This window comes from Pinus tabuliformis, chromosome 7, assembly GCF_031772625.1.
Source record: "Pinus tabuliformis cultivar Carrire ecotype Pingquan chromosome 7, CPIR1, whole genome shotgun sequence".
NCBI classification, from domain to species: Eukaryota; Viridiplantae; Streptophyta; class Pinopsida; order Pinales; family Pinaceae; genus Pinus; species Pinus tabuliformis.
Genome location: NC_142293.1, coordinates 1,518,043,411 through 1,518,187,589, shown reverse-complemented (window position 1 = coordinate 1,518,187,589; position 144,179 = coordinate 1,518,043,411). Strand labels below are relative to the sequence as shown.

At 37.3% G+C, this 144,179-nt stretch overlaps 1 protein-coding gene across 1 annotated transcript; it reads left to right on the top strand.

Annotated features, from left to right (window-relative positions):
• The first annotated feature begins 55,328 nt into the window (after positions 1-55,328).
• On the top strand, positions 55,329-135,693 carry LOC149253618 (sufE-like protein 1, chloroplastic/mitochondrial). The gene is made up of 2 exons (XM_089454547.1): positions 55,329-55,526; positions 135,040-135,693. The coding sequence occupies exons 1-2, from the start codon at positions 55,329-55,331 to the stop codon at positions 135,691-135,693; spliced, it is 852 nt and encodes a 283-aa protein (XP_089310673.1).
• The last annotated feature ends 8,486 nt before the right edge of the window (positions 135,694-144,179 follow it).

The following is a 144,179-nucleotide window of genomic DNA, read 5'->3' as shown; positions in this document are numbered from 1 at the left end:
GAGCTTTTTCTGTTTGCTTAAACTTAAAATCAAAAAACATGAACCGAAATTAAAAGAAAAGAAAAGCATGCGAGCTTTTCTCTCCGCTTTTTTAGGACGGTTGGGTAGACAAATTTTAAAATTTTCCAGAGTGGTTCAATAGAGAGGCAATATATCCGTTGAAATAAATCGTTGTTTAATAAAGGAAGCCAATATATTCGTAGAATTAAGCGCTATATCTATATATATGTATGGAAGGTTGCAGAACTTCCCATTTACTTCTCCCTGGACCTCTGCTCTGGTCCGATATGTCTGTGTCTGGTCTGTGTGGTTGGGTGTCTCAGTTTATGTGGGATCTGGGATAGAGTCTAAGTCTATGTCTGTGCGTATGCTTGAATTTCAGTCTGGTGTCAAAGTCTGAGTGTGTGCCAGTCGGTCATATGAGTGAGTCTGTGCCTATGCCATGTCGGTCGTATGAATGAGTTTGTGCCTATGCAAGTCGTTGGTATGTATGTGACAGGGGAAGAGGCAATCAGATCATCCAGTGCTGGCGCAAACAACTTTCCAACTTCAAAGGAAAGGTTGTCCAGTACCCTAATGGCTTCTTTTAATTTCAGGTACATATTATGTTAATTCATTAGCACCACGCTTTTCTCTATCATTTGCACTTTGCGTTTCTCTATCTTCACGTAAGTCGTAGTTTCTTTTTAATTCATTTCAGCCGTGGCAATGTATGTCATTCATGCATGGCATTCCTTTTATTTCCTTGAAAAATATTGAAGGGATTGGTTCGATTATTTTTTGTTTTATTGTTGTGATGAATAGGAACATCCAATTAAAAAGCATGCTATGTTTTACTCAATGCTCCTCCTCAATAACTAGCAGGGCTTCAAATACAGGTACATTTTCTCTAATCTCTTCTTTCAAAGCAAACCCTACTCCTATCATTCTGTTAATTTCTTCAACCCTGTAATGATTGAAATGAAAACCCTACTCCTATCATTCTGTTAATTTCTTCAACCCTGTAATGATTGAAATGAAGACTTCTTATGACTTTTCTTTAGGTTAATTTTCTTTCAATTTTAGGAGAGTATTTTTTATTGCTTATTGTTCAAATTATCCCATCCATCCATTCTTTGCTTAGTTTCTCCATTCATTGTTGTAGTTCCTGCTCATCTATACATGGCGCGCTTATTAAATCATTGTAGTTTCCCATTAATTCTCGTAGTTTCAGCAGCATGTTTTCCAATGGGCTCATCTTTAGTTTCTACACTGTGTATTGTACTGTGGTGTAGTTTCCGTGGATGCAGTTTGGTGCGAGTTATAAAATTTAATTGGTGTGGCTCTCAAAATCTATTTTCCACGGCTGCCCTTCTCTTATAATTAATCCTCATTTTTAGAATGATGTTGTTTTATATTAAATGGTTTTATAAAAATAAATAAATTGAATTACGCTTTTCTTAAAATTAACCCTAATTGTAACAATTTGGGTTCTTATTAAATGGTTTTATTAAAATGACTTTGAGTTGCCTTTCTTTTAAAATTAACCCTAATTTTTGGAACAATATAGTTTTAATTTAAATGGTTTTATCAAAAAGACTTTGAGTTGCTTTTTTCTTATATTTATTGATGAATGATGTAGTTTTGTTTTTGGAATAATGTGATTTTATATTAAATGGCTTTATGAAAAGATTTTGAGTTGGGTTTTTACATTTTCTAAATAAATTGTTCATTAATATTTTATAATTTTAAATCTTAGGTGATGTAGTTTTCTGGAATAATGTGATTTTATATTAAATGACTTTATGAAAAGATTTTGAGTTGGGTTTTTACATCTTTTAAATAAATTGTTTATTAATATTTTATAAATTTAAATTTTAGATTTTGTTTATATATGTACATATAATTTATTTTTTTTAAATAATTTTTTATTAATATTATATATTTTAATTTAATTTTTAATAATTTTAAATTTTAAATCATTAATTTTACATCAAGAATCATAAATTTACACAAAATTTTCGCATCTTACCCAAAATGAAATTTACTGTTACTTAGTTGTTATCTAGACATTTTTTTTTCAATTTCAGAAAACTGTTCAGTCCATCATTAATTTTTTTTTCAATTTCAAAAAACTATTCAGTCCATCAATCATTCCTACAATTCGTGCCCATCCAATCATTATCCCATCCATTCGCGCCCATCAATCATTATCCCATCCATTCGTGCCCATCCAATCATTATGAAATCATTGTAGTTTCATTTGCATGTACGTTTATACCTTTCAATGTGTTTAGACTTTGGTTTCTCAACTGCGTAACTATGTGTACTGTGAGTTATAAAAGATTTCTCAATGGATTTCTTTCTCTAATTTCTGAAAAGATGTGGTAAGATGAGAACGATGTGGTTTTATCAAAAGGACTCTGAATTCGGCTTTTATTTGTGGAAATAGATTGTTTATTAATATCTTGTAAATTTGTATGCTATATTTTGTTTTTATTATATATAAAATTTATGTTAAATATTTTTTATCTTAATCTTTTATTAATATTATATATTTTAATAAATTTTAAATGATTTTTTTATTAATATTATTTAGTTTAATTTATTTTTTTAAATAATTTTAAAATTTAGATAACTAATCTTATTAAATTTTATATTTTAATTTATTAATAATTTATTTTTTAAATAATTTTAAATTTTACATACTTAATGCTATTAAATTTTAAATTATATTTTATTAATGATGTAACATTGTGTATTTGTTTAAAAGGTGATGAAAACTTTGTTTGAATTTATCTAATATAGAGTAGGCTCACTTAGGCTAAGCTAGGCTAGAGTAGGATAGAGTAGGCTAGGCTAGGCTAGGCTAGGCCATGCTAGAGTAGGTTAGTCTAGGCTAGGCTAGAATAGGCTAGGCAAGGATAGGCTAGAGTAGGCTAGGATAGGTTAGGTTTGGCTAGGCTAGGCTAGAGTAGGGTAGGTTAGGCTAAGCTAGGCTAAACTACACTAGGGTAGGATAGAGTAGGCTACGCTAGGCTAGAGTAGGCTAGGTTAGGTTAGGTTGGGTTAAAGTAGACTAGGCTAGGCTAGGCTAGAGTAAGCTAGGCTAGGCTAGAGTAGGCTAAGCTAAGCTAGGGTGGAGTAGTCTAGGCTGGGATAGGCTAGGCTAGGATAGAGTAGGCTAGGCTAGAGTAGGCTAGGTTAGGGTAGGCTAGGATAGTGTATACTAGGCTAGGTTAGGCTAAAGTAGGCTAGAGTAGGCTAGGCTAGGGTAGAGTAGCGTAATGTTAGGCTAAGCTAAGTTAGGGTAGAGTAGGCTCGGCTAGGCTAGAGTAGACTAGGCTAGGCTACGCGAGATTAGCCTAGGTTAGGCTAGGCTAGGCTAGGCGAGATTAGCCTAGGTTAGGCTAGGCTAAGATAGTGTATACTAGGCTAGGTTAGGCTCGAGTAGGCTAGGTTGAGTAGGGTAGAGTAGACTAAGCTAAGTTAGGGTAGAGTAGGCTAGTCTAGGTTAGTGTAGGTTAGGCTAGGCTACAATAGGGTGGAGTAGGCTAAGCTAAGTTAGGGTAGAGTAGGCTAGGCGAGAGTAGGGTGGAGTAGGCTAGGCGCGAGTAGGCTAGGCTAGAGTAGGCTAGGTTAGGCTAGGCTAGGCTAGGGTATATAGGTAAAAGTGGGTTAGGCTAGGCTAGAGTAGGGTAGAGTAGGCCAAGCTAAGTAATTGTAGAGTAGGCTAGGCTAGGCTAGGTAAGGCGAGAGTAGGCTAAGTTAGGGTAGGCTAGAGTAGGCTAGTTTAGGCTAGGTGAGAGTAAGCTAGGATAGAGTAGGCTAGGCTAAACTACATTAAACTAGGGTAGGTTAGGCTAGGCTAGAGTAGGCTAGGTTAGGCTAGGGTAGAGTAAGCTAGGCTAGAGTAGGCCAGGTTAGTCTAGGCTAGGCTAGGCTAGAGTACACTAGGCTAGGCTAGGCTAGTGTAGACTAGGGTAGGCTAGTGTAGTCTAGGGTAGGCTAGGATAAAGTAGGCTAGAGTAGGCCACGCTAGGATAGGATAAAGTAGGCTAGGATAAAGGAGGCTAGGGTAGGTTAGTGTAGACTAGGGTAGGCTAGGATAAAGTAGGCTAGAGTAGGCTAGGCTAGAGTAGGCTAGGCTAGAGTAGGCTAGGCTAAAGTAGGCTAGAGTAGCATAGAGTAGGCTAAGCTAAGTTAGGGTAGAGTAGGCTAGGCTAGGGTAGGATAGAGTAGGCTAGGTTAGGCTAGAGTAGGCTAGGTTATGCTAGGCTAGAGTAGAGTAGGCTAGGCTAGGTTAGAGTAGGTTAGGTTAGACTAGGCTAGAGTAGGCTAGGTTAGGCTAGGCTAGAGTAGCCTAGGTTAGGCTTGGTTAGGCTAGGGTATACTCGGCTAGGCTAGGAGAGAGTAGGGTAGAGTAGGCTACACTAGGCTAGAGTAGTCTAGGTTAGGCTAGGCTAGAGTAGGATAGGTTAGGCTAGGTTAGGCTAGGGTATACTAGGCTAGGCTAAGATAGAGTAGGGTAGAGTAGGCTAGGCTAGGCTAGGAATGAGTAGGCTAGGCTAGAATAGGCTAGGGTAGGCTAGGATAGAGTAGGCTAGGCTAGAGTAGGTTAGGTTAGGATAGGCTACGCTAGGGTAGGGTATAATGGGCTAGGATAGGCTAGGGTAGGGTAGGGTATAATGGGCTAGGCTAGGCTAGGATAGAGTAAGGTAGAGTAGCTAAGCTAAGTTAGGGTAGAGTAGGCTAGGCGAGGCTAGATTAGGGTAGGCTAGGGTAGGCTAGAGTAGGCTAGGCTAGGTGAGGCTAGAGTAGGGTAGGCTAGGGTAGGCTAGAGTAGGCTAGGCTAGGCTAGGCTAGGATAGAGTAGGCTAGACTAGTGTATAATAGGCTAAGCTAGGCTATGCTAGGGTATAATAGGCTACGCTAGGGTATAATAGGCTAGGCTAGGTTAGGCTAGAGTAGGCTAGGGTAGGGTATAGTAGGCTAGGCTATGATAGGATAGGCAAGAGTAGGCTAGCCTACATTATAGTAGGCTAGGCTAGTCCATGCTAGGAATAGTTGGAGTAGGCTAGACTAGGCTAGAGAAGGGTACATTAGGCTAGGCCAAGCTAGGCTAAGCTAGGCTAGGTGAGGTCAGAGTAGGGTAGGCTAGGTTATAGTAGGCTAGGTTAGAGTAGGATAGGTAAAGCTAGGCTAGGCTAAGGTAGAGTAGGGTAAGCTAGGCTAGACTAGGCTAGGCTAGAGTAGTGTAGGTTAGAGTAGGCTAGGCTACAGTAGGCTAGGCTAGGATACAATAGGATAGGTTAGGGTAGGGTAGGCTAGTCTAGGATATATTAGGCTAGAGTAGGCTAGGTTATGCTAGAGTAGGCTAAGTTACGCTAGAGTAGGCTAGGTTAAACTAGAGTAGGCTAAGTTACGCTAGAGTAGACTAAGTTACACTAGAGTAGGCTAGGTTATGTTAGAGTAGGCTAGGTTACGCTAGAGTAGGCTATTCTAAGTTAGGCTAGTCTAGGTTAGGCTAGGCTAGGCTAAAGTATGCTACGCAAGGCTAAAGTAGGCTAGGCTAGGCTATAGTAGACTAGGCTAGGCTAGAGTAGACTAGGCTAGGCTAGAGTAGACTAGGCTATGCTAGGCTAAGCTAAAGTAGGCTAGAGATGGCTAGCCTAGTCTAGTGTAGGGTAGAGTAGGCTAAGACTAAGCTAGGCTAGGTTAGGCTAGAGTAGGCTAGGGTAGGGTAGAGTAGGCTAGGCTAGGATAGGCTATGATAGGCTAGGTGAGAGTAGGCTAGCCTACATTATAGTAGGTTAACCTACATTATAGTAGGCTAGGCTAGGATAGGCTAGCCCATGCTAAGAATGGTTGGAGTAGGCTAGACTATGCTAGAGAAGGGTGCATTAGGTGAGGCCAAGCTAGGCTAAGCTAGGCTAGGTGAGGTCAGAGTAAGCTAGGCTAGGTTATGGTATGCTAGGTTATGGTAGGCTAGGTTAGAGTAGGATAGGTAAGGCTAGGCTAGAGTAGTGTAGGCTAGAGTAGGCTAGGCTAGGCTACATTAGGCTGGGCTAGGACACAATAGGATAGGTTAGGCTAGGCTAGGCTAGTCTAGGATATAGTAGGCTAGAGTAGGCTAGGTTAGAGTACTATACTATGCTAGAGTAGGCTAGTAGGCTAGAGTAGAGTAGGCTAGGCTAGAGTAAGCTAGACTAAGATAGATTATGCTAGGTAAGAGTATGCTAATATAGGCTAGGATAGGTTAGGCTAGAGTAGGTTAAGGTAGGCTAGGCTAGGATAGAATGAAGTAGGCTAGAATAAGATAGGCTAGGTTAGGCTAGGCTAGGTTGGACTAGGCTAGAGTATGTTAGGCTAGGCTAGAGTAAGATAGAGTTGGCTAGGATAGTCTAGGCTAGGTAGGCTAGAGTAAGATAGAGTTGGCTAGGATAGTCTAGGCTAGGTAGGCTAGAGTAAGATAGAGTTGGCCACGATAGTTTAGGATAGGCTAAAGTAGGTTAGAGTAGGCTAGGCTAGGTAGGCTATGTTAAAGCAGGCTAGGCTAGGCTATGCCAGAGTAGGCTAGGCTAAGCTACATTATAGTAGGTTAGGCTAGAGTAGACTAGGCTAGGCTAAGCTAGGCTAGGCTAGAGTAGTTTAGGCTATGGTAGGCTAGGCTAGGTTGGTGTATACTAGACTAGGTTAGAGTAGGCTAGGCTAGGATATAATAGGCTAGGCTATAATATGCTATGTTAGGGTAGGGTAGGATAGGCTAGGCTAGGCTAGGCTAGGCCAGAGTAGGCTAGGTTAGAGTAGGCTAGGCTAGGCTAGGCGAGAGAAAGCTACACTAGAATAGGCTAGGCTAGAGTAGGTCACGCTAGGTTAGGTTAGAGTAGGCTAAGCTAGCCTATTGTATGCTAGGCTAGGCTAGAGTAGGCTAGACTAGGTTAGAGCAAGCTAGGCTAGGCTAGAGTAGGCTAGGATATGTTAGGATAGGCTAGGTTGGAGTAGGCTAGACTTGGTTATAGAAGGCTAGGATAGGATAGAGTAGGCTAGGCAAGCCTAGGCCATCAGAGACCTTTGAGTACTACTCAGAGGGGGGAGTGAATCAATACTGTGACTTATTCACAATTTTTTCCATTTATTTACTTTAACTGAATCACACACATTAATTAGAAACAACTCATTAAACTTTGGATATTTATGCATAAATCATAAGAAGCAAGTAAACCATATGAGAAACATAACCATGAACAGAAACACAAGAAAGTATCAACACATGAGACACAAGTATTTTTGGTGGAAAACCTTTCATGGGGGAAAATCCCACCCTCGCTATTGTTGCACTGCTCTGAATATTCTATTAAGAAAATTGATGTCTTTTACATAAATGAGTGACTCCCATAAATTTGGAGACCTCACCTCACTACAATTGGCTAACTTTGATCAACGAGGAGATTGGATTCTACTAATCAACTTGGAACACTAAGTTCTCACACGGATCTATGGACTATCATCTAATGAACTCTGCCATGATCAATGATCCTTGCCCAACTCTGATTGGAATATCCAACTCTGATTCGATAGAGAAATTGTTCCTTTTGCTGACACTTCGAATCCCTACTCCACTCTCATGAAACCTTTGAGTACTACTGAGAGGGGGTGAATCAATACTGTGACTTATTCACAAATTTTTCCATTTATTTACTTTAACTGAATCACACACACTAATTAGCAGCAACTCATTAAACTTTGGAGATCTATGCATAAATCATAAGAAGCAAGTAAACCATATGAGCAACATAACCATGAACATAAACATAAGAAAGTATCAACACATGAGACACAAGTATTTTTGGTGGAAAACCCTTCACTGAGAAAAAAATCCACCCTCATTATTGTTGCACTGCTCTCAATCTTCTATTAAAAGAAATGATGTCTTTTACATAGATGAGTGACTCCCATCAGTCTCGAGACTCGACCTCACTATAATCAGTTGATTCCGAGCAACCAAGGGACTCGATTCTACTGATCATCTCAGAACACTATGTTCTCACATGAATCTATGAACTACTATCTGCTGAAGTCCACCATGATCAACGATACTCGCCCAAGTTTGATTGGACTATCCAACTCTGATTGGATGGAAAAATTGTTCCTTTCGCTGAAGCATCGAAATAACTGCTCCACTCTCATGAATTCACTACTCTAATCTATGAAAAACTTGTTTATTTTATTTTCATACTAGATCCTAGACTCTTTGGTCAACTCAGATTCATCTTTGCATTCATACTCTCAGCAGAAAGACCCTATGTGAATTAACATGAAAAACACCACCAAAAAGGATGATCTCTAAATAATAAAATAGTGGCTCCAATACAACCATCAAATCACTAATGTTGTGATCAACCAACAACATAAAATCTTCTCTATATCCTCCACACAAACTCTTCTCTACAAATTTTTATCTTTGTTACATAAATATACTTAGTTCTTCATTAGCTTCAGATTTTCTCACTCCATCAAAACTTTGTCACTGTGTTGGTTTCTCCATGCATCAACACTAGTCTCTAACCTCTGTCATTTCTTCTGTATATGCACATACACCAGTAACTCAGCCTCTGTGTGCACATTTGTTGTGGGAGCTCAACCTCCTCTGTCTGCACTCACATCTGCTCGCCCTGCACTCAACCATCTAACCTTTGAATGATGGCTTTAATCCTCTACTTAAGAAAATTTCTCCACCATCTCCACTACTCATATCATCAATGTATTCACACTCTAAACACTTATCTAAGTTGTATTTTAAGTCAATAGGAGATTCCAACTCATACCGTGGGCAATTACCATTGTTTCGACCCCTCGAAAACATCTTATGCGTGAGGAATGTAGGAAAATAGTCTGGACAACGTAAAGCTCCTTCTACCTTTGGGAACAATGCTCATATCAGGACTAACAACTTTCTAATGAAGGAAACATGAGTTATAATGCCCCCAATGTGCTTCTAGACTATGTTACCCACGTTTGTCCCCCAAAATGTAGTCAACACTGCTCCAAAACTTCCAGAATCATTCTCTGAGTACCTGAAATCACCTCCTAATCCAGTAGAATGAATAAACCATTTGATCATGGTCATATGAAGGCTCTAAGTCATCATGTCAATGCCTCCAACTCTATATAACTAATCAACATGTTAGGGTCTCCAACAAGTTGACACCATGCCAATAACTCACCTCTAACAGCTACAACATCTCTATACAAACCTGTAATACATTTCCATCATCATCATAAGGGAAAACCATCACTGCAATAAGTCATATCCATGAGCAAAAGCATGAAATCATGGATGAATCACATGCCAATAAAAGACAACTCTTCCATGAAGACCATACTCCCAACAGGCTACATCATCAAGAGGCTAAAATAGCCAATGTCAACACAACTAGCTACAACCATACAACATATGCATGACTTAACACCTGGAATACATGCTACAAGGTTGATATCAATGTCAACACACACCAGCGACAACTACACCAACCATAATTCCAACAATCTCCCCCTTTGGCATTGATGGAAACAATGCAACCTCCAAATCAAACTCCTCTTATATCACTTCCCTTTTGACATCAATGGAAAAGGGTAGACTCCATATGATGAGGTCAGAAGAAAATAGGTACAAGTATTGAATCATGTGACCTCCACATGGCTGAAAAATAATGTACATTAACCAACATCTATATCTCTCATACTAGTAGCAAAAATCAACGTATATAACCAATCTACATTCAGAGTAGCATGTCACCAACAACCTCTAACATCACACATCAATATGCCAACATATGGAAATCATAAGAAACATCAATCATATAAGGCCCCAACCTAACTCTCCATAGCAGAAAACCAAATCACATAGCATCAATGAGAAGCATCACATAATATGAAACAATATGCAACAACATACACATGAGGCACCACACACAATCTTCACCACAACTACATAGCACCAACACAAGTATATCAACCATCTCTAAATGCTCAACAACCTCTAAGCTCATAGCATGAGGCCAAGAATCCCAATAGTCAAATCATAGCTTGAGGCACAATATGAACACCTCCAAACGGATCATAATGCCAGCAATTTATGGTTGAAGCAATAGGAACATAAAATTCTCCCCCTAAACATGTGCCATCTCCTAAATCAGCTCCAACTTGTAATGCACCGCTTTTGCTGTAAACAATGCTTCGTTTTCACACATAGAAGCACCATATGGACCAAGTCTCCACATGACCATGACTGAATGACATATAACATTGTACATACATGGTTGTAGCAGCGACATAAGACCTCATACATGACCTCATGACTCATGAATAGATAACCAATGACAAATACAATACAAGTACATAGCGTCATGAGCATTTAACATGGATTTATCAATGAAATGCATAGTTTCTATCATAATATCCTATGGACCAATGACTGAAATACATGATTGTTACATCAACATTAGCCCATACATGTGGTTGTAAGATAAATCCATGAAACTCCTCCATGACATGCCTAATACCATGATGACTCAACATACTATTGACATGACTCTCAACCAATACATAAATATGAAACAATAAAAGGTAAATGGTTGCAACAAGCTACATATAACAACCTACATATTGTTGGTCTAAGTCTGAAGTCTCATATGCATGTCATTTCCACATGTCCTCATGCTAGGGTAGTTGAAGATGATCAAAAATGGTTGTAACAAGGCTGATATACATATATTTTCCAATCATAAAAAATAAATACATCATTTGCAAAGAAAATATGAGTGAAAATGAATAACAGTATGAAGAACAAGCCTTGATACCCCAGAATTAACAATTAAGATATATCCAAAACCTCGACAAAAACATCAGAAACAGAGTAATGCTCCCCATGTTCTTTTATCATGTGTTAGAATGCTCTGTGTCAAGCCATGGGTAGCATTAGTAATGCTTTGTGGCTCACTTCTATCCTATGTTAGTCCCTCGTAAGCCTCTTTCTTGATGGATGTTTCCAATTCTACTTCAGGTACTTATCCAACTAATATTACTCCCCCTGAGATCATACCTCATGGGTACAGTATCATACTGATATGAAAATGGATGGTTGAACTAGATCAAAAATCATGCTTCTAGTACTCCTCAAGATGTCATACTCTACCATACTATCCCCCTGAGACTATGCTAGTCTCATAATCATATACATTTCTCTACAAGTATGTATGAAATAATCATCGACTACACGAACGGTTTCTCTTCAATACTTGAAGAGTTGTTGCTCCTTCTTTCTCCATATGGTCTTTGGCTTCTTCTTTTCTTCCACCACTAGTTTTCTACTAGGAGCTCTCAGTGTTTTTTTTGTTCTTTCAAGTTTTTCCTTGAGTAATGGGGAAACAAACAGTCTCTTGCCATATGACCAATGTTATGAAATGTGTAGCATTTAACATGGCCAAGATACGAAGCAAGAGGATTAATTATCCTATTGTTCATGCCAGATCTATACTTGCATGCAATGTTCTTCTCCTCCATCAGTTAGATCTGTAATCAGATGCCTTATGGCCAAAAAAGTTACATGAAAAAAAATAACGATAAAAATCACGATTATACCTGATGGCCAATCTTCTTGGTTGTTGATATTGTTGTAGGCTCCGTTGATTTTATCTAGACATTTTGCTCCCATGGTTAGCTGCAACATGCATAAATTTGTGAGAGTTGTAACATTCTACCTTATGCATGAAAGGAACGAAAGGAATTTGGTTCCTTTGAAATTTTACAAAGCTACCATGATCCTCTCTCGGAGCAAGGGATATTCTAAATGTAGGTGATTCTTGAGGTTTTCTTTTCAATTGTTGTTGATTTTGTTTCTTGATCTATTGTTGGTTCTACTTATTGTTTCCTTGGTTCGTAATTTTGCTGATTGATCTATTGTTGGTACTACTTCTTCACTATTTGAAGAGTTGTTGCTCCTTCTTTCTCCATACGATCTTTGGCTGCTTCTTTTCTTCCACCACTAGTTTTCTACTAGGAGCTCTATGTTTTTTTGTCCTCTCAGGTTTTTCCTTGAGTAATGGGGAAGAAAACAATCTCTTGCCATATGACCATAGTTATGACATGTGTAGCACTCAACTCTATACCTTGCATGCAATGTTCTTCTCCTCCATCGGTTCAATCCGCAATCAGATGTGTTATGGCCAGACAGGTTACATGAATAATAATAACCATAAATATCATGATTATACTTGATGGGAAATCTTCTTGGTTGTTGATATTGTTGCAGGCTCCGTTGATTTGATCTAAATGTTCTTCTCCTGTAGTTACTTGCAACATGCCAATATTTTTACAGTTGTAACGTTCTACCTGATGCACGAAAGGAACAAAAGGAATTTGGTTCCTTTGAAATTTTACAAAACTACCACGATCCTCTCTTGGAGCAAAGGATATTCTAAATATAGGTGCTCCTTGAGGTTTTCTTTTCAATTGTTGTTGGTTTTGTTGCTTGGTCTATTGTTGGTTCTGATTCTTGTTTCCTTGGTTTGTACTTTTGCTATTGGTATTATTTTCTACACGTTCTTTTTGTTAAACTTTTGAGTTTTTACTTGCATGCAAACTAGACTCACCCTTTTTAAATCTAAGACCAAATTTATCCAATGGTTCTCTTTGGATCTCAAGCAAACTATCCAATGCCACAGTGCCCTTCTCCATCTTCCGCTCCTTTCTCAAGGATACCCCTTTAGATTCTAATCTCTCACATTCATTTTTCTTTTCTTAGTATTTCTTCATCACACCTTCCTCAATTTTTTTATTATTATGTGAATTTAATCTTTAAGCTAACAATCTCTTCCTTGAGATTGCCCACCTTATCATCACAGATTTGCAATATTTTTTATTGATCCTTGCATGCAATTGTTAGTCTATAAATCTCAGCTCTAAGACCCTTAATATCATTCTTATCTTCACTAGGAATTTCTGCATGATCAAAATCTTATTCATCAAAATTATAACTTAACAAAAAATAATTACTATTTATACCTTTGGATTTAGGATTTTTTTGTTTCTTCTCATCATCAGCTGAATCATGTGCACTAGAAGAATGAGACTCTTGTGGTTGAGATTCTTGATTTTGTAGGCCCTTCTTCTTCTTTTTATTATTCTTCTTCTTGCTCTTTTTCTCATTTTCCTTATTGTTGTTGGTACCATTTCCAAATATGGATTCTAGATTGTCCCACATTTATTTAGCGTATTTCAAACCTACTAGCCTCTTCATATCATCATCATGAAGATTCGTGTAGATTATGCATCAAACTTTATGTACAATTGGATCCTTTCCATAACCTTCACATACTAATCTCCAAATACTAGATCCACTAGACAATAATTGAGATTTAATATTATTTCTCCATACCTTGTAATTTGTAGCAATGAGGACAACAATTCCTTTTGAATCCATTCTAAAAAAAAATCAGAATTTCTGGCAACAAATCCTAGATCTACTCTCCAACAATCAAGTTGCAACCAAGAGCCCTGCTCTAATACCAATTGTTGGAAACCTTTGAGTACTACTGGGAGGGGAGGTGAATCAGTAGTGTGACTTATTCACAATTTTTTTCTTTTATTTACCTTAATTGAATCACACACACTAATCAATAGTAACTCATTAAACATTTGCATATCTATTCATAAATCATAACCAACAAGTAAACCATATGAGCAACATAACCATGAACAAAAACACAAGAAAGTATCACCACATGAGACACAAGTATTTTTGGTGGAAAAACCTTCACTAGGAAAAAAACACCATCGTTGTTGTTGTGTTTCTATGAATCTTCTATTAAGAAAAATCATCTATTTTACATAGATGACAAACTCCCATTAGTCAGGAGACTCGACCTCAATACAATCAACTCACTTTGATAAGCCAGGAGACTCGATTCTACTTATCATCTTGGAAGACTATGTTCTACGAACTACCATCCGTTGAATGCCACCATGATCAACAATCCTTTCCCAACCCCGATTGGACTATCCAAGTCTGATTGGATGGAGAATGTGTTTTTTTCACTGAAGCTTTGAAATTCATTCTCTATTCTCATGAATTCATTTATCCTGTGCTCTATGCATACCTCATTTCATCTATTTTCATACTAGATCTGAGACTCTCTGCTCAACTCTGATTCAACTTTGCATTCATACTCTTAGCAACAACACCCTATGCAAATCAACATAAAAAATACCACCAAACAAGATGCTCTCTACAAAAGAAAACAATGGTTCCAATACAACCATCAAATCACTAATGCCATGATCAACCAACAACATAAATTATTATCCATATCCACCACACAAACTCTACTCTGCAAACTAATATCTATGTTATAGCAATCTACTCAGTTCTGCAATAGCTTTAGATATGCTCACTATACCTAAATTTTGTCACTGTGTTGGCTTCTCCATGCATCAAAACTAGTCTTTGGCCTCCTCCATTTATTATATATATGCACATGCATTAGCAACCCAACTTTTGTGTGCACATGTGCTATGGGAGCTCTACCTCCTATGTCTTCTCTCACATCTTCTCGCCTTACACTCAACCATCTAACTTCTTAATGATGGATCTGTTAGTGTTAGTCTTGTTAGTCTGTCACCTGGATCAAATGTGCTTTTATTAAGCTTGTCATGACTATCAAAATCAAATTTTTCATGTCACTAAGTTTACATAGTAAAATTTGGTCACTCTTTGGTCACTCTAGAAATGAGTTCAATCTTTTGAAAATTCACTCATGCTGATGACCTATCACATTTCTATGAAGGTGTCATAATAAAAGAAAGTCAGTCATCATCATCATTTCATTCAGTTTCAAGTCATCCATTAGGTCGCTAGGGTTTCCAAGGTCCATCAATCATGAATAAATCGAGTAGTGAATAGAGCATGACAAGAAGCTCTTTGACATTGATTTGTTGATTTATCACAAATTCATCATGCTTTCAGTTTGAAAACCTCTAGAAGAAGAAGTTCTAGTGCTCAGGAAAGTGAAAGCATAGCTCAAGTTTCAGCCTTAAAGGTGACTCTATTTTCAAAAGTGAAAAAAATTAGTTTGTCAAAGGGTTTCTATCATCATGGAAGCATAATCTTCACCAAAGAGGAAGTGACATCACAAGGGATGGAAAATCCTCAGGTATGAGCCATCAAATTGCAGAGAAATCAAGTCATCTCCCTTTATCAAATAGTGCTTTGAAGATGTGAATTGCTTGGATTTCTGCAAAAGGGTGAGTGAAGTAGGATTCAATGAGCAGTTGACAGATTGGGTGGCAACTCAGTTGAAAGGTGAACGTGTTGTTATTGCTGGTGTTGAACTCACTTTTTCAATGGCCTCCATTTCACTTGCTACAGGGTTACCAGAAAATGGTGAATATTGGTTCAAGGGGATAAGCCTAGATCTTGAGTATTATAGACCCTTCTTGAACACACCATACAGGGAAAAACATGCTCATGTTATGCCTTTTGGGTACTTATTGGAGAAGTATTCCCCCTTGATGAAGATTGTCATGAGGTTCTTTACATGTGAAGGAAGATTCTCCAGATTGTATGCTTATCATATTTGCCTCTTAATGCACTTTACCTCTCACAAGCCACTCAATATGTGCAACTACCTATGCAGGAGCATTGCCAAAATGTCAGAGTGGATTCAGATGAAGAATGAGGAGCACTACCCTAGCCTGTTTCATCATAGTCTGATCAAGACTATAGTCCTTCACCAACTTGCAGAGAAAGGTATGAGTTGGGACACGTTTTTTGAAATAGCCCTGAAATGGCATGAAGCCAATGTAGCAGCTCAACCCTCTAGCATGCCAACATAGCAAATGGAAGTGGTGTCCTCTAGAAAACCAGTTGAAAGAACCAAAGCACCTAAGCCTGAGGTGACTAGGATGTACAAGAGAGGGAAGAGGCTTGTGTTTGGTTCTCATGGTGAGAAAGGGGCCAAGCCTTCTACATCAGCAAAGCAAGGATCAACAATGTGGGATAAAGACATGGTTGAAAATGAATTTGAGCTGGTTGATTTAGAGGAAGAGGATCAGACTTCATGCATGCAGCAGATGATTAGAGATAAACACTATCATATCAAAGAGCTCACAGTCAACATGGCGAGTGCAAGGTACATCATTTCATTCCTTGAACAAGAGAATAGTGAGCTTAAAGCGAAGCAATTGATCATGGAAAAAGAGGAAACCAAATTATTGCAGTAGGTTGGAAAGGGAAAAGCAGTCATAGGGTCAAGTGAACCTGAAGGAACACAAGGGAAGAGTAGGAAAGAAAGGCCAACAAGAAAGGGGCTAAAGAAGGCATTGCAAGAAGAAGAAGAAAAACATATTTTTTTGAATGAAGAGCTAGACCTAAATGACAGAATTTCTCTTGAGGTCAATCAAGACAAGGAGTACTGGCTCAATAGGGTGAATGATCATTTAGATAAGCTTCTAGAGAAGGCAAATAGAGACAATCGGCTTCTAAGGCACATGGCACACCACAACCAGGCTCAAAACATGATTTGCAATGTCAAGGTCAAGCAGCTTGAAAACAAGCTCAAAGAAGACAAAAAGGATAAAAAAGATGAAGGAAAGGAGATGCTTGCTGAAGCATCTATGAAGGTTTAACATCTATAATTTTATAGCTCTTGGACAATTTTGAGCAAATTCTGAGCAATTTTGGTTTTTTGTGAATTTTGAAGCCTAATTCAGAAATTCATCAGTTCCAGTAGTGCAGCGCCTTGGCGTTGTGCTTTTTCCTCAGGCATCTATTTCAGGAAAAATCTACATTTTTAGAAAGCTCTTGCCATCCTCTAAAAACCCATTTGCTCCTATTTTCCAGAGGTGGCTCATGTTTTGAGAAAAGTGGAAAAAAGTGGCAAAAAACTAGCTTTCTGGACCCTTTTTTGACAAGTGTTGCGCTCCTGGAGTGACATTGGGTGAATGGATTTTTGAAGGCCTTCACATGGGTCATTTTAAAAAATTCAAACTTTTATGGAAACTATACTTGAAGGTCTAATTTACTGGTCTCTCATATATTAATTTGGACCTCAGAAAGGCACTTGAAAGTGAGCTTAAAGTCGGTGTTGTGCTTCTACATTTTTTTGTGTTTTAAATTGTAAATTTCACTGTGTAAAATTTCTAGTTTCCAGTTTGACTTACTCAAAGTCAAAACTCTTTATGTAATGGCACTTTTTTAGAGGCTAGGTGATGTAGGCATGAATAAATGTACATGATAGGTTGTTTTTGATGTTTATTAGACCTCATAAAGGAAGAAAACTCCTAAACAAACTCTCCAAGAAGTGTTTGAGTTTCACCTTCTCACTCTCACCTGTTGGTTGAGAGAATCTTGGAGTCAGTTTCTCCACCTAGGAATTTAACTCCTAAAGGTTGGAATGTGGTCTAATACAGTCTATATGTATCATTTCTCTTTCAGAGAGAAGGTTTTGACTTTTTGTCGAGGAGGCTTGCATGTAATCATCTGTTCAGCTAATACAGAGACAATTGCAGCTATTTTTAAGGAACTCTAGCCGAGTGAGTTCATGGTGTTTTTTCTTCATTTTATTTGTTTTCTAATGGTTAAAACATCTTTATCTACATGGTATATCTTCTTTCTATGGATTCCTTACATTGAAATATACAGAATTCTTGTTCTCAAGCTCTGTTTATCTGGTTTCCATAGTTATGTTTATGTCTTCCTAAGCTAATGACATCATGTTTACTTATGCCCATTAGTTTCTTCCTCACTCTCTCTTATATACTACATTGACAATATTCTAAATACACCATGGTCTTCTGAGACATCTAGCTCCTTTCAATATTTTCTTCTACACTCTTATAGCCTAGACCTATTTGTGGCTCCAAACCCTAGCCGAGCAAACCCTAAAATCTAAATTTTCACCAACACACAAACAACTATATATATCTAGCCTAAAAAGTATTTGATTTAAAGTCATTTGACTAACAAGAGACTTTTAGAGATCCCTCTCATGCTCAGTAGGGATATCTACTGAGCTGAAATGGTTTGAGGTTACCCTTCTCGATCTCTTTTCAACCTAGGAAATTGTAAGGGACTAACATTTTTGGCATCGTTGCCAAGAAACGACTGATAAATCATTCCTAGGAAATATCTAAGAGTTTTCAAAGAATTGGTTATTTAGTTCACAGCTTCAAGTATCCAAAGATAGGCTGAATTCATAAATTTCATCAGTTATAGGGTGTGAAAATCCTAGCTCCTAAAAGATATACCAGGTCAAATCCTGACCCAAATCCACCTTTTATTGTTGAAGATCCAGAAAGACTACTCAGAAAATTTAGATTACCCATCATTAAAAGTGTAGTTCAAAAAATTAAAAGAACAACATCTCTACCTAAAAATCTATTTGCTTTTGAGCAACTTCCTTTTCATGTTCAGATAGAATTATCTCTTTCAAGGTCAAAGTCTGAGTCCTACATCTCTGAAGTGACATTAGAGCCTTTAAAAGTTGAAACTCTCTCTACTTCTTTAGAATCTTTTTCTGCTAAAACTGATCATGAATTATGGTTGAATTTTGACAAATTTCAATCTCTTACTGGCGAACTCCAGATCACTACTCAAAAAGCCTTCATCCAGTATCAACTCAAGTACCTAGCCACTGATTCCTCTTCTATTTCACCTCCATGAACATTTGTTACATCTCCCAATACTTGAGTTTTATCATCTTTCATGCCACCTCCATTTGTTCTATCTTTACCTGCACAACCAATTATAGTACCTCCACCATCACCAGTAGTCAGGGCGCGATTTGCACCTCTTTTACTACCTACTCAACTTTCTTCTTTGCCTCAAAATTATGGTCAAAGAGCCCCATTGTTTGATGGAAGTACAGAAATTACAGCTCAGCAGCATGTTAATAAATTAGTGGATTTCGTTGATTTAGAAGAAATTAACGAAGATAATGCCAAGATGAGGATTATAGCTTAGAGTTTTTCAGGAGATGTTAAAAAATGGTTTCGAGGTATGGCTGCTAATTCTATCAACATCTCTTAAAGGTTGATTGAATTATTCTTAGCTCATTGGCAAGAGAAGAAGAATCCATTGCAGATATTAGCTAAGTATAATTCAATGAAAATAAATGCAAGTGAGACAGTTCAAGAATTTACAGCAAGATTTAATTTGGTATGCAATTCTATTCTTGATGATATGAAGCTTCCCCCTGGTCTAGCGCTTCTCCATTATCCCGATATATTTGACCCAGACATGGCATGCCAACTCAGAGAGAGATACCGTGCTACTCTTGAAGAAATGCAGTGAAATGCAGTCAGGGTCGAAGCCAATTTGCTTATCAAGAAGTCTAAATCAAAGCCTAAGAGGATTGAGAAGAAATTTGTCTTTAAAGAAGAACCTGCATCATCTTCTGATGTAAAGCTTGACAGTTTGATCAAAACCATGGAGAGAATGATGGATAGAATGTCCATAACTAATCGACAAGCAGAACCTTCAGTGAGGAATCCTAACTTTCACGGATAGCAACAACAACAATTCAGAAATCGATAGAAAGAGCAGCGAAACCAAGATCCTCAAGGCCAAGTAAGAGCTCCATTTTAGCAAAATTATACTGAAGGCCATGATGAAGATGAAGAAGAGATTGTAGAAGAGAATCACTTCTTTGAAGAAGATGAGCTACCTACTTTGCTAACAAAAGAAGATCAGTTTTTCGAGCATTCTTTCATACAGAGTGATCAACAACTTGTTCTTGCAAGTGACGATCTATGGGTTGTTCAAACTGAAGAGTACCAAAGAGGATATCAGAACGCCCTTAGTCATCTCCAAAAGTAGTACAACTTGAGGAATATAAATGTACTTGTTACTTTGACTTAGAAAATACAAAATGTACAAAAGGACACACCAAGCAAGGAACTAGATCCTGCAGGTCAGAATAAAGAAAAGGAAATTGTCATACTAAACTGGGACAAAACAAATGAAGCCTCTACCAGCAATGTAACGAAGGACAAAGAGTTTCAAACTGAAAGTCAGAAGAAAGAATATCAAGCTAAAGGACAAACAGAAAAGAAGGACATCGCTGTAAAGGAGGTAGAAAAGCAATCTAATATTTTTAGTTTGGAAAATGAAATTTCTAAATTGAAGGTTTCTATTCCCCTCACTGAATTAGTAAAAACTGACAAATATAAATTTCAGATTGCAAAAATGCTTAAGGTTGACCAACTGCCAGATACATTTAATGTGGCTAATGATGAACCAACAATCCTTTTTGGTCCAGCCTTAGAAGGAACTCATGAAGATAGTGAAATCCCTCCTTTTTATCTGAGTCTTAAACTTCATGATTTTATCCTCCATAATGCCATGCTAGATTTTGGTGCCTCACATAATCTTATGCCTAAAGTCATCATGGACAGACTAGGATTGAGTATCACCCGACCCTACCATGATCTTTATTCCTTTGATTCTAGGAGAGTCAAATGCCTTGGCCTAATTAAAGACTTGGTAGTATCCTTGGACCAAATCCTGGCCAAGAATGTGCTTATGGATGTAGTAGTTGTTGATATTCCTCCTAGGTTTTCCATGTTGCTTTCAAGGTCTTGGGGAGAAAAACTAAAGGGCACTCTACAGCTTGACTTTTCATATGCCACTATCCCTATTTTTGGTAAGCTCCGGAAACTTTATAGGGAAAAGACAATGAAATTCATGATCAATGGTAAGGAAAATCCAGTCAATCATCTTATACATGCTGTCCATATTGATCTTAATTCTTTCATTTTATATAGCGATATGAATTCTATTGATGATGAAAGTCAGCTAATAGAAATTTTAGAAGTTCCTAAGGTCATGAGCAGCATGCATAAAGCCATTACAGCTGAAGGGAAATAGGTGAATGAAGAGTGTTTGCAGTTAGTGAATACTATTGAAGACATAGAAAGGATAGTGCAGAAAACAGAGAGTTTTAAGACAACTGATCATCTTCCTGAAGAGAAAACAGTTCAGCCTTCAGAGATCCTTTTTCCAGATGAAGAAAATGGTCTTTGGACCATGGAGTTTGATGGTGTATTGGGAAAATAAGTAGCTGGGATTGGTGTCTGGATACATGGTCCATTACATCAGTCAAATAAAATTCCCTGAAATGTGAGAATGAGTTCTTACAAGTTGGCTTTTGAGTGTTCAAACAATGAGGCGGAACATGAAGCATTGATTGCTGGCCTCAATATTTCGAAGAAGTTGGGAGCAAAGAATATTTCTGTTTATGGCGACTCCGAATTAGTAATCAAACATGTTAAATGGGAATACCAGGCCAAGCATCAAAGAATGAGATCTTATCGCAATGTTGTACTTGACATCGTTAAGACTTTTTTACAATATACTTTGTCTCTTATTCCTAGAACTCAAAATGTCATAGCAGACTCACTCGCCACTGCAGCAAGTATAGTGAAGATTCCTATTCATCCTAACCAGAACTACTCCATCCATGTCAAACATCACCCAACTATCCCAGATAATATGAGATTTTGGCAAGTGTTTTGGGATGATAAACATATAGACAATTTTCTACAATTGGAAGGAGAATTTCAGAATTCTCACATTGATGATGCATCCAATATGAATGATCGAGATATCCACTCAGCTGAGATTGAAATATTACAGCTCAAGGACAACAACATTCCAAGAGGCTTGGTGCCTTTGGAAGAGTTGTTTGATTGTGATGATGTTGCCAAGAAGCCCACCTTCGTTCCTATAGAAAAAGGAGTTGAATATGTAAACATTGGCATAACTGATAATCCTAAGATGGTTGAGCTATCAAATTCCTTATCTGAGGAAACAAAAAGTAAGTACATATCCTTAATGAAAGAATTTTCTGATGTATTTTCTTGGGACTATTCAGATCTGGAGATTTATGACAAGAGTATCATTCAACATACCATTCCTATCAAGCCCGATCAAAAGCCATTTCGCCATAAACTAAGGAGGATTAATCCTAGGCTACTGCCATTGATTGAGAAAGAGGTAAATAGGCTTTATAAGTCTGGTATCATTGTCCCTATTTGATTTTTTGAATGGATGTCTAATCTAGTGCCTGTAAGAAATAAGTCTAGGGAGATTCGTCTATGTATTGATTTCAGAAATTTGAACAAGGTATCCCTGAAAGACAATTATCCCCTGCCAAAGATGGATCATATACTTCAGAGGGTAGTTAGGTCGTCTAGAATGTCATTTCTAGATGGATATTCTGGGTACAATCAAATTCTGGTACATAAGGATGATCAACTCAAGACAGCCTTTACAATGCCATGGGGTACATTCATGTACGCCAAGATGCCTTTTGGATTGAAGAATGCAGGAGCTAATTTTCACCGGGCTATGGACATAGCTTTTGACAATGAAAAAGATGTATTTCTGGTTATTTATTTAGATGATCTTATAGTGTTTTCGAAATCTAATGAAGATCATTTACATCATTTAAGAATTATTTTTCAGAAACACAGAAAATTTGGCGTCTCACTCAACCCAAAGAAGAGCTTATTCACCATGGAAGAAGGTAAGATATTGGGACACATCATCTCTAAGGATGGCATTCACATTGATCCTGCAAGAGTGCAAGCCATTCAACAATTAGATTTCCCAAGGAACAAGAAAGAGATTCAATCTTTCAATGGGAAAATCAATTTTTTAAGAAGATTCATTCCTAATCTAGCTGAGCATTAGAAGGAAATGACAGACATGCTGAAGAAGGACAGTGAGGTAAACTGGTCTTTAGAGGCCAAGAAATCATTTCATGCAGTAAATTTTGCATTATCTACTCCTCCTATTTTGATTAGCCCAGATTACACTTCGGGTTTCATCATCTTTTCTTTTGCTTCTAAGCATACATTAGCAGCAGTCCTAATGCAAAAGAAAGATCAGAAAAATGAGAAGCCCATAGCATTTTTCAATCGCACTATAAGAGATGCAGCACTAAGATACAATATCATTAATAAACAGGCCTTGGCTTTGGTGAAAGCTCTCAAGGATTTTCGAGTTTATATTCTGCATTCTCACACCATTGCTTATGTTCCTACTGGAATAGTGAAATAAATTCTTGTGTAGAAAGATCCTAAAGGTAGAAGAGGAAAGTGGATTGTGAATATGCTGGAGTATGACTTGGAGATAAAGCCTAGAAATCTCATCAAGGGACAAGGTTTAGCTAAACTCATGGCTGAATCAAATCTACTTGCACTAGACATAAACTTGATTGTTGCACTTTCTGGAGAACAAGAAGAAGACGATCCTTTCCTACAAGTGTTTGATATGTTTGTTTCCTCTCCTTGGTATTCTGACATTGTCTATGTCTTGCAGCACTTGAATCCTCCACCAAAAGTTCCCAAAGGTAAAGCTAGATCTCTAAAATTGAAAGCTTCAAAATATTATATTCTAGATGTTGTTTTATATTGGAAAGATCCTAGTAGTGTGCTGCTGAATTGTTTGGTGGAAAATGAAGCCAAGGATGTCATGAAATATTTCCATAAAGGAGACTATGGTGGTCATCACTTTTGGAAAACTACAACAAATAAGATCTTAAAAGCTGGCTTCTATTGGCTTCTTTAGTTGGTGTATGGGATTTATACAGTTTTTCCTTCATCTCTTGCTGTCCCGGTCAAGAAAATTCTGCAGGAATTGGATAATGAGACTAATGATATGCAAAGAAGGATAAATCAGATGATTCATTTATAGTAGACAAGAGAAGAGGTTCTTCAAAACACATCTAAACTTCAGGAGAAGATTAAAAATATTTATGATCGCAAGACCAAGGAAGACAATTTCAATCTAGGAGATGTGGTTCTTTGGTGGGATGCTAGAAATGAAGAAAAGGGAAAACATGGAAAATTTGAAAACTTATGGAAGGGACCTTACAGAATTTATGCTTTCATAGGAAAGAATGCTTTCTTATTGGAAGAAATGGATGGAGGATATTATTCAGGAGGAGTGATTAATGGTAGGCTTCTCAAGCACTACTATGTTTGAAAGAGTTCTAAAATTTCATCATCATTGTATATACCGGTGTGTACTTTATTTACAACAATCTAAGTGGTTTCCATAGGAGTTTGAAGCCCGAAGAGAAGGTCATAAGGCTTCTTTGGTCAGCTACTATTTTGGTTTTTATTTTACTTTTTAGTCATTGTCATGTCAAAAAGTCAATCAGTTTTAACTCAAAAGTCTGTTTTTCTGCATGTTGAGTTCATCGCCCAATGGATAAGGCTACTTGGTCTACGGTGTTATTGACACCTCGAAGGAGCTGTCATCCCCAGTTGGAGCCAATGTTAGTGCCAGTCTTGTTAGCATGTCACCTAGATCAAATGTTCTTTTACTAAGCTTGTCAAGACTATCAAAATCAAATTTTTCATGTCACTAGGTTTACATAGTAAATTTGGTCATTGTTTGGTTAGTCTAGAAATGAGTTCAATCTTTTGAAAATTCACTCCTGCTGATCACCTATCACATTTCTATGAAGGTGTCATAATAAAAGAAATTCATTCATCATAATCATTTCATTCAACTTCAGGTCATCCATTAGGTCGCTAGGGTTACCAATGTCCATCATTATCATGAATAAATCCAGTAGTGAATAGAGCATCACAAGCATCTCTTTGACATTTATTTGTTCAGTTATCAAAAATTCATCATGATTTCAGTTTGAAAACCTCCAAAAGAAGAAGTTCCAGTGCTTAAGAAAGTAAAAACACAGCTTAGGTTTCAACCTTAAAGGTGACTCTATTTTCAAAAGTGAAAAAATAAGTTTTTCAAAGGGTTTTTGTCATCATGGAAGTAGAATATTCATGGGAGAGGAAGAGACATCACAAGGGATGGAAAATCCTTATATATGAGCCATCAAATTGCAGTGAAATAAAATCATCTCCCTTTATTAAACAATGCTTTGAAAATGTATTGCTTGAATTTCTGCAAAAGGGTGAGTGAAGTAGGATTCAATGAGCAGTTGACAGATTGGGTGGAAACTCAGTTGAAAGGTGAAAGTGTTGTTATTGCTGGTGTTGAATTCACTTTTTCAGTGGCCTCCATTTCACTTGCTATAGGGCTACCATACAATGGTGAATATTGGTTGAAGGGGATGAGCCTAGATCTTGAGTATTATTTACCCTTCTTGAAAACACCATACAGGGAAAAACATGGTCATGTTATGCCTTTCAAGTACTTATTGGAGAAGTATGCCCCCTTGATGAATATTTTCATGAAGTTCTTTACATGTGAAGGAATATTCTCCAAATTGTATGCTTATCATATTTGCCTCCTAATGCACTTTACCTCTCAAAAGCCACTCAATATGTGCAACTAACTATGTAGGAGCAGTGCCAAAATGTCAGAGAGGATTCAGATGAAGAACAAGGAGCACTACCCTAGCCTGTTTCATCATAGTCTGATCAAGACTATAGTCCTTCATCAACTTGTAGAGAAAGATATGAGTTGGGAAACTTTCTTGGAAACAACCCTGAAATGGCATGAAGCCAATGTAGTAGCTCAACCCTCTAGCATGCCAACACAGGAAATGGAAATGGGGTCCTCTAGAAAACTAGTTGAAAGAACCAAAGAACATAAGCCCGAGGTGACTAGGATGTACAAGAGAGGGAAGAGGCTTGTGTTTGATTCTCATGGTGAGAAAGGGACCAAGCCTTCTACATCAACACAACAGGGATAAATAACAGGATAAAGACATGGTTGAACATGAATTTGAGTTGGTTGATTTAGAGGCAGAGGATTAGACTTCAAGCATGCAATTATGATCAGAGATAAAGACTATCAGATCAAAGAGCTCACAGTCAACATGTCGAGAGAAAGGTACATCATTTCATTCCTTGAACAGGAGAATAGTCAGCTCGAAGCGAAGTAATTGATTATGGAAAAAGAGCAAACAAAATTATTGCAGCAGGTTGGCAAGGGAAAAGGAGTCATAGAGTCAAGTGAACCTGAAGGAACACAAGGGAAGAGTAAGAAAAAAGGCCAAGAACAAAGGGGCTAGAAGGCATTGCAAGAAGAAGAAAAACATATTTTGATGAATGAAGAGATAGACCTAAAGGACATAATTGCTCTTGAGGTAAATCAAGACAAGGAGTATTGGCTCAACAGGGTGAATGATCATTTAGAGAAGCTTCTAGAGAAGGAAAATAGAGACAATTAGCTGCTAAGGCACATGTTGCACCACTACCAGGCTCAAAACATGATTTGCAATGTCAAGGTCAAGCAACTTGAAAACAAGCTCAAAGAAGCAAAAAAGGATAAAAAAGATGAAGGAAACTTGGATATTCTTACCGAAGCATCTATGAAGGTTTAACATCTATCATTTTACACCTCTTGGCCAATTTTGAGCAAATTCTAAGTAGTTTTGGTTTTTTCTGAATTTTGAAGCTTAATTCAGAAATTCAGCAGTTTCAGGAGCGCAACGCCTTGGCACTGCGCATTTTCATCAGGAATCTATTTAAGGAAAAATCTACATTTTTAGAAATCTCTTGCTATCCTCTAAAAACCCATTTTCTCAGATTTTCTAGAGGTGGCTCATATTTTGAGAAAAGTGGAAAAAAGTGGCAAAAAACTAGCTTTCTGGACCCTTTTTTGACAGGCACTGCGCTCCTGGAGCGACATTGTGCAAATGGATTTTTGAAGGCCTTCCCATGGGTCATTTTAAAAATTCAAACTCTTATGGAAACTATACTTGAAGGGCTAATTTACCAGTCTCTCATATATTAATTTGGACCTGAGAAAGGCACCTGAAAGTGAGCTCAAAGTCAGCATTGTGCTTCTGCATTTTTCTGTGTTTTAAATTGTAAATTTCACTGTGTAAAATTTCTAGTTTCCAATTTGACTTAGTCAAAGCCAAAAATATTTATGTAATGGCACTTGTTTTGAGGCTAGGTGATGTAGGCATGAATAAAAGTACATGATAGTTTTTTTTTTTTTTTAGTTCCTCCACCAAGGAATTCGACTCCTAGAGGTGGGAAAGTGGTCTAAGAGAGTCTATATGGATCATTTCTATTTTAGAGAGAAGGGTTGGACATTTTGTGGAGGAGGCTTGCATGTAATCATCTTTTCAGCTAATACAGAGACAGTTGTAGCTATTTTTAGGGAACTCTAGCCCAGTGAGTTCATGGTGTTTATTCTTCATTTTATTTGTTTTCTAATGGTTGAAGAATCTTTATATAAATGATATATATTCTTTATTTGGATGCCTTGTAGTGAAATATATAGAATTCTTGTTCTCAAGATCCATTTATCTAGTTTCCATAGTTATGTTTATGTCTTCCTAAGCTAATGAAATCATGTTTACTTATGCTCATTAGTTTCTTCTTCACTCTCTCTTCTATACAACATTGACAATATTATAAATGCACCATGGTCTTTTGACATCTAGCTCCTTTTCATATTTTCTTCTGCACTCCTACAGCCTAGACCTATTTGTGGCTCCAAACCCTAGTCCAGCAAAACCCTAAAATCTAAATTTTCACCAACACACAAACAATTATATATATCTAGCCTAAAACTTATTTTATTTAAACTAGTTTCACTGATAAGAGACTTTTAGAGATCCATCTCATGCTCAGTAGGGCTAGCTACTGAGCTGAAGTGGTTTGAGGTTACCCTTCTCGATCTCCTTTCAGCCTAGGAAATTGTAAGGGACTAACAGGATCTTCTCCTCTACTTAAGAAAAATTCTTCATCGTCTGCACTACTCAGATCATCAATATATTCACACTCTAAACACTTATCTAAGTTGTAGATTAAGTGAACAGAATATTCCTACTAAAACCATGGGAAGTTACCATTGTTTCAACCCTTGCAAAACATATGATGCAACAAATGCTGGAAAACTGAGTCTGGACAGGGTAATGCTTTGTTTGGCTTCAGAAAAAGCATTCATATCAGGACTAGCACCTTTCTAATGAAGGAAACTCAAGTTATAACACCCCCAATGCTCTACTAGACTGCATTACCCAAGTTTGACCCCAAAAACTGAGTCAACAATGCTCCAAATTTTCTAGAATCATCCTCTCACTACTTGAAATCACCTCCTAATATAGTATAATGAATACACCATTTGATGATGTTCATATGAAGGATCTAAGTCATCATGTCAATGCCTCCAACCTTGTCTAACTGATCATCATATTAGGGTCTCCAAAAAAGTTGACACCATGCCAACAACTCACCTCTAATATTTGCACAAGATGCAACATCTCTGTAAAAACCTATAATACATCCCCATCATCATCATAAGGGAAAACCACCACTGCAATAAGTCATATCCATGGGCATAAGCATGAAGACTTGGATGAAGTGCATGCCAACACAAGAGAGCTCTTCCATGAAGGTCATACTCCCAACATGATACATCATAAAGAAGTTGACATCAAAGGTGGATATCAATACCAAATAACCATCTCAATGTCAACACAACTAGTTATAACCATACAACATATGCATGACTAAACACCTGCAATACATGTTATAAGGTTGACATCAATGCCAACACACACCAACTAAAAATATACAAGCCATAATGCCAACACAAGATGGGGTAGAGTATGCTAAGCTAGGCTAAGTTAGAGTATGCTAGTGTATGCTAGAGTAGGCTAGCCTAAGTAGAGTAGGCTAGAGTGGGCTAGCTGAAAGTAGAATAGGCTAGAGTAGGCTACGTTGCACTAAAGTGGGCTAAGCTAGGCTAGGATAGAGTAGGCTATACTAGAGTATGCAAGGTTAGGCTAGGGGTAACACCCTCCTCCCATATTTACCCAAGCTAACTAGTCCACTTGGGTAAATATGTGGCTAAGAGTTACTATGATATGATTCAACTCCCCATGTATAGTTAAAGAAGTGGAATTGACACACCAAAACCAAACTAACCTTTCTTAGGAGCTACTGGACCCCCATGGACTAACCAACCACTCTAGGTGCCCAACCCTTGAGTTAGCCTCCTTTTTGCTAAGCTAGATCCCTAATAGCTACTATGACAAGACCTCCAACCTACTAAAACTCTCCACTCGCTCCCATAAAAAGGAATCCATGCGACTGCCGCATTTTTTAGGCAGTTTTGTGCCAATGACCCTAAATTCTGAGCCATTTTTTCAGGGCTAGGACTCATGCCTCTGCCCAAAACTTGATGAAATTCTCAGAAATGATAACTAACAAGAAGACAAGACCAATAATGCAAAACTTGAACAAGGACCTAACCAGATGCATCCTAACCATGACAGGCCTTTCGTCAAAAACATCATAAACATGTAATGTACAGGTTGTTAGTGTCGTTATCTTCATCCCTCTGTCAGAGATCAAATCCTCTTGTTTCATTGCATATTAGGTGTCCCACTCAGTTAGCTGCATTCCATTAGGTGCATGGATCATCTGATGGTAGTGGCTTTTCCTACAGTTTCCCTCATGTCATTTACCTGTTGGCTCATGTTTGTTCATCAAAAGCATATACAGTCATCTTTTTGTCTTAAAGATTGCAATGGTTTTTGTCTTAGGGTTTCATTGTCATTAGGTCTAGGGTTTCATTAGGGTTTCATCAAAAAGGGTTTCAAAATGTCCAATAACACCTAGCATGCACATGAGGAGGTTCCAATGCCAATAAATTTCATAATCTAGTGCTCAGAGATGTGTCCTTCCTCAAAACTCTGTTTTGAGGAAAAACATAGTATTTTAGCTTTTATTGTACAAATTTATGTAATTTCATTTCCTTCATATGAAAATCATTTCATCTGTAACCTTGGTCACTTTTCCTAGCCTCAGTAGCTCCAATCCCCTAGAAAGCAAACAAAACATAAGTCATTCAGTTCATCACAAGCTGAAATTAAGTCAAAAAGCTCAAAAACAAAGTTTGAAAATAAAGTCAAATTCCAAACATTATGAAAGTGGGTATTTCTGAAATAAAAATTAAAGCTCCTTATATAAGTCATTTCTTCAATTTCAAAAGCTCATTTGCACTCAAAGACAAAGTGGAAGCAAGGCAAAGCAGTGGTTTAGAGCCAGCAAGAGGAATTGGTGAAAAATCGCCCCAATACAGAGGAACGACGCATTGGGAAACTCGCGTTGTGCACATAACTGGCACGACGCATTCTGCTGCAATTTCCAGTGCTAAATTACACAGGCACAACCCACATAACTGGCGCGGCGCATTGGTTTTGATGCGTGGTGCATACAGCCGGCAAGCCTGAAATCTTCACCAACTCACTTCAAATTGCCCAAAATACTTGGATCGTCATTTGTGCAAGTAGGTAGAGACTATATCATTGCTTTTCATCCAATTTTGGTGGTTTTTTTATGGTGGTTATCTTATGGTTATGTTTTAAAAAGCAATCAAACCCTACCTCTCTCTCCAAAGAAAACAGTGCTAGGGTTTGTATCAATTATTTGGCTGACAAGTCATTCCCTCATCTTTCCACTCCCTCACTCCATTTTCCCCCATTTCCTTATTCCCTAAACTCACACATTCCTAAAACATCATCTATTCCTACCCCAATTCCCATTTCCCAAAATCCAAAATACAAATTCCCAAACCCTAGTCCTATACCAAAAACTCCCAAATTACTCCCTAGTTCCCTGTTCCCTTAACTAAACCCTTTCCCAACAGTCCCTAAAATCCCTCATTGTTTCCTCCCTCCATAGTCCCTCATATCATTTTTCCCCTTTGTGGCAGAAATCAAAAGACATCACAAATCACCTAACTCATCAAGACAACTCACCCACTAGCAGAGATGGCATCTCATCCCTCATATGATTATGAAGAGGAGACACACAGTGACTCACCTACAGAGGTACATGCACCCAGGAGGCCTCATAGAGGTGGCAAACATATTTGAGAAGAACCAACCACTTTTTCTGAGTTACAGACCTGCCCTCTTGCCATCACTTGTTTCCAACATTAGTCGTGCTATGAATTTTGTGAGCTAGTTGCTAGAATCGAGTTTCATTATGAGTTGGCTCGTTTGTTTGTGCTTCATTTACATGATGGTCAAGCCACTCTTGCTGGTGTCACATTCACTTTAACACCAGAGTCTATTTGGGAAGAAATATGTTAACATATTCATTTCTACCTAATTTGACATCAGTATAGAATTTTTCATGTACAACCCTGACCAGGTTTGTTAGGGGCAGTGATTCTCTTGCTCTTGCAACTTCTTTAAGGAAATTATCTCTACGCTCTTAAGGTATCTATGTCCACAAATGAGTGAAGTGACCTATGTACCCACAAGTTAGCATTGTATTTAACTCATTAAAGGATAATTTATTATTAGTAGGTGTTATAGACATTTTTGTGCCTTACAGCTATAAGCATGAAATGTCCATAATTCAAGGGATCCAAAGTCCTTAAAAGTGTTGTTACAACTCCTAAAGGAACAAGGTCAACAAATTACAGCTTCTCCCAGAAGTTCTCCACCAGAAACTACTCAAAATTGGTCAAAACTGGATCAGCGCACCTTGTACACATGGGAATTGCATTTCAGTGCACCTTGTACACACGAGAATTGCGTTTCAGTGCACCTAAATACACTGTGAGGGTGCGCTGATCAGAAAAAGACAAGTGGTGGAGACAGTTTGCGAGGTGGATGATCATGGAATCTTCCAGAAACTTCTCATGGGACACTTGCCTATCAAAATCGCCCAAGGATGAGTAAGAGATCAATGAAATCTCCAAGTGGCATCAAGAACTATCGGAGAGAAGAAACTAATAAAAAACCCAGAGCTGACTCACACCTCTAAAAATATCTATATATAGATCTCTCATCCCAGAGATCCGGGGGTTGGAGGCTGGAATTTTGTTATTGCAAAGAATTGCTGTTGGTTTGAGATTGGAATCATTGGGTGTTTAATGCTTTGAGGGGAGGTGAAGAAAGGATTTCATTCGCTCGGAGGTAGATGCTATATTGGAGCCCTCTTGGTTGTATCTCCTCCTGAACCTTGTTATTCATCAATAAAGCTATCTTGGTTTCTCCTATATACTGATGTATCTTTGATGTATGATTGCATTAGCATGTTTAGTTTATTTCTAATCCTGAACTAGTTATGAATATGAATCTATGTCTTTGTGTAGTGTTCTCTTCTTGTCATATTGCAAGAACCTGTTGAAGCTGGAGGAGCGAGAAGGCAAGTGGCTGGGAACTCTTAAAGAGAAGAGAAACCGGATCGAGGGACAAACAGAAGACACCGGTTAGTCCATCCATCTCTCTTCATTCTTAATTCATAAAGGAAGAATACTAGAATAGATGTGTCCGTTTGTTGCTAAGGCACTGTCACACTTTAGGTTGATAGGATCATCCTGCATAAGCATTTTTCCCCACAAAAAATTGGCGACTCCGCTGGGGAGATCTGTTTAGTCATTTTATTTGTGTTTCTATCATTGTTTCTTTCATAGACTCAACAGCAACAATCGAACTGCATCTGCTATTTTCAGATGCAAATAGACATCTGCTGCTTTAATCCAATCACTGGATTTGTCTATGATCTGAACAATGGACTCACAAATGATTTGATGATCCTTTGTGATAGATCTTAGCCCTCCCTCAAAGCATCCCTTTGATTGTACCTTGCTTGTTGCTTTGATTTGGCTGAAACTGTAGATTAAATAGCAAATTGTAACCCAGAACCCAGTAAGGAACTCTCGTTTCTCCTTCAGCGCAGACTCTGTGAAGAGGTTCTGCATTTCAACGCAGGTCCCGTGAAGGCTACCTGCGCTGAATGTCAAAACCTCTGTGTTAGGGGTGCGCTGATCCAGCTTAGGCCTTGTGCAGCTGGGGTTCTCTGCTCTGTTTTGCCTTGTTTTGATCTCTGATTTCTACAGCCTGTAACCAGCATAGGTACCTGTCTGATAACTCCTTTTCTCTGCTTAAATTCCGCCTCCTTTTGTACAAAAAGACTGTGAGTGTTTTTATGTGTTTGTGGCGTCATTTACAGTTTTCCTTTGCAAGAGTGGAATAGTCATCCTGTAGCCCTTGATTCAGATCTGTTGATTGTGATCTTAGGAGAGAGTTCATTGGCTGTTTACAGTTGATTATACATTTACTTTTTCTTTTGGTTTGAGTTTGTCTCTTTTAAGTGTCGAAACAAGTGTTCATTTTGAAATTCGTAAAGTGTTGTATTCTCTTCTACCCTTTCTGATTTCGAAAAAGTAAACTTGTTTGTATTTGTCATTTAAAAGCAAATTCAAAGTTGTACATAAAGCTGTCTTTTTAGGCATCAATATTAAGAGAGCGGAAAACAAACACCTGCATTGTGCATTTGCATCTTGATAGTTTGCATGCTTGATTTAGGAAAAGTGCATTTAGAGTGTGTTGATTGCTCTTTGAGAAAAGATGGTGTCTTTCTTTTCCCTTTGTAGCTAGGATTTTCATTGTTGAAAAGATATAAAAGCTTGCTTATCATCTTTAGACTGATTTTAGGAATTGTATCATACATCTTGTGGTGATCCAAAAAGGCAAACTTCTAAGAAAGATCAACCTAAAATAAATTGAATGAACTTAACAACTCTTTGTAACTTAACGCACAACATAGAGGTCTAGGCTAGAGACGTGTTCTAGCATCGTAAAGCCTGGCGACTGTCGATCTCGCTGATGGTGGGTGATTCCTCCTGAGGGACGATAGCGCCAGTACGGATTGTGCTCCCATGTAAAATTGAGTATATATTGGGAGACCCCTATAGGAATAAAACCTTTATCCATAGGAAGCCATGTCGGCTGCCCTACTGATCGCAATGCACTGAACACAGCATTCAGGAAGATTGACCGCCCGTACCTTAAAAAGTATTCTGCAGTTTTGCGAAAAGTTTGGCACACCCTCTACCTAGAACTCCAGAGCAGTTCCTTTTGGCATTTTTCACACTCTATAACGGAAAAAGTCCATCCGAGCATTTGTCACTTCGGGCTCGTTAAAACATCGAAGGAGACTAGAGTCATCTTTTGCTTTTTCTCGACTCTTTAAAATTGAAAAAGCAAGTTGTGTCCAAGTGTCATTAAAATTTATTTTAAGCGGAATAATCATCACCATTCCCTCGTTGATCTTTGAAGTTAGTCTCTTTTCATCGTAAGTTCTTGTAGAATCGCTAGAAAATCTTTTGGATAGACTAAATATGTCTGAAAAACCGTCGACATCCAGGACTTTGTCATGCGACGCAGCAGCGGCAGAGCCTCCTGCTGCTACTCCAACGATGTTCGCTGGTATACCATCTGTCCCGGCAAATTGTCAAAAACAAGCTGGAGTCCAACCAGAGACTGTTTCGATGACATGGTTAGTTCCTATTTCTTCATCCGGATTATCACCTGGTATTTCTTATGTTGAAACTCAAAAAATTGGTCCAATGTGTCTTCAAAGTCCAATCTACCCTTTAAGTACTGGATTGCCACCATATGGAGGGCAGTATGCCTTTTCATTGTTCCCTCCCGGAGAACAACCATATGGGAGTTTACAACAAAGTTCAGGTCAAACTGGAATTACATCCAGCGGTTGGGTACCAATACTGCCTCAGCAACCAAGGGTTGTATATTCAATGCAACCAGTCCACCCTGTGTCGGATATTCCCACTATACCTACTATGGTGACTGCATCGCAAGTACAAGCGCTACCTGTTGTATGTCAACCCCAACAGCCTCAGGTTGCGATACAATAGCCTCTTGTCTCAACGACTCAATCACAACCTCAGGTTAGTGCCTCCTTATTTGGAGCGACTCAGGATCAAACAAGTACTGTGACTCCTCATCTTGGTCAATCATCTAGTATTGGTCAACAGCAAATGGTTCAACAACCAGAGCTGGTTCAAACTCAACAACCCCCATTCCAGCAATCATATCAAGGACCCGAGCAACAAGTCTTTGTTTGTAATGGGCAATCGCATTTCCAAAGCGATTATCAACAACCATATTATAATGTTTATGCCCATCAACCTTGTCAAAGTTGCCAGCATCAAGTACATTATGCTGGTATGCAAAGACCCACTGCTCAGGCAATTCCATCTTATCCTGGGTATGCTTCGCCTAACCTGAATCAACAGTTTCCCTTTGTAGCAACTCTAGAATTACTAGATCTAAACCGGCTGATGAATGATCCAATTGCTTATGCCCCTTGGTGGCCAGCGATTCCGCATAAACTTCCGTTAGATATTCCTAAATTTAATGGAAATCCAGGTGAAGATCCGTCGAATCATGTGATTACATTTCATCTGTGGTGTTCATCAAACACCCTAAAGGATGATTCAATTAGGCTTTGCCTTTTTCAGAGGACGTTAACTGGTCCAGCGGCAAAATGGTATATTGAATTGCCTAGAGCTTCGTTCGACAACTTCAGTATCCTAGCCACAACCTTTTTAACCCATTTTCAATTACCGATAAGGTATGAAACGGGAATAGAACTCCTTACCAACTTCAAGCAGACGACGGCCACTCACATATCTGATCATATACATGAGTGGCGATGTCGTCGCAGGATGGTAAAAACCTACATTCCCAATCAGCTATTAGCTGAATGGTTTATCAAGTCTTTACTTCCTACCATCACGGAAGATGTGGAAAAGGGGGGAGTCGTAACGGAAGAGAAAGTTATCGCTCGTGCGCAATATCTGGACTTGGTCTATACTCAGTCTGGCACGCTCTACGACAAAATACCTGACGCCCCTAGACAGGAATTCTCAATTCCTCCTCCTCCTAAATCGAACCATGACTCTCATGCCATCAATGGCGTGATTGGTGCGACAAACACGAAATCAACAAAGGCTACATCTAAAAAGGCCCGTAAGATTTCCAGTGAAAATGCAAATGAGGAACTTCTTGCCTCGAAAGTAAATGTTGTGTTGACCGACAAGGGCAAACAACTGAAGCAACCAGGGGGAAAGAAGAAAAAGAAAGGGAGAAAAAGGAAACCCCCTACGGGGTGTCATATATGCGATGAGGATCATTGGACGAGAGATTGTCCACATATACGTGAAGTTAAGAAACTCTTTAAGAGTTCAAAAACCTCAGTAGTGTTGACTGATCCGTTTCCAAGCCCGGGTACCAAACTGGTTGCTAATCAAAATGCTTCCCGATCCGAAGTGCTTATGTTGTCTATCTCAAAGCAACAAAATGATGCTTTGACAAGGAATAAAGATTACGGGAATCCACAGGTGTCGAATAACAAGTCTAATGAACAACCTAGTAGTTCGACAACAACTTTGACCAAAGTTGTGCCACCCATCATTCCCGAACAAATGATAAAGTCGCCAAAGGGAGTAGTACACAAGTCGACATTTAATCCTCGTGCAAAAATAGCACGGAATTATAATATAATAGAGGACCTGGCCCAATCGCCATCCGCTATGTTGACGCTTGAGGTACCACAAAATTGTCTCTCCCAAGAGCAAGCTTTATTATCAGCAATAGGTGGGATTGACCCAATGGATTCCAATCTTTTGGCCTTTAATCATAAAGGATATGACCCTCAGTTACCAGCTCAACTAGCTTTCCTTATTCAAGTGAAAGCCCTCAAAAAAACTGTTCATCAAACAATTATTGATGAGGGGGCATCTACATGCATTATGTCGATGAGTTGCTGGAAAACTTTAGGATCTCCAACCTTATCGCAATCTTCGACGACATTAAAAGCATTTGATGGATGGACATATACCCCATATGGTATTATAAATAACTTGAAAGTTGAACTAGGAGGGAAAACAGTAGAAACTGATGTTGAAGTAATCGACGGAAACCTTGATTACAACATCCTATTGGGAAGACCCTGGATATATGCCATGGCCGCAGTTGTATCGACCTACTTCAGGAAGATTTCATTTCCCTTCCAAGGAGGAATTACAATCGTTGACCAAAAAAAATTTCTCCCCAACAGTTCACAAGTTACGGGAAGCATTCAAATGATCCATGGAAGCAATCATTCGCTCCAAAATATCAGAGTAGGTCTCCTAAAAGACCCTGCCTTAATGGGTACTTTTTCCCTACCACCTCCGAGTAATCTGGCGGAAGTGGCCACAATGGAATATGAAACCTTCTATATCTAATGGATTTGGACTCCGAGGACGGTTCTTATCTCGTGTCGACCTCGTTAAAAAATGAAACAAGGAGTCATGAGGATAGTTCTTTTACTGTGTCGACCTCATTAAAAAATGAAACAAATCCCCTTTCCAAGTCTCAAAGGTAAACCTTCATTCCAACCACCGAGTTGAATGCAATGAAGCTTGGGGGGCATGCACCTCGATTTGAGTTATTATGCTGGGGGCATGCAAACTTATCGAGCAGTTTTAGCACACAGTTCATGCTCGTTAAAAAATAAACGCAAGATCCGAGCAGTTTTAGCACATAGTTCATGCTCGTTAAAAAATAAACATAAGACTGAGCAGTGTTTTTCCACGTTTAAGCTCGTTAAAAAATGAACTATCTTTAGGTAAATAACCACCGTGAATGTAACATTATCAGCCATTAAAGCCTTGGTTGTGTTTGCACCATCACCTCCACTTTTCCATTGGCCGATCATTCACCTCCATATGATTGTTTACCCATTTTGAGGAACAGCTGTGAAGAGTGATTTCACTAGCCATCCTTGTGACACTGCCATGATTGGAAAATTCCAACCCATACCTGGAATCAGCTGCTAACCCGTTTTATCACTCGTTCCTCAAAAGACGAGTCTTCTTTAAGCTCTTTTCATCTGACTCATAAAATATGAAAAGATTGCCGAGTTTTGGCCTTCTAGCTCGTTAAAGCGACTGGAAGTGCTATCCCTCCTCTAGATTTTAATCTTTTTGGACCTGAGGGATTATTGCACAAAAAGATCGAGCGCCTGTTTTGTTCGGCTCGTTAAAACTATCGAAGATTCATCCCTTCTGTATTATTTTATACTTTTTCGGACTTAAGGGATTAGATGACGAAAAAGGACTTTCGGAGTTCACTTTACGTACCTTTTCAGATTCTCTAAAAATGAAAAGGACTGAGTTATCTTTGTCGTTAGACTCGTTAAAAACATTAAATAGCGATAAACTTGTCTTTAGACGAGAACGAGTTTCACTATCGCTAGGCTCGTTAAAACATAGCGATGGGTTTGCCCGAAGGGAAAATTATAGAACAAGCATATGTTATCGTCCTCAAGCTTGACAAAAATAAAGAGGTACTGGTCAGCAATGACTGGGGAAAAATTGGGAAGAAACTCAAAGAACTTTATTGGTAGCAAGTCGCTCTTGAACATGACACTTCCACTCCGTGCCTGAGTCGGGTTGGGTTGTTTCATTCACCGGTCACATCACCATGGTATCACCATACCATCCACCTTTGGGGTAAATGCTACTAATCCATCACACAAGTGTCGCCGATATGTTCAAGAGAAGTCATCCAGAGAAGTCAACCGCGTCCCATCCACTACCATACATTATCCTTCATCCTTTCATGACCTCCACCCTGAACCATATATCATCAGATTGTTTTCACCTCCATCAAAATCATTTGCTCCGTTCCGTGTCACTAATGTGGGATAAATTAAGGCCCTCCTTTGACGGATCGCTTCTTGTCGACATCAGCTCATTATCCAAGAAGTTGATCTAGGAACAACCCCTTCAGTACTTTGAAGCTTGCATGCCTCAATGGCAAGTTTCTCACTTCCGGCGACAGGTATACATCAATGACCTTCGACCGAAAGATTTTGCGTGGTGTTCGACGCCAAGTCCTCTATTCACACCACGTGAATTGTACTGCAGTACCTTGAGGGTCATTATCATTATTGGTGATTCCTCTCGCGCTTGTTAACGGTTTACCTCATTGACCGGTAATCAAGCGATGTCTTTCCATGTTTGAGTTTAGAACATTTCTCACATGGACTGACTTGTACTTAGAGTGAATATCGGATGAGATTGAAGACCCCGGATCTAGTTTCATCCATCCGAGCTGCGATATATATTCAGGAAAAATAAAGACATTGACATGTACAACATTACAGCAGATAATCACCCTACCAAAAGGATGATGGTTTCATCAAAATCATCAGTCTACCATCAGACAATTGTCTGTTCCATGTACAAAAAAATGAATTTATAAAGCTGAGCATGGAAATTCCCGCCTCAGCTAGATCATGAAAGCAGTATGAAAAATAATGTATTGTATTGTATCTTATTACAGGTCTCCTCCCAGCATTGGAAGAACTTCGGATCCTCCTAATAAAGCATTTCACCCGATAAACGGCCTCATACTTTAGGGGGCAACTGTTATAGACATTTTTGTACCTTACAGCTATAAGCATGAAATGTCCATAATTCAAGGGATCCAAATTCCTTAAAAGTGTTGTTACAACTCCTAAAGGAACAAGGTCAACAAATTACAACTTCTCCCAGAAGTTCTCCACCAGAAACTACTCAAAATTGGTCAAAACTGGATTAGCGCACCTTGTACACATGGGAATTGCATTTCAGTGCACCTTGTACACACGTGAATTGCATTTCAGTGCACCTAAATACACTGTGAGGGTGGGCTGATAAGAAAAAGACAAGTGGCGGAGACAGTTTGTGAGGTGGATGATCATGGAATCTTCCAGAAACTTCTCATGGGACACTTGCCTATCAAAATCGCCCAATGATGAGTAAGAAATCAATGAAATCTCCAAGTGGCATCAAGAACTATCAAAGAGAAGACACTAATCAGAAACCCAGAGCTAACTCACACCTCTGAAAATACCTATATATAGATCTCTCATCCCAGAGATCCGGGGGTTGGAGGTTGGAATTTTGTTATTGCAAAGAATTGTTGTTGGTTTGAGATTGGAATCATTGGGTGTTTAATGCTTTGAAGGGAGGTGAAGAAAGGATTTCATTCGCTGGGAGGAAGATGTTGGATTGGAGACCTCTTGGTTGTATCTCCTCCTGAACCTTGTTATTCATCAATAAAGCTATCTTGGTTTCTCCTATATACTGATGTATCTTTGATGTATGATTGCATTAGTATGTTTAGTTTATTTCTAATCCTGAACTATTTATGAATATGAATCTATGTCTTTGTGTAGTGTTCTCTTCTTGTGATCTTGCAGGAACCTGTTGAAGCTGGGCGAGCGAGAAGGCAAGTGGCTGGGAACTCTCAAAGAGAAGAGAAACCAGATCGAGGGACAAACGGAAGACACCGGTTAGTCCATCCATCTCTCTTCATTCTTAATTCATAAAGGAAGAATACTAGAATAGCTGTGTCTGTTTGTTGCTAAGGCACTGTCACACCTTAGGTGGATAGGGTCATCCTGCATAGGCATTTTTCCCCACAACAATAGGCCTCTCTATGTTGATTCCCAACTATCCCATGCATGTAGTGCTTCATTAATTTTTGTATGGGATTTATAGTTGAAGTCAGAAATAGGGACTAAGTGGCTAAGACTTGAAATGGTGGGACCTTATGCAGTATTGCCAGGATCTACAATATGCCATTTTCTTTTATTAGAGGATGAGGAAGCAGTAGGATCAGTGAATTGGTATCCCATATATTGTTCTATACTATCACTTTGATCCTAATTTCTCATTTTTGTGATGCAATAATGGGATTTTTTATTTAATACTAAATGTCATGAACCTTGCACCTTAAAAATGATAAGAAACCAATAATTATAGTCCTCTTCGATTGAGTAACCTCCTTTTACAATGAATACAATGCATAATAAAATATTTGATGATCCTATGACTAATTCTATTTAGTGTATATATAGGAGACAATTGGTACAATCATAATACAATGGGGCCATGAAGTTTCTAGTCAATATACTAATATAACAGTAGAAATGTAATAAATTAATATGCAGGGATTAAGAAGGGGAATGGGGTAACATGGGGCTTATATAGGGCTTAATGCTTTTTATAATTACTCAAAATTTCAATAGTTTGTGACTTCCTTAGTTATAATATTCATTATCTTTACTATTGCAGTCATTTACGTACTACCTTGAGGATTTTTAGCCTCATTGATAAAGAATAAAAATGATACCATAACTAGTATGCATTGACAACTAACTTTTTTTTTCTAGGAAAGTATCCCATTCCACTTAAACATCAAAATTGAAGGAGAAAATATAGGATCCTAGAGAGAAACCAACCTCCCAATCTAATTTTATTTAAACTGCAACAATTATCAACTATGATAGGCTAAGTGTGTGTTCACTAATTTTTGAGAACTTTAAAATGATGATTGGCCTAGAAAATAGATGATATAATTTTTGGAATTGTATGAACTAGACATTCTTCATCAGGAATTTGACTATTAATATTTATTTGTAGTTGAGATGACCAAAGTTAAAATGACTATACAATAACCTTTATACCCAATTGAAACTTGATTGAGATGTTGGAACATAGGTATAATTCTTTGTTGATCACATTGTTGACTCTTGGCTTGAATGCCTAGACTAGAAAGAATTGAGAAATAAATGTTGTGGAGAGAGAAGTTTAATAGGATAGTAAACCAAAGGAAATTTTTATGTCACATTTGAAACTACTAAAACTCATGAAAATGGAAAATCATAGTACCTTGTGTTGGAAATATAACCAAGTTCAGTCTTCATAATTTTGATATTATAAAAAATAAAAAAAGATGGTGTTTGATTTAAAAGAAAAAGTTATTTTATCATGTCCTACTTGGACATTTAAAGAAATAAAATTCAATTGTTAAGTATGATTTTGTGTCTCCAAATTGACCAAGCTAGCCCTCCTGAGGACAATTCAACTTTCCCAAAGGACATGTCCCTTTGTATGAGTGAACAACTATATATTGGCATCTATACCTCATCACTCGGAACCAATTTGTATCTCTTTTACGGAGGACAATATTCATATCTATATGAGACACTTATCTTTTGTGGTATGTGAATTATTTGAGGGTCAATATTTTGTAATGATGCGAGCTTAGTATGGAAACATAGATCTGTGGTATCTGAGCTTACTGTGGCAACATATTTTTTGTATTGTGAGAATTGTTGAGACACTTGATTGCAGTAGCATATGGCATTTTAAAGACACTATTGTCGAAAAACATAGGGAGGGTTGACTTGGAATTTGGATTACTGGTTAGTTTATCTAGGACTTGGATTTCTTTGTCTAACAAAAGATTCTATAAGGAAAGGATTGTTGGGTTTCCCCTTGCAGGATTTTATTTGTCTTTTAGCCTAATTTTTGATGTCTCTTGTCTTTTTTTAAATTATACTTCCATAATTGCTTGATTACCTAATTGAATCAAGAAAATACTAAATGAAGAACATAAATAACAGTCACAAGTAATTAGTACGATTAGAAATTCTAGATTGCATTCGAATTTCTACACCATGGACTATAAAGAGGGTTTTCTTGTCCAATTGTTCATATAAATTATCATATTCAAAAAATAAAAATAAAATACAATTACAATACATAATTTTTCCACTTTAGAGAGAATCTTATGATGCAAATTTTGAACCAAAAGTCATAGTTTCCCTGTGATGCAAAAATGGGTCTTGGATAAACCTCTAAGTCTAAAAGACTTCATATAAGAGGTGAAGGGTGGAAAATGACACACATCCTTTGTAAATAAAAGGAAAATTAAAGTTGCAGGTTGTTCTCAGAAATAGTCTCATTGCAGAGATCTCCTCATTCTGAATCCAACACAACTTGAATGGGCAAAAAGGGACTTCATATGAAGGAGTTATCATAAATAGAAGTTCCCCTTTTGTTATCTGGGAAAGAGGCTAAAAACATGAGAAAACAGTAGAAAGCGAGCCTATCGAAGGTCAAAGAGGCAGTGAACAGGGGTCGTCAGATCTGGCTGATCAATGGTCCAGATACAATTGGCATATCGCATCTGTAGTGATAGGTATATCGGCAATTGTAATCGGCGTTGGCATAAACCATATTATATGGGAAGGTTGTGGGCTTATGTGATATGCGATTGCGACAAGTCGCATCGCAATATCGCATCGGCACATTACCATGGAGCGAGACTGATATGCTATAGGTTATATGTGCGATGCGATGTCCAGATCCGATGGGGAGATAAACCAGATTTAATATATTTTGAAATCCATTCGATGGCATTTTTAACGTATATTCGTGTATTTTGTTTATTAAGCGAAATACAAAGGGGAGCATCGATGCAATGTAAACTAGACCTCAAAGGGTTCTGGAATAAAAATATATAACATTTCAAATCCACCCAAAGCCATATTTGCGTTATTTTCCATGTTTTAACGTATTTTAAAGATACAAAGGGGAAACCTATGGAACAGACATTATGACATGCGATAGTGATTCACAGGTGGACCTGATAGGAAAATAAAGCACATTTATGAAAATTTGAAGTTTGGGAATAGTGTTTCCTACAAATTTTTCCATGTATTGTAGTGTTTTCCTATGTTAACATAGAACGACTATTTCTGGGGAAATTTAAGTGCTGGTGGTTCATTCCGTTATGGGATAGGTGGCATTCATCCCCGAGGGCATTTAGTAATGATTGCTAATGCTCAAAGTAGGATTCGAGTGGACCAAAAGAGTAAGATGAAGAACCTGAGAGGGACAATGAACAGATAGTGCCATTTTGGCTTCAAAGCCATGGGTGTCAAAGATAGAGGGGCTGATTGAGTTGTTGAGGGATATTGAGTTGTTGATGGTGGCTAAATTGTTGCTTGTTGCTGATTGCTAAAAGTAGTAGTAGCCGAGAGAGCAGAAAGAGAGAGAGAGAGAGCTGAAGAGATACTATGCAGAGCAGTTGAGGGAGCCCTGGGGTCACTTGAAGTTCAAGTGAAAAGCCAGAGAGCTGAAGGTTGCAGAAGGCAGAAAGAAGCCAGTGTGAAGAGCCAGAGAGCCAGAGCGAGAGCCAAAGAGCTAGAGTCAGAGCCAAGAGGCATAGAAAAGAGACAAAGAGCCAGAGTCAGAGCCAAGAGATAGAACCAAGAGACAAGAGCTAGAGCCAAGAGAGAGAGCCAAGAGCCAGAGCTTCAAGAGCCAGTGGATAAAATGGTGTCTGAGCCCACTGCTTTTGTGTGAAAATAGAAGGAGTTGAGCCAAGATCTTGTAAAAAAGACTTACACCATAATCCCAGAGAGCCTAGCTGAGTTGACTATAACTCTCGAAGATGTAGCCTAACAGTTGTGGGTGAACTCCTAATTAAATTGTTGTCTTATATGTTTATTATTACTACTGCATTATTCACTATTATATGCAATTATATATATGTTTAAGCACATTTACGTATTAGCATACAGAAAAGAATTTAAAGCACATAAACAACCAACAATAAATGTAGGCATATACTTATACTTTCAAGCATTTCTTAATTTCACATTGGTTGATCATTAAGACATGGGAAAATATTCAAGCTTTGCGAGTGGGAGAGGTTCTTGTAGATTAGACAAGAAACCTAAGAGCCTCATTTTAGATCAGGTGGTATCAGGGCTTAAGATTGATTAATCCCACCTTCAAGGAAGGTTATATCAGAGTGCTTGATTGACGGAGCAACGATTGCTTGTCTGAAAGGTGTTTGGGTAGTCAAGGATTGATTCTCTAATTGATTATATGCTTGTTTGCAGACTGACTATTTTTTAACTTTGTAGAGGTGAAGGGAAAGCTATTGATAGCTCAGTCCAGGAAGGACAAGAAGGATAAGAGCTAAAGGCACTCTTCTTATCCCAAAGGACCTCAAGGAAACCCAAAGCACAAGAGGTTTGTTGCAAGTGGTTGCTTAAGTAATCTCTTTATTTATCTTGTTGAAGTTTTCTTTGTTCATTAGAATAATGACAAATTCCACAAGTGGGTTCTCAAATTCTTCTCTCTTCACAAGATTCTTTGATGAAGACATGAAGCAAGAGTTGTCCACCATGATGGATATGGTGAGAGAAATGTATGAGGATGGAAGGAAGAGAAACATACTTAGAGAACAACTGAATTCCATGAAGAAAGAGAACCAGTTGCTTGCTGAAAAATTGCAGGAAATGGAGAGGCAACTTCATATTGAAAATATGAACTTGAAAAGGATGAATGAGTTGGAAACATAGCCGTTTGTTGCCCAAGAAGCCTTAGTCAAGTACCAGCTTGAAGAAGAGGTAAACCATTACAGTTTGTCTTCAAGTTCCTCTGAGAATGCTTATATCAGTTCTTTTGAAAAACATACTAATGGCATAGGTTACAAGCTAATGTCCAAGATGGGCTATTAAGGAAATGGCTTGGGAAAGAATGCACAAGTTATTGTTAAACCAATAATGGTTGAGGAAAGGCCTAAGTGCCTGAAAGCCATTGAAACACTCCCAAGAAGGAGTTTCAGTTCATGTCCTCTACCACAAAAGTGTGAAGGTTGTATTTAAGAGGAATACACTACCTTGAAACATCAATTGTAGGATGCAAGTGTTCAGAAGCACACACTTGAACTAGAGAGTTGGGGAGACTCTAACAACCTTAAAGAGATTGATGGTGTTCCAAAGGGAGCAACTTCTTCATTTGCTTCACCTCCTCATGAAGGCAATAAAGGTGAAAGAGGTAGGTATAAATCTGGTTCTAAACATTTTCCTTTTGATTTTACAAAGCATGATAAATTTCCACATAAGTATAGGGAAAGAGTTGCATGTTCCTTCTGTGGTTTGGATAGCCATAATGTTTCTAGATGTTGGAAGAGAATGGCCACATACAGGAAACTTTTGAAGGAAAAGAAGCAAGTAGCCAAAGGTCCATTGGACAAGGAAAACCATGTTATCAAGAGGATGCACATGCAACGCACTTACTGCCATAAGCAATGACATCTTGCTGCAACATGTTGGACACTAAATCCAACAATGCTTCCACCAAAGCTGAAGAAAGTGGAAAAAGAAGATGGCAGAAATGGAAAGGAAGATTCCATGAGTGATGTGTCTCAAAATGATTCACATGTTGATGCTGATGTGCAGACAAAGGTAGTACCTTTGAAAGGGATTGGTAAGGAAGGGTTAGAGTTCTTATCCGATTGAGATTGCATGTCTATTGATGCATCTACATTATATTTCAATTCAGCTTTGAAAGTACGATGTGCTTAAGTGAAAGTTGAAGGAGGAAATGCATGCATGAGCATGAGATGCATGAACTTAGGGATGTTGATGATTTCCTTGTTTTTGGACATGAATGTCTAATTAACTTGCAAGGTTGATTGCTTTGACATGCATGTGATTCCATGTTGACTCGAGAGAAGTTAACTTCATCTCCAAATGGAGATAATGATGAAGTATTTCATCAGTTGAAAAAGAGTCCAAATGGTATTTTTCTACATGCTTTACTTGAAGGGTTATTTGTTTAAAGGCATGTTTTGTGGGCTTGTTATATAGTCCATCATTTGTATATAGATGTAAGACATGGAGGTGTTCACAAGATGTGAAATCTGTTTCTTTTGTTGAAGCAGGAGTTTGGGCCATCCAAGTTGTTGTCTGTATGCCTGTTGTTGTTAACAGTTGTTGTTGGCAGCTTTCAAAAAGGTACAAATGAAAGTTTGTGGAGAAGACGTACTTCACATTTGTTTGAGCCACCTTGGATCAGTGACCAAGGAAAAGAAGTTCAAACCACCTTCTATGACCAGTTCAACAAAAATTCTGTAGGAAGGCAAGGAGGAAGATAGTTCTTCCCAAGAAGACTAGCCCATCCAAGAAGGGAAGTGGTCAGAAACTATTGGTGCAGAGGCACTATTCAAAGGCAAGTGTAGGGACGTTGAAAGAAGAGGGTGAGTCACTCTCATTTACTGTTCAGATCAGTATATCAGTCTTTTGGAGACCAAAAGTTCTTTTAGTGGAAAGGTGTGATCCAAAAATGGATCCTATATAAATCTCTAAGTCTAAAAGACTTCATATAAGAGGTTAAAGGTGCCAAATAGCACACCTCCTTTGTAAATCAGAGGAAAATGAAAGTCGCAGGTTACTCTCAAAAATAGTCTCATTGCAGCGATCTCCTCATTCTGAATCCAATGCAACTTGAATGGGAAAAAATGGACTTTGGATGAAAGAGTTATCATAAACAGAAGTTCCCATTTTGTTCATTGGAAAAGAGGCTAAAAACGTGAGAAAAAAAAAACGAGCCTATCGGAGGTCAAAGAGGTAGTGAACAGGGGCCATCGGATTTGGCCAATCAACAATCTAGATCTGATCGGCATATCACATTGGTAGTAACAGGCAGATCGACAATCATAATCGGCATTGGCATAAACCATATTATATGGGAAGGCCGCAGGCTTATGCGATATGCGATTGTGACAAGTCACATCGCAATATCACGTCGGCACATTACCATGGAGCGGGGCCAATATGTTATAGGTTGTATATGCGATGTGGTGGCTAGACCCAATGGGGCGATAAGCCAGATTTAATATATTTTGAAATCCATTCGATGGCATTTTTAATGTATTTTCATGTATTTCATTTATTAAGCGAAATACAAAGGGGAGCATCGATGCAATGTAAACCGGACCTGAAAGGGTTCTGGAATGAAAATATATAACATTTCAAATCCACCAAAAGCCATATTTGTGTTATTTTCCATGTTTTAACGTATTTTAGAAACACAAAGGCGATAGCGATTCACAGGTATTGCGACATGCGATAGCGAGTCATAGGCAGATGCGATAGGAAAATAAAGCACATTTATGAAAATTTGAAGTCTGGGAACAGTGTTTCTTGCATATCTTTCCGTGTATTACAACGTTTTCTTGTGTCAACACAGAATGACTGTTTCTATGGAATTTTAAGCATCGGTGGTTCATTCTGTTATGGAATAGGTGGCATTCATCCCTAAGGGCATTTAGCAATGGTTTCTAATGCTCAAAGAAGGGATTCGAGTAGACCAAAATAGGAAGATGAAGAGCCCGACAAGGACAATGAACACACAACGTCATTTTGGCTTCAAAACCATGGATGTCAAAGACAGAGGGGTTGGCTGAGTTGTTGAGGGCTGTTGAGTTTCTGACAGTGGCTAAGTTGTTGTTTCTTGTTGAATGCTGAAAGCAGTAGTGGCAGAGAGTCGAGAGAGAAAAGAGAGAGAGAGAGAGCCAAAGAGCTACTGAATAGAGTAGCTGAGAGAGCCTTGGGGTCACTTGAAGTTCAAGTGCAAAGTCAGAGAGTTGAAGGTTGCAGAAGGTAGAAAGAAGCCAAAGTGAAGAGCTAGAGAGCTAGAGCGAGAGCTAAAGAGCCAGAGTTAGAGCCAAGAGCTAGAACCAAGAGCCAAGAGCCATAACCAAGAGCCATAGCTTCAAGAGCCAGGGGATAAAATGGTGTCTGAACCCACTGTTTTTGTGTAAAAACAACAGAAGTTGAGCCAAGAGCTTGTAAAAAATACTTACATCATAATCCCAGAGAGCCTAGTTGAGTTAACTAGAGCTCACGGAGATGTAGCCCAAGAGTTGTGGGTGAACTCCTAATGAAACTATTGTCTTATGTGTTTATTCTTACTGCTGCGTTATTCACTGTTATATGCATTTATATATATGTTTAAGCACATTTATCTATTAGCATATGCAGCAGAATTTAAAGCACATAAACAACCAACAATAAATGTAGGCATATACCTATATTTTCAAGAATTTCTTAATTCCGCATTGGTTAATCATTAAGACATGGGAAAATATTCAAGCTTTGGGAGTGGGAGAGGTTCTTGTAGATTAGACAAGAAACCTAAGAGCCCCATTTTCAGATCAGGTGGTATCAGGGCTTAATATTGATTAACCCCACCTTCAAGGAAGGTTATATTAGAATTCTTGATTAACAGAGCATAGATTGCTTGTCTGAAAGGTGTTTGGGTAGTCAAGGATTGATTGTCTAATTGATTATATGCCTGTTTGTAGATTGACTATTTGCTGAGTTTGTAGAGGTGAAGTGAAAGCTATTGATAGCTCAGTCTAGGAAGGACAAGAAGGAGAAGGGCTGAAGGCACTCTTCTTATCCCAAAGGACCTCAAGGAAACCCAAAGCACAAGAGGTTTGTTGCAAGAGGTTGCTTAAATAATCTCTTTGTTTATCTTGTTGAAGTTTTTTTTGTTCATTGGCATAATGACAACTTCTATAAGTGGGTCCTCAAATTCTTCTCCCTTCACAAGATTCTTTGATGAAGACATGAAGCAAGAGTTGTCCACCATGATGGATATGGTGAGAGAAATGTATGAGGATGGAAGGAAGAGCAGCATACTTAGAGAACAACTAAATTCAATGAAGGAAGATAAGCAATTGCTTGCTGAAAAATTGTAGGAAATGGAAAGGCAACTTCATATTGCAAATATGAACCTGAAGAGGATGAATGAGTTGGAAACCCAGCTCTTTGTTGCCCAAGAAGCCTTAGTCAAGTACCAGCCTGAAGAAGAGGTAAGCCATTACATTTTGTCTTCAAATTCCTCTGAGAATGCTTATATTGGTTCTTTTGAAAAACATACTAATGGCATAGGTTCCAAGCTAATGTCCAAGATGGGCTATGAAGGAAAGGGCTTGGTAAAGCATGCACAAGGTATTGTTGAACCAATAATGGTTGAGGAAAGGCCTAAGTATTTGGGTCTTGGCTATGGTCAGTCTTATGGAGAGAATTCCAAAGCTGCCATGAAAGCCATTGAAACACTCCCAAGAAGGAGTTTTAGTTCATGTCCTCTACCTCAAAAGTGTGAAGGTTGTATTCAAGAGGAATACAATACCTTGAAACATCAATTGCAGGATGCAGGTGTTCAAAAGCACACAGTTGAACTAGAGAGTTGGGGAGACTCTAACAACCTTGAAGAGATTGATGGTGTTCCAAAGGGAGCCACTTCTTCGTTTGCTTCACCTCCTCATGAAGGAAATAAAGGTGAAAGAGGCAGGTATAAATCTGGTTCTAAACATTTTCCTTTTGATTTTACAAAGAATGATAAATTTCCACATAAGTATAGGGAAAGAGTTGCATGTTCCTTTTGTGGTTTGGATAACCATAATGTTTCTAGATGTTGGAAGAGAATGGCCACATACATGAAACTTTTGAAGAAAAGAAGCAAGCAGCCAAAGGTCCATTGGACAAGGAAAACCATGCTATCAAGAGGATGCATATGCAGTGCACTAAGCGAGGACATCTTGCTACAAAATGTTGGACACCGAATCCAACAATGCTTCCACCAAAGCTGAAGAAAGTGGAAAAAGAAGATGGCAGAAATGGAAAGGAAGATTCCATGAGTGATGTGTCCCAAAATGATTCACATGTTGATGCTGATGTGCAGACAGAGATAGTACCTTTGAAACTTATTGGTAAGGAAGGGTTAGAGATCTTATCCGATTGAGATTGCATGTCTATTGATGCATCTACATTATATTTCATTTCAGCTTCGAAAGTACTATGTGCTTAAGTGAAAGTTGAAGGAGGAAATGCATGCATGAGCATGAGATGCATGAACACAGGGATGTTGATGATTTCATTTTTTTTGAACATGTATGTGTAATTAATTTGTAGGGTTGATTGCTTTGACATGCATGTGATGCCATGTTGACTTGTGATAAGTTTACTTGGTCTCCAAATGGAGATAATAATGAAGTGTTCCATCTATTGAAAAAGAGTCCAAATGGTCTTTTTATGCATGGTTGAATTGAAGGGTTATTTGTTTAAAGGAATGTTTTGTGGGCTTGTTGTCTAGTCCATCATTTGTATATAGATGTAAGACATGGAGGTGTTCAAAAGATGTGAAATCTGTTTCTTTTGTTGAAGCAGGAGTTTAGGCCATCCAATTTGTTGTCTGTATGCCTGTTGTTGTTAACAGCTGCTTTTGGAAGCTTTCAAACAGGTACAAATGAAAGTTTGTGGAGAAGATGTACTTTACATTTGTTTGAGCCACCTTCGATCAATGACCAAGGAAAAGAAGTTCAAACCACCTTCTATGACTAGTTCAGCATAAATTCTGCAGGAAGGCAAGGAGGAAGATAGTTCTTCCCAAGAAGACCAGCCCATTAAAGAACCGAAGTGGTCAGAAACTATTGGTACATAGGCACTATGCAAAGGCAAGTGTAGGGAGGCTAAAAGAAGAGGGTTAGTCACTCTCATTTACTATTTATATCAGTATATCAGTCTGTTGGAGACCAAAATTTCTTTTAGTGGTAAGGCGTGATCAAAAAATGGATCCTGCATAAATCTCTAAGTCTAAAAGACTTCATATAAGAGGTTAAAGGTGCCAAATGGCACACCTCCTTTGTAAATCAAAGGAAAATGAAAGTCACAGGCTACTCTAAAAAATAGTCTCATTGTAGAGATCTCCTCATTCTGAATCCAACACAACTTGAATGGGCAAAAATGGACTTCGGATGAAGGAGTTATCATAAACAGAATTTCCCCTTTTGTTCTTTGGGAAAGAGGCTAAAAACATGAGAAAATGGCAAAAAGTGAACCTATCAGAGGTCAAAGAGGTAGTGAACAGGGGCCGTTGGATCTGGCCAATCAACAATCCAGATCTGATCAGCATATCACATTGGTGGTGACAGGTGTATCGGCAATTGCAATCGGCATTGGCATAAACCATATTATATGGGAAGGCCGCAGGCTTATGCGGTATGCAATTGCGACAAGTCTTATTGCAATAGCACATGAGCACATTACCATGGAGTGGGGTCGATATGTTATAGGTTGTATACATGATGTGGTGGCTGGGGCGATAAGCCAGATTTAATATATTTTGAAATCCGTTCGATGGCATTTTTAACATATTTTCGTGTATTTCATTTATTAAGTGAAATACAAAGGGGAGCGTCAATGCGATGTAAACCAGACCCTAAAGGGTTCCAGAATGAAAATATATATAAGATTTCAAATCTACCCAAATCCATATTTGCATTATCTTCCATGTTTTCACGTATTTTAAAAGTACAAATGGGAAAAACAATGTAAACTTTGAAACGAGAACTATAAACTCAAAACGGGAACTCTGGCTAAAAAACCCCGAAAAAACATCAAAAACAGTGCTAAAAATGAAAAGTGTGTATACTGGAACGATGATTTTATTTTTTAGGGGTCAATTTTGAACATGTTTTAAAAATCATAGTGACTACGAAATTTTCGTGCAAAATATAGCTTCAAAACGAAAAAGTAATGATACTAGAATGATGAATTTTTTTTTAGGGTCAATTTTCAAACTTTTTAAAAAATGCTAGTAAAACCAAATTTTTATGTGCCAAACAAAGTTGTTTGTGAGGAAAAAAACACATTAATGTTTTTGGTAGAATATCATTTTTCTTTCCTAAATATAAATTCAACATGTTTTCAACCATAACATGCTAGATACAAAAGAAATTGAAATTTTTTCAACTATAAAATTAAAAAACCATGACATTATGAACAAATTACATCAGTAAATGAATTCAAAATTCATTATTTGTATATTGAATAGAACATACATTATATCTCTAATTTAATATTGATTTTAGATATTTTAAACAATAAAAACTATTATAATTAAAACATATAATCCAACAACATAAAAATGCCTCATAACTTCTCATTTAACACCATATGGAAATCATTAATTGTATTTCAAGATACGATGCATACATCAGTTATATAAACTATTTTATGAATATCCTACACAGACATGGATTTCTAAACAAATAAATGCACGAGAATTCATTTGTGGACGTAAATATTAATACAAAATGAATGTACTGGAATTCAATTATACCTATGCCAAAAGAAGGTTTTGGTAACAAGAGCTATGTACAAATCTAAATAAACATATAGTTTTTTAGGTGTAAGTCTGCTGACCCCGTAGCATTATAATGTTACTGCAATTGCCATATTATCATTAGTAGGTTTATAAAGTATTTAATTATTAAAAATTAATTTAATATTCCGTCAATCGTTTGCATAGAGCAGAAACCCTCATGGCATAATCAACAAAGGTGCTAAATGGAAACGATGAATATGCATGCATATCATGGCCCTCCTTTTTTTCAAAATCTAGTACAGACTCCGAAGAATAGCCGAACCATAAACTCAGCATAGCGGACCCAAGAATTGTATCACAAGGTTGGTCAAAATATATACAGACTTAATATGAATAAACTGAAGCCACAGTGATGTCGGTATTACAACAACGAAAGACCCCGGCCTACAAGAACAGGGCCAAAATCCCAAAGATAAATACAGGACCAAGGCTTCCTTGCCCTCGACTATCTAGCTAATATCGTAAACCACTACAACAATGAGGAAAGTTAAAACCCTCCATCAGGTGACAAGAAGACTGAGTAGTAGCTCCAACAAATAAACTCGCATGCAGAACTGAGAAAGAGAATTTATCCCCGAAATTGCTTAGGAAACCAAACCAAGAATAATGCCACCTCGCTGCCATGACAAAGATAGGAAAGTGAATTATGTTTTGGAATGTGTGATAAATTCTTGAAAATTATTATATAAATGGTAATTGAGGTTTTAACGTAAACTTTATTTAAAATTTTTATTTATAAAACATAATTAAAGAAAAGGAAAGACATTAAATAAAGCCAAAAAAATAAAAACGTTTGATAGTTAAATAATATCACATTCAATTTTTTTTTTTAAATGTGATTTCTTTTGTTAATAAAATAATATTTAAATCATAATAGTCATATGAAATCAAAGTAAAGACATTCATAAAGCCAAAATTAATTTATTAATAAGTTAATATTTAAACCTTAAAGTTATCTCATCCGTGCCCGTTATGTCTCTCTTCAAGTTCTTGGCGTTTTCATTTCGTACTCTAAATACCGCATTCATCAATCAAGCACTTACAATTATGGAGAAGTAAATAATGGAATTAGAATCGACATGAAATTACTAGAAACTGGCAGATAGTATGAATGCACCTCGACCCTGGCAGATAGTATGATTTCCTTCTTTTACAGTGTACGGTGAAAATGTGTCGTAATATATTAGTTAGGTAGATGTTTTGGGGTTATATTATATATGTTATTGTTTCGGGCAATTTTGGGAATCGCCGGGTGGTGGGGTGATTCTGAGAATCGCGCCACCACCCGACAATTCCCAGAATCGCCCAAAATAATAACATATATAATATAACCCCATAAAGCCAAAATTAATTTATTAATAAGTTAATATTTAAACCTTAAAATTATCTCATCTGTGTCCATTATGCCTCTCTTCAAGTTCTTGGCGTTTTCATTCCGTACTCTAAATACCGCATTCATCAATCGAGCACTTGCAATTATGGAGAAGTAAGTAATGGAATTCGAATCGACATGAAATTACTACAAGCTGGCAGATAGTATGAATGCACCTCGACCTTGGCAGATAGTATGATTTCCTTCTTTTGCGGTTTATGGTGAAAATGTGTCGTAATATATCAGTTAGGTTGATGTTTTGGGGTTATATTATATATGTTATTGTTTCGGGCGATTCTGGGAATCGCCCCTCCACCCGCCGATTCCCAGAATCGCCCGAAACAATAACATATATAATATAACCCCAAAACATCAACCTAATTGATATATTACAACACATTTTCACCCGCAAAAGTTCGATTTTTTCTCGCTGAAAAAAATAAATTAATTTATGTACTTGACATTATGATATTACTTAAGCAAAGTTCGATTTTTTCTTGCTGGAAAAAAAAATTAATTTATGGCTTAGGGTTCATGAATCTTTGCGTCCTTCCCATGGTTTTGGATTGTGTAACAGACAGTGGAGAGATTTGTAGCGCGAGGTGGCATTTGGATGTATCACAATAGCTCAAAAGAAAGTTATACCTTTTCTTCATGCACAGACTACGGGTTATATTATATATGTTATTGTTTCGGGCGATTCTAGGAATCGCCGGGTGGTGGGGCGATTCTCAGAATCGCCCCGCCACCCTGGCATGGGGTGGTGGGGCGATTCTGAGAATCGCCCCACCACCCGGCGATTCCCAGAATCGCCCGAAACACTAACATATATAATATAATATAATATCATAAGACAAAGTATATAAAATTGATGATCGCGAATTATATTATTTCCAACTCATCAGCATCTAAAACCGCATTGTAATGTTTACTCGTGTCATCGAATTTATCAGACGAGGAAGTATATAAAACCAAGTAGTGCAAATTAAAACTATTTTGTAATTATCTTCATTGATATATTCCCCATTCAGAATGCCAAGGTAATTAAGTTGACACAACTCTTTAATTTCTGCCATTATGTCTAGAAGATGCTTTTAAATATTCCGGTTGTTCGAATTTATCGGTGCATTTGAAAAGCATGTAAATCTGCAGCAAGCAGAAGGCCTAGAGGAGCCTAAGGTTGTACCTGTGAGCACATTAGAATCCCCTAAAAGTATAGAATAGGAGAAGCGTCTTGAGGTTGAGGAAGCTGGTGACAAAAAGCTCCAAGCACATGTGAATGAAATGTCTTTGAATGCAGATCAAGAAAATTCCATCAAGGAGCTTCACAGCAAGTATCCTCGTTACTCAGAAGAACTTTTGATGAATAAGCTGGCTGATCAGGATGGTGATTTGAAAGATCTTGAAGCACTCTTAAAAACATTACAATGCCAAGAGATTAGAGCTGCTAATCGAAAAGTGTCAGATCCATCATCTTCAAAGGCAACAGATAACACAGATGTTTCCACGGAATCGCCACCCTCAAAGCTACAAAATGCATCTAAGGGCAAAACCAGAGGAAAGAGTGCCAAGAGAGAGAGAGAGATACAACTTTATCCATAAGAAGAGTTCACAAAACGCGTCGAAAAACTTCTTCCGACGATGTGAAGGCCGCTTCTAAAACACCAACAAGGGATACCGTAAACTCTGCATCTCCTTCAAGTCCGCTTGTAGTTGTGTCAGATAGTGACTTCTAGTAAGCCACCAATTATATGGTGAAAAAGGATTACAAAGGACAAGCACAGTGGTGTTTTTCTACATTTATGGTGTTATTCTACATTTAAAATTTGGGTATATATGAATATTCAATTGTAATTTATTTTATCGTCGAGCAAATCCATTTGAAATGATGGCTACTTTTTTTCAGTTGAATTTATCGGTGCATTTGAAATATTCACGGTTCTGTGTTTGATTATACTCCTTTTACAGAATTATTATATATTCTATGTAGGTTCATATAGAGTCCCAGCATATTAAATGCTACCAGTGACAAATGGATGTTTTCCCACTTCAAGGTAAAAAATATCCATGAACTAGTCCGGCACTTTGTTGTCGATGGCTACCGAGATTCGGTAAATAGTTTAATGATCAAATATATTAATAAATTTATACTCATTTCTTTTGCATGTCACAAGTAAAATTAGGTTGGACTATACAATCTGTATACGTGATAACTATCCTGGCATGCTGAATGGGGAAAATATCAATGAATATAATTACAAAATAGTTTTAATTTACGCTACTTGGTTTTATATACTTCGTCGTCTGATAAATTCGATGACACGAGTAAACATTACAATGCGGTTTTAGATGCCGATGAGTTGAAAATAATATAATTCACAATCATCAATTTTATATACTTTGGCTTCCGATATTATATTATATTATATATGTTATTATTTCGAGTGATTCTGGGAATCGCCGGGTGGTGTGGTGATTCTCAGAATCGCCCCGCCACCCCGGCGCGGGGTGGCGGGGCGATTCTGATAATCGCCCCACCACCCAGCGATTCCCAGAATCGCCCGAAACAATAACATATGGGTGGCGGAAAATTTGTGGCATGAGTGCACGACATCATTTGAAACTCTACAAACGTCGAATTCTGAGCTGAGCTAAAGCTGCATACTAGGAATAATTTTTTTTTACGTGGAACCATTTGTAAAAACTGGTTTCTTCCTTCGTTAACCGTGAAATGTGAAAGTGCCAATCCCCATAAAAATATGTGTATGAAAACGAATTTCATTGTTATCTCCACTAATGGCGCTATCCACTATTACAACTTGATTTGGACTGAACCTGTTGACTCTCACCTTTACCATTTCGAAAACACCATCAAAGCAACGTACTCATGTTTAAAAACACTACGTACTTCACAAGATTTCTTGCACCATCGCTAGAGGAATATCTTTGACTATGGGGCATATGGCCACGTAAAGAATCACCCCGCCATTTATATTATATATGTTATCGTTTCGGACGATTCTGGGAATTGCCGGGTGGTGGGGCAATTCTCAGAATTTCCCCACCACCCGGCGATTCCCAGAATCACCCGAAACAATAACATATGGGTGGCGGAAAACTTGTGGCATGAGCGCACAACATCATTTGAAACTCTACAAATGTCAAATTCTGAGCTGAGCTAAAGATGCATGCTAGGAATAATTTTTTTTAGGTGGAAGCATTTGTAAAAACTGGTTTCTTCCTTCGTTAACTGTGAAATGTGAAAGTGCCAATCCCCACCAAAATACGTGTATGAAAACAAATTTCATTGTTATCTCCACTTATGGTGCTATCCACTATTACAACTTGATTTGGATTGAACCTGTTGACTCTCGCCTTTACCATTTCGAAAACACCATCAAAGAAACGTACTCATGTTTAAAAACACTACGTACTTCACAAGATTTCTTGCACCATCGCTAGAGGAATCTTTTTGAATATGGGGCATATGGCCACGTAAAGAATCGCCCTGCCATTTATATTATATATGTTATTGTTTCAAGCGATTCTGGGAATCGTCGGGTGGTGGGAATCGCCCCACCACCCGGAGATTCCCAGAATCACCCGAAAAAATAACATATGGGTGGCGGAAAATTTGTGGCATGAGCACACAACATCATTTGAAACTCTACAAATGTCGAATTTTGAGCTGAGCTAAAGCTGCATACTAGGAATAATTTTTTTTTACATGGAACCATTTGTAAAATCTGGTTTCTTCCTTCGTTAACCGTGAAATATGAAAGTGCCAATCCCCACCAAAATATGTGTATGAAAAAAAAATTCATTTTTATCTCCACTTATGGCACTATCCACTATTACAACTTGATTTGGACTGAACCTGTTGACTCTCGCCTTTACCATTTCGAAAACACCATCAAAGCAACGTACTCATGTTTAAAACACTACTTACTTCACAAGATTTCTTGCACCATCCCTAGAGGAATATCTTTGACTATGGGGCATATGGCCATGTAAAGGATCACCCCGCCATTTATATTATATATTTTATTGTTTCGGGCGATTCTGGGAATTGCCGGGTGGTGGGGCGATTCCCAGAATCGCCTGAAACAATAACATATGGGTTGCAGAAAATTTGTGGCATGAGCGCACAACATCATTTGAAACTCTACAAACGTCGAATTCTGAGCTGAGCTAAAGCTGCATGCTAGGAATAATTTTTTTTACGTGGAACCATTTGTAAAAACTCGTTTCTTCCTTCATTAACCATGAAATGTGAAAGTGCCAATCCCCACCAAAATACATGTATGAAAACGAATTTCATTGTTATCTCCACTTATGGCGCTATCCACTATTACAACTTGATTTGGACTGAATCTGTTGACTCTCGCCTTTACCATTTCGAAAACACCATCAAAGCAACGTACTCATGTTTAAAAACACTACGTACTTCACAAGATTTCTTGCACCATCGCTAGAGGAATATCTTTGACTATGGGGCATATGGCCACGTAAAGAATTGCCCCGCCACTTATATTATATATGTTATTGTTTCGGGCGATTCTAGGAATCGCCGGGTGGTGGGGTGATTCTGAGAATTGCCCCACCACCCGGCGATTCCCAGAATTGCCCGAAACAATAACATAATAACATATGGGTGGAAAAAAATTTGTGGCATGAGCGCACAACGTCATTTGAAACTCTACAAACATCGAATTCTGAGCTGAGCTAAAGCTGCGTACTAGGAATAAATTTTTTTTCACGTGGAACCATTTGTAAAAAATAGTTTCTTCCTTCGTTAACGTGAAATGTGAAATTGCCATTCCCCATCAAAATACGTGTATGAAAACAAATTTCATTGTTATCTCCACTTATGGCGCTATCCACTATTACAACTTGATTTGCACTGAAACTGTTGATTCTCGCCTTTACCATTTCGAAAACACCATCAAACCAACGTACTCATGTTTAAAAACACTACGTACTTCACAAGATTTCTTGCACCATCGCTAGAGGAATATCTTTGACTATGGGGCACATGGCCACGTTTTACGTGGCCATGCACAAAATCTCCACTAGATATGTTCACTACAATATCATATCTCCATTAATTACATCATGGTTTGATCGTTAAATGTGGCATATTTGTTACAGAAAATCGTGGGTCAAATACGTTGATTATCGACATTGTTTTCACAAATGTTGTGTGGTCCATCGACTTTTTCGTAATCAAATCCTTTATTGATGCCATCATAATCACCATGTGGTTGCGCTCATGCCACAAATTTTCTTATTTAAAAAAAAATTGAAAGAAAAAGCAATGCATACATCATCATTATGTACCAATTTGGTCTCAGTGGACTAATGGCATAATAGGAGAGTAGGAACCTGAAGGATAGGGCATGCATGCGAGATGATAATGTGGCCATCTAAAAGTCAACAAAACAAATAACTTGGCATTTTTCTCTTTGTCGTTACTTTTGGCATTTTGTTGTTCGAGCAGTATATAGATGCCATGGCTTCCACACGTAGACAAAATTTTTATTGAAAAATATTAACCAAACAACATCAGTCTATTATAGATAAGATATGCGTCGTTTTTCAGAGTCGAGAAAACTTTATTGGCATGATACACGAAGGGTGAAGGAAGTTTTACAACGGCTTTATTAAAGGTTAAAAGCATATGTTTATGGACGTTAAAATATTGATTAAAAAGTTAAGTTAAAATTTAATTTATAACAATAAATTATATATATATATATATATATATATATATATATATATGAAGTTTTAGCATGGCTTTATTAAAGGTTAAAATGTGCTAAAATATTAATCAAAAAGTTAGGTTTAATATTTAATTTATAACAATAAATTATTATTATTATATATATATATATAATATATATATATATATATATATATATATATATATATATATGTATGTATATATCTATATATATATATCTATATAGTATTATCATTAAACCATGAGGATTGAATAATCAATTTAGGACTTTTTATAACTATTGTTCCAAGATGGGTATTATAGTTAACACTGACAAGACTCAAATCATGATAATTAAATCCAAAAAATCAACCTAAACTAAATGATTAGTTATAAAGGATTAGAAATTTCACAAATATAGTAAACCAATATGAAGTGTGATTTATGGCCTTAAATGAGTTTTGGAGAGTAAACTTTGAAATGCCACAGCTAAAATTAGAGGTCAATAGAGTGTGTGAGGTCCAATTATTGGATAGAGTTCTTGAGAAAATGCTCCTATAACATTAGAGTTAAACATGAGGCATCTTAGATCAAGTGCTTAATGGTTAAGAGCATGTGTTTCCTCCTAAGAGGTTATAGGTTCAAAAACCAGAAGGGGTTAGAGTAGGTATGCCTTTGTAGACAATAATCAATTCGTTGCATGGAGGTGGGTCTCTTGTCTCACAAACAAGGGGGTTTCATACACCAATTTGGTGTCTGGCTTGGCTATGACCTTAAAATTGCATAATAATAATAATTAGGATATAGATTGTTAGAAATTCATAATCTATAAGGGTGAAAGCATGGAGCAGGGTTACACTTTTTGGCAAGAGATGGCATGTTTGGGTGGAAAAAATGATTGCTCAATTGAGCCCTTTTTAGGCGCTCGATCGAGCAGTTTGAGCACTTAAACAATGTAACCCAATGTTGTTTAGGAGGTCAATTTAGCCATGTCTTTACGACAGTTAAATGAAGGAGATTGAGTTTTGGAATTTTTTTTTTGGCTCAGGTAAGTTTTATTATATGGAATTGAATTTCAATATGTTAATTATTAATTTATATGTCATTGTACTAATTTACTTCATTATTTCTTTTATGGTTGATAATTAGGTACAACACTAGCATGTTGCCTTCAAAAAGGAAGAAATTGCATTGCAATTGAAAAAGATCCAATACAGTGCAATTTCATTCAGCAAAAAATTAATGCTTTTCAATTTCTTCCATATGCAATGCAAGAAATTGGGTTGAAAAAAGGGGACATTAGTGAATCACGTGTGGCAAAAAAAGGCAAAGGAACCCCAACCACCATTACATGGAATGTTTGGAAAGACATACATTGGGAGATTCGCAGACATCAAAGATGCGTTAGAAGAGGAAAATGAAAAAAAAGGAAGCATAAAATATTGTGGAAGAAGACAATGATGAAACTCTAGAGGACGAAGAGTTTGGATTACGTGACATTGTTGATTAATTTAAGCTATGCTTGGAAATCAAGCTTTTCAATGTTTTGACTTTGACATTTTATGAGAAGAATAAACACTCAATTAAGGTTGTTATGCGTTCAATATTTGTAATATGTGATTTTCCTATTAATTTTTAAGTTAGTCATTATTTTTGAAAAAAAAAGTGATTATTATTATTCTTTTGACATGAAATTCATAAAAATAACTATTATTTAACCATTTTTAGTTAAAATTTTCGTATAAAAATTGTGATTTTGACATGTCAATTCTAGCAAAAAATTATCAAAACGTGTAGTTTTTTAGTTATATTTATGTTAAAAATGGTTATTTTTATGTCCATTGTTGAAAAAGATTGCTTTTTAGAAACAATTATTTCATGTGGATTGAAAAATTAATTAAGGATGTATAAATATGTAGAATATCGAAAATTCAAAATATCAACCTTCTAATTTAAAAATGCAAAACAATAAAAACCTCACTACAAAAAAATTAAAATTAAAATTAAAAACAAGAAAATATGAAGAAAACAACCACTTCAAAAATTATTAAATTTACAAAATAATTATTTACATTTCATACATTAGAAAATTTAAAGTCAAAAAATAGGTCTTTTAAAAAAAGGGTCTGATGCAGAATACCCACTTTTTAAAATCAGCATGAAAATCACTACCATTCTAAAATGTAATGTACATAAAAAAAATCAAAGTGCCAAAAACTATGCTCTAAAAAAAGCATATGTGTTATGCATCACCCCTTTTCAAAATCAGGTCACTTTTTTGCTATCTCTATGAAACGGGTAACAGTATGAGTTCTCATCAAAGTTTACATTGTTGAAACCTATTGAACAGGCATTGCAACATGCGATAGCGATTCACAGGTAGACCCGATAGGAAAATAAAGCACATTTATGAAGATTTGAAGTCCGGGAACAGTGTTTCCTATAGATCTTTCTGTGTATTGTAGTGTTTTCCTGTGTTAACACAGAACGACTATTTCTGGGGAATTTTAAGTGCCGGTGGTTCATTCTGTTATGGAATAGGTGGCATTCATCCTCGAGGGAATTTAGCAATGATTGCTAATACTCAAAGAAGGGATTCAAGTAGACCAAAATAGGAAGACGAAGAGCTCGAGAGGGACAATGAACAGACAACACTGTTTTAGCTTCAAAGCCATGGATGTCAAAGACAGAGGGACTGGCTGAGTTGTTGATGATGGCCAAGTTGTCATTTGTTGTTGAATGCTGAAAGCAGTCATAGCAGAGAGCCGAGACAGCAGAGAGAGAGAGATAGCCAAAGAGGTACTGAGGAGAGTAGCTGAGAGAGCCTTGGGTCACTTGAAGTTCAAGTGCAAAGCCAGAGAGTTGAAGGTTGCACAAGGCAAAAAGAAGCCAGAGTGAAGAGCGAGAGAGCTAAAGCTAGAGCCAAAGAGCCAGAGTCAGAGCCAAGATCTAGAGCCAAGAGCCAAAGAGCCAGTGTCAGAGGCAAGAGCCAGAACTAAGAGCGAAGAGCCAGAGCCAAGAGCCATAACCAAGAGCCAAAGCTTCAAGAACCAGGGGATAAAATGGTGTCTGAACTCACTGTTTTTGTGTAAAAACAATAGGAGTTGAGCCAAGAGCTCGTAAAAAATACTTACACCATAATCCTAGAGAGCCTAGTTGAGTTGACTAAAGCTCATGCAGTATTATAGACATATTTGGGCACTTCAACCCCAATCTTATATGTAAATAAACTGGGGATCTTCAACCCCTAAAAGTGTTGTTTCATACCTTTAAAGAACATGGTCAATTAATTACATCATTCCCCAAAAGTTCCACCTGAAAAGCCATCCAGAATTGGCCTAAACTGGACCATACTGACTACTCCGCTGTCAAGGCGCAATGCATACTGACTTCTACACTAGCCAGGTGCAATGCATATTGATGAGACCTTCTGTAGGATGTGATGAGTGAGGATGGACAAATTTCCGAGACAGTTTGTTAAGTGGATGGTCATGGAATCTTCTAGAAACTTCTCTTATGACACTTGCCTCTCTAAATTCACCCAGGGATGAGTAAGAGATCCAAGAAATCTCTAAGTGGAACCAAATGCAACAAGTGGAATGACACTAATCAAAAACCCAGAGATGACTCACACCCTTCCACACATCTATAAATGAATCCCTCATCTGAGAGATCTAGAGGCTGGAATTTTGTAATTTGCAAGGAAGTGTTGATAGTTTGTATTTGAGAAAGAGCATTGTACTGTTGGTGTGATATTGTTATTTAATGAGGTGAAGAGGGCTTTGATGTTGGGAGGATGATGCTGGATGAGACAATTGGGTTGTAATTCTCCCTTCTATTTAATAAAGTTCTTTGAGTTTTCTTCCATATAACTTTGCAATTGTGAATGTTATTATTTATGAATGCCATTGTATGTTCATTATATTTCTGATTCTATAATGCTTATGATATAATAGATCAATATGCTTTGACGATTCTTTGTTACTATGTTTCTACAGGTACTCTCCAAGCGAGATAAGTATAGATAGGAGTTGCAAACTCTATCAAGGGGGAGAGAGATCAAGAAAGGAGGTAAATGGAAGATCCATGTTGGTTCCGTTGTCTTTCTCTTACCTATTATACATAGAAGAAATTGCAATTTTCTTTGATTTATTGTTTCTAGGGTAGCTGCCAAACCTAGAGGGATAGTCGATCAAAAAGACACTAGTTTTCCCAGAAACAAAATGGTGACTCAGCTAGGGATCAAATAGATGCTTTTTGGTTGTTGTTGTGTGTTTATAAACTATAGATGGAGCCTAAAGTCAGCCAGGTAGCCTTCGAATTGCTCTTGCTCTGCGATTACATAGTAAATGAATGCTGCTTCATACAATCTCCGGTTTAGTTTACGAATTGAACATTTGACTTATAAGAAGTTTAGATGCCCTTTTGGTAGCTCAGCAACCTCTCAAGGTCTTTCCTCTGTACTTTTCTCTTTACTTTTCATCATAGCTCAGCTTAACTCATTGAAATTAGTTGCAAATTTTAGCCAAAACCCTCTTCAGTTGCGCTCCCTAGCCCATCGCACTGTTTGTCACTATTAACCAGTATGCATCGCACTCCCTGAGTATAGTAGGTGCGATTCATCCCTGTTTCTATGAAGCCCAGGTGTGATGACTGATTGAACCCATTTCCATTCTTGAAATTTGGGGTTTTTGTTCTTGTTTTCAGTTTTGTTTAGTTGATTTGCTGCTTATGAATAGTGCCTCCTTATTGAAGCTTTCTTGCATCACATATATCAGCCTCCATTGATTAGTATTAGTAAATGTTTTTATGTATTTTTCCCTCATTTACAATCCTTTGTCAAAAAGTTGCTTAAATCAATCTATCATTTTGGTACAAAAAGTGTCGTAACTGTCGTTCTGTGTCAAAAAGAGAAGTGTCATTGAGTCTTCCTTCCCTGAATAGTCGATTGAACTTTTGTTCAAGTATTTGATTTGATTTGTTGATATTTTGAAGTGTCAAAAGAATTTTCTATTTGAAATTGAAAACTGTCATTTAGCCTTCCTTTCTATTTTGAAAAAAGAAATTGTTGAAATGTCGCTTTGAGTAAAATATTTCAGATCTTTGCTACACTTAGTTTTCCTTTTTTTGGAATTTTTCACATTAATGGGAACAAAAAAAATACATGCATTTGCATTTGCATTTAGTTTGTGTGCGAAAAATGATTTAGGAAAGTTCATTAGTGTGCACTCTTTGCTCTTTGTTTGAAAGAATCTTAATTTTCTTTCCCTAGTAGCTAAGATTTTCATTGATCAAAATAAACAACGATTGTTTATCATTAAAGATTGCACTTTTAGGAATTTAAAATCAACATCACATGGTGAACCATTGAAAGGCAAAATTTTAAGCAAGATCAACTCTAAAATAAATCTCAATGAACCTAATAACGCTTTGGAACCTAACGCAACACATCTAGAGGTCTAGGCTAGAGACGTGTTCCGGTGTCGTAAAAACTAGTAACTATCATTTTCATCGAAGGTTGGGTGATTCCTCCTCTTTGATACAGCAAGTGCTAACACAGATTTGTGCTCCCCATACCGTCACGTATATATTGGGAGACCATAATAGGCTTATATCCTTTATCCATAGGAAGCTGTGGCTGCCGCCCTATCGATCGCAATGCACTGAATACAGCATTTGGGAAGATTGACTGTCGTACATAAGTCCTTGGTAATTTCTCTTTAATTTATCACCAAGGTGTATATTGAAGTTTTGTGATTGGTTTGGTAATCCCTCTGTCTAGATTTCTAGAGTAGTATCTTCCATTCCTTTTTGACTCTTTAAAAGAAAAGGTCCATTTGAGCACTTGTCACTTCAGGCTCATTAAAAATCGAAGGGGACTAGAGTCATCCTTAGCATTTTCTTGACTCTTAAGAATTGAAAAAACAAAGTTGTGTCAAAGCGTCATTAAAATTTATTAAATTCGGAATAACATCCCTGTTCCTTAGTTGATCTTAGGATGAGATATATGCAGACAAATTCAGGATCCACCAATCAAGGAATCCATTTTGAGGGGAATCCTAGTCCATTTTCTTCTTGGGGAAATATTGATGCTCCGTATATGGCTACATTGTCCCTTTCGGGAATTACAATTGGCCTACCGGTATGGCTATTCTCAACCTCTATGGTTCAAAATACCGTGATTCCTCCACAATCGAACCAGCATCCAATTGATACTGAAGTTGACCCTTTGCCTTCTTCTTCATTCATTTCTCCCTCCCCTTCTTCCTCTTCGCTTGGTGAAAGCAGTGATGTTGGTAACCAGGTGGCTCAGAAGAAGAAGAAAGGGAAGGAGAAGAAGAAGAAGCCAATTCAACAAGGGGGCAACCATGAATCATTTGTTGAAAATCTATAAATTAAAGCTCAAAAACCTAGATTTCCTTGTGTAATTTATAAAGGAGACCATTTTCATCGAGACTGTCCTTGTCTTCCTTGGATCTTGAGAGAATGGTCTCCTTGTTCGCACCGTCAAGTGTCATCAACCTCTGATGATCATGTTGACAGTACACCGTCAACTAGTAATAGTGAAGTTCATCGACAGAAAGAAAGGTCAAAGTTCCATATAGGTTATGTGAAGGGGACCATACCCTTCACCGTTATCCCTTTTTGGATGAAGCCAAAAGAGTCTTGGATAACTGTCCTGCTTCGCCACAGCGACTCCCATCTAGATACAGGAAACTCTCCCCAAATCCTTTACTAGTTGAAAAACTGACTAACTTAACTCAACCGTCAGTCGAAACACCTATCACCTAAAGTGAATCTTCTGAGTTCATACCCGACGAAAGTCAATAGGTCGAGGTGAAATTTGACCCAGATTTACCTTCAAAAGATCATACCCTTCCCGAAGAGAGTAAGAACGATACCGTTCAAATTCTTTTTATTACTTCAGAGTCCGATGAACTTGGGGGCAATCTACCCGTTCCTTCACAACAGGAGGAAAATCCCCCAGTTCCCGCTACTTAAGGGGTTATTTCTCCCGTTTATTTGGTACCCCCTCCAAATTGTCTAGTCACTTCCTTTGATTGGAATCGACTAGCAAGATCTCGCCTTCCTTCTTATTTACCTTTTCGGATCATAGTACAAGTTTACGAAATGATCATGTTAGGCACTATCATAGATGAGGGTACATCAGTGAGTATCCTTTCCTCAAATGCGTCGAAAACGCTTTGTTCACCATCGCTTATTCCTATTACACAGAATTTATGAGGCTTTAACAAAGGAACTAGTCGACTGTTAAGGATCCTTCCCAAGTTACCGATAACTTTGGGATAGAAAGTCGTTCACCTAAACGTGATGGTAGTCCCAAGACCATTAGATTACAATCTACTACTTGGATGTGACTATTTTTATAACATGGAGACTATCATTTCAACACTCTTCCGAATGATGTGTTTCTTGTGTGAAGGAAAAATTTTCACTGTTGATTATCTTTCATTTCCCGGTTCAAGCATAGCTCCAAGTCGATCATCATCCCTAAATGGTCCTTGTACATCAACAGTGTCTCTCGAGCCTTCATTCCATCCACCTAATTACCGTGAGTAGTCTGGTGGATGTAACGAAGCTTGGGGACATGCACCCTTGTCTACTTGGCGGACGAACCCATCTGAAAAGATAAGTTTCTCTGTAGGTTATGTGAGTGGTCTGAGACACCATTCACATTTTTCCATTCTGCAGACGAAGCCAAGGAAGTGTTTTTTCTATTCTGCAGACGAAACCATCCTATCATATGAGTTTCCCTGTTGGTTATGTGATTGGTCTGAGACACCATTCATCTTTGTCTATTCTGCGGATGAAGCCAAGGAAGTGTTTTGTCTATTCTGCGAACGAAACCATCTTACATAACCACAGTAATTCCCATATGGTTACAGAAGACTCTCCTTTTCATCATGCTAGGGGCATGCAAACTTTTTCAAATTCATTTTTTAGCTTTTTAGCTTTTTAGTTTTTTCTAGCTTTTTTAGCTTTGTCTTTTCTAGTTTTTTTTAGTTTTTATCTTTTCTAGCTTACATAAAAAGAAAACTAAGAACCAAGCATATGTTTATTCATTTCAAGCTTGTAAAAACAATGAAACCCACATAGAGCATGGTTCCCCATAGTTCAAGCTTGTTAAAAAATGAACCCACCTTTGGTAAATAACCTTTGTGATTGCCATGCTATCAACCTTTTGATCCTTGGCTGTGTTCCTCCCATCACCTCCATTGTTTTGGCTAATCATACACTTCCACTTGATTGTTTACACTTTTTGAGGAATAGCTGTGATGAGTGGTCTTGTTAACCAACCTCTTCACATCGCCATGTTTTGAGAAGTTCCAAGCTTACCCAGAACTAGTTGCTACCCTCGACACCACTCGTTCCTAAAAAACGAGTCTCCTTTAGACTCTTTTTAGACTCATTAAATATGAAAATATTGTCGAGCAATTGACCTTTCCAGCTCGTTAAAGTGATTGGAAGTGCCATCCCTCCTATATATTTTAATCATTTTCGGACCTGAGGGATTATCTCACAAAAAAGTGCGAGTGCTTGTCTTTTTCAGCTTGTTAAAGTGATTGGAAAAGTCATCCCTTTCATATTATTTTATCCTTTTTTCAGACCTAAGGGATTAATTTACGAAAAAGAACTGCTGGAGTTTCCTTTTCATCCCTTTTCAAACTCTCTAAACATGAAAAGGACCGAGATGTCTTTGTCATTAAACTTGTTAAAACAATAGTGACAAACTTGTCCACCTAGAAAAGAACGAGTTTCACTATCACTAGACTCGTTAAAACATAGCGGCAGGTTTGCCCGAAGGGAAAATTATAGAACAAGCATATGTTATCCTCCTCAAGCTTGAAAAAAATAAAGAGGTACTGGTCAGCAATGACTGGGGAAAAGGGGAAGAAAAATTGAAGAATTTTATGGTAGTAGGTCACTCTTGAACATGACACTTTCACTCTGTCACCTTGATTGAGTCGGGTTGGGTTATTCAATTCACCAGTCATTTCACCATTGGTATTCCACACCTTCCATTTGTTGGGGTTAACGCTACCAATCCATCTTAGTGTCGCCGATATGTTCAAGAGAAGTCATTCAGCTGAGAAACCACCATCCAGTTAATGCCTCATCCACTGCAATACCTTCACCCTCCATTTTCCATGACCGCCATTCCTGAACCTTATGTCGTCAGATTGTTTTCACTTCCGAAAATTAATTTGCTTCATTTCATGCCATATATGTGGGATACGTTAAGTCCCTCCTACGACGGGCCACTTCTTGTCGACATCATCTCATTATCCAAGAAGTTGACTTAGAAACACCCCTTTCAGTACTTTGAAGCTTGCATGCCTCAATGGCAAGTTTCTTACTTCCGACGATAGGTTAATATCAATGGTCTTCGACCAAAAGATTTTGCGTGGTGTTTGACACCGGATCATATAGTCACACCACGTGAATTGTACTGTAGTACCTTGAGGGTCATTATCATTATCGGTGATTCCTCTCGTGTCTGTTAACAGCTCACATTATTGGCTGGTAATTAGACGATGTCTTTGCATGTTCGACTTCAGAACATATCTTCACATGTATTGACTTGTACATTGGGTGAAGATCGAACGAGTTTGAAGACCTCGGATCTAGTTTCATCCATCCGGGCTGCAATATATTCATGGAAACAAAGACATCAAATGTACATGGAAGCCACACAGATGGTCATCCAAACCAAGGATGATGACTCTACACTTGAAGAATCACCAGTCTATGTATGCAGACGACTATCTTTTCTATGTACATGAAATGAATTTATAAAGTTGAGCATGGGAATGCCCACCTCAAGTAGATCATGAATATTGTATTATGATGATGTATTGTATTGTATCTTATACAAGTCACCTTCCAGTTTGAAACCTCAGATCCTCATGATAAAGCATTTCACCCGACATCAAGATTTACAACTTCATGATTTAGGTGGCAACTGTTATAGACATGTTTGGGCACTTCAACCCCAATCTTATATGTCAATAAACTAGGGATCTTCAACCCCTAAAAGTGTTGTTTCATACCCTAAAATAACATGGTCAACTGATTACATCATTCCCCAAAATTTCCACTTGAAAAACCGTCCAAAATTGGCCTAAACTGGACCATCCTAACTGATCCACTATCAAGGTACGATGCATACTGACTTCTACACTAGCTAGGTGCAATGCATACTGGTGAGACCTTCTGTAGGGTGTGATGAGCAAGGATGGACAAATGTCCGAGATAGTTTGCTAAGTGGATGCTCATGGAATCTTCTAGAAACTTCTCTTATGACACTTGCCTCTCTGAATTCGCCCAGGGATGACTAAGAGATCCAAGAAATCTCAAGGTGGAACCAAATGCAACAAGTGGAATGACACTATGCTAAAACCTATAGATGACACACACCCTTGAACACATCTATAAATGAATCCCTCATCCGAGAGATCTAGAGGCTAGAATTTTGTAATTTGCAAGGAAGTGTTGATAGTTTGTATTTGAGAAAGAGCATTGTATTGTTGGTGTGATCCTGCTGTTTCATGAGGCGAAGAGGGCTTTGATGCTGGGAGGATGATGCTAGATCAGACAACTGGGTTGTAATTCTCCCTTCTATTTAATAAAGTTCTTCGAGTTTTCTTCCCTATAACTGTGCAATTGTGAATGTTATTATTTATGAATGCCATTGTATGTTCATTGTATTTCTGATTCTGTAATGCTTATGATATAATATATCAATATGCTTTGACAGTTATTTGTTACCATGTTTCTACAGGTACTCTCCAAGTGGGATAATTAAGGAGAGGAGTTGGAAGCTCTGTCAAGGGGGAGAGAGATCAAGCAAGGAGTTAAGCGGAAGATCTAGGTTGGTTCCTTTGTCTTTCTCTTATCTATTATACATAGAATAAATTGTGTTTTTCTTTGAACTGTTGTTTCTAGGGTAGCTGCCAAACCTAGAGGGCTAGTCAATCCAAAATACACTAGTTTTCCCAGAAACACAGCGATGTAGCCTAAGAGTTGTGGGTGAACTCCTAATTAAATTGTTGCCTTATGTGTTTATTCTTACTGCTGCATTATTCACTGTTATATGCATTTATATATATGTGTAAGCACATTTATTTATTAGCATATGTAGTAGAATTTAAAGCACATAAACAACCAACAATAAATGTAGGCATATACCTATATTTTCAAGCATTTCTTAATTTTGCATTTGTTAATCATTAAGACTTGGGAAAATATTAAAGCTTTGGGAGTGGGAGAGTTACTTGTAGATTAGAAAAGAAACCTAAGAGCCCCATTTTCAGATCACCATGTCACTCAAAAGTTAGTAAAAGTTAGTGAAACCATCACATTTTCATGTTGGATAAGCCTAGCTAAGGAATTTTCTCTAGATCCAATTAACATACATTTTTCATTTTTCTATTTTTTTGCATTATTCAAATACCAACTCAGTGACCAGTGTGTTTTCAATTTCCTTTGCTGAAATGGACAATTGATAAGAAACTAACCGATGAATAAACAGGCCCCTTCCCAAAAAATTAGAAGTTCTACTTCAATCCTTTAGAGGGAAGATCCTGGTACTTGAACAATAGAACAATAGAGTTCACAAGCCAATGTCCACACCAGTAAAATTGTAACTTTGAAAATATAACTTTGCTTGGAACCATTTAAAACACTAGAGAGGCCAATGGAACCCATAACCAAGCTTAAAAATCATGTCGAGGATTTGAAACTCAAGGAATGTTTTCAAATAAGAAAATTTTCACATTTTTCAAGGTAGTTCACACTTATTAAGGAATCTCACATGACACGAGGAATTTTTGGACTCTCCCTTCTCATCACTTTTGGAGTTGATTCTCACTTGTTTGGAGGGTTGACCCACACTTGGTAGCCTCATGACGACCTCGGGGTATGTTGTGAACATAATATGACTTGTAGGGGTCATTTTCATGGCTTATGAAGATTCCTTTTAACATGAGGATGATGTAGACATAACATGGAGACACAACATGAAGACTAATGAGTAGAACTTGAGGGTCAACCCCTTGTAGTTGGATGCCAACATGGTTGTTTTGAGATTTTATGACTAGTTTTTGACTTGGAAAAACATTCCCATTCTTTATGGAAGTACCTTGACATGAGATATAGGCATGGGAATTAAATTTAACATTATTTTTGGAGGTTATGGATATTTATAATACACTTTTATGGAGTTTTTTTAGAGGATCCACCCCCTTAGAGAGTTTTATGTGCACACTTTTGAGACATTTTTGGCTTTGGAGGCCCAATCAACCACATAAGAGGATTCCTAGAAGCGACTATGAATATACATATTTTAGGGGCCTTTGGAGGCAATTTTTGTACCTTGAAGAACTTTCTCAAGGGGAAACCTCTCTCTTGGGGCTTTACTTCATCTTCTTCATTATACATGTGGCTTAACCACTTTTATTTTATTTTTAGGATATATTAGTTATTTGTCTTTCACTTTTATTGCACATATATCTAAAGAAGCATCTGAGATATAATTATTTTATTGTAAAAGGTTCTTTCTATGTCGAAGAATGTTCTCAAATCTTTAAAATTATCTTTCTTTATTCTATTTAGTTTCATAAGGATTAAAAGTGGAACTTTCAAGTCTTCTACAAGAATTTCAAGATTAATCCGTTAAAGGATAACTCTATCACTTGGAAGGAAGAACCCTAGGTTTTGTCTTCCTTCTTCCTTTGTTTCTTTAGTGATTATTTATACCATGATTTTTTATTTATTTTGATTCTTTGGTAGAATTATTAAGTAATGTCATCAATCATAGTTCATATGGACATTGAAGGCATGCCATTGAAATTTTCCTTCTTACACACCTTGAATAGATTATTGGTCCTAATTCATTGAGGGTTTATTTTTCATGTTGGTTCTAATATCAAACCCTAATGCTTGAAGAAATTAATCCAACCTTTAGAGAAATTATTCATGAAATCATTTCCATTTGATTCATCTTGAATTCATTTCCATAGATTGATTTTACATTAATCTATGTCCCTCCATTAATTATTCTTTAAAACCTCGCAAACCCCAAATCCTTATTTTATAAGGCTACTCTCAACTTCATATTTCTCTTCATTACTTTGGTCTTAGCAATCCTAACAGGGAAACATTTTGTGACTAAAAGGAAAAATGACCTAAAGTTAATACGATAGGTTGTTAACATGACAACAGTGACCTTGTTAGAGGTTTCCCCTTGGATTGTACCTTGTGGGTTAGAGCTTTCAAAAATAAATACAATTTTGGCAGTAACACCTTCCAAGCCTGTCATGACTCCCACCCAAGTTTCCATGTCAAACCACTTTATTTATACCAATCTAAGGGTAACATTGAGAAAACAATTCACCAATCCTCTCAAACCCTAACTAGATGAATACCTACAAGTAAATGACTAAAGTTTCACCGTAACCAAAAATGTAGGTCATATTTCTGAGTTTTAGAATATTTTAATAATTTCAATTATTTTCACTAAGATGTACAATACTAAACAATTTTATCCAATTTTTGTTGAATTCGAACTAAAACCTAGTAATTATGTGTTTGAAACCCTGAATAAGAGGCTAAAATTGGGATGAAGTTATATACATAACTACCTTATTTCCATGATTATATCATAGGGAAATAAAACCCTTACTAATTGAGAACTTAAATACTAGCAAACGTCCTTACTGGCCCCAATAGACATAAAAATTCCCCATTTAATTTGAGGCTATACATTAGCAGAGAGTATATCCCTTAAGAATACTAAACTACTATAGACATATATTAACCTTAGATTTATATGAGGTAAACCAAGTCATTTTTCCTTAATTTACAATTAAAATCCATAAAAAGTTTTCATAAAGTGGTAAATGACGCTAATAGATCACAACACAACATAAAAAGATGACGTCAAAAGCATATAAACTATAATAAAATGGCATAAGCCTCCACACTTATGGGGTGAAATATCTCAACATGATGTCATCCTTCATACATGGGCATCACCATCAAGCAAGTGACAAAGTGGGTCCAATATTGCTCCTTACTTCAAATGGAATCATCAAAATTATTGTATCGCCTCCAAGAAACACTTCCTCATAAAGGATGTACACATCAAGAAGGTTTGCATCATTCTCCTAGAGCATACATGGGTGACATGGTATCCCTAGTGCATATAATTAACCACAAAATGGAGTGTTCCAACCCTCTCAAATAATTTCAAGTTATCTACATGCTCATCTAGGGTCTTGAACAATGAACCACCCATTAAGTGGATATAAGGCTAACGTGGGGATGTCTTGGGTCGTCTAGGAACATCATTAATCAAACTAATGTCTAGGATTCTCGGTTCAACATTTTAACATATAGGGTGAAAAGGAAGCCATACAACCATGTAGAGGTTCCTCAAGGGCCAATGTTGATTTATGAGAGGGAAATTTTGGTGTTCAAAGTCTCAAGTTGATCTATAAACTACCATGGATATTACACTCGATAGTTCGTCACAATAGATTTGATCAAATTATGCTTAAAATCTAAAATCTACAGTATGAGGGTTTATTTCTCCTTATATTTTTGGATCTATAAATTAATATTGATTGAGTATGCATAAAAATTAATTATTCATAAAATGGGGAATAGTAAATTTAAAAAAATTCACAGACTACAATTGAAAAAAGATGTATCTTGGGAAACCCTTTTGGGATCAAACCCATTTGGATGGTGAGATTTCTCTGCTTTCTTTCTATGATGGAAAATGGTTTCAAGTATAATGAAGTGACACATGTGGCCCATGGGCTACTATAATTAAAAAATCTTTTCTATTTTATCTCTCCCAATTCACTCATGGCTATTATGCTCTTCGATGAAACAAAATGCACTTGAATAGAATTGAACACGTTTTCTTCCTATTGGTCTAATTATAACACAACTCGATAGCCTACAAGTGGTTAAGTTTGACTCCTTAAATGCTTAAATAGAGTTATAGTATGCACTCTTCTAGATTCTTCTTCATCATCATCATGTGGCTAGCCCAGTTTTCACGAATAATGGGGCTAATGTGGCATCTTCTTGAATTATGGTGGTAAAAATAGGAAGATAAACTTCTGAGTCGCATAATTTTGCATACATACTCAAATCAAAGTGATGCTTATGCCATTGGGAATTTCTCTATGTGTAGAAAAGAAAAAAAAATGGTGCAATAACTAAGAGGAAAAATGTTATCCCAAGAAAATTCTATTTGAGGCCTCAAATCGCTCCCTAAAGGTTTCAAACACACATTTTCCAAATCAGGTCCTATCTATAAAAATGGCCTTGTGGGTTGATACTTCCATGATTTCCACTTTGAAAGTATCAAGATGGACGAAAAAAGTGTAATAGTCTAATCATGATCACATCTCCCAATTTGGGAGGATTTTTTTCCTAAAAAGATTCTACTAAATGAGATGAGGAAATTTTTCCTCCACCTTCTCTTTGGTGTACCATTTAGATTTTTAATCTAGGTGGATATTGGTGGCCACTCACCTATTTCACTCAGACCCACAAAACTATTTCCTTTCAATTTCTTTAATTCTAGCACAACATTCTATTTTTGGCAGTTTTTCGTGTCCTTAACTTGGAGAGTCATTTTGAGGTCCTAAATGGAGTTTTTAAGAAAAATCGCAAAGCTTGTACCTCACACAGTAAGGGATTTCATGGAAATTAAGTTTTCCTTCGATAGATAATTCTAACAAGGTATCGTGCACCAAATGAATATTACATGCCCAAATTACGAGCCTGGTAAGTTGGCATTCCAGCTAATCCCAACAAGGCCCACAAAATTCATCTCCTAGGGTTAGAATTTTAGATGTTTATGTTTTTCCATTGTTTCTAAACAATAAAAAGGCCTCCCATCCTCATTGTAACATAGTTTAGAAGACATGTAGTTGTTACATCTCTTCTTAGAGATAAGCTACCATCGCCCAAGATAGTTTGTTTCTCTTATGTATGTAAATAATTTTCGATAGTTTCTATTTATTAATTGATTTTTTGTTTCATTTTATCTGTGCTTTTGGTTTGAATCTCTATTTCATTTCATTCCATCATAAACTTGGATGAATGGTATAAAAGAAGTTTTCTCTTTCTATGTCTTTCTATGCGTGTCCCCGATGAGGTCGGGGTATAAAGAGTTGGGACTTGAACTGGTTGAACCCTTGCAAGACTGACATCACCAACGCTAATAGCCTCCCATGGGAAAAGAAAAGAAATACAAGGGAGTAAGAGATCGTTTCAAATTATTGCTTGAAGAATCCCATGAATGATAAAGGAATAAGATGATGGACAATTTTTCGCAGATCCTTTAGTGGGTGTCAGTGGGTGAAGCATCTTCATCCAGAAGTCACTTCAAAGGTGCCTCCCCCTTTAAGGTACATGTGAACTTTAACATTCCTATATTTAAAGGCTAGATAGATATAGATGCCCTATATAGATGGTTAAATCTGCTAGAAGGTTACTTTTCAGTCCATAAATTTTCCAATACGAAATATATTACTTTTGCACTCCTCAAAGTCGCCCCCCATATCAAGGACTAGTGGGAAACTTATTATGAGAAAAAGAACAAGGGGGAACCCTCACTATTTTCATCCACATTCTCTCGGAATTATTTTTTATATGTTTTCAAGGAATAATATTACCATGTCAGAATATATGGATATAAGTACATAAAATGCACCACATTATGGAAGGGAAGGGAAGAAGATGTAATAGAGTTCACAAACATTTTCTATACCCTACACATGAACTTGGGTATCAAGGATTATAACTGGCATATGATACTCAAGTACCATGGTTATCTACAAAAATACATCCAAGAAGAGACAGAGTTCTTCTACATCTCCTAGCTTAACGCAATGTTTTGATATATTGTGAGGATTGAGAATAAATTTAAATAAAAGAAGTGGTACTTTGGATTTGTGAATCTCAAGCAGAGAAAAGGAACCTCCAAACCATGGAAAAAAGAATAGAGCCAAGGTGGTCTGACCTAGGACAACCCATCGAAGCTACGAGAAAAGAATAAATCCAAAAATACAAAGAAGGATACTAGGAAGTGGTGTGAGTTCCACGAGAGCCCCACGGACAACACAAATGAGTGGTGTGCTAAGTAGTCATCAGTGGCCAAGCTAAAAGCTCATGAGTCAAATTCACGTTCCGAATCTGAGCCAAAACCTAACAAGGTTAATGATAAGGTGAAGAAAATTATTGATGTAGAACCTAATGCCATTGTTGCCACCACTAAGGTCCAAAAGGTTGAGCTTGAAGATCTATTGGAGGTGAGCATCTCTTCCAATCATAGATGTGGGTAAAAGATTCTACAATATATTTCATTGTCTGTAGTGAGTTCCAAATAAACCTCATCTCAGAAAATATCATTAAGTGGTTGGATCTACCAACCACACCACACCCACAACCATACACCATCAAGTGGGTTCACCAAGGGCAAGATCTTTGTGTCAACCAACAATGTTACCTTCCCTACAACATCAAGCCCTTCACAGACAAGATATTGTGTGATGTTTCACCTCTTGAATTCCATGATATTTTATTATACCAATCATACTTGTGGAAGTTTCATGTTTTGTATGTGTCTAGACCTCACACTATTATTATTACTTTGGGTAGAAAACTATAAAGGATACTGGAGGTAGCCCTTCCTACTGCCATATCTTTGATATTTGTGAAGAAATGTAGTAGGATCATCTCCTATATTGGGAAATTTGTTTTATTTTTTATTTTTTCTCAAAGTTAGGGGAAGATCATGGCCACATCCATGGCCCCAATGAAGGGTTCCTCCACACAATAGAAGTATGTGGATAAGGTCATGGAAGAATAAAGGGACATATTTTCCTCACCCATAGGGGTACCTTTGCACTGCTAGGTCAAGAATTAATCGATCTAACTCCTAGATCACCTCTACCTAGTGGGCCGATATACCACTGCTCTCTTCTAGAAAATGAAGAAATCAAGTGGAAAATCATATAGTTTCTACAAGAAGGAGAGATTTGACCAAGTTACTCACCTTGTGGGATCTCAATTGTACTGATACAATAGAAGGATGGGACCTAGAGACTATGCATTGATTATCGGGAACTAAATAAAATCATTTCCAGGAAAGGGTATCCAATCCCGGGGATTGATGATCTTCCTAAATAGCTCAAGGGGGCCAAGAACTCTAGCAAGATTAACTTGAATTATGGCTATCACCATATTCCAATAGAATCCACAGATGTATGGAAGATTTCCTTCAAATCTAAGGAGGGTATTTTTGAGTGGTTTTTCATGGCCTTCAAAATGACATATTCCCTTGCAACTTTTATGAGGTTGATGGATGACATCTTGTGACTCTTCACCAACTAGTTCATGGTTGTATATCTGGATGACATCCTCATATTCAGCAAGAGTTGGGAAGAAAACTTGCAACATATTCGACAAGTCCTCCAGACCCTGCAGAAACACAAACTGTGTGCCAACTTGGAGAAATGCACCTTTGTTATGAACCAAGTCTAATCTCTAGGTTACATCATTGATAGGTATGGCTTAATGTGGATATAGCTAAGATCCAAGTCATTTAGTATCAGCCATCCTCGAACACTCTAATAAAGCTTCATTATTTTTTTTGCCTCGCCAATTTCTATCGAAGGTTCATGTTGGGATTCTCTCATATCACTTGACCTTTGATTCAAGTTACCAAAGGACTAGAGAAAGAATTTGTTTTCTGGTCTAAGCCCCAATAGAAGATGTTAATTGATCTAAAGCACCACCTTTTCTCTACATCAGTACTCACATATCTAATGCTACAATAACCATCTGAAATTGCGACATATGCCTATGAGTCCCAAGGAAAATTTTAAGGATGGAAAATTTTCTTGAAGTTTAAAACATTGGCGAATCTCACTAATCCCTAATATGCAAATTATAAATGTTTATTGATATATTTGTAAAAATAATCAAATTTATAATTATTTTATATATAGTCTCTCTATAATGTTGGCAATTTTTAAGGTAAAATAATTTTATATTCTAAAATTTGGGCGAATCGTCTTTTATAAAATTGGAAATTGGCGAATCTTTTTTTTGGAAAAATCATGGAAAATTAGCCCACTGGGCGAACATTAGCCCCTAAAATTTTCCATGCAGGCTATGACTATCGTATTGGTGTAGTTCTCTCCCAGCAAGGGAATCTGGTGGCCTATCATAGTGGGACACTGTCTAATACAATTTGTAAATATCCTAGCTACAATAAAGAGATGCACTCCATCATGCAGGCTTTCTTGTAGTGGAAACATTACATTTGGAGAAGGAGATGATCATCCAAATAGATCACCGACCTCTTCAATTTATACAGACACAAGGGAAGTCGTAGAATGATCACCATCATAAATGGTCCACATGTCTACAACAATTTCATATGAACATTTTGTATAAGAAGGTTAGCACCAATAATGTTGCAGATTTCCTCAGTCACCCACCAGTTCTGGGGTTCACCATTGTTCTCAACTCTAGTGGGCATGAGACTTCTGGATGGTTGTAACTCTACATAAATGATCAAAAATTCACCACCACATACTAGATGTTGATGGATGACAAGCAAGCTCCAAACTTCTACCTCTAGGACACACAATTATGCCACCTAGGGTACCTTTGTGTTCCTTCAAGTGAGTGTTCCAAGATGATTTGGGAGGTGCACTATAGTTGGATTGTATAAAACTTTGGTGTAGAGAAAATAGTGGCAGTACTACACAAGTATTTTCAGTAGCAAGATCTCTGATAAGATGTTGGAAAATATATTATATTGTGCACTACCTATGCAATCGCAAAGCCAACCATTAAGAAGAAAGGCCTATATACTCCTCTACTTACTTCTAGTAGGCCCTAGGAATCCACCTCCATGAACTATATGTTTGGCCTTCCTTCTACAAAGCATGGTAATGACTATGTATTTTTTGTCCATTATATATTTTGTATGATGGCTATATTGATGGCTTGCAAGAAAAACATCACAATAGAAGACACTGAAAAATCTTCTTCGAGTGAGTGTGGGTACATTTTGGGATTCCATAGACCACTATATTAGATCAAGATAATAGGTTCCTAAGTGCATTATGGTTGAGCCTTTGGTCATTTTTGGAAACTAAGCTCACCAAGTCGACTACCTTCCATCCTCAAACTGATGGCTAGAAAGAGGTTGTTAATAGGATGATAGTGCAGATACTATGCATGTACAGCTCCAAGAATCCACAAAGATGGGGTGAGAGTATTCCATATGTGCAAAAATAATATAACAGAGCTCTCCATAGCTTGATTTTCCATAGCCCCTTTCAAGTGGGCATGGGATTTCAACCATTGCGTCTCATTGATGTTGCAATGCCTCTTGAAACTACACATGAATAATTTGCACATGTTCAATCCAATGTTGGTAAAAACACCATATTTATTGAATGCATCTAACACATCCACCATTAGATTCATGATATCTTAGATAAAGCTAATTCTAAGTACAAACAAATTCATGATCAATATTGGGTTCCACATCAGTTTCAAGTGAGTGTCAAAATTTCGTTGAATTTGTAGAAGGAAATCTTTATTTGAGCCCATCAGAAGCTTTGACCACTTTGATATGGACCTTACACCATCATCAAGGTTTTGGGTGACAATTATTTTGATCTCAACATTCCCCCATTCCCTGGCCTTCACCCAGTGTTTAATGTGGACCGCCTTCATCCATACTTTCCACCATTGTTGGACACATCAGACATTATTGAGCAGTTGACACCAACAAAGCTCTACCCATATTGCATTGAAAAATCCATGACTAGTTAGATCATCGACACACATATCAAGAACACTCACCAACAAAATATCCAACTGTATTGGGTTGTCAAAATTGTCCAGCTCCTGCACCAAGGCAAGTGGCTCACCAAGGACCAAATTCCGCAAAAGTTTCCCCATCTCATGGAGGCACTCAACACAGTGGGGACCATTACTTCCTAAGGGGGGAAGACTGATCTAGGTGGATACTGGTGGCCACTTGCCTATTCCACTTGGACCCTTAACATTGTTTCCTCTCAGTTTATTTAATTCTAGCACACCTTTCTATGTTTGCATTTTTTCAAGTCTTGAACTTTCAGAGTCATTTTGGGGCCCTAAACAACATATTTTTAGAAAATGTGCCAATCATAAATCTTGTATTGCAACAGTTTGCTAGGAAATTTTATTTTCCTTGGATAGATCTTTCTAACGAGGTATCATGCATGCCAAATGAAGATCATATGCCCAAATTATGACCCTAAGAAGTTGACGTTCTAACTAATCCTAACGGGGCCAACAAAATTTTTCCGCTCCAACTTCTAGGGTTAGTTATTTTTATGTTTATGGTTTTCCATTATTTCTTAATAATAAAAAGGCCTTCAAGCCTCATTGTAACATAGTTGAGAAGGCATGTAGCCATCACATCTCTTCTGATAGATAAGCTACCATCACTTGGGCTAGTTTGTTTCTCTTATGTATGTAAACAATTTTTAACAGTAACAACTATTTATTAATTGAAGTTATATTTCATTGTATCTCTATGCTTTGGTATCAATATGTAATTTACTTTTTTCCTTCATAAATCTGGATAAGTTTTCCTGGAAATTGTCCTTTCATCCTAATTTGCGAAAAGGTCATGATGTCCTTGTTTTGTAGTTTTGGACCTCTTCTACAAAACTATACCTTGTATCAATTATTCCTGAGAATTTGATTCCAATTCCTATATGGAAGGTATCACTATGTATGGGGGTATATTGAATCTATAGGTGTTATCTCCCACCATTTCTAGTATCTCAAATGGACCATATCACAAAGTCTTGATTTTCTTACTACGACCTTGTAGTATCTCAATGTTAAACTATAACCATACTTTGTCTCCAACCTTGAACAAACTCTATGTTCTATGCCAATCATTCCCAACCTTGTATTTTCCTATGACTTATGTAGTGTCTCCTATACGTATATATAGATCTACCTCATATTCTCACCAAATTTTTCTATTGTTAAGGAATCCCCTTTAAGATCATCCCTCTCTCCTGCTTGTTTCCTATATGTAATATCAAAAAGTCAAGATCGAAAATATCTATAACAAGTTTCAAATGGGGACTTACCAATAAAAGTATGGACTACTCTTCTATACGAGTGTTGTATATATACCATATTTTTGTGCAGAATTAATTTGATGCTTCTATTTATAACCCCTCAAAAGTTGCACCAAAGTCCTATTGACTACTTCTATCTTCAAATATGTTTGTGGATGGAATTTTATAGACCTATTTAAATTTGTGTCCATATTTTTCGACAATGTTGTGTAAAATGCACTAACAAATCTGATGTCCCTGTCTAAAATGATTCTACTTGGTATCCTAAAGTGTACCCAAACCTATCCAAGAAACAAGTTCATTGTAGTCATGCCCCTTCCTAGATGTTCGTAAACCTCCTAAAAAGTCCATGGAAATGATTTCCCAAGGATGAGTAGGTATAGGTAACCATGTTTCCTTTTTTCAGGTTTTTTGGTGCATAAAAGGATGCATCCTTATGAACCTAGCTACTTGTTTTCGCATCTTAGGAAAGTACACATACCTCTACAAGTTGGTATTTTACTCCCTACACCAAAGTTCCCTGGAACCTTGAAGGTGTGAGCCTTTGTAGTATTTTTCAATCACTAACATTTAGGAACACATAACCTATCCAACCTATAAGTAAACCATATTGGATATGGTATTGAACTATGTTGTCACTATCATAAACATGACTCTCGCTCTACAACTACTAAAACACCTCCTTTTAGTTTTCATCCTCTGATTATGCATATTTGTATGGATCATGGGTGAATGGCTCCATGTGCATCAAAGTTCCCAAATCTATGATCTTTGATGTGGGTGGCCCTCAAAGCATGTCATCCAACTTGTTTTCACTTCCTTATTGCACCTGATCTCTAAATGAAACTTCTATAAAACCTCATCCACTTATAATGATTAGTTTATTGTAGCTTACTATGGGCCTGTAGATATTGTAGTATTTGGTGCTGTATTTCAATTACTATCTCCTTTCCCACCAGATAATGTTTTCACTTCTTCATAGATTACATGAGGGAATAGAGCTCCTTATTGTAGGTAAGGTAGTTAAAAACAACACAATGAAGTACTTCATAATGGTAGCATATAGGGCTTCATTGCTTCATAAATATTGATCCATTAGAATACCCATTCACATCAATCTCCACTTTGAAGAGTTGTTTAAATTTTAGTAATTATAGAATTGGTGCTTGGGTAATATTCACCTTTAACACCTCAAAGGCCCTCCTCTAACTCTTCCCCACTAGAAACTCTTACTACTCATTGTTATGGCATGGAGTGGTGTTGTTTATTCTAAAAATGGGGCTATGAATTCCCTCAAGTATTATGTTTCCCTAATGAAACACCTGACCTCAAAAACATTAGTAGGCATCAAACACTTTATAACAGCCTCCATCTTGGTAAAATCTATATTTAGCTCTCCTCCACCTATCACATACCCTATATATAACAAATATTGTTTTGCAAACTCACACTTGTTTATATTTTCCATTGGCTAGTGCTTTTTTAATGTCTCTAGCACCTACGTTAAATATGAGATGTGCTCTTCCTAAGCATTGTATACTGATATATCATCCAAATAGACAATAGAAAATGAATCTATAAAATGGAACATTATATCATTCATCAACCTAATAAACATAATTGGTGCATTACATAGTTCGAATGACATGACTAATAACTAATACAAACCTCTCCTAGTTTTGAAGGAGGTATCCAAGTATCTTCTTCTCTAACTCCATCCTAGTGATATACACACTTTAAGTCCAACATGGTGAAGTATTTGGCTTGTTGTAAATGATCTAGAAAATCATCTATCATAGAAAGTGGGTATCTATCCTTGAGCCTAATCTTTTTAATGCTTTTTAACCAATACACATTTGTCAAGTCCTATCCTTCTTTGGAACAATTATGATCAATGACCTAGATGGTGATATACTTGGTCGAACGACACCTTCTTCAAGTAGTTTTTTCAAATGCTTCTTCACATCACTTGCTTATATAATGTACTACCCATACATCACATCCTTTTACAATGGGGAGTTTGTAAATAGTTGGATCTTGTTCTCCACTCCCCTCTTGGAAAGTAGCCCTTTAGGCTCCTGGAACACATCATTATATTCTTGTAGAAAATATTCTAGTTGTTTTTTATGTTTCATACTAACTCTCCTACAAACTATATCTTGGCTTGGTTAGCACTTACCAACAAAATTTTGGACTTTTTCTTATGTGCATTAATGGTGATGGATTTTCCATCCTTGATGTGGTGATGTTGGTTGGCCCTCCACATGAAGATTGCATGCCACATGTACATGTAGGGAATTCTAATACTACTCCACATACATCAAGGGGAACCACATCTAGTTCTATTTCATCAATAAATGAGCACTGATACATAATATAATTTTTCATTATTTATTTACCTTTACCTCTTCATCCTTATTTACCCATCCCAAGGATGATAAAAAAAAAATATTCAAAAAGTTTTTTTTTTACCAGCTCTACTATAATGATATTTTTCTATGATCCTAAGTCAAATAGAGTATCAATATTTTTCTTTTTGACACATGTATATTTATATGGAATATTCTAGTGTTTTCATTCTCTTCTTTTTGTTGAATGCTACTCAAATTCACCTGCTTCACTAATGGACAAATGATCTTTTCATCCACCTCCAATTTTCATTCAACCTAGTTTCTCGAATCAATGGCCATAAGGTTCTTCCTCTTTTCATATTTCATTTTGTTCTTCGGGTTAAGATCTAGATGCAACTTCCAACACTCATCCTTTGCATCATTTCTAATGTTACAATGGCTATAGAGGTTGTTAGGATCTTTTCATTTCTTTACAAGGGCTATCGTATTTTTATCTACCACCCTTTGCACTTCTTATTCCACTCCATAGAAGCATCCTAGTGCTCCTTTTACTTCAACCCACCTGATTTCCCTTTCTTTTGGCCTATGTTCTCCAAGTATTATTTCTGTAAACAAGCCTCATCCACTAATCTCAGCTTGAACAAAATTACTTGCATCCAAAAATGTTTTTGTAGATACCCTAGATACTTGAGGATCATGTCTTACTTCTTTTGGGAGATACACATCATTATGGTCATAATTATTAATTCAATGGTTTACTCTTATACACTTTACCTTGCTTCTTCCCAAAGTAATACCATTAGATCCACTTGTCCTCTAGATACCTAATAGGGTAAAATTGTGAATTTATCACACTTTTGAAATCCTCCCACTTTTTCACTAAGGATCTCCCTCCAACCTCAAGGTCACTACATGAGTTTGTTGCAAGGGAATAGACTTCTAATTTTAGCTAAGAAAATGAAATTTTATATTCTTCTTCTATATGATGACCATAAAATAAACTTAATTGTTGTAACCAATTATTTATCTTTAGAGTTTCAATATCACCTTGGTATGGGTTTATTTTGACCTTCACCTCCATTTTGAACAAGGAATGTGAATGGATCAGAGAACTTAAAATAGATTAACCTTTTTTTCAAGTTATTTCTTTAGCTTCAAATATTTTTCTTCTTGACCTCTTGATCTCCCATTCAATCAAACCTTTGTGTTAGAAACACCATCTTCTCCAATCAACATGATATTATTGGTTAGGGCCACCATGGGTATGCTCACATTATGGTTTATATCTCTAACTTGTGCTTCCAAACACAAACATATCCTGTATGGAATCATGAGGGTTCTTCTCATATTCATTGGTCATGACTAGGGTTTTGCGACTTTCAACATAATCAATTTGTGTCTGCTACAAATATCCATAATATAGCCAAAGAAGCATACTTTAATACAAATATGATCCATAAATTTTCATGAATATTCCACTGGATAGCTAATCACAACAAATCTAATAAAGTTATGCTTAAAATTTGAAATCTACACTATGAGGGTTTATTTCTCCTTAGATTTCTAAATTTCTAAATTACTATTTATTGCATATGCATGCAAATTATAATTATGCATAAATATGGAACAACAAATTAAAAGAAATTCAGAAACCACAATTGACATAGGATATGTCCTAGGAAAATGTTTTGGAAGAAAACCCAGATGGAAGGTAAGGTTGTTCTTCTCTCTTTATCTAAATGAAAAATGTATGCAAGTACAAATAAGTGAGGCATGTGGCTAATGGAATGCTACAATGGAAAAATTCTCCATTTTTTATCTCCTTATCCACTCATGGCTACTCTGTTCATCTATGGAAAAAAATACATCAAATAGAATGGATCCCCTCTTCCTCCTAGTGTCCCATTTATAACATATCTCACTATCCTACTTTTTTCAGTTTGACTCCTTAAACTCTCAACTAGAGTTACACCATGGACTCTTCTAGATTCTTCTTCCTCATCATCTTGTGGCTAGCCCCTTTTTCATGAATAATGGAGTTGATCTAGTATCCTCTCAAAATATGGCAGTAAACATAAGAAGGTCAACCTCTCTCTCCATAATGCTTTCATTTGTATTATAATTAAGTTGATTCTTGCAATGTTGGAAAGTTATTTGTGTGAAGAATAGCACAAAATGGTTTGGTGCGTAAGTGATAGTTTTATCCCCAAAAAACGTCATATTATGCCTTAAATTTCTCTCAGAAGACTTTACACCCCAATTTTTCAAACTAGGTCCCTCTAATAAAAATTCTATTGTTTTTGAATTGTGTACCTTGGGAGGTACTCCACAACCCTAGGGTTGGTTTTATGTGATTTTGCAGCACAAATGGTTTGTGGGCAAAGAATCCAAGTGTTGGGGTTTTGTACCCAAGATGTGGGTGTGAAATATAGCAAAAGAATTATTATTTATTGATTGTTGGAGTGCAGAACCCCAAAAGGAGGTAAGGTGATCTCAATCTACGATTATGGTTTTTATCTAATGATAAAATATATTTCCTTAGTTGAGGTACATGATGCAAAAATAAACCCGGCTAGACTTTATGTGGCTATTGTTGAGGGATAACAACTACACTCATAGAATACTATAAGAAAGAAGTGTTGAGCCTCATTTTATTACATCAAAAATGGATTTTATCATGTTATTTTGTCCTAAAAGGAGGTTTGAGTACCTCAGGGGAGGCAGAGACATAGGGAGGTTGAGTAGGAGTAAGGGAGGTCATATCTAGCTCTGGAAAGGAGACCATAGATGCTCAACATTATGGAGAAGTTTCATTAGGACACTTAGTCCTCAAGAAGGCATATCTATCCATAAAAAGGAGGCCTCCTTCATCTGTGAAGAGGTCGAGCCTTAGTAGGCTAATTCTAGGATCTACAAACATTAAGTTTTTTCACAGAGGTATGGTTTTGATGTGCTCAACTTGTGATGGAAGAAAGGTCCTAGACCCTTAGAAAGAATATCATTACCTAGTCATAAGGCCATATATCTAAGCACAAATCTCTTTGGTTTCGATCTAATACTAGGGCATCCAAAATCTATATAAGGGTGTGATATTTAGGGAAAACGAGAAAGATAATGTCCGTTACACAACATTTTTTCAATGTCCCTATACTCCCCATTCCTTGATCCTAGAGGACTTCTACAATGAACCCTACATGCTTTCCCTTTATGAAGAAACTCCCATTGTGTCCCTCTTCATGAACAAAACAATTCCCTTTTGCATTATTTTCCAAAAATCTTATGTTTTTCCCAGTTTACAAGACTGGCGCTAATGACCCTTGTTCTCCTCGTGCTAATATGTAGGGATTAGAACTGTCCCTAGCACTGACCGGAGTGACTGTGCCTTGTTCCAGTCACGCTAATCCTCTTTTGGAATTTTTTTTAAATAAGGAGTTAAAGCTTCTAGCTCTAGAAGCTTCGTAACAGAAGTCTGGTAAATGGTTGAGCCAAATGGAGTCAAGGATGTCAGTTTGGGCTCCTTTCCCCTATAAGGATGGAACTACTTCAAGAGATAAGACCTTCTCCCATGAGAAGAGGAACCATCTCCCATCCATTCATGTTATATAAACCTCCAATTTTCCCAAGAACAAGCTAGTGTTAATGTTGTTGTGCTGATGCTAATTAAGTTTGGAGTAAGCAACAAGCTATTCATAGTTGCAGCTCTCTAGTTGTGTGAGGGAGAAGTCTGAATTTGGTTTAATGTGAAGCCTAAAGGGAAGAGCCTTAAAACTATCATTGTTAAGGACATCATGGAATGATAACAGAAGTGTGTGGGAACCTATTTTTGTCAGAGGAGAACAAGAATGTCAAGGCAATGGCTGTAATCTCTTCTTGATTTAATATATATGCAACTATCGATTGATTTCCTACATAATATGTCATCTCACATGTTTATCGTTTAATATTTCTTGACTTGTTAAGTAGGTTGAATTACAATTTGTCTATTATTATGGTTGTTGTTTTTTTTTGTTAACTGGTCTCAGGTGTTGGAAGAAGGAAATGGGAGATAGCTGGAGTGAGAAAGCAAGGTCATCACCAAATGGGATAAGTGTACTGAGAGGTAGGCCCTCTTAATTGGTTCTAACCTAAGGAAATATTCCATAGAATGTATCGGTTGTTGCTAGACCCATTATCAGTCTAAAGGAATTTTTTGTGTCCACACTCATAATTTTACTTCACCGCATTGTCCAACGAGGAATAGAGTCAATGAAAGGGAATAATAAAGGAGAGAATGTCATAAGTGGATGGGTTGTTTCAAATGTTTTGAGACAACAATAAATCTGAAGCCCTATATGAGTCAAGCATTTACATTTTGCGGGCCATCCATGATGCCTAGATTGAGACCAAGGTTCATTCCCAAAATGGCCTATTTTTTTGCACTAAATGAATGTTGAAACCCTTACAAAGGTGCATCCATGTGTGGTATTCTTCAAGGATAAGGGTCAAAAACATTAGGAGTTGTTGACAAAAGTTTCAGAGAGAAAAATAAGGTTGAGACATTGTTCGAATTGAAGGAAGAATAATGAGAATTAAAATTGCATGGTGCGATTCCTAAGATGAAGGATGATAGGAAAAATCAAGGAAACATTGATGGTATTTGGAGGTTTTTTCATAGATCATGAGTAATAGTAGTTTTGTGTGCCTTAGATCTATAATTTGAGGATCAAATTACAAGTCACAATGGTAGTGTATTTGCTAGCCCTAGATAGGTCAAGGTGTTGATTGTATGTGGTTTGTATTGGAAGCCCTAAAGAGAAGTCTTTTATAGTGAGTTAAAAAGACTATTAGAGGGAATTTTTAGAGACCCTTGCATCAACCTCATAAAGTGGTGAGAAGGATGAAAAGTGGGTATATATGGAAGAATCAACATTGTTCACAAATGAAGATATGAATAGTGACTTTTGTTTGCAATATCCAACAACTTGAATACCTCAAGTATAGTTTCCATGAAATAATCCATGGACTATTAGGAGGTATATTATTGAAGCCCTAGTTCAGAAGTTGCAGATGGGTAGACTTTAGTGAAAAGTGGGAAATTCTAGAAGACCTAATGAGTAGTCATCTTAATGGAGGAGGAGGGCTATTAGTGTGTATATCGATGAGCAAAATTTTAGTGACACAAAAGGAGTTGTGATCATTGATAGGGGAAATTTTATTAGATGAATATTTATTTTTAGTGATCAACAGATGGAAAGGAAAGAGGATCCACCAAATGTGTTCAAGGTACATGGACTCAAAGGGTTATGTGTGGCCACCATCAGAAAGTAGGTCAAGTGTTATTTGTTTAGGGTAGATTGGTAGTCAAAGTGATTAACACTAAGCCATATTTGTACCCTTTTATTAGGGATACATGTAAAGGCCATGATCCCTAGCTTAGGAGCCCTAAGACCATTGTATTCTAGATTTTAATATAATAAGTAGTGGGTTTAAAAGGTTAAAATTATCATGTGCACTAGTAGATCCACTTATGCTTGTTATTCTGTTGTGCAAAGTAGTATTTTTTTGGAATTTGAGTGTGTTTGTTTCATATATTTTAAGACCCAAACCATATTCTTGAGTTCCCTAGAAATTCAACATGGTATTAGAGCCAAGTTTGAAGGGCTAGTGGATCAAAGTGTCCAAAATGGAAGTAGTATGATTGAGTGGAGATCATGTAGACTGAGAGTAATTCTAGCTACAAAGGGAGCAGCCCTATGGAAGTTCAAGATATTCAGGTTCTAGTAGGAGTAAGGGATGTGATATATATGTTTGGAAAGAAGGTTGAAGATACTCAAAATTATGGAGAAGGTTCTCTAGGACACTTAGTCCTCAAGAAGGTATATTTGTTCATAAAAAGGATGGATCCTCCTTATGTGAGAAATTTGAGCTCTAGGTAGGCCCTATTCTGTGATGCTACAAACTTCAAGTTTCTTCTAAGAGGTATAGTTTTGATGCACTCAACCTATGATAGAAGAAAGGGCCAAGACCATTAGAAAGTAGTCCATAACCCAATGATAAGGTCATAGATATAAATGTAAATGTTGATGGTTTTGATCTAAGAATAGGGAAGTTGAAATTTTTACAAGAGTGCAAGATTTAGGGAAAAAGAGAAGGATAATGTGGTGTGAGGAATAGGGTGACTGAAAGAGTAGAATCAAGGAGAGAATGACCCAAGTGGATGGGTTGACTCGAGGATTTTGAGATAGCAATAAATTTGAAGCCCTCGATCATTCAAGAAGATATTGTGTGGAGACCATGATGTCTATATTGAGATGAAGGTCTGGTCCTAAAGTGGCCTAGTTATTTCAACTAAATGAAGGTTGAAACCCTTACAATCAGATTCCCATGTGTGGTAGTATTCAGGCATAATGGTCACAAAGCTTAGGAGTTGTGCACAAAAGTTTCAAAGAGAAAAAGGAGGCCAAGACATTATTAAAATTAAAGGAAGAACAATGAGAATTAGTATAGTGTGGTGGGTTATCTTGAGATGAAGGATAGTGGGTAGAACCAAGGAAACATTGATGGTACTTGGAGGTATGTTCATAGACCATGAGCAACCATATTTTAGTGTTCTCTAGAACTATAATTTGAGTATCAAATTACAAGTGTGAGCATAGTGTATTTGGAAACCCCAGATAATTCAAGGTGTTGATTGTATATGGGTTTTATTGGAAGCCATAAAGAACATAATCTTACAGTGAGTTAAAGGGAATGTTAGAGGTCTATTTTGGAGGCACTAGGATTAGCCTTTTGAAGTGGAAAGAAGGATGACAAGCAAGAATATTATGAGGACTAAGCTTTGTTCACAAAAAAGGTCATGAATAGTGACTTTTATATGTAGTGTGTAGTAGTTTGAAGAACTCAAGTATAGTGTCCATGAAATACGCCATGGATTGTTAGGAGGCATATGTTGGAGCACTAATTCAGGATTTGCATATGGGTAGACTTTAGTGAAAAGTGGGAAGTTCTCTAAGACCCAATGAGAAACCATCTTAATCGAGTAGGAGGTCTATTAGTGGGAATATTGATGAGCCAAAGTTCAATGACACAAAAGGAGTTGTGATCATTAATAGTGGAAAGATCATTAACTAAAGATTCAGTTGTAGTGATCAGTAAATGGGAAGGAAAGAGGACCCACCATATGTGTTCAAGGTACGTGGACTAAAAGGATTGTGTGTGGCCACCATCATCAAGTAACTCAAGCGTTATCTTGTTTAGGGTAGATTAGTAGTCAAAGTGATGGGAATTAAGCCCTAGTTGTGTCCTTGTATCAAGTTTGTACGTAAAGGTCATGATCCCTTGAAAACGAGCCCTAATAGTGTTGTAGTTTAGATTGTAATATAACTCGTGGGTTTAAAAACTTAAAAATTATCATGCGCACTAGTAGATTCACTAATGGATGTTATTATGTTGTCAAAAGTAGTATTGTCTTGAGTGTCATGGAAATTCAACACTTGCAAGTTGGTTCCTCCATTATTCCACTATAAAATCATCAATATGGATGAAAAAAATATAATGATCCTGCCTAAATAAAAAATTCCCTCACATTTTGGTTAGATATCCACCTTAATGTGATGGAAAGGTGACAATCCATCCTTCAAGGGATAATTAATTTATATGTGTGAAACCATCTAAAACACAGCTTGAAGATCAAGTGAGAGCACCATCATTAGAGACAAAAAACCATTAAATAACATATTGTACCATATTCAATGTTAGGGGTGTAGAAATACTTTACACAAACCTTATATTCAAATGTCTTTAAATTAAATTAATGTTAGGGGTGTATGAAATTAAAGTAAGTGTGGTGAACTAAATCTTTTGATTTCATTATCACTTTACTAATATGTCAAAAGTTTTAATACTTTGTTTTCCTTATCAATACTAAGATTTTTTTTTCCATTATTTTTTATTCATTTATTTTTCCATGTGTTCCTCCCATGGGTCAATGTGCCTATGTGAAGGCACCATTGATTAGTGGAATATGTCATGGATATTAAAGTCAAGGTGGGTGGTCACATACTCCTATAAAGAATGTATGGAAGCACCTAACTCTTGGTGGTTAATACCCATCACCTAGTTAAAGAAATATTATTCACAATTTCTTTTGTATAAAGATTGTTGTTTAGCTTCTATTGTACAAGTTTTAATTCACAATATCAATGGTAATCCTCATGTTCAACCATTTTTCTTTTGTTACCTTTCAACCAAGAAATAATATTTTATTTGAGAAAAATGAAAGTTTTAAAGGCTCATTAAACATTGTAATCAAATTCAAAAGGGTATGGATTCAATGCATCTAGTCATTTGTAAGTTGCTTACATTAGTTTTTTTTTTAGGGAAATTGCCAATGCAAACTCTTGTTTTATCCCTTGCTCAAATCCCACCTTCAAAGTTACTTTGAGAAAATTCTAATTAGCATAAAAATATTAATAAACATGAAAATTAAATTCAAACATCTCTAATCACTTCTTGTTTGTCCTCTTCATAAAAACCTACAACAAGATGCACCAAAATACAAATCCCTTATTAATATGTAAACATGTATATCCACATATGTAGTTATTGAAAAACAAGTACTTAAATCCAACATGAGTCTAGTTTAAATCCACATAAGTTAGGTACACTAGGCTACACCAATAGCTTTAATAAGGATGGCATCCACAAATGTGGAGAAGCACTTGTTGAGTTTCCCAAAAGGTTTTACTTGGAAAAGGAAGAAAAAAAAGTAGTGTTGGAACTAGAAGTTGATGCCAAAAAAGAGGGGACAAAAGAAATTGTATGATAATCTAATTGATCAAAACACACAATTACTTTGTTGAGTTTTTTTGAAGCATCTTATTCAAGCAACCCACTTATTGCTTTTTATAGACTAATTGGCACCTTACCATTTTGTTTTACAATTTCATTCTCTAGTGTAAGCCTCTTAATGATAGTTTGATTGTCATGTTCCAAGGAAGAATCTGACAAAATAATTTGAGAACCACATTATGGCTACACATTTTTTCATCAAATTTGAAATAATGGTTACCACTAACATTTCTAAAGTAGCCTAATTACCATGACAATGCATTACCCCATGAAAATAGAAATGTAACCATGTAAGAAGGCTAAGGTCATTGAAGTCTACTCTAATAAAATTGTTTCTATAGACATTTGCAATTTTAGATGAAGGGTCTTCCAACTAATAAGATATCTCTATATTTGAATATTTCACAATTCTAAAATTCTCATCCAAAAAGAAAATTCATTCTCTCAACCTTTAAAAGTGAAAACCACACTAAACTACAAACTAAAATATGAGATCAAAAGTGACCTAGGAAGAAGCACAAAGAGTTAAGTTAGTGGTGTGACCAACATATTCACACTACCAATAACAAAATATATAGATTCATGACCAACAATAATACTCCAACAAGGTTAAAGTAATCCACATATAATCCAAGAAATAATATAAATAGATCTCTCTAATTTTTAGGCCAACATTAACTCTAACACTTACTATATGATCGCCATTATTATTTACTATGTGATGTCCATTATTATTTTAAATACGAACGAAATTAATTTAATCTTTAATTTGAATATCAAACCACTCTTCATATTTCACTAATACACCGACCACAACTAACCGGTCTAACAAGAATTCCACTTATAACCTCTCAAAAAATTTGGCTTCTCCGTTGTCCATAAATGGGTTTAATTTCATTTGAATATGAAAACACTGTTCATATTTCACTAATACAACGACCACAGCTAACCGGTCTAACAGGTCTGAGTTACAGTTCCACTTTTAACCTATCAAAATTTTGGCTTCTCCGTACTTGTCCATAAACGGATTCCGCCCAACTCATATGATTCTTGTCTAAATTTGAAAAAGTAACGGTAAATCAGCGTTAATAGAGACATGATAAAACACAGGGATTAAAAGAAACTTGAAAACAAAAAGGCATGAATCGAAATTAAAAGAAAAGAAAAGCATGGGAGCTTTTTCTTTCTGCTTAAACTTAAAAGCAAAAAACATGAATCGAAATTAAAAGAAAAGAAAAGCATGCGAGCTTTTCTCTCTGCTTTTTTAGGACGGTTGGGTAGACAAATTTTAAAATTTTCCACAGTGGTTCAATAAAGAGGCAATATATCCGTTGAAATAAACGGTTGTTTAATAAAGGAAGCAATATATTCGTAGAATTAAGCGCTATATATATATATATGTATGGAAGGTTGCAGAACTTCCCATTTACTTCTCCATGGACCTCTGCTGTGGTCCGATATGTTTGTGTCTGGTCTGTGTGGTTGGGTGTCTCAGTTTATGTGGGATCTGGGATAGAGTCTAAGTCTATGTCTGTGGGTATGCTTGAATTTCAGTCTGGTGTCAAAGACTGAATGTTTGCCAGTCGGTCATATGAGTGAGTCTGTGCCTATGCCATGTCGGTCGTATGAGTGAGTTTGTATGTATGTGACAAGGGAAGAGGCAATCAGATCATCCAGTGCTGGCGCAAACAACTTTCCAACTTCAAAGGAAAGGTTGTCCAGTACCCTAATGGCTTCTTTTAATTTCAGGTACATATTATGTTAATTCATTTGCACTATGCTTTTCTCTATCATTTGCACTTTTCTTTTCTCTATCTTCACAGAAGTCGTAGTTTCTTTTTAATTCATTTCAGCCATTACAATGTATGTCTGTGTATATCAAAACTTTCCTGCATGGTATTCCTTTTATTTCCTTGAAAATTATTGAAATATTTTTTGTTTTATTGTTTTATTGTTGTGATGAACAGGGACATCCAATTAAAGAGCATGCTATGTTTTACTCAATGCTCCTCCTCAATAACTAGCAGGGCTTCAAATACAGGTACATTTCTTCTAATCTCTTCTTTTAAAGGAAACCCTATTCCTATCATTCTGTTAATTTCTTCAACCCTGTAATGATTGAAATGAATACTTCTTACGACTTTTCTTTAGTTTAGTTTTCTTTCAATTTTAGGAGAGTATTTTTTATTGGTTATTGGTTAGCTTATGATTCAAATTATCCCATCTATCCATTCTTTGCTTAGTTTCTCCATTCATTGTTGTAGTTCCTGCTCATCTATACATGGCGCGCTTATTAAATCATTGTAGTTTCCCATTAATTGTCGCAGTTTCAGCAGCATGCTTCTACTGTGGTGTAGTTTCCGTGGAATTTCTAGTTTTATTTAAATTAGCTTCTCCGCGATGCAGTTTGGTGCGAGTTATAAAAATTAATTAATCCTCATTTTTAGAATGATGCGGTTTTATATTAAATGGTTTTATAAAAATAAATAAATTGAATACCATTTTCTTAAAATTAACCCTAATTTGTAACATTTGGGTTCTTATTAAATGGTTTTATTAAAATGACTTTGAGTTTCTTTTCTCTTAAAATTAACCCTAATTTCTGGAACAATATAGTTTTATATTAAATGGCTTTTATCAAAAAGACTTTGAGTTACCTTTTTCTTATATTTATTCATGAATAATGTAGTTTTCTTGAATAATGTGATTTTATATTAAATAGCTTTATGAAAAGATTTTGAGTTGGGTTTTTACATCTTCTAAATAAATGGTTCATTAATATTTTATAAATTTAAATTTTAGATTTGTTTATATATGTATATATAACTTATCTATTTTAAATAAATTTTTATTAATATTATATTTTTTAATTTAATTTTAATAATTTTAAATTTTAGATCATTAATTTTACATAAGAATCATAAATTTACACAAATTTTTCACATTTTACCTAAACTGAAATTTACTGTTACTTAGTTGTTATCTAAATAATTAATATGTTATTATATATTCCTAAAATAAAAAAATTATAATATCACTCTTTTGCATGTTAATTTTTTTTCAATTTTAAAAAACTATTTGCGGTAAGTTATCAATTCAGTCCATCATTATTGTTCGAATTCAGTCCATCAATTCATTCCTACAATCATTCCGCGATTATTAAGTCATTGTAGTTTCTCCTTTAGTTGTAGTTCCATTTGCATGTACGTTTATACTTTCGCTTCTCAACTATGTGTATTGTGATGTAGTTTCAGTAGCTTAGTGTGAGTTATAAAAATTAGATAGTGTAACCTGTAGCTTTCAAAATCCATTTTTCATGGATTTCTTTCTCTAATTTCTGTAAAGATGCGGTATGATTAGAACGATGTCCTTTTATCAAAAGGACTATGATTAAAACGGTGTGGTTTTATATTAAATGGCTTTATCAAAACGACTTTGAGTTGGGCTTTTATTAATATCTTGTAAATTTGTATGCTAATGTTTTGTTTTTATTATATATAGAATTTATGTTAAATACTTTTTATGTTAATCTTTTATTAATATTATATATTCTAATAATTTTTTTATTAATATTATTTAGTTTAATTTATTTGATTTAATAATTTTAAAATTTGGAGAATTAATATTATTAAATTTTATATTTTATTTTATTAATAATTTATTTTTTTGTATAATTTTAAATTTTAGATAATTAATGTTATTAGATTTTATTAATGATGTAATATGGTGTATTTGTTTAAAAGGTGATGAAAAAATGTTTGAATTTATCTAATATAAAGTGATATTATTTTTATATTTAAATTTACATGATAAAATTAAATTCTAATGTAGATAATTTTTATGAGTGATTTTGAATGTCTTATTAAATGTGTTAACTACATCTATATATAAATTTTATAAATTTAGATAGAATTTAATTAAAAAAATGTATAATGAAAATTTGTTTGAACTTTATAATCTAAAATGACAATGTTTTTATACTTAAATCTATATTATAAAATAAAATTGTAATGCATATTGTTTTTAAGACTTATTTTGAATGCATGTTTGATTAATTGTCTCAACTACAATATGTATATAGATAAACTCTTATAAATTTAATAGGGTAGAGTAGGTTAGGCTAACTTAGGATAGAATAACACACTAGGCTAGGCTCGATTAGGCTAGAGTAAGTCAGTAGGCTAGAGTAGGCTAAGCTAGGCTAGGCTAGGCTATGCTAAGCTAGGCTAAATTAGGTTAGGCTCGAGTACCCTAGTCTAGGATAGAGTAGGCTAGGCTAGAGTAGGCTCGGTTACACTAGGTTGGGCTAGGCTAGGCTAGGCTAAAGTAAGCTAGAGTAGGCTAGGCTAGGCTAGAGTAGGGTAAAGTAGGCTAAGCTAAGTTAGGGTAGAGTAGGCTCACCTAGGCTAAGCTAGGCTAGAGTAGGATAGAGTAGGTTAGGCTAGGCTAGGCCAAGCTAGAGTAGGTTAGGCTAGGCTAGGCTAGAGTAGGCTAGGAAAGGGTAGGCTAGAGTAGGCTAGGATAGGTTAGGTTTGGCTAGGCTAGGCTAGAGTAGGCTAGGTTAGGCTAAGCTAGGGTAAACTACATTAGGGTAGGATAAAGTAGGCTAATCTAGGCTAGAGTAGGATAGGTTAGGCTAGGTTGGGTTAAAGTAGACTAGGCTAGGCTAGGGTAGAGTAAGCTAGGCTAGGCTAGAGTAGGCTAGGTTAGGGTAGGCCAGGATGGCGTATACTAGGCTAGGTTAGGCTAAAGTACGCTAGAGCAGGCTAGGCTAGGGTAGATTAGGGTAATGTTAAGCTAAGCTAAGTTAGGGTAGAGTAGGCTAGGCTACGCGAGATTAGACTAGGTTAGGTTAGGCTAGGCGAGATTAGCCCAGGTTAGGCTAGGCTAGGATAGCGTATACTAGGCTAGGTTAGGCTAGAGTAGGCTAGGCTAGACTAGAGTAGGGTAGAGTAGGCTATGCTATGTTAGGGTAGAGTAGGCTAGTGTAGGCTAGGCTAGGCTACAGTAGGGTAGAGTAGGCTAAGCTAAGTTATGGTAGAGTAGGCTAGGCTAGGCTAGAGTAGGTTAGGCTAGGCTAGGCTAGTGTAGGCTAGTCTAGAGTAGGCTAGGTTAGGCTAGGCTAGGCTAGGGTATACCATTCTAGGTTAGGCTAAAGTAGGCGAAAGTGGGTTAGGCTAGGCTAGAGTAGGGTAGAGTAGGCCAAGCTAAGTTACTGTAGAGTAGGCTAGGCTAGGCTAGGCGAGGCGAGGGTAGGCTATGTTAGGCTAGGCTAGAGTACGCTATTTTAAGCTAGGTGAGAGTAGGCTAAGATAGAGTAGGGTAGGCTAAATTATGTTAAACTAGGCTAGGTTAAGCTAGGCTAAACTAGGGTAGGCTAGAGAAGCTAGGTTAGGCTAGGATAAAGTAGGGTAGGCTAGAGTAGGCTAGGTTAGTCTAGGCCAGGCTAGGCTAGAGTAGACTAGGCTAGGCTAGGCTAGAGTAGACTAGGGTAGAGTAGGCTAGGCTAGGCTAAAGTAGGCTAGAGCAGGCTAGGCTAGAGTAGACAAGGCTAAAGTAGGGTAGAGTAGGTTAGAGTAGGCTAAGCTAAGTTAGGGTAGAGTAGGCTAGGCTAGTCTAGGATAGAGTAAGCTAGGCTAGGCTAGAGTAGGCTAGGCTATGCTAGGCTAGAGTAGGCTAGGCTAGAGTAGGCTAGGTTAGTCTAGGCTAGAGTGCACTAGATTAGACTAGGCTAGGCTAGGGTATACTAGGCTAGGGTAGGATAGAGTACGGTAGAGTAGGCTAGGCTAGGCTACAGTAGGCTAGACCAGGCTAGGAAAGAGTAAGATAGGCTAGAATAGGCTAGGCTAGGCTAGGATAGAGTAGACTAGGCTAGAGTAGGCTAGGCTAGGCTAGGCTATAATGGGCTAGGATATGCTAGGTTAGGGTATAATGGGCCAGGGTATAATAGGGTAGGGTATAATCGTCTAGGCTAGGGTAGGGTAGGATATAATGGTCTAGGCTAGGCTAGAGTAAGCTAGGCTAGGATAGAGTAAGGTAGAGTAGCTAAGCTAAGTTAGGGTAGAGTAGGCTAGGTTAGCCTAGAGTAGGCTAGGCTAGGGTAGGCTAGAGTAGGCTAGGCTAGGCTATGATAGAGTAGGCTAGGCTAGGGTATAATAGGCTAGGCTAGGCTATGCTAGGGTATAATAGGCTAGGCTAGGCTAGGCTAGGGTATAATGGGTTAGGCTAGTATAGGGTAGGGTATAATGGGCTAGGCTAGGCTAAAGTAGGCTAGGCTAGGCTAGAGTAGATTAGATAGCTAGAGTAGACTAGGCTATGCTAGGCTAAGGTAAAGTAGACTAGAGAAGGCTAGGCTAGTCTAGTGTAGGGTAGAGTAGGCTAAGAGTAAGCTATTGTTATGAAACGAGGTCACAAAATGATAGAAAAGATAGTTGAACTCCTTAGAATTCAGCCTCTTCGAGGGGGAAACGTCCTTTACAGTACACAAAAGAACAATTCTTGGATGATTCAAATGATAAAACCTCCTTTCTATATATAGGAGTCTAAGGGGTCACAATATAACCAAGCCGACCTAACAATAATAATATAAAGGCACAAAAATAACAATAGAGGGATTCTATGAGGCACAGTAATAACAATATGGGGACAATAGGGGCACAACAATATTAATAAGGGATACAACTACAATATTAATGGGGGTATCACTAGTATTATAGGGACCTAACATGCCCCTCTCCTTCAAAAAAGTGTTGTCGTCAATTCTTGAGTAGTTCTAGATGCTTCTGTATAAAATTCTCATCCTCCCATGTGGAATCTTCAGCGGATAAGTGTTAGAAAATTATATATTATAGAGAAATGGAAGACATAAAATATTGCAGAAATATAAACACAGAAAACACATAAAACAAGAGAGACATAGATATATGTGGTTCACCCAGTTTGGGTTACATTCATGGTGAAACATCCAGTCCTTCTTTTATTATATTATCCAGCAAACTGAAGAGATACAACCTACAACAGATCCACTGTAACACCCTCTTCGCTCTCAATATCCTCTCTCTTCCTCACTTAGAATATAGATCTACATGGGCGCAATACAATTCCCTCGTATATAGTGAGGGGTTGCCTTCTATGGCGAAAAACCATATATTAAACATAAATTCTACCGTCAGATCATCTACCTAATGAACGGCCCAGATCGACTAGAAATTACTAGACTTTTACAAGGCAATTTTACATCTAATTTTTAGCTTTGGGGGCACTGCCCCTAAGCTCCTTTTCGGGGACTGTTGGCCCCCGGGCCCCCCAACCGGGGGGAATTAGCCCCCCGGGACCCCTGTGGGGGCGACAAGTCTCCCTCGCACCCCCCCCCACGTGGAGGGGTGTATAGTCTTCCTGGGGTATACGTCCAGATGAAACCTTTGAATACAGAAGATAATCAGGCTCCACACTCAACAATCTCCCACTTGGAGACTGATTATAGCAACTCCACCGTTTCTTCATTTGCTAGACAATGACTCCACTTTGGACCTAGTTGTTTCTCATATTCTTCATCATACTTGAAGTCCAATTGAAACTAAGCAGATTCTCAATTTCTCCCTCGTTACAACTTTTGTTAACATATCTGCAGGATTCTGGCTAGTGTGTCTCTTTTCAAGCTTCAATTGTCCGTCTTCCAATGCTGACTGTATGAAATGGTACTTGAGCTGTATGTGTTTAGTCTTGGAATGAAATGCAGAGTTTCTTGCAAGATGTATGGCACTCTAGCTGTCACTGTATAACTTGCCCAACTGCTACTTCTTACCCAATTCATCCAGAAACCTTTGTAACCAAATCATTTCTTTATTAGCCTCTGTAGCAACAACATACTCTGCTTCTATTGTTGAAAGTGCAACAACACTTTGGATTTTTGAAACCAACTAACAGTTGTTCCACCTATAGTAAATACATATCCTATAGTGCTCCTCTTCTTATCTCTATCACCTGCCATATCTGCATCAACATATCCCTTTACAGTAACGTTTGAACGACCAAAGCATAATGCTTGATTTGTGGTACCTGTCAAATACCTGAGAATCCACTTCACCACCATCCAATTTTCTTTTCCTGGATTATTCATGTACTTGCTCACAACTCCGACTGCATGTGCAATATCAGGCATTGTGCAAACCATTGCATACATTAAGCTTCCAACTGCTGATGCATATGGAACTTTAGACATATGAGCCATTTCTTCCTGAGTCTTGGGACATGCCTCCTTACTTAATTTGAAATGGATGGCCAAAGGTATAGTAACTAGTTTGGCATTCTTCATATTAAACCTTTTCAACACCTTTTCTATGTACTCACTTTGAGACAATGTTAATTTATGATTCTTCCTGTCTCTAGTTATTCTCATACCAAGGATTTGTTTTGCAGCACCCAAATCCTTCATTGAAAATGAGTTCGCCAATTTCCTTTTGAGCACATTTACTTTCTGCATGTTAAAACCTGCAACAAGCATGCCATCTACATAGAGTAACAATATAATATAGCTGCCATAATTTTTCCTTTTGAGATAAACAAAATGATTAGAGTGACATCTAGTATAACCTTGTTCAAATATAAACTTGTCAAATTTTAGATACCACTCCTTTGGAGCCTGTTTTAAGCCATACAAGCTCTTCTTCAACCCTCACACTAGTTTCTCTTTCCCTTTTACCTCATATATGTTGCATATATATCTCTTCCTCCAAATCCCCATGGAGAAAGGTTGTCTTTACATCTAATTGCTCAAGATGCAAATCCTCAACTGCTACTAGACTTAGAATAGTTCTGATTGAAGTCATTTTCACAACAGGAGAAAATATTTCATCAAAATCAATGCCATTCTTCTCTGCAAACCCCTTCACCAAAAGTCTAGCTTTGTACCTCTGTTTTTCTCTATCTTCTTCCTTCAACTTGTAAACCCATTTATTCTACAATATTGTTTTACCTGCAGGCAACCTGACTAAGTCCCAAGTCTGGCTATGTGCTAAGGAGTCCATCTCTTCTTTCATGGCTTGCTCCCACTTCTTCCTGGTTTCTACCTGCACTACTTCTTCATAACATTATGGTTCACCAAAATCAGTCAATAATACACGATATAATGAAGGAGAGTATCATTCAAGGGCTCTACTTATCCTGGTAGATCTTCTAACACCACTTTTAGGTGTTTGAGGTGCTTGTTGCTGTTGTGGTTGTTGTTTTAGCTGTTGATCATTATGACTTTTAGGCACCATCACTTTTCCTGTGATATTGTCAAGCATTGTGTATTCTATGTTTTCTTTTTCATGTTTCTTTTCCTACAACTAATTCTTATACAAGACCTTTTCATTGAATATTATGTCTATGCTCCTAATGATTTTGTGATTTTCATAATCATATAAGCGATAACCAAATTCATTAACACCATATCCAATAAAGGTACATTTGTTTGATTTTGCCTCAAGCTTTGTTATATTTTCTTTATTAATGTGGACAAAGGCTTCACAACCAAAAGTCTTTAAAAATTAGTAGTTTACCTTTTTACCTGTCCATGCCTCCTTTGGAATACCACCATCCAAGGAACTTGAAGGCCCTCTATTTATTAGATAAACAACAGTATCTACAACATCTGCCCAAAATTGTAAAGACAATCCTGCATGCAATATCATGCACCTTTCACGCTCCATGATTGTCCTATTCATCCTTTCTGACACACCATTTTCTTATGGTGTTCCTGGAACTGTCTTCTCTCTACGAATTCCATTCTCTGAACAGTACCTATCAAACTCTTTGCTACAATATTCACCTCCTTTATCTGATCTGAGACACTTCAACCTTTTCCCTGTCTCATTTTCAACCAAAGCTTTCCATTTCTTGAAAGTATCAAATTAATTAGATTTATTTCGAATATAATAAATCTAGGTTTCTCTGGTTGCATCATCAATAAAAGTAGCATAATAACAAGAGCCACCAAGAGATGATACCTGAGCTGTAGAAATTTCTGTTTTCCCACCCCGGTTTTTAGTTTCTCCTTATTTCTCCCATGTAGTTAAATGCCCATTCCCATAACCATACATTTAAGAGACTGAAAAAAATAGATATTGCTGAAAACACAAATTCTGGAAATTTTTCAGAATGCTGGAAATTGCAGAATTAAAAATCAGCAATCAAGAACAGCCATTAAAACACATTAAAACACTGATATTTTTGGTCAACTTGACCCTGGAAAAACCCCCTACAACTCTTGGGGAAAACCAGTTTGAGAGCTCTTCTTTATTTCTGAAAATTGCCTTTTACAGTGAGAATTATTCAGCAAAAAATCAGCAAGCAAATTTACAACTTATCTCATTTCCCGTGCCTCACAGCAATCTGGAAATTACAGCAAACAGGACAGCAATAAATGTTGTACGACCTTCGTTTTGTGTGCAGAAAAATCAGCAAACCGCTCCTCGATTTTTGTGCAAAAATCTGCCTTTCACTATGTGCTGAATCAGCTGTACAAATCTGCTCAACTGCTACCTTTGAATGTGTGCCAAGCTGCTGTCTCCTTCTCCTCCCTGCTCAGAAATCTCTCTTGCTCTCTTGCTCTCCTTCTCCCAATCTGCTCATGAAAGAATGAATGACCTTTTCCTCCTTTTCCTATTTTAATATAACTCCAAGTGACTTTTGGGTGATCCAAGTGAGTTTTGGGTGATCTCTAAATCCAATGGCTGAAATAGATTTAGATCAATGGTTGAGATTAAATGCTCATTTAAATCTCACTTTCTATTTTTTAATTCACCCCACTTTAATAAAGACCCACTTAGTCATTTATTTCCAAAGTCACTTTTCCTTTCTAATTTTTCATTTACTTTAAAATTAGACTTAGTAACTTTATCACTTAAAGTCACTTTTAAATTAAATTTAACTTTATAAAATTATAAAGTCACTTTAGGAGAAAAATTAAATTCTTTTGGACACTTTTCCCTAGGCCAAAGATCAAAGCCTAAGGGAACCACCTGTCCTCCGATACCAAATTTCAACACTCCCTCTTACCGAGGAAGGTGTTCCTCACCACACCCATCTTGTCTCTGAAGTAGACATGCTTGCCCCGTGGTCAGGCTTTGGTAAGGATATCTGCAACCTGCTCATCAGTGGAAATATACTCAAGCTTCACAGCTGCCTTCTGAACATAGTCTCTGATGAAATGATATCTGATCCCGATATGCTTTGACCTGTCATGAAATACTAGATTCTCGGTGAGTTTAATGCAACTCTGATTATCACAGTAAATCACTGAAGGTCTCAACGACTGACCAAATAAGCCAAACAACATCTTGCGAAAACAGATAGCCTCACAACTAGCTAGACTGGCTGCCATATACTCTGCTTCCGCTGAACTCAATGCTACTGACTGCTGCTTCCGGCTGAACCATGACACTACTGTTGAACCCAACCCAAAACAACACCCTAAAGTTTTCTTCCTATCAGAAGCACAACCTGCCCAATCAGAATCAGTGTACCCTGCCAATCTCACTCCATCTCCCTGCCTGTAGTCCAGACCATAATCCACTGTCCCCTACAAGTACCGCAAAATGTGTTTTGCAGCCACCCAGTGAAGCTTCTTAGGCTCACACATAAACTGACTCATCGTGTTGACTGCAAAACAGATATCTGGTCTAGTGTTGACCAAATACATCAAGGAACCAATCAGCTGCCTGTACAATGTGGGATCCACCAACTCGGAATCCTAAGCATGAAGCTTCTTCCAGTTGGTGATCATCGGTGTCGACATGGGTCTACAATCCTCCATGTGGAATCTGCTAAGGATGTCCACAATATACTTCCCCTGCCCCAGGAAGAAATGCCCCTCCTCCTGCCACACCTCCAAACCCAAAAAGTAATGCATCAAGCTGATGTCCTTCATCTCAAACTCCGCCGCAAGATCTCTCTTGCAGTGCTCTATGAGTCTCTCTGCACCTGTAATGATCAAGTCATCCACATACAACACCAGAATGAGAGACTCCTCACCAATCATAGTAAAGTAAAGGTTCGGATCTGCCTCACTCTTTGTGAAACCCATCCCTTGCAAGTATGCATCTATCCTAGAGTACCAAGCTCTGGGAGCTTGCTTCAGGCCATAAAGGGCGTTCTTCAATCTGTACACATGGGACTCCTTCCCATGCACCTCAAAGCCTTGTGGCTGCTCAATGTACATCTCCTCCTGTATGAAGCCATTGAGAAATGTGGTCTTCACATTCATCTGGTGGATCTTCCAACCCATCTCTGCTGCTATCGATATAATGGAGCGGATCGAAGTATATCGAGCCACGGGAGCGAAGGTCTCCTCATAATCAACTCCCTCTACCTGGGAGAATCCTCTAGCCACAAACCTCGCTTTGAATTTCTCAATGCTGCCATCTGCAGCATGCTTTACCTTGTAAAGCCATCTGGAAGTAACCACGAATTTGCCCTCAGGCCTCGGCACCACCTCCCAAACATCATTCTTCATGATAGAAGAATACTCCTCCTGCATGGCCTCTCTCCAGACCTGCTGGCTAGCTGCCTCCTCATAGATAGAAGGCTCAGAGTCAAGGATGCTGGTAACCATCGCCATATAGCTACAAAACCTCTCAGGTGGTCTACTCTCTCTGACCGGCCTCTTCGGGTCAGCAACAGATGTGGCATCTCTCAAGGTGTCCTGAAGCCACTTGGGCTTCCTCTTCCCTGAGCGCACTTCTCCCACTGGAGAATGAAACTCCTCCTCCTCATCATCATCAGTAGCTTGAACTCCTGACTGTCTGTCTGTTGTCCTCCTGCCTGCACCTGAACCTGTAGAAGATGAGGTACCGTGTGAACTGTCCATCAGTGGACTGCCTAGTGAACTGCTCTGTGAACTGCTCTGCATGCTGCCCGGAGCACCACCCCTCTGGCTCGGTGAGCCACTGCTCACTAATGGACCTGACATCCTCATGGATGTACCTCCGGATCCTCCTGATCCCTGCCCACTGGATCCCTACGACTGACTCAACTGCTGCTGAGGGTCTTGCTGATCCAGATACTCTAACTCCCATGACCTCCTAAAGGCCCTGTCCTCCTCGAACTTCACATCCCGTCTGACAACAACTCTCCTCTATGTAGGAATGTAAATCCAAAAGGCCTTTGAGGCCTCACTGTAGCCCACAAAGATACCCTTCTCTACAGTGGGCTCTAGTTTGGTCCTCTTCTCCTTGGCTATATAGGAGTATGTTATACATCCAAAGATGTGAAGATGACCAATATCAGGCTTCTTCCCAGAGAAAGCCTCCTCCCGAGTCATGTGCCCCAAGGCACGATGTGGACTCCTGTTCTGCAAGTAAACAGTTGTGTTGCAGGCTTCTGCCCACAAGAACAATGGAAACCCCTGATCATGTAACATGGCTTTGGCAGCCCCTATGATGGATCTGTTCTTCCTCTCTGCAACTCCGTTCTGCTGGGGGTTGTAAGGAACAGTGAACTCCCTCCTAATGCCTGCCTCCGCACAATAGTCAACAAACTCTCCAACGGTGTACTCTCCTCCATTGTCCGACCTCAAGGACTTGATCTTTCGACCTGTCTGAGTCTCCACAAGAGCTCTGAACTCCTGAAACCACTTGAAGACCTCACTCTTGGTCTTCAAAAAATAAATCCAGGTCCTCCTGGAGTGATCATCAATGAATAACACATAGTACTCATATCCACTCAAGGAAACATGAGACATCTGACCACTCACATCGGAATGAATCAAATCAAGTATCCCCGTCGCTCTGTTGTCACTGCTGGGAAAAGGGGATTTGGCAAACTTGCCCATCGCACAACCTCTGCAAGTATCAAAGTGATCAGTACTGAAATCTGGCACACCTGTAGTGATCTCCCGCAATGTCCTTAAGGCTCCATGATACATATGTCCCATCCTACGGTGCCAAATCTCACACAGCTCAGAACTGCTAGCTCTGCTGTCGGTACTACTGCTCAATGCCAAAAGGGGTTGGAATGCAAACTTATACACCTTTGCATGGCGTACACCTATCACTCTAGCTGAATCAGCTGGAGTGCCCCTGGGATACATCAACACCTGTCCTCCCCTGAACAGTACCTCATATCCTCTGTCCTCCAAAGCTAAGATAGATATGAGGTTCTTCCTCATCCCTGGCACATAAAGAACCTCTGACACCTTCAACGGAGGTTTGGACTCCCTCTAAAATGTCACTGTCCCCACCCCGACTGCTCTAACAACTCTGTCATCACCGAGTACTACCTCAATATCAGTACCACTCTCTGAAAGCTCTGAGAAGTACTCACGGACTCCTGTCATGTGACGTGAAGCCCCACTGTCCACATACCAGATACCTGTAGATGCTCTGCTAATCGAGGGAAAAGCATGCTCCCTCTGAACATGTGTGGCAGGTGATCCTGCACTAGAGGACTCACATGTAGTGAACGCAAACTCTCGGTCAAAACGACCAGCAAAGTCCTCAATCTCTGCTGAAGCTGCCACGTCTTGGTTCTTCCCCTTCTTCTTCTTCTTCTTCTCCGGACACACAACTGCATAGTGTCCCATCTTTTGACAATTCCAACACTTCACCTTGGAATAGTCCTTCTGTGTGTTCCCCTGTTTACCTTTACCTTTGCCTTTGCCCCCACCACTGCTTGCGGAAGCTTGCTTCTTCCCTTTGCCTTTCTTGCCTCCTGCCACCAGTGCTACATCCTCATCCTGCTCAACTGGCTTGGCTGCCCCAAGCTGTCCTTTCCTGATCTCTGTCTGAATGCAATCATCCCAAAACCTCTCCCATGTGGGAAGGGTCTCACGTGCACAAACCCCATCAGCAAAGTTCAACCATGAATGGGGGAGGCCATTTACTACAATCCGCACCAACTCAGTGGGTGGAATGGCCTCTCCAATCGCTGCCAACTCATTTCTCACATTAGTAATCTTTGTGAGATATCCAGCTGCGCTATCATTACCCATCTTAATGTTCTTCAGCTTCTCCTTCAGGACCATCTTCCGGTTCTCATTGGTACTCTGGTAGAGATTGGACAATGCTGTCCACATCGCATGGGCATTGCTCTTTCCTCTCACATGAGGAATGCAATGGTCTTTGATTCCGTCAAGAATCAACCTCTTACCCTTATTGTTCTTCTTTTTATACTCAGCCAACTGAGTAACATCAGTGGGCACAACAACAGGGTTCTGTACGGTATGCACCATGATATCCCAGACTTCTGCCTCCTCAAAGATACTCTGCATTCTCTCCTTCCAAACGCTGTAATTTATATGCCCATCCAACCTATCCTCCACCCTCAATCCCCATGACATCCTGCTGTCCTAAAACTAAAAAATAGCACTGTTGTAGTAAAGATAAAACTGCTGTTTATGAAAAAATCAGCTTGCTGGAATTTTCTGAGTGAAAAATTAGCAACTGTAATTTTTTCCCTTTGTTGTCCCAAACTACCCTTCAGCACTCAAGCTCTGATACCATGTAGAAATTTCTGTTTTCCCACCCCGGTTTTCAGTTTCTCATTATTTCTCCCATGTAGTTAAATGTCCATTCCCATAACCATACATTTAACAGACTGAAAAAAATAAATATTGCTGAAAACACAAATTCTAGAAATTTTTCAGAATGCTGGAAATTGCAGAATTAAAAATCAGCAATCAAAAACAGCCATTAAAACATTGATATTTTTGGTCAAATTGACCCTGGAAAAACCCCCTACAACTCTTGGGGAAAACTAGTTTTAGAGCTCTTCTTTATTTCTGAAAATTGCCTTTTACAGTGAGAATTATTCAGCAAAAAATTAGCAAGCAAATTTACAACTTATCTCCTTTCCCGTGCCTCACAGCAATCTGGAAATTACAGCAAACAGGACAACAATAAATGTTGTACGGCCTCCGTTTTGTGTGCACAAAAATCAGCAAACCGCTCCTCGATTTTTGTGCAAAAATCTGCCTTCCACTATGTGCTGAATCAGCTGTAAAAATCTGCTCAACTGCTGCCTTGGAATGTGTGCCAAGTTGTTGTTTCCTTCTCCTCCCTGCTCAGAAATCTCTCTTGCTCTCTTGCTCTCCTTCTCCCAATCTGCTCATGAAAGAATGAATGACCTTTTCCTCCTTTTCCTCCTTTAATATAACTCCAAGTGACTTTTGGGTGATCCAATTGACTTTTGGGTGATCCCTAAATCCAATGGCTAAAATAGATTTAGATCAATGGTTGAGATTAAATGCTCATTTAAATCCCACTTTCTATTTTTTAATTCACCCCACTTTAATAAAGACCCACTTAGTCATTTATTTCCAAAGTCATTTTTCCTTTCTAATTTTTCATTTACTTTAAAATTAGACATAGTAACTTTATCACTTAAAGTCACTTTTAAATTAAATTTAACTTTATAAAATTATAAAGTCACTTTAGGAGAAAAATTAAATTCTTTTGGACACTTTTCCCTAGGCCAAAGATCAAAGCCTAAGGGAACCACCTGTCCTCCGATACCAAATTTCAACATGAGCAGGTCCCCATACATCTGTATGGACAAACTCTAATTTTTCACTCTTCTTTTCTTTTTCAACTCTAAGGAATCTGACTGTCTTTTGTTTTCCATAAACACAATTTTCACAGAATTTTAAATCAACATGCTTCAAACCTGGCAAAAAATTTCTTGAGTGAAGAATCTACATCCCCTTCTCACTCATGTGGCCAAGCCTATGATGCCACAATGTCGTATCTTCTCCTGTAGAGGTTAAAGCATTAACATAATTTGAATTACCATTTCATAAATACAATGTACCAACCTTTCCTCCTTTCGCTATTACCAAGGATCCTTTAGTGACCTTCCAGGTTTTATTTGTGAAAGTAGTTATGCAACCTTCACCTCACAATTGCCCTATTGAAATCAGATTTTTCTCCAGATCTGGAACATGCCTTACCTCCTTCAATAGCCACTAATTTTCATTTTGCTATTTTATGAAAACTATACCCATTCCAACGATTTTACAGGGTTTATCATCACCCAATCAAACATGTCCAAAATATCCTTGAACATAACCATGAAAATGTTTCTTATCAGGTGTGGCATGGAATGAGGCCCCTAAATCTACCACCTAGGCATCAATATTTTCTAATGAAAGAATCAAAGCATCTTGCAACACATCACCTTTTACATTCGCTTCATGATTAGTTTCTTGTTGTGCGTCTCCTTCTTTTCCGTTTCGAGACTTGCAGTCTTTCTTCATGTGTCCTTTCGTCTTGCATTTCTAGCACACTATCCCCGATCTGGGCTTGGATCTGCCTTTTCGTGACTTACTGCGATATCCTAGGCTCTTTCCTCTTTCCATTTTTTTCCCCTAGTCTCTGCAGTCAAAGCATTACCTGATGTCTCACCGAAGCTTTTCTGTCGCATTTCCTCGCTAAGGATTGCACTAACAACATCATCAAACTTTAAAGTACTAGATCCAGAGACAGAGTTACTAATGGCCATAACTAAGCCATTCCAACTTTCTGGCAATGAGCATAGAAATAATAAATCCCTAACTCCATCATCAAAATTTACCCCTATAGAACTAACTGACTTGTAATTGTATTAAAATCATTTAAATGGTCTGCAACATATCCACCTTCTAACATCTTCATATTAAATAAACGCTTCATAATAAATACCTTATTTGAGGCCGAAGGTTTTTCATATAGTTTGGCCAATGCCGAATTTAAACCTGTTGTTGTCATTTCCTTCAAAATATTAAATGCTACCGATGCCGCTAGGTACAACCGTATTGTTCCAACTTCCTTTCTGTCGAGAATATCCCATTTTGTGTTTGTCATACTCATTAGCTTCCTTGTATTCCCGATAAATGGTAGGTACAGATCTCTCTGATACAAATAATATTCCATCTGCATCTTCCACAGTTGGTAGTTTTGGCCGTTGAATTTTTCGACCCTAAATCTACCATCTTCCGCCATTACTCCCACTCGAACCAAGAACCCTTCTCTCCTGTGAGTTTATCAGCCAAATAGACCTTCGGCTCTGATACCAGTTGTTAGAAAATTATATATTACAGAGTAATGGAACACATAAAATATTGCAGAAATATAAACACAGAAAATGCATAAAACAAGAGAGACACAGATATACGTGGTTCACCCAGTTTGGGCTACGTCCATGGAGAAATAGCCACTCCTTTTATTATATTATCCAACAAACTAAAGATATACAACCTACAGTAGATCCGCTGTAAAACCCTCTTGGTTGTCAATCTCCTCTCTCTTCCTCACTCAGAATACAGATCTACATAGACGCAATACAATTCCCTCATATATAGTAAGGTGTTGCCTTCTAGGGCAAAAGACCCTAAATTAAACATAACTTCTACCGTCATCTCATCCACCTAATGAACAACCCAAATTGACTAGAAATTACTAGACTTTTACAAGGCAATTTTACATATATTTTTTAGCTTCGGGGGCGCTACCCCTAAACCCTTTCCAGGGGACCGCTAGCCCCCAAACCCCCCATCCAGGGGAAATTAGCCCCCCCGGACCCCTGTAGGGGGGACAAGGCCCCCCCCGTTCCCCCCACACGTAGAGGGGTGTACAGTCTTCCTGGGGTATATGTCCAGCTGAAACCTTTGAATATAGAAGATAATCAGGCTCCACACCCAACAATAAGTTCTTCCACTTGATGAGATACTCTGAAATGGATCGATTTCGTAGTTGTCGAGTTCTTGTTTCTATGACTTCTTTCGGTTCTAATGTAATTTTTCCTTCCTCATCAAGCTCTGGCAATATTGTTTGAACTGGGAGCTTGTCGCCTAGAACCTTCTTTAAACATGAAACATGGAAAATTGGGTGCACTTGAGAAGCTGCAGGAAGCTCCAATTTGTATGCCATAGTACCAATATTTTGCAACACCTTGTACGAACCATAATACTTTGGTGACAATTTGTTATCCTTCTTAGTTTGCATGAGGGACATTTGTTTATATGGTTGTAGTCGTAGGAATACCCAATCACCTAAATCAAAACTTCTTTCACTGTGATGTTGATATGCCTGTTGTTTCATTCTATTCTGCACCAACACGAGGTTATCCTTTAATAATTGGAGAACTTGTTGTTGATGCTCGATGTGATGTTCCACTACTTGAACCTTAGAATTTTCTCTTAAATATGATGTGATGGATGGTGGCTGATATCCAAAAAATGCCATAGATGGGGTCATTTTTGTTGTAGTATGGAAGGAAGTGTTATACCGCCATTTAGCCAGAGGCAACCATTTGACCCATTATGTCTATTTATTATATACAAAGCAATGAAGATATCCTTCCAGACATTTGTTTACTATCTCCATTTTCCCATCAGATTGAGGATGATAAGATGAGTTATGAGCTAACTGAGTACCAAGACAAGAAAATAATTATGTCCAAAAATTTCCTTTAAAAACAGGATCTCTGTCACTTACAATAATCTTTGGGTTTCCATGTAGCTTTTGGATTGTTTCCATAAATGCTGTATAAACTGTACTAGCTTTAAATGGATGCTATAATGTACAAATGTGTGCATACTTGGTAAGTCTATCAACTACCACCATGATGACACTTTTTCCCTCAGACTTGGCTAAACTTATGATAAAATCCATTGAAACCTCCGCGCAATGTTGGCTTGGAATGGATAAAGGTTGTAATAGACCTGGTGTCTTAATTGTTTTAGCTTTATTTTGTTGGCATACCAAACATTTTGCCACAAACTTTTGAATATCTGATTTAAGGCCATCCCAAAAAAATTCCTTCATAACCTTGTGGTAAGTTTTTAAAAATCTAGAGTGCCCTCCTAAGGTAGAAGTGTGCAATTCCAGAAGAATCTTTTGTTTGAGTTGGGAATTCTTACAGAGGTATAAGTTATCATTGTACCATAACAAATCATTTTTCTAGATAAATGTATCAGATGTATTGGAATCTTGTTGTAACTTTCGAATAAGTTCCCACACTTCTTCATCATTCTTCCATTCCTCCCTTGCTTTCTTTATCAAATCTGGTTGGATAATAGAAATGGTGCACAACAATGCTTCCACATCCTCATCCTTTCTTGAGAGTGCATCTACGAGGACATTTTGCTTCCATATTTTGTATATGATTTCAAAGTCATAACCCAACATATTTGTGACCAATTTTTGTTGTTCTTTAGAGGATAATCTTTGTTCTAAAAAGTATTTAAGGCTATCCTGATCCGTTTTTACCTTGAAGTGTCTTCCCATTAGGTAGGGTCACCATTTCTTAAGTGAATGTAGTATTGCCAACATTTCCTTGTCATAAATATCTCTGTGTAAATACTTTCCCTTGATTGGATGACTTTCGAAAGCAATGGGTCTTTCATCTTGCATTAAAACAACACCAATTCCATTTCGAGAAGCATCAAATTCCACAATAAAGGTTTTTGTGAAGTCTGGTGTAGCTAAGACCGGTGCTTGGCACATTGGCTCTTTAAGATATTCAAAGGCCTTTGTTGCTTCTGGAGTCCATGAAAATGCATCTTTCTTCAACAATGTTGTTAGAGGTGCTGCTATTTTCCCATAATTATCGTGTGCGAGAATGAAAATAATCAGAGTTACAAAAGTGAGTGCACAATGAAAATAATCAAAAGTGAATAATGAATGGAAAACCCTTCTATTTATAACAAAATATTGAGTTATCCTCAAATAATGAGTAATAATAAAATATTATTGATCCCATTCTTGGAGTAAACACTTGGAATATTTTTTTATATTTGGTTAGGATGGAAAAAGTATTTAAACTTTAATTTAGAAATAATAAATATATAAATGATTTATTTATGATATTAAGGAATTAGTTAAGGAATAATAAACAAATAAGGATTTATTTAATTATTCTTAAGAGATTTAGTCAATTTTAACAAAGAATAATAATTAATTAGTGATTAATTAATTATTCCTAGAAGTACATCAAATAAATAGTGATTTATTTAACTAGTCTTCATGGATTTGACTATAAAATACTTAACAATGGTGGTTTATTAAGTAATTTCTCACAGTGAAAGCAATTTTACTATGGTAAAATTGGCTTTACATGGTGTACATCGATCCATCTAGTAAATTAGGCTAGATGATCAATTTTTGGGTGATAATACTCTCGTTAAGAGTACCTCACACCTACAGTGTAGATCAATGAGTAGCACACTATCCTCTCAAACATGTCATGATGACGATGTTCCTCGATCTGTAGCCCCTAGCGCTACAGATCATCCTAGATATCCTTTCAGTTTTACATTGCTATGTATGCATAGCACATATTTTAAACTAAGTACCATATACATGTGATAAAAATATGAAATGCACCATAAAAATAAAAGCTTAACACTTATTGTCTGGTCCCCATGCTTCCCTGGGTGGAAGTGGTAAGTTAGGATCACCCTGATAGTTCATCCTTCTATAAGGATAATCATCAGTGTAAAGGGGTATCTAATCCCAATGTGCCAAAAACTTGGGTCAAAACATCTGTCTGACTCCCCCCCTCCTCCTCTCTATAGTACCTGCCCCCTGTGGCACATCCTGGGCTCTTGTGGGTCCCCATCTTAGATATGTACATGAGGATGGAGGATGGGTATCTTCGCAAAGAAGAACACACATAGAACTATATCAAAATCACAATCATGGTTCACCTGCCTCCTACATAGACTTAACTGTCATTTCAGAGATGACAACGTCATCTAGGCTCACCCATAGTAGGCCTCAGCCAAAACACTCTCAACCAGCATCATGTAACCACTAGTGATGTGGTGGAATGCCTAGCTGCCTAAGACTCGTAGCACTGTTGTAGCAATAAACCGTGTCTCTAGCCTATCTAGATCACTAATCGGGATGGTTGTGCCCTTCAAACGCACATCCTGTGGATAATGGCACTCCATAAACTATGTAATTTTCCTCCCATGAGACAACACCAGATGTATATCCCCCACCACCCCTAGGGCAAGGATTCTAGTCAAGAAATAAATATCCTGTAATGTGAGCTCAATCTTATGCCCATGAAATACAAAGACCTCCTAGTCTAGATCCAAATAGCTCACAATTATCAATAGCAAGGGCTCACCTACCCTCATCAATGGGTTATCCACCAACTTGAGAACCTTGTAACGAGCTAACCCCCCTCGAACCCCCTAATCCCTATGAATCTCAGATTGAAGGGTATCCAAGTCTTGCTCATGCCAATTGATATTCAGCTTTTGCATGCCTACAAAACACAACATTTCTTGTCAGTTCAGAGAAGAAAACACTAGCCTACACTGATCAACCTACAACCCATAGCAAGCCAATAGACCACCCCTCTTTCTAGCCCCAGATCATAGTTTTCTGCCCAGAAAGTGCGAGCTCGCACGTTTTCACCTATTTCATGTGAACCAAATCACATTTATGGGCCCAAAAGGTGCAATGCAACCATGAAGAGGAGCAGGGGTCTTCTAGAGAGCTACAAGGTGCCAAAAGTTAGGAAATAAACCACTAACATTGAAGAGATGAGTAAGGCTACCTACCTGAAAGTCGTAGATCCTAATTCCAATGGTCAGTTTGTCCACTATGATATCCACAAGATTTAGGGCCTCTTCGTCCTCTCCAAATTCAGCATAGCTCACGTAGCAAATGAATGTAAATTGGAGGGAAAACATCCTTTTATAGAAAAACCCACAATGTTTCTATCGCCTATTGCAACCAAACCATAGCTCAATTTGATGAACCATTAGCACTGTTAGAAATCTTTCATTGAGTATTATAACAAGTATTTCTTAGTTTTGGATGATTTGACATTTCATAGTGAAGCCATTTTTCCAAGAAGGGTCACTTCGTCACCTCTAAAAATAGAACTTCTTCATATGTGACATTTGTATTTTTGGGACCACATTCCCTCGATGCTTTCCATCTCACGTGTCAATTTTTTTCATGAGTAACCATCATTTACTCATGCTTTCATGGTCCCCACCAGACCTATTTTGTGTGGCAACATCATCGAGTCACCCTTATTCAGAGCATTCGCAATGAGTCACATATGCATCCATGGAGTCTGTTTCACATCCTATTATAGCATGTCACAATATTCCATCCATATTTTCATATTATTCATCCTGTGTTGCCCATTTTGGCCTCCAGTCATAGTGTCCCCCATCCCCTCTGATGTTGAGTCAGTCGCTGCAAGGTCAACCATGCACTTTATGCTCTGATAAGGGAAGTCATTTGTTTGTCCCTTAGATGCATCATTTTCCATTATCCCTGGTGTCAGTCCATCAATCACATTATTATTTTCTCTTGTGCCTTAGTTGAGGATCCTCATTGAATCACCTATTGTGGGCCCTATTCTGTCGGCATCAACTCGTTTATGCTAGAACAATGACCTAGAGGGCGGTGTATCTTGGTTCCATCTTCCATTCTTCCTCGATACATTGGGTGAAGTAGAGGGACTCATTATTTCCCCTTGACTTGGTTGTTTCATGCTTCTAATTCATACACTTGATGGTCTAGTGATGTAGCAAATCATACCATTGATTCCTGGGTGTGTGTGAGATGTTTCAGACCTCATGATGACGTGGCCCTGCAGGTAGCCCCCCACATGCCCAGATGCATTCCTATTATTCTACAAGCTGAGATGCAATTCCGCAGATTTGATGGGTTCAGTTCGTACCAATCACAATGTTCATATAATGCATGTCTCCTTCAGATGATCCATTGTAAAGTTTTGTAGATGTTCTATGCTAAGAGCAATTTCACTTTTCTCACAGCAATCATACAAGTAGATAAGCAAAATGCAGATAGAACGTATAAGCAGATCTTACAGAAGACAAATCAGAAAGAAGAAAAATGTATGTGTTTGTTTCGGCGGTCAACAGGATGCTTCAACCAGCAAAGTCTCCTTTGGTCAGCCAGCCTAGCATGTGTCACAACAACCCTCCAACCAGTAGATGAGTCAACCCAAGTCAGTTCTACAAAAGTCAACGCTGTCCTGAAAAGTCAACGCAGGGGCAGCAAGCTAAAAGTCAACGCAGCAGCAAAACGGTCAACCCTTTGACCTCGATTTTTGTGCCAGGTAGTATGGCCTTCAAAAATCGAACCTCCAACAAGTTTTCAGCTTTTTTGGACCAAGTGTTGACCAAAGTCAATGCTGGTCAAACTTCTGTGAAACCCTAGCAGCAGAAACCCTAGCAGCAGAAAAATCCTCTTCGTCCTTCCCACGTGTGGCTGAAATTCGTCCTCTAGGTAGCTCGTACTTTTTAGGATGAGAGAGGAAGATGTGAGTTGTGTTGTGATCAAATTCTCTCCAACTTTTCCTGTATATATATATCCATCAATGAGGGTGTGTGACACATCTGTTGGGCATGTGAGCCTACATTACAAAACTGGCTGACCTTTGCACATATAATTTATTAAGAATAATAAATTCAAAATATAAGTTCTGCTCATCGGATTAAGACTATTTTTATATGGATTTTACACCTCTCAGAAAGAGGAATCCAACAAAAATATTAGCCTCTTAATCTGAGCATCAGAACATGGAGTTTGGACCTAGTTGTCCAAATTTAACACTCCCTCTCAACTAGGGAGAACTCCATCTATTAGTGCAATTAACATCGTGAGTCATCCTGCCGAAACTTGCTTTGCTGCCTTCTTTATTTCAGAACAGAAGTGGGTCAGTCACAAAGACATCATTCCCCGACTGACATAATCAGTCCAGAGGTCCCAGACCTCACAAATATTGATCCCAGATCAAGTGGTTGGACCATGCCATCCTAGATAGAGAGTACGGCAATCTCTGATGCGTCCATCAGTCTTTGCTAATAGTCTCTAGCTTTTCCACACCTCATTGGCCAAATGAGAGGTACTTCCCATGAGCCCTGAACTCAATGGGTAGGATGCATACGGGGCATAGATTAAATGAGTGGCGAACCAGCTCAATAATCACAAGGGTGGGGCAGAAGCATTATGAGTGCTTATAGCTCCAAGAAGCTATCCCCAAAGCCCCCCAGAGCTCATCGTCCAATAGGACCCATATCATAGGGTCTTTCCATGACACCAAGACTCTCATAGAAGGTTAGGAACTTGACCTTCCCCAGGGGCATAGTGAGAATATCCGTGACTTGCTCATCAGTTCCTATATGATCGAGCCTTACGGCGCCTCGCTGTACCATATCCTGGATAAAGTGGTACCTGATATCAATATGCTTGGATCGGTCGTGGAACACAGGATTCTCAGTCATACGAATCCCACTCTGATTATCACAGAGTATTACAGTGGTATCTAGCACATGTTGGAACAGCTCACTAAAGAGCTTCCTCAACCAAACTGCTTTACAATAGGCCACACTAGCAGCAATGTATTCGGCCTCCGCGGTGCTCAAAGCCATCGACTTCTGCTTCCTTCTCATCCATGAGATCGAAGCAAAACCAAGATTGAAACATCATCCAGATGTGCTCTTACGATCCACCACACTGCCAGCCCAATCGGTATCAGTATATCCCCGGAGTATCACACTCCCGGCAGTGTATCTCAGCCCATGGTTTATCGTGCCCCGAAGATATCTCAAAAGATTCTTGGCACCAACCCAGTGAAAATGATGAGGCTCAACCATCTGTTGACTCAAAGTATTCACTGCAAAACATATGTCCGGACGGGTGTTCACTAAGAACATCAAAGCTCCTATGAGTTGACGATACTTAGTAGGATTGGCCAAGATAGGCCCTGCAGCGCTGCCACTCAACTTCTTAAAGTTGAGTTCCATTGGTGTCGACACGGACTTACAGTCCACCATCCCAAATCTTTCCAGAAACTTCACAATATACTTTCCTTGAGAAAGGAAAATCTCTCCAGGTCTCTGCCAAACCTCCAGGCCTAGGAAATAGTGCATCAGTCCTAGGTCTTTCATCTCGAACTCAGCAGCAAGCTCCCTCTTACATTGATGAATGAGAGGGTCATCACCTGTCAGGAAGAGGTCGTCCACATACAACACTAGAATGAGAGGCTTTCCTTCCTCAACCTTAAAGTAAAGGTTTGGATCAGCATTGCTTCGAGTGAAGCCCAACTTCATCAAGTAACTATCCATCCTCTCATACCAAGCTCTGGGTGCTTGCTTTAACCCATAGAGGGCTTTCTTCAACCTGCAGACATAAGTGTCTCGATCTTGAACTTCAAATCCCAGAGGTTGTTCTACATACACCTCTTCCTTTATTGCACCATGCAGAAAAGCGGTCTTGACATCCATCTGATGAAGACTCCATCCTTGCGTAGCAGCAAGGGCTATGATGGATCGGATGGTGGTATATCGAGCCACAGGTGCAAATATATCGTCATAGTCAATTCCTTCCTTTTGAGAGAAGCCACGGGCAACAAATCTTGCCTTAAACTTTTCAGCACTCCCATCAGATCCATGTTTAATCTTGTAGAGCCATTTAGCGGTGACAACAGATTTGTCCTTCGGTCTCGGGACCACATCCCAGACATCATTCTTCATAATAGCCTCATATTCTTCATGCATAGCATCCTTCCAGACTTGATGCTTGATGGCTTCTTCAAAAGATCCAGGTTCAGATTGTATAATAGTACTCATGGCAGCTAGATACCCTTGGTATCTACACGGCTTCTTGCTTTCTCGGAATGTTCCCCTTGGGGCAGCATGACCCTCAGCATCTTTGAGGGTGTCCCTGAGCCATGATGGCCTCTTTCCTAGAGAAGGGGAAGGATCAATAGGGTCCATTGGCCCTTCAACATCAGGCATAGTCTCATCCTGGGGTTCTTCCAGATTTCCAGGTCTTTCTTCATGGTTTTCTTCAGATCTAGGAAGATCTACTACTTTCTTCAGGGAAGCATCTTCGTCAAAAGTGACATCATGTCTTATCTCTACTTCCCTTTGACCAGGTACATAGACTCTATATGCCTTAGAAGTCTCACTGTAGCCCACAAATATTCCTTTCTTCCAAGTAGCATCCAACTTACTTCTCTTTTCTTTCGGCACATGAAAATAGACAGGACATCCAAAAATTCTAAAATGTGAGACATCAGGTTTCTTACCAGAGAAAACCCCTTCGGGAGTTTTGGAGTCCAAAGCGGAATGAGGGCATCGGTTTTGAATGTACACAGCAGTATTTGCAGCTTCTCCCCACATAAACTTTGGAAGACCCTGGTCACATAGCATGGCATGGGCACCTTCCACAATAGTCCTATTCTTGCATTCAGCAACACCATTCTGCTCAAGAGTATATGCAGTGGTAGTCTCCCTCTTAATGCCAGCTTCTCTGCAAAAGTCTTTGAACTCTTTTGACTCATATTCAGTGCCATTGTCAGTCCTCAAAATCTTGATCTTCTTTCCGGTCATATTTTCCACCAAGGCTTTGAAGGTACGGAACCACATGAAAGCCTCATCCTTCTTCTTCAAGAAGTATATCCAGGTTTTGCGAGAGAAGTCATCAGTAAATGTCATATAGTAAGAACATCCCCCCAGGGATGTTACAGGCAACATACCGGAAAGATCAGAATGGACCAGTTGCAATATCTCAGATGTCTTTGTGACACTTGAGGGGAAAGGTCCCCTTGTATGTTTTCCTTCAGCACAGCCCTTACATACACCTTTATGATTATTTCCAAAATCAGGCATCCCTGTCACCACCTTCCTTGCTTCGGGAAGAGCCTTGTAATGAAGGTGTCCAAATCTTCGGTGCCATAGTTCGGCTTGACGGCTAGTATCACAAGTCATAGCTCCCAACGGACTCCCTCCAACCTGGTAGAGTGTACCAACTCTAAAACCAATTGAGATAGCTTCCTCGAAGCTCTTCTTCCACATGAGTACCTTTCCATCAGAGAAAGTTACATTGAATCCTTTGTCTTCCATGGCAGATACAGACACAAGGTTCTTCTTCAATTTGGGTACATAGAGTACATCTTGTAGATGGAGGACTTGTCCTTGAGACAAGTGGAGGGTCACAGTCCCGGTCCCTTTCACAGGATAAGTGGCATTATCCCCAAGGATAATTTCTAGATTAGTATCCCTTTCAACCATGTCAGAAAGTGCTTCCTTGAATCCGGTGATGTGTCTTGAGGCACCACTATCGATTAGCCAGACATCCATAGTGTCGGGCGGAGATGCAGCTGAGAGAGCAGATATTAGAATATACTCATTTCTTTTATCAACAACATTAGACTCCTCATACCTTGTATTTCTGGTCCTTTTAGAAGGTGGATGGTTTCCTTCAAAGTGAGCCTTCCTCTTTCCTTTGGATTTGTCATTTCTTTGATTCCCATTCCTTCGGTTGTTGTTGTTGTCGTCACTATCGAGAGAATTCTTCTAGAAGGGGCATTCTCTAGCATAGTGTCCAGTCCTATGGCAGGTGAAAAATTTACCCTTCTTCTTTTGAGTCTGAGTCCTTCCTTTGTCCTTGGAACCACCAGAGTTCTTCTTTCGGGAATGAGCAACATAGGCAGCATTTCTTTCATTATCAAATTCCTTCATCATTGTTTCTTCTTGCATACATCTAGACAGAAGCTCATCAAAGTTAGGGATGGTATTATTGTTGAGAATGGTAGTTGTGAATACTTGCCATTCATATGGAAGTCCTCCAAGTGTGGTGAGAACCATCTCACGATCAGCTATTGTCTCCCCAATAGCTAGCAGATTGTTCCTGGTTTCGGTCAACTTCATAAAGAAAGTTTGAATAGACTCGTCTCGGCCCTTCTTCATATTCTTCAACTTGTTCTTGAGGAATAGCACTTGGTTCACATTTTTTACTCGGAACATAAGTATCAGTTTGTCATACATCTCCTTGGATGTGCCTAGTTCAGATATGTAGGCAACCAGACTCTTATTTATGGATTCCCTGATCAACAGTTTTGCTTTGATTTCTCCCTTCTTATACTTGTGTTTAACAGCAGCAGAGGCATTTGATGGAGGTTCTTGAATCTTCCCTGTCACATGATCTAGGAGATAATGATCTTCTAATTTGAGATCTAATAACATCTTCCAGGCATGGAAGTCATCACTTCCAGTCAGCTTGTCATTCTCCCTGAATTCAAGCTTAGATGAATCCATTTCCTTCGATGATGATTGCTATAGATAGAGTTTGTCTTCACCTCAGCTCTGATACCATGTAACGTTTTGTAGATGTTCTATGCTAAGAGCAATTTCACTTTTCTCACAGCAACCATCCAAGTAGATAAGAAAAATGCAGATAGAACATATAAGCAGATCTTACAGAAGACAAATCAGAAACAAGAAAAATGTATGTGTTTGTTTCGGCGGTCAACAGGATGCTTCAACCAGCAAAGTCTCCTTTGGTCAGCCAGCCCAGCATGTGTCACAACAACCCTCCAACCAGTAGATGAGTCAACCCAAGTCAGTTCTACAAAATTCAACGCTGTCCTGAAAAGTCAACACAGGGGCAGCAAGCTAAAAGTCAACGCAGCAGCAAAACGGTCAACCCTTTGACCTCGATTTTTGTGCCAGGTAGTATGGCCTTCAAAAATCAAACCTCCCACAAGTTTTCAGCTTGTTTGGACCAAGCGTTGACCAAAGTCAATGCTGGTCAAACTTCTGTGAAACCCTAGCAGCAGAAACCCTAGCAGTAGAAAAATCCTCTTCGTCCTTCCCACGTGTGGCTGAAATTCGTCCTCCAGGTAGCTCGTACTTTTTAGGATGAGAGAGGAAGATGTGAGTTGTGTTGTGATCAAATTCTCTCCAACTTTTCCTATATATATATATCCATCAATGAGAGTGTGTGACACATCTGTTGGGCATGTGAGCCTACATTACAAAACTGGCTCACCTTTGCACATATAATTTATTAAGAATAATAAATTCAAAATATAAGTTCTGCTCATCGGATTAAGACTATTTTTATATGGATTTTACACCTCTGAGAAAGAGGAATCCAACAAAAATATTAGCCTCTTAATCTGAGCATCAGAACATGGAGTTTGGACCTAGTTGTCCAAATTTAACATCCATTTAGTTTTGTAGAGCCCTTCGTTGTTTAGTAGGGATTCTTGGGTTGTTCTACCCTCCCTCCCACCCATTTTTGAGGGAAGTGCCATTATATCTCATGTACTTAGATATTAGTGTACCCAGTGTTGGCTCATGCTTTTCCAGGTGAATTATGTGTTTGGGAAATATTGTATTATTTCATGGCTTAGTTATGCCAGCATGTCATGTACCATTCAACATGTACTTCATTGTTGAGTTTTGTGTTTCTTGGCGCATCATTATTTTTGTACTAAGTTAACTCGGGGGTTATAGGTATGCCTCCCCCACCTCACTGAGATCTAGTACCACAACATAGAAGGAGACTTGCATTAGTCCCACCCCCTATGTCCATATCCTCTTTCACTTCAGCTCTATTGCTCTCTCTCTCTCTCTCTCTCTCTCTCTCTCTCTCTCTCTCTCTCTCCACTTTGTTGTCTAGTGATTGTGTCTTTACAACGTACTTCGGCCATACATTTTTTCTCCTAACACTCGTACATTGGGGGTTAATCTGTTATCACCAAAAAATTGATCATCTAGCCTAATTTACTAGATGGGTTGATGTACACCATGTAAGGCCAATTTTACCATAGTAAAACTACTTTCACTGTGAGAAATTACTTAGTGAACCACATTTGCTGGGTAATTTTTAATTAAACCCATGAAGAATAATTAATTAAATCACTATTTATTTAATTTCCTTCTAGTAATAATTAATTAAACCATTGATTAGTTAATATTCCTTGTCATATTTGACCCAGTTATGAAAAATAAAAAGATACATTATTAATTATCTTATTTTTCTCTAGGAATAATTAATTAATCACTAATTAATTATTATTCCTTCTCAAGTTTGAGTAAATCCCTCAGGAATAATTAAATAAATCATTACTTGTTTATTATTCCTTAACCATACTTTTTGAGATGATAAATAAATCATTTGTTTATTTATTATTTCTAAATAAAAGTTTAAATACATTTTGCCTCCTAACCAAATATAATAAAATATTCCAAGCGGTTATTTCTATAATGGGGTTAATAATATTTTGTTATTGTTCATTATTTGAGGATAACTCAATATTTTGTTATAAATAGAAGGGTTTTCCATTCATTATTCACTTTCAATTATTTTCGTTGTTGCACTTGCTACTGTAACTTTGATTATTATCACTGTTGCATACCATTTTTCTTTTCCATTTGAGTTCCCATTGAGCTCAAACATTTCATTTGTTAGATTTATGCATTATAGAGGGGAGGGACTCTACCAAAAAGGTTAAGACGGTTGAGGATAAACAAGAACCCGTCCCTTAGAGGGGGACTGGTAACATTTATTTGCTCCCTTCACAATTGTTATTTAATAAAATCTATTCTTTGTATATGTGATTTCCATTGGATTATTGAAGCTATGCGCATTGTTTCTTAACTATGATTGTTTCATAGATCCAATCTTTGCAGGTTTTGTTTCTATCATTTGCTATAGATCTACAATGCTTAACAACCATTTATATTGTTGAGTGTTTTTCATCCACAGTCTTAAGTGATTTCTTTCCATACACCTTTGAGAATAAAACACTATAACATGTTCAGCCATGGAGAAGTTTGCATTTAGTGGAATATGGTTAGTCATATTGTTGTGACCTATCCTCATGTAGTTGCCGCGACCATGTCTACTTCAGAGAGATGCTGCTTCTAGATAGGCATTTCTAGTGAGGTTTCTATTGTTGGAGCGTACATTATGGAGATGATTTATTTGCTATTGTTGGTTCAGAGTGCATGGATATATGTTGTTGTTTCTATTGACTTGATTAGAGTTGTTACTTCTAGTTGGTCATTCTATGTTGTTGCTGCTATGTGTTTGTGATTTGATCTACTACTACTATTATGTCATGGATTATGTTGTTGTTGTCTCATGGAGAAAGCATGTGTTTCAGTTTTTGTTGCTGCTAAGTGAGAGAGTTTATTTTTTCTCCTAATAGAGATGTATATATTTCACTAGTGTGTTTTTGTTTTGACATAGATTATGTCTAGGGGAGCTTACTGCACCTATTTTTCAGTTATGAGGGCAAGTGTTGTTGTATTTCAATCTTGTACTCCATTGTTCAACACCTGCATATGAATTTGAATGGAGTTTATGTTTTTGTTGATCGAGCCCCTTGCATGTAGAGGAGTATATACCATTCATCCTTAACGTGTTTAGCCCTTTGCCATTTTTTTCAAAGCGGGAGAATGTGAGGATGTTTGATCAGATGATTGATTCAGCAGGGGTTGACATCAATGCCAAAGGGGGAGATTGTTTACATTGATGTGTGTTGCAATTTTGCAAATGTGTTAATTGGTTGGCATTCATGTCAACCTAGTTTCTTAGGTTGCAAGTGTGTTTGATATGCATGTGTATAGGTGGTTGAAAGTGGCTTGTGTATAATTGAGGTGTAGATGATCCTTGACATGTATGCTAGCCTAGACTATCTTGGAGTGTGATGGATGGTCCTTGGCATGTATACCAACTTAGAATAACTTGGAAATGATGATAATCTCCTTAATCATATTTCTGCATAGAATCATTAGTGGTTTCTATAAGAGTTAGAAATGAGGAGCCTTCTCTATTAGGTCTCTATGGTATCCATGTCCCAGATTAGGTCTCCTATGGTTGATGATGTTATACCTTAGGCTTGGAAAGGATCTACATATGTCTGTGGATGCTTGATATGGTTGTGTAGGTGTTGAAGGATATCTGACAAGTTTTGGAGATGTAGACTGATTGCAAATATTTTTTAGAGATGTTTTATGGCTTAGATGTTTAGTATGGTTATTGGTTGGCATCCTAATCAACCTAGTTTGACTTGTAATGATAGCGGTGACGTGGTATTGATTTGGTGAAGTGTTGCAAAGGTTTCTAGAGACCTCGAGAGGTCCTATAGAGGCTTAGCAAGCTCTAGAACAATTTGGTAATTTTTTGAGCATAGTTGGCTTCTCTTTGACCATTGTTAGCCCCAATCACATGCATATTAAGTCATGGGAGCAACTGAAAATCTCTAGTCACATGTAGCCAAGAATATGTGAGTGAACGATAGTCACATGGAGGTTGTGTTATGTGAGTGACTGAGTTTTTCTCTACATTCCTCGCACTGGTCAACTAATTTTTGTGTTGTGGCAATGCTATTGATAAAAAAATTTCTACATATGGTCGAAAATGTCCGTGGGCCCTCTAGTAGCTGATCAAGGTTGAAGTTATCAAAGGGATAGTAGACGTAATGGTTGATTTGGTAAAGAAGTCTATCTCAACCAAATTTGAAGCATGTGAAAATGATTGTTGAGTGTTCCATAACCTCTAACATTTACTAAATGACTCAACACAGAAAAATGAAAAATAGAGGAAGTCGTTAAGTCTATTTTGTTGGTTTCCTAGAGAGTGAGTGAGTATGCCATTGTGAAAGTATTATGAGTGAGTAGAGTATGCAACAGTTGGTCACATAGTTTATGTAGAGATATATCAAAAAATTGTGTGAAGAATTCAAAGATAGATTTGAGAAGAAGATTCAAAATTTGTGTGTAGTTTGTGGCAGAAAATTGGTAGCTTGAGGTGTGTTTGGGAGTAGTGTTTTGGTGTGTGAAGAAGTGAAGAATTCCCCCCCTCTAGGTCAGATTTATGATTCATATTTTATGTGAAAAAAGCTAGAGTTGTTGGGTTTCTCATGTTGAGTGAATTGAGAACCTAGTCTGAAATATTGTGAAACGTGGTTCACTTGGAGGAAGTGAATGCGTGTAGGCTTCAATACAGAAAATGATTTTCCAAATTCAGTAGATGATCTAGGTGGATCCAGAAATGGAAGTGACCTAGAAAATAAAGGAAAATGAAGAAAATAGAGGCCTCATTAATAAAAAGGCTTCTGAGGATCAATTCACATACTTTTGTCAATTCAGTTTTGGAGCTCTCTCTCTATTTTGTCACTATCATACTCTTGGACACTTAGAGTTTTCTTAGATAACCCTTGGAGAGTGTGCCATACTTGGAGTTTTGGAGCAAGAAAACAAAGGGAGAGCAGGAAAGCACAAGAGGACATCAAGATTGGTAGCTACAACGCGTTTTCTTATAGGTACCAAGTTTCATGTATGTTTTCCTCAATAGTTTTGGCATGCATGGCATATGCATGTGGTTTATTGGTCACTAGTTGTCATTGGCACACAGGATTTCCTAGATTGACAGTGGATTTTCCTATCCTTGCCATTTATTGGATAGCCATGGTTTTGTGGATTCATTTATTTGTTTTTTCTGGTTGTTCTCATGTTTCGTTTAGCTTGGGTTGAGTTACTAGTTCCTGGAAGCCTTGGTTGGACAAACACTTTGGAAACCCTGTAACAACTTGGGTTGAGTTACTGTTCTTGGAAGCCTTGATTGGAAAATTGCTCTAAAATCCCCTGGTGGGTTTAGTTACTAGTCCTAAAAGCCCTTATTGGATAAACACTCTAAAAGCATGGAGAAAGCGTTGGGTTGAGTAACTAGTCCTGGAGCCTCTATTAGAATAAACGCTCTGGAGCCCTGGAAGGCTTGGGTAGAGACCAATATGGTGATGGTTTCTGATGTCAAACCATGAGGTGGAATCATTGTTTGATGGGTTGAGGTGATTTGGCATTTGGAAGCCTTGGATGGTTTTGATTGATGTGTTTTATGAGATCCCACATTCACGCTTGGAATATGGCATGGGGGTGACAAGATGAAGAGATATTTGGTTGTACCATGTCTACGATCGGGTGGTTCACAGAAGTACTAAACCTAGTTGGCCTTTTAATAATTAATATGAGTTTATTTATCCTTGTTATTTCATGATTATTTTACTATTTTATATGTGCATTATATGGATCTTGTTTCCTTGGTATTTTTGTGGTTATGATGTTGGTTATGAACATTTATTATGGTAATGGATATATGGCTCTCATCGTGTTTCAACTTGTAAATCAATGAAGAATGTGTCTATGGCCAAATAGATGAAATTGCAACTAATAGTTGAGGCATCAATGCTTCTTAGTGATTCTCAGATAAGTATGAGACCCATATGCTCAGTTCTACTGTTAAGACCTATAAATTTCGTATTTATGACATGTTTGACGAAATGCTCGTCATGGCTAGTAGGGGTCTAGTCTATTATTTGTCATGTTTTTGTACATGTATCATTGTTCCATTGTGATAATTCATTTATGAACCTTTCATTATGTTCTAGACAATGACCTTGACTCTGGGCTTGAAAAAGTTGCACAAATCCATGACTCAGCATATGGAGCCTCCTAGACGCATGCTTCTCCATATCCAGGGAGTGTTCATGGGTTTAATGGTCTAAAAGATCAACAGGACGTAGGGGTTGGTTACTAGAGCAGTATGGATGGCTCCAGGGAATTTTGTTGCTAATGTGGAAGGTTTGTATGGTGTATTTCCATTGATCCCACTTTCTTAACTGACACATAGGGAGTCAAATAAGATAATAGTAAATTACTGTCACATGTTTACCCCAGTTGGTTGATTACTTGGGTAGCTATGGGAGGATGGTGTTACATTCTTCTTCTACCCAAATAGAAAAATCATGTTCAATGAGGGGTTGAGTAGGTGGACATAATGGAAGCATTTTTATAGATTTCCCATTAGTGATAGTCATATTTCGATCCCTACAACTAATGTAAACATCAACAGTGGCTAACCAAGGTCTTCCTAAGATAAGACGGCATCCATTAAACTTGGTCTTGGGTTGAAGGACAAACATATCTATGGAATACTCATAAGAATGAATGAAGACGATATCATCTTCAAGGATGCCTTTAGGTGCTACTATAGATCTATCAACAAGTTCTAGAACTGTGATGTTATTCCCTAGGGATCCCTAGAGGTTAAGTTTGAGCATAGCCTCCTTAATCATGACATTTATTGCAGCTCCCAAGTTAATGAGTGTGTTGGGAACTAGAATATCATTGATGTGAACATCTACTATTGAGCTCCCAAGATCTAAGTACTTTGGGATGATGAATCTCTGAGGCATAAGATTGACATTAATAGTAGGGACATCTCTTTTCTCATTCCTGACCTTCTAAGACATTCCTCTTTGATGAAATTATTATAGATAGTAACATCCTTGATGTCTTGAAAGAGAGAGACCTTGACACATTGAAATTTCAATTCTCCTAGAAGTTCAACTTCTTTTGGGGTGTGTTCTTTGTGAGTGGTCAAGGTTTCAAGATAGGGAGGCTTAGTTTGGGTGACTTGAGGTGTGGGATCATCCTTCTCTTCCTCTACATTCTATTGGAGAAGGTGAGTGACCATATAGAAGGACCTTCCTAAACCTAATATTGATCTCTTGAATCTCTAAAACATAAGTTGGATAGGTTGTTTTTCCACTGTAGGCTAGCTGAGATTGATTATTATTGGGATTTGAGTTTAGTTGGGTAGGAATCTGATGTTTTTCTAGAGGATTATTTTAGAGTTCTCGTGGTTGAGGAGGAGGTGTCTGGGTAGGTGGTTGGGCTACATGAGGTCTCCATACCAAAGATGAATTAACCCATTAAGGAGGTTGGTATGGATATGGATGAAAAGGAGGAATAACCTTTTGGGGAGGATAAGGCCATGGGGTAGGCATAGACTAGGGTGGAATGTTAGGACACCAAATTGAAAGTGTGCATTTTAATTTGTATTGAAAGGAGAGGGATAGCTCATACCTTGTTGAAATTTCTTGGTGGCTTATGGAGTATTTTGATTAAAAAATCAAAGTTGCTCCATACTCCCTTTTGCTCCTTGGTATACAATTTACAAACTTGAGAAATATGGACATCTGTCAGTAGAGTGATTTTTTTCACATACTAAACATATTTCTATGACATCTAAAGGACAATCATTCCTAGGATGTCTTTTAGTGCATTTAGGGAAATCTATAGCTAATGCCCTTTTTGCTTCTTCTTATTTCCTCTTGATCTATAGTATATCCATCTACATAGAAAAGGTGCGTAATACTTTGGGGTTTAGGTCCTATAACATACGTCTTATCTCATTCTTGATAATTGTGGAGGAGGAAGAGGGACTTACAAAGCCTTTGTTTGCTCAACCTCTTTCTCTATCAGTTCTAGAATGATTTTTGATTATCTCTTTGATATCATCATAACAGAGTTGATATATGTCTCAATTGGATAGAAGGTTGAGTATTTCCATAATTTCTTCTATGACTCCTCATAGTAGAACTAAATTCAAGAAGTATGGATCTAGAGTGAAATTGCGTGCTCTTCTGTAACTCAACTGAAACCTTTCCTCAACATCATCAAGAGACTCATCTAATCCTTGAGTCATTTTGAATATCTCGTCTCTAATGTCTCCTCCTCTGCAATAATCTCAGTACTTAGTGTTGAAATCTTGCTACATCTTCTCTCATGAATTGATGTAATCCCATTCTATGCTCATTAAAAAATAAGTGGACACATTATTAATAGTGGAAAGGAACAATTTGAGCTTCTTCTCATCAATTATGTAGTCATAAGTTCTTCAAACTATAACAAAATCAAGCATAAAGTGTTAGGATATTTAGTAGTCAACCCATGGAAGTGTGTAAGGTTAGATGGGCTAATGGTTTTTATCTTGGCTTCTCCATCCATTTCTCTAATAGGAAATATGAATTCTTCAGGTTGCTTATTTTCATTCATGATGTTAATGGGTTGTGAAGGTTTTTCTCCTTCGGCAAGCTCCTCAGAGATCCTCACATTCTCACCTAAAAAGGCCTCAATATCCCTTGGGGATAGGGTAGGAAGCCCTCAGTAAAAAAATAGATTGACTGCTTATGGAAGTGGGGGTTTTTGATAATAAATTTCTCGATTTATTCCTAACTCTTCAAGGCATTTAAAAAAAAAAAAAAATTGTCTTTAAGATTTATTTTTTTGAGTGAAAATGCAATGCAATTTTTCTATTTCTGAAAGTGAAGAATTCCTAATGAAAATTGTGTTGTTTCTGCAACAAGTGAAATGAAAGAAAGAGTATATCAACTAGAGAATAAGATAGTACCTAATTTGACACCTCCATGATAACAATGCCAAAAAGGGATGACCCTTAATTTTGCTGTGATAATGCTACAACCCCTAAGGGTCTTAACTTTAATTGTCAACTCGAGGTTCATACAAACTTAAGAGGGGCCATCACTATGTGTTCATATGTACTAACCCTTTTATTTTTTTGACATTGGTAGGGTGAAAACAATGAGAGGATATCTCATTACTTAGAGACCATACTAAATTACTTTATGCTACATAAAAAGATGAGAATTGTATGAAATGGAAGGCAATAATCAAAGTTATGCTAATTGAAGAAAAGGAGGAAAACCATATTAACTATGATAATAAAATCATGCATATTCTACTTTGCAATGAAAGTGAACTCACAATTGAAATAAAGCATGTAAACAACAAACCCTAATTCTAGAGGAAAACAATTTCTATAGAAAACTAGGTCAAGGAAATCTACTTGGTATCTTTGCTTCTAAATTCCATCTCCAAGGTTCTTAGGGATGTTATAACATATTAAGGAAGGTGAAACAAGAGTTGGATGCAATTTGGGATGAGTTTCACAAGAAAAATGCAAACTGCTACAAGAGTCCTTATTTTGCTACACGAGAGAGTTTAGTGAGTAGTGAAATGTGCTAAGGTAGTGGTTTGAAAGCACAGTGTTGATGATGAAGGCTATAGAGTTATAAAGTATTCATATTCATGTCATCATCTTAATGGTAGAAGGATTTATTCAGAAAATGGATGGCTGTAGAGTCTCCTCTAGCTCCTCAAAAACAAGGGATTGTATAGTCCCATCAAGCAATAATGATAGACAACAAATACATATAACCAACTAAAGTGACTTAAAATGCATGAAAGGAGATGTTAACTGAACAAGATAATCACTAATAAAGCTGCCATATAGTGCTCAAAGTGATATGCAAGAAGAAATTGTAAGGAAGCTAACTAACGTTACTTAAAAACAATACTTCAGAACTAATTTGTAGAAATTGACAAGTGCATAAAACATAATAATATAGAAGGGGTATTGGGCACCTAGGATGGGCCCTAACCCAAGGAAGCTTAGATCCCTGAAGGAAAACATTCTAAGAACTAAAGATGTCTTTCATTAACTTAAAAATTGCTCGTATATAAAAAATTGCAAAATTGAAACTCCTAAAGGTTTCTAGTGTTAATGCTTCCATTAACTTCAATTATGTTCTAGTTGCCTAATGGGCTACTCGAGCCCTCTATTTATACAATATTAGTGAGGAAATCCACATCCTTCTTGAAAGGAAGACTTCTTTCCCTCCAAAAATCCTAAAAACCAAGATCATCCTCGCTCAGTGACCTCACAGCTACAAGGGGGGGTATTTATTATTCCAAGCAAGCCAAGTTTGATCTTCTTGTAGCAATGGATAGGTCCCATATTTTTTTATTATTAGATATCCTCTTGATGTATGTTAGATCCTCTCAATATCTTGCATCATAAAGAAATTAGGCACATAAAGCATGACAAATCTCTTTAACCTTCCTAAAAGCGTATTTAAGCTAAGAAAACGTTATAAAGTGAAGAAGAGAAAGTCTAATACAACATTTATGTGCCCAGAAAAGGTTATATTGGCATTATGTTTTACCTAATTGGGAAGCCCATCACCTTCCTTGCACTCTATGGCCACTAACAAACTATAGTGAAAAAAGAAAAATGCTGAAACCAGGGACTAGAAACAAAGCAAATTTACCCTCCAATTATTTCTTTTCTTGGCAATTGGAAGAAATGATTGTCCCCTTACCCATGAAACCTGATAGGGAAGTGAGTCGAACGACCATGATAATGGAACCAAAGTACTAGAATCATGCAGAAGCCAAAGTGATGGGGTCAGAAGTGGCATTGCCTTGCAGGTCTCCTCCAAGCTTCTCTAAGCTCACTCTAACCACTAGTAGGGGGAGGTAGGTTTCACCATAACTTTCCTACTTCGTGCAAACTTACCAAGAACATTGCCACATTCCCTTGCTCGAAATTTATCATGCCAACAACCATTATTTCCCTTCTTGCCATTGCATGAGTGCACTAACGGTTCATTCCATCTGCAACCTGCCTTCTCCTTCTCCTTCTTGTCATTGATATCGTGCCATGTCTTCTCCTTCTCCTTCTTGCCATTGATATCGTGTCATGTCCTGCAACATATTTTCCAAATGAGACATGCCAAATGGAGTAGTGGTGTTGGCCTTCCCCTAATTGGTTTACTTATTAATTTTTTTTTGGTAGGTAAGCACCCACAAGGGATTTGAACCAGTAACCTATGGTAAAGAGTGCCTTAACAATGCACCCATTCACCATCATGGTAAAGAGTGCCTTAACAATGCACCCATTCACCATCAATCCAAATCCCTGTGAACTGTTTATTAAAATTAAAATTAAATATAAATCTATGTAAAAATATCCTTTTCAATTTTTATTAATATTAATATCTATTATTTTTATTAATTTATAATAAAATATATTGTCATATAAAATTAGATTTTCATTTATTAATTATTTGGTACATTTTCCTTAAATCATTTGAATTTGTTTGTCGTGCAAACATGTGTTATGTGGAATCGTTCTCATATAAGATTATGCAAGGATCATCTGCATGTACGATAGGAATGTCACTAATTAAAATTCATATTTTTGATATGAATATTTTAAATTAATGAAATTATAAAAAATAAATAAACCTTTTTATCAAAATTTATAAAGATAAAATGAAAGCATCATTCAGATCTATACTGGCATATACTCTCCGCGAGCTCAGAAACAGTCTAACCATTGGAATATATATAATCGTTGTTTGTTACTAGTCAAATATTTTAAAATTTATGACGTTTATTTGTTCTAAAACAGTCTTACATTAAAGACATGTTCAGATTATTACAACGAATATTTTGGATATGATTCTCAGATTCTCTATTTTAATCACTATGTCAAAAATTGCATGATCCTCAAGTTGTCTGAGATTTATGGCGCTTATTTCTTAAACAGCCTTATATTAAGGCCATTTAAGATGATTAGAAGGAATATTTTGGGTATGTTCCTCAAATTCGCTATTTTATTGCCTTTGTCAAATATGGTGTGATCCTCAATTTCTCTATTTTAATGCCTTTATCAAATATTGCATGATCCTCAAATTTCTTATTATAATGTTTTCCTCGAATTCTTTATTTTAATCTTTTAAATTTCTATTTTCCTTACGTATATAATATCGCATGCACTTATCGTCGGCGCTTATCGTCGAGCTCTATATTTTTAGTAGATGGTAAAATATTCTTCGTTATCAAATTATTATTTTTTAAAATTGAAAATAACGTAAAAAGTTGTTTTAGGTTTACGGTTAGATAGTGTTTACAATTGGATAGTGATAGGATATTTTGTTAAAGTGTTTTTCTATAAAAAAAAATTATTATTTTAAAATACTTATAAAAAATTTCAAATATCTAATCTAATTATAATGATAACGATATCAAGTAATACTTGATTGATTTTTATAACTAAGTAATTTTGACTACTTAAATTTATAACTATTAAACTTAACAATTATCGTAACAATCATATTACCTACCAAACATCAAAATTTAAATGATTTTAAATCAAAATTAAATGATTTTAAATCAAAATTTAAATGATTTTAAATCATATTACCGTAACAATCATATTACACGAAAGTCAAGAGAAGGGAAGAAGATAATTATAAATTAAGTAAGATGTAAGGGATTTTAATAGCAGAGTATACCGACTTTATGATTTTATAAATAGAATGTATAACAACGAGAGATTTCTGTGATTGAAGAAGGGGCCTTCACCTGTACATAATTTCTGAAGTGTTGCATATTTATATCAGTTTGTTTGTAGAAGGATTTGAAATCAATGGCGGTTTCTCATTTTGTTGCTGTGTTTTCCACAGTCCCAATGTCAGTTGGCCTCTTAAGCTGTGAACGACAAAATTCCTTTTCTGTGGCCCTGAGAAAACCCATGTTCAGAAAACAATCAACACCAGCAGTATCTCCTGGCCACAGAATCGTGTGCGTACAGGCTGTTCAAGAGCTTCCACCGAAGCTCCAGAATATTGTAAAACTGTTCAAGGAAGAACCCGAAACTCGTTCAAAGTTTAGGCAAGTCTTGCAGTATGGGAAAAATATGAAGGCCCTAGTTAATGAATTTAAAATCAAGGAGAACAAAGTTGAAGGGTGTGCGTCCCGGGTGTGGGTAAGGGCATTCATGGATGACAAGAAGGTGTATTATGAAGCGGATTCTGACTCTGGGCTGGCAAGAGGCGTGGCTGCTCTTTTAGTTGAAGGGCTCTCAGGGTGCTCCCCTCCTCAAATAATGGGTGTCACACCGGATTTTATTGAGATGTTGGGATGTACGCAGAGATCAACACCTTCGAGGAATAATGGGTTTGTCAACACGCTTAAACTGATGCAGAGGAAGGCACTTCAACTTTACATGGAGGCTGAGAGTGCAGCGGATTCAAGTCAAATCCAGTATGCAGAGCAGATCCGATAGAAGGAAGAATGTTGATATTGATGGCGGAGAACAATGTCTCCGTTATGGTCGTAGCATTGAGATTTGTGGTTCAATGATGGGAGATATAGCGTGTCAGAGTAGGTATTTTACACTAGTGCTTCTATGTTCTCATGGTTCATTAATTGGCCAGCTAGTTGATTGATATAGGATATATATGGTGTATTTTTTTAAATATGTTTAAAATATGTTTTTTTAGTTTGGTGAGATTATATTTTTATCATCATTTCTAATACATTATTGTTTTTGGAAATTGGGAATTGAATCTTTGATTTTATATCAATGAAAGAGCCTCTTAACAAACTTAACAAATTAACTGATCACTATTTACAGATGAACCCATAGTCTACAAATCACCATCAGATTAAAATACATCTTAATTTTAATTTTAACATATCACCTGAATCAAAAGGGCAATTGAGCCAATAAATATAGATTTATTTTAATTGTATATTTATTAATTATTGAGAAAAATAAATGTTTAAAGATATAAGTTTTTTTACAAAATTTATATTAAAAAAAAAGTTTACTTATAATATTTTGAAAAATTTTCCCATTTAAAAGTAACATGAATCTATATTTATATAGTAAAATAAATTTTGATTACATTTATATATATTTCTCGTTTTTACATATAAAAATATTCTTATTTTTAATTATATATAAATAAATTTAATTTAATAATAAAAATATGAAATAATATAATTATTAATATAAATCATTATAAGCAAGACATATATATAAAATAAAATTACAATATAATAAATTAAATTGAAACAAATTATATATATATATATATATATATATATTACTTATATCACTATAATGGGTTATACATATTGGACTGACAAACACTTCACTTCCCGTTATACATATTGTATTGACAAGCACTTCTTGAAACAATTATGAGCATAGTGAATAACTCTTAAATTTACAATGGGAAAAACATCAAAACATACATTAAAAAGATTTGATTTCTTTGAATATATACATGTAAAATCATTTGAAGGAAAAATTGAATTCTTTGAATGCATGCAAAATTTATAGGGCAATTGTTTAAAAAATTAAAACCGATAATCACTTATTGCACCACCCATAAAAAAAATATTGAAATATTTATATAAAGCAACCTAATTTTATAAGAAATAAATTAATTAAAAATAAAATAAAAAAAATAATATTTTTTTTATTTTCTATTTTAAAAAATATATTTTGATATAAAATTTAAATAAATTATTCACTATTAATAACAATTAATTTATATAAATATCAAAATAATAATTCCATAAAAAAAATTTAAATAAATTATTTTATATGAATGAGAATCAATTTATATTAATAGTATTTTTAATATATATATGAATGATCATAATAAAATATTTAATAATAATATTATATTTATATTTATAATTATATATAATATATGTATCATCATAAATTTAAAATAAAGAATAAATAATTGAAACTAAAAAATTTAATTACTACATAATAAGAATAATAAAATTATTAAAATAGATGAATCAATAATTTGATTTCGTTTAATACATGCCAGATTTATAGTACAAGTGTTAAAAGTTCAATTGTTTCATGATTTTGGTTTCTTTTAATACATACAAAATTGAGAGTATGACTGTAATACCCCTAGCCACCTGTGGGGCCTCATGTACAAATGATGAACATAATTGTTTTGTTTAATTTTCTTTAATAAATATTTTATATAGCTAATCATTGAAATTTCAATGGAAAGTAATGTTGAAAGAGAGTTTCACATTCCAAATACTCACAAGATAGTTATGGGTACATGTGTTTCTCTATCCAAATTCCTCTCTTTAGAGGCAACTTTGTTATCTTGGAGCTCCTCTCTTTTGAGGCAACTTTGTTATCTTGGAGCTCCTCTCTTTTGAGGCAACTTTGTTATCTTGGAGCTCCTCTCTTTAGAGTCAACTTTGTTATCTTGAAAGATTTAAGTTGGTTAGGGAATTCTTGAGCTAGTTGGCCAATGGAATTCCAAACTAAAACATGTGTGCTCAATTAAAGCCCTAGACTGACCTCTTCGGGTTAGAGTTTGTTTAGGATTGGACCTCCTATGGTCATGTCATGAAAACTTTCTTAAATGTGGTTAGAGTTTGTTCATAATTGGACCTAGTATGGTCATGTCATAAAAACTTTCAGTAGAGAATACTTCTCATTGGTTAGGTAGAGCATTCTTTCCCATTTGATTTATTAATTGTCAGAAACAAATAAGTGAAATGTGTTATTGGAATATTTTTCCTCCGTACATTCATTTATGAATTAGTCCTATATTATTGAATCAAGTTAGCTTCAAACCATAATAGACAATTGTCTATCAAAAAAAACATTCATTAATTCTTATTTATCTAATTTGGTAGATGAATGTCAGATCCCATAAATAGATTCGACTCATTTACCAAGTTAATAATCATAGCAATACTATTTCTGTAAAGCAAGGTCATGCATTACAACTAAGTGGTCTGAACAATAAGAAAATTTAACTCATACTATAGAACAAGAGTACAAATTTAAAACCATCCGAAAACTGATACTTCACAGTCGAAAAAACTATAAACACTAAGCTCTTAGGGTGAGCCAAAACAAAGAAGACAAACAATGCAACTGTACATGGAGGCAATGAACAAATCCATGGTATTTATGACTGTAACTAAGGTAAGCCATAGTAGATAAATTTAACAATTATACAAACACATGAGATTGTTAATAAAAATTATACAAACACAGGAGGTTGTTAATAAAAATTATACAATCACATGAGATTGTAAATAAAAAATTGACAGAAAATCCATTTAGTCGAAATTAACGAAAGGACGAAGACTGGGGCTGTAAGTATCCTGTTCAACGAAGGGGGAAATTGGTGGAAAGGAAATTATTATTTTCGAAAAATGAAAATTATATATGTTGTTTTTAGATTTTAGAGTTAGATAGTGTTTATAGTTGCATAGTGATAAATTTTATTAAGATATTTCAATTGAAAATAATATAAGTGGTTTTTAGGTTTACTGCTAGACAGTGTCTATAATTAGATAGTTACAAGGTGTTTTGTTAAGACAGTGTCTATAATTAGATAGTTACAAGGTGTTTTGTTAAGGTAAGTTTGGATAGAAAAGTCACTGTTTCACAACACTAATTAAAAATCCAATCTCGTTATGATAAAGGCTATACCAGATTGATTTTCACCTTGAATGATTTTAACTACTTTTAACTACTTAAATGAAGCTAAATCTGAACTACTCAAATTAAACTTGCCAATCTCAACGCTCATGTTACCTACGAAACATCAAAATTTACATGATTTTAAATAAAATATAAATTATAATTTTCTAATTATAAATGTGCACTAAGCCGGTCAAAATGAAAACGATAGTATAATTTTGCGATCTATCAATCTACACCAAAGTGGGTAGAATTGAAAATAATATTATTGCTTCGCCAGGGTCTCTTTCAAAGTCGGGAGATTATACGAAACTCAAGAGAAGGAAAGAAGTTAATTATAAATTATAAATTAAGTAACATGTAAGGGACTTAATATCAGAGTATACCGACTTTATTATTTTATAAATAGAATGTATTACAACGAGAGATTTCTGTGATTGAAGAAGGGTCCTTCACCAGTACATAATTTCTGAAATGTTCCATATTCATGTCAATCTGTTTGTAGGACAATTTGAAATCGATGGCGGTTTATCATTTCGTTGCTGTGTTGCCCACAGTCCCAATGTCAGTTAGACCTGTGAACGACCCAATTCTTTTTCTGTGGCGCTGAGAAAACAAATGTTCAGAAAACAATCAACACCAGCAGTATCTCCTGGCCACAGAATCGTGTGCGTACAAGCTTTTGAAGAGCTTCCACAGAACCTCCAGAATATTATAAAACTGTTCCAGGAAATACCTGAAACTCGTTCAAAATTTAGGCAAGTCTTGTAGTATGGGAAAAAATGAAGGCCTTGGTTAATGAATTTAAAATCAAGGAGAACAAGGTTGAAGGGTCTGCGTCCCGGGTGTGGGTGAGGGCCTTCATGGATGACAAGAAGGTGTACTACGAAGCAGATTCTGATTCTGGTCTCGCAAGAGGCGTGGTTTCTCTTTTAGTTGAAAGGGCTCTCTGGGTGCTCACCTGCTCAAATAATGGGTGTCACGCCAGATTTTTTTGAGATGTTGGGATGTACGCAGAGATCAACACCTTCGAGGAATAATGGGTTTGTCAACACGCTTAAACTGATGAGAGGAAGGCACGTCAACTTTCCATGGAGGCTGAGAGTGCAGGTGATTCAAGTCAAATCCAGTATGCAGAGCAGATCAGATAGAACGACGTATGTTGATGATGCCAAAGAACAATGTCTCCGTTATGGTCGTAGCATTGAGATTTGTAGTTCAATGCTTGGAGATATAGCGTGTCAGAGTAGGTACTTTACACCAGTTCTTCGATGTTCTCATGGTTCATTACTCGGTATGAGTTTACTAATTGGCAAGCTAGTTTACTGCCTCCTACTGTGTTTTTTTAAAAGGGTTATATATATATATATATATTTTCTTTTTTAAGCTCAGTGGGATTATATCTTATCACTATCCGCAATATATCACCCCTAATCGGGGAGAATTGAACCTGTCAGAAGAGGTACTTTACAATGGTTTTTCTATGTTCTCATGGTGTCAGAATAGGTACTTTACAACCGTTCTTCCATGTTCTCATGGTTCATTAGTAGTTATGGGTTTCTTAATTGGCAAGTTAGTTTACTGCTTTTTACTATTGATATATTATGTGTTTTTCTTAAATAGGTTTAAAATACATTTTTTCTTTTGTAAGTTTAGTGGGATTACATTTTCATCATCATGTCCAATATATCACCCCTAACAGGGGGAGAATTGAACATGTGTCTCCACATCAACGAGTGGGGGGAGAATACCTTACACTAGTGTTTGTATGTTCTCATGGTTCGTTAGTCGTTATGGATTTCCTAAAGCTATATTAGTGCCTCTTACTATTAATATATTATGTGTTTTTTTAAATAGGTTTAAAATACATTTTTTCTTTTGTAAGCTTAGTGGGACTACATCATCATCATGTCCAATATATCACGCCTAACGGGGCAGAAAATTGAACATGTGTTTCCACATCAAGGAGTGGGGGAGAATTGAACATGTGTCTCCACATCAAGGAGGGGGGGAGAATTGAAACTGTGACTTCACATCAAGGACTTCTCGGAATTGAACCCATGACTTCACATCAAGGCTGGGAATTGAACCCATGACTTCACATCAAGGAGTGCTTTAACAAATCACTTGATCATACCCCAAGTTCAGAGAATTAAACCCATGACTTCACATCAAGGAGTGCTTTAACAAATCACCATCTACGAATCATGTGTCTCTACATCAAGGAGTGGGGGGATCACCATCCACGAATCAACCCCCAGTGACTTCAAATCAGGAGTGCCTTAACTCACAAGGAGTTCGGGGAATTGAACCCATGACTTCACATCAAGGAGTGCTTTAACAAATCACCCCAAGTGAATTCAACTCAAGGACTCATGACTTCACATCAAGGAGTGCTTTAACAAATCACCATCTACGAATCACTTCAAATCAAGGAGAGCCTTAACTCACAAGGAGTTCGGGGAATTGAACCCATGACTTCACATCAAGGTGTGCTTTAACAAATCACTCGATCACCATCTACGAATCAACCCCGAGTGACTTCAAATCAAGGAGTGCCTTAACTCACAAGGAGTTCAGGTAATTGAACCCATGCCTTCACATCAAGGAGTGCTTTAACAAATCACTTGATCACCATCTACGAATCAACCCCACTCACTTCAAATCAAGGAGTGCCTTAACAAATCACCCAATGCAAATCACCCAATCACCGTGTATCCAAGACACTTGGACATGTTTAAAATACATCTTTCATTGTAATTTTAATATATCACCCCTATAGGAATTGAACCAATAAATATTAATTTGTTTTAATTGTATTTATTAATTATCGAGAAAAATAAATGTTTAAAAATATAAAATTTTCTACCAAATTTATATTCAAAAATATGTTCACATATACTATTTTGATAAATTTCCCATCTATAAATTTATATGATAAATCTTAACTACATTTATATATATTTCTCATTTTTACGTAAACAAAATATTCATATTTATAATTATATATAAATTAATTAAATTTAATAATAAAATTATGAAATCACATCATTATTAATATAAATCATCCTATCATATCATATCAATTTATATATAAAATAATAATAAAATTATAATATAATAAATTTTAATTATAAATTTTATTTTATTTATTTATTATTATTATTATAAAATTATTGTTTTACACCTACATCGCTCTAACTTGTTCGACACTACACTGTAAAATGTCTCCGATACAATTATGAGTATAGTGAATAACTCGTAAATTTACATTGAAAAAACCTGCAAAACATCACATTAAAAAGATTCGATTTCTTTAAATATATGCATGTAAAATAATTTAAGGAAAAATTGATTTCCTTGAATACATGAAAAATGTAGAGTGCAGTTGCTTAGAAAATTAACATTGATAATATCATTTATTGCAACAGCCATTAATAAAATATTATCTTATTTATATGAAACAATATAATTTTATAAAAGATAGAATAATTAAAATTAGAAATGAAAATCTTATATCATCTATTTTGATCATTTTTTTTAAACTAAGGAGGGACCATTCTTTTTCCATTACTTCGAATTGAAACCATTACATTTTCATGGTGGCCTTAACCCGCCTCGAGGGGAAACCAGGTCTGTTGGCCACCTTAAGTTTTTGACAGCCATCCAAAAACAAAAAACACTGATTCTTCTTGTCCATGCTAAGTAAACTATACATTCGAAAAGATTACTGTCGTCTCTTGTTTGCATTTTTAAGTAAAAATAGAAACTAAACTATTCAACCATTTTCACAAAAAAAAACTGCAGAAAGTATACATATCTTCTAGTATTAGTCTGCCATGAGTTCCTGCTACTCCTCTTCTTTCTTTATACCCGGGTTGGTTTCCTTGATCAGCTACCGAATCTCCTCCAATTTTTTATCCTGCATTATCAGAGTGACCTGCATGTTTTGCAATTCTTTCTTCAAGTTTCGGATTCCTTGTTACAGTTCTACCATCTCCATGGCCACATGCTCCATCGCCTTCACCAGCAGCCTTTTCATGACCCAATAAACATGCAAGGCCTGTTTATACAGAGTCATGCGACCTCTTGTATTCCGTGGATCCAGGAGGAGATATTCCCAGTCTTCCATTTCTGACCCTGATTGCCCCTGGGTTGCTTCTTCCTCCAGATGCTCGATTATCCTTCTGATATCTTTATTGGTGTTCTCACAGTATGCTTCCTCCGCAAACTGAATCCTCTTCTTGAATGTTTTCCTGTATTTTCTTTGGTGTAGGTTCATTCTCTGCCCGACTCCCTGCCGATCCTCCTCTTCCTCTGCTTCGATGCCCTCGTCCCCGTCCTGCTCTTCCTCTGTTCCTGTAATTTCCCCTGCCTCCCCGACTCTTCATGCCTGAGGTGCTTCCCTCCTCTAGCCATTTGTTACTCCTATCTTCCTGCTCCCTGTTCTCGTGTCTTTTATCCCTTGCTGACCCCGCATCCTTCCATATCTTTGTGCGTGGTTGTTCCTTTCTATCCTGGTCCAATTCAAACATTTCTACCTCTTCTTCCATGTCATCTTGGATCATCTGATACTCCTTTGCCACTTCTCCCTCTGCGATTCCTTTCCCCTTCTTTCCCTGGCTTCTCCGTTCTCTGCTGTCTTCACCATCGTCGCTCCTCATTATCCTCCTTGTCCCCATTCAATACCTCTTACCAGCATTGTCCGCTTGTCTTCTCCACCTTCCCTGCCTTACTATTAACCTGCTCAGAGCTTTCACTGCTCTGTCTCTTCGCTGATCCTTGGCACCTTTGTTTAACATTCTCCTTTGTTTATCTCGCCTTCCTTTATGATGTCTCCTCCGATGGTTCTCCTCATCTCTCATCACTCGCTTTACCTGCCACCTGCCTATTTCATCACCTCCCACCTCCTTTCGTCCATCACCTGTGCGTCATTCCCACGTCCGAGCTCTGCCGCATTACCTCCACCTGCTTCTTCCTTCATTTCCTCGGCACCGTCCCTTCTCGATATGATACCTTTGCTGATAATCCCTCTGTCCTCCTTCATCATTACCTGACTGTCTTCTGCCTCGTCACCCACTCTTGCCTGATCCGTATTAATTGCACTGATCGCCGCCGATATCACCCCGATCGGGGGTCTCTGGGTGTCTCTTTTATTGAGTTGCGGATTCATTATGGTCTTGAGTGATTATAGTGGTGAGTTCATCCCATCCCGGTTTATTCCTTATCGTTGGCCAGCTGTTGTCGATCTTATCCTCCTGTTCTTTACTCCCCCAGTT

What these genes read in the sequence shown, in the direction of transcription:
- LOC149253618 (XM_089454547.1), top strand. Translation starts at nt 55,329, where the DNA reads ATGTCTTTGAATGCAGATCAAGAAAATTCCATCAAGGAGCTTCACAGC. An exon ending in CAGATCCATCATCTTCAAAG is followed by an intron (nt 55,527 to 135,039) that starts GCAACAGATAAC and finishes GTTTGTTTGTAG; the next exon opens with AAGGATTTGAAATCAATGGC.